Source organism: Anopheles funestus, unplaced genomic scaffold (assembly GCF_943734845.2).
Source record: "Anopheles funestus unplaced genomic scaffold, idAnoFuneDA-416_04 scaffold_10_ctg1, whole genome shotgun sequence".
Taxonomy (NCBI): domain Eukaryota; kingdom Metazoa; phylum Arthropoda; class Insecta; order Diptera; family Culicidae; genus Anopheles; species Anopheles funestus.
The window spans coordinates 670,247-810,620 of NW_026045351.1; the positions used below are offsets into that span (position 1 = coordinate 670,247).

At 47.6% G+C, this 140,374-nt stretch overlaps 1 long non-coding RNA gene across 1 annotated transcript; it reads right to left on the minus strand.

Moving 5' to 3' along the window:
• Window positions 1–15,803: 15,803 nt before the first annotated feature.
• LOC125774472 (uncharacterized) lies at window positions 15,804–121,586 on the minus strand. Its single transcript, XR_007420937.1, has 6 exons — window positions 117,965–121,586; window positions 115,025–116,970; window positions 103,406–103,461; window positions 43,351–43,378; window positions 16,686–17,231; window positions 15,804–15,985 (listed from the first exon to the last, which is right to left on the minus strand). It is a non-coding gene; the product is annotated as an uncharacterized LOC125774472 (long non-coding RNA).
• Window positions 121,587–140,374: the final 18,788 nt, after the last annotated feature.

A 140,374-nucleotide genomic window follows, 5' to 3' on the forward strand; every position in this document is an offset into this window, starting at 1 on the left:
AGCCAAGACACCTTAGCCAAGACACCTTAGCCAAGACACATTAGCCAAGACACCTTAGCCAAGACACCTTAGCCAAGACACCTTAGCCAAGACACCTTAGCCAAGACACATTAGCCAAGACACCTTAGCCAAGACACATTAGCCAAGACACATTAGCCAAGACACCTTAGCCAAGACACCTTAGCCAAGACACCTTAGCCAAGACACCTTAGCCAAGACACATTAGCCAAGACACATTAGCCAAGACACCTTAGCCAAGACACCTTAGCCAAGACACCTTAGCCAAGACACCTTAGCCAAGACACATTAGCCAAGACACCTTAGCCGAGACACATTAGCCAAGACACATTAGCCAAGACACCTTAGCCAAGACACCTTAGCCTAGACACCTTAGCCAAGACACATTAGCCAAGACACCTTAGCCAAGACACCTTAGCCAAGACACCTTAGCCAAGACACCTTAGCCAAGACACATTAGCCAAGACACCTTAGCCAAGACACCTTAGCCGAGACACATTAGCCAAGACACCTTAGCCAAGACACATTAGCCAAGACACATTAGCCAAGACACATTAGCCAAGACACCTTAGCCAAGACACCTTAGCCAAGACACCTTAGCCAAGACACATAAGCCAAGACACCTTAGCCGAGACACATTAGCCAACACACCTTAGCCAAGACACCTAAGCCAAGACACTTTAGCCAAGACACATTAGCCGAGACACATTAGCCAAGACACCTTAGCCAAGACACCTTAGCCAAGACACATTAGCCGAGACACATTAGCCAAGACACCTTAGCCAAGACACCTTAGCCAAGACACATTAGCCAAGACACATTAGCCGAGACACATTAGCCAAGACACATTAGCCAAGACACATTAGCCAAGACACCTTAGCCAAGACACCTTAGCCAAGACACCTTAGCCAAGACACATTAGCCAAGACACCTTAGCCAAGACACCTTAGCCAAGACACCTTAGCCAAGACACCTTAGCCAAGACACATTAGCCAAGACACCTTAGCCAAGACACATTAGCCAAGACACCTTAGCCAAGACACCTTAGCCAAGACACCTTAGCCAAGACACCTTAGCCAAGACAAATTAGCCAAGACACCTTAGCCAAGACACATTAGCCAAGACACATTAGCCGAGACACCTTAGCCAAGACACCTTAGCCAAGACACCTTAGCCAAGACACATTAGCCAAGACACATTAGCCAAGACACCTTAGCCGAGACACATTAGCCAAGACACCTTAGCCAAGACACATTAGCCAAGACACTTTAGCCAAGACACATTAGCCAAGACACCTTAGCCAAGACACCTTAGCCAAGACACATTAGCCAAGACACATTAGCCAAGACACCTTAGCCAAGACACATTAGCCAAGACACCTTAGCCAAGACACATTAGCCAAGACACATTAGCCAAGACACCTTAGCCAAGACACCTTAGCCAAGACACCTTAGCCAAGACACCTTAGCCAAGACACCTTAGCCAAGACACCTTAGCCAAGACACATTAGCCAAGACACCTTAGCCGAGACACATTAGCCAAGACACCTTAGCGAAGACACTTTAGCCGAGACACTTAAGCCAAGACACCTTAGCCAAGACACTTTAGCCAAGACACCTTAGCCAAGACACATTAGCCAAGACACTTTAGCCAAGACACCTTAGCCAAGACACCTTAGCCAAGACACATTAGCCAAGACACTTTAGCCAAGACACCTTAGCCAAGACACCTTAGCCAAGACACATTAGCCAAGACACTTTAGCCAAGACACCTTAGCCAAGACACCTTAGCCAAGACACCTTAGCCAAGACACATTAGCCAAGACACATTAACTGAGACACATTAGCCAAGACACTTTAGCCAAGACACTTTAGCCAAGATACATTAGCCAAGACACCTTAGCCGAGACACATTAGCCAAGACACCTTAGCCAAGACACCTTAGCCAAGACACCTTAGCCAAGACACCTTAGCCAAGACACCTTAGCCAAGACACATTAGCCAAGACACCTTAGCCGAGACACATTAGCCAAGACACTTTAGCCAAGACACCTTAGCCGAGAAACATTAGCCAAGACACCTTAGCCAAGACACCTTAGCCAAGACACCTTAGCCAAGACACATTAGCCAAGACACCTTAGCCACGACACCTTAGCCAAGACACCTTAGCCAAGACACCTTAGCCAAGACACCTTAGCCAAGACACCTTAGCCAAGACACATTAGCCAAGACACCTTAACCGAGACACATTAGCCAAGACACATTAGCCAAGACACCTTAGCCAAGACACGTTAGCCAAGACACGTTAGCCAAGACACCTTAGCCAAAACACCTTAGCCAAGACACCTTAGCCAAGACACCTTAGCCAAGACACCTTAGCCAAGACACCTTAGCCAAGACACCTTAGCCAAGACACCTTAGCCAAGACACATTAGCCAAGACACATTAGCCAAGACACCTTAGCCGAGACACATTAGCCAAGACACATTAGCCAAGACACCTTAGCCAAGACACCTTAGCCAAGACACATTAGCCGAGACACATTAGCCGAGACACATTAGCCAAGACACCTTAGCCGAGACTCATTAGCCAAGACACCTTAGCCAAGACACCTTAGCCAAGACACCTTAGCCAAGACACCTTAGCCAAGACACCTTAGCCAAGACACCTTAGCCAAGACACATTAGCCAAGACACATTAGCCGAGACACCTTAGCCAAGACACCTTAGCCAAGACACCTTAGCCAAGACACATTAGCCAAGACACCTTAGCCAAGACACATTAGCCAAGACACCTTAGCCAAGACACCTTAGCCAAGACACCTTAGCCAAGACACCTTAGCCAAGACACCTTAGCCAAAACACCTTAGCCAAGACACCTTAGCCAAGACACCTTAGCCAAGACACCTTAGCCAAGACACCTTAGCCAAGACACCTTAGCCAAGACACCTTAGCCAAGACACATTAGCCGAGACACCTTAGCCAAGACACATTAGCCGAGACACATTAGCCAAGACACCTTAGCCAAGACACATTAGCCGAGACACATTAGCCAAGACACCTTAGCCAAGACACCTTAGCCAAGACACCTTAGCCAAGACACCTTAGCCAAGACACCTTAGCCAAGACACCTTAGCCAAGACACATTAGCCGAGACACCTTAGCCAAGACACATTAGCCGAGACACCTTAGCCAAGACACCTTAGCCAAGACACATTAGCCAAGACACCTTAGCCGAGACAAATTAGCCAAGACACCTTAGCCAAGACACCTTAGCCAAGACACATTAGCCAAGACACCTTAGCCGAGACACCTTAGCCAAGACACCTTAGCCAAGACACCTTAGCCAAGACACCTTAGCCAAGACACATTAGCCAAGACACCTTAGCCGAGACACATTAGCCAAGACACATTAGCCAAGACACCTTAGCCAAGACACCTTAGCCAAGACACCTTAGCCAAGACACCTTAGCCAAGACACCTTAGCCAAGACACCTTAGCCAAGACACCTTAGCCAAGACACCTTAGCCAAGACACCTTAGCCAAGACACATTAGCCGAGACACCTTAGCCAAGACACATTAGCCGAGACACATTAGCCAAGACACCTTAGCCAAGACACATTAGCCGAGACACATTAGCCAAGACACCTTAGCCAAGACACCTTAGCCAAGACACCTTAGCCAAGACATCTTAGCCAAGACACCTTAGCCAAGACACATTAGCCAAGACACCTTAGCCGAGACACATTAGCCAAGACACCTTAGCCAAGACACCTTAGCCAAGACACCTTAGCCAAGACACCTTAGCCGAGACACATTAGCCAAGACACTTTAGCCAAGACACCTTAGCCAAGACACTTTGGCCGAGACACATTAGCCAAGACACCTTAGCCAAGACACCTTAGCCAAGACACCTTAGCCAAGACACCTTAGCCAAGACACCTTAGCCAAGACACATTAGCCAAGACACCTTAGCCGAGACAAATTAGCCAAGACACCTTAGCCAAGACACCTTAGCCAAGACACATTAGCCAAGACACCTTAGCCGAGACACCTTAGCCAAGACACCTTAGCCAAGACACTTTAGCCAAGACACCTTAGCCAAGACACCTTAGCCGAGACACATTAGCCAAGACACCTTAGCCGAGACACATTAGCCAAGACACATTAGCCAAGACACCTTAGCCAAGACACGTTAGCCAAGACACCTTAGCCAAGACACCTTAGCCAAGACACCTTAGCCAAGACACATTAGCCAAGACACATTAGCCAAGACACATTAGCCAAGACACATTAGCCAAGACACCTTAGCCAAGACACCTTATTCGAGACACATTAGCCAAGACACCTAAGCCAAGACACTTTAGCCAAGACACTTTAGCCAAGACACCTTAGCCAAGACACCTTAGCCAAGACACCTTAGCCAAGACACCTTAGCCAAGACACCTTAGCCAAGACACATTAGCCAAGACACCTTAGCCAAGACACCTTAGCCAAGACACCTTAGCCAAGACACCTTAGCCAAGACACCTTAGCCAAGACACCTTAGCCAAGACACCTTAGCCAAGACACCTTAGCCAAGACACCTTAGCCGAGACACCTTAGCCAAGACACCTTAGCCAAGACACATTAGCCAAGACACCTTAGCCAAGACACCTTAGCCAAGACACCTTAGCCAAGACACCTTAGCCAAGACAAATTAGCCAAGACACCTTAGCCAAGACACATTAGCCAAGACACATTAGCCGAGACACCTTAGCCAAGACACCTTAGCCAAGACACCTTAGCCAAGACACATTAGCCAAGACACATTAGCCAAGACACCTTAGCCGAGACACATTAGCCAAGACACCTTAGCCAAGACACATTAGCCAAGACACTTTAGCCAAGACACATTAGCCAAGACACCTTAGCCAAGACACCTTAGCCAAGACACATTAGCCAAGACACATTAGCCAAGACACCTTAGCCAAGACACATTAGCCAAGACACCTTAGCCAAGACACATTAGCCAAGACACATTAGCCAAGACACCTTAGCCAAGACACCTTAGCCAAGACACCTTAGCCAAGACACCTTAGCCAAGACACCTTAGCCAAGACACCTTAGCCAAGACACCTTAGCCAAGACACATTAGCCAAGACACCTTAGCCGAGACACATTAGCCAAGACACCTTAGCGAAGACACTTTAGCCGAGACACTTAAGCCAAGACACCTTAGCCAAGACACTTTAGCCAAGACACCTTAGCCAAGACACATTAGCCAAGACACTTTAGCCAAGACACCTTAGCCAAGACACCTTAGCCAAGACACATTAGCCAAGACACTTTAGCCAAGACACCTTAGCCAAGACACCTTAGCCAAGACACATTAGCCAAGACACTTTAGCCAAGACACCTTAGCCAAGACACCTTAGCCAAGACACCTTAGCCAAGACACATTAGCCAAGACACATTAACTGAGACACATTAGCCAAGACACTTTAGCCAAGACACTTTAGCCAAGATACATTAGCCAAGACACCTTAGCCGAGACACATTAGCCAAGACACCTTAGCCAAGACACCTTAGCCAAGACACCTTAGCCAAGACACCTTAGCCAAGACACCTTAGCCAAGACACATTAGCCAAGACACCTTAGCCGAGACACATTAGCCAAGACACTTTAGCCAAGACACCTTAGCCGAGAAACATTAGCCAAGACACCTTAGCCAAGACACCTTAGCCAAGACACCTTAGCCAAGACACATTAGCCAAGACACCTTAGCCACGACACCTTAGCCAAGACACCTTAGCCAAGACACCTTAGCCAAGACACCTTAGCCAAGACACCTTAGCCAAGACACATTAGCCAAGACACCTTAACCGAGACACATTAGCCAAGACACATTAGCCAAGACACCTTAGCCAAGACACGTTAGCCAAGACACGTTAGCCAAGACACCTTAGAGAAGACACATTAGCCAAGACACATTAGCCAAGACACATTAGCCAAGACACCTTAGCCAAGACACCTTAGCCAAGACACCTTAGCCAAGACACATTAGCCGAGACACATTAGCCGAGACACATTAGCCAAGACACCTTAGCCGAGACTCATTAGCCAAGACACCTTAGCCAAGACACCTTAGCCAAGACACCTTAGCCAAGACACCTTAGCCAAGACACCTTAGCCAAGACACCTTAGCCAAGACACATTAGCCAAGACACATTAGCCGAGACACCTTAGCCAAGACACCTTAGCCAAGACACCTTAGCCAAGACACATTAGCCAAGACACCTTAGCCAAGACACATTAGCCAAGACACCTTAGCCAAGACACCTTAGCCAAGACACCTTAGCCAAGACACCTTAGCCAAGACACCTTAGCCAAAACACCTTAGCCAAGACACCTTAGCCAAGACACCTTAGCCAAGACACCTTAGCCAAGACACCTTAGCCAAGACACCTTAGCCAAGACACCTTAGCCAAGACACATTAGCCGAGACACCTTAGCCAAGACACATTAGCCGAGACACATTAGCCAAGACACCTTAGCCAAGACACATTAGCCGAGACACATTAGCCAAGACACCTTAGCCAAGACACCTTAGCCAAGACACCTTAGCCAAGACACCTTAGCCAAGACACCTTAGCCAAGACACCTTAGCCAAGACACATTAGCCGAGACACCTTAGCCAAGACACATTAGCCGAGACACCTTAGCCAAGACACCTTAGCCAAGACACATTAGCCAAGACACCTTAGCCGAGACAAATTAGCCAAGACACCTTAGCCAAGACACCTTAGCCAAGACACATTAGCCAAGACACCTTAGCCGAGACACCTTAGCCAAGACACCTTAGCCAAGACACCTTAGCCAAGACACCTTAGCCAAGACACATTAGCCAAGACACCTTAGCCGAGACACATTAGCCAAGACACATTAGCCAAGACACCTTAGCCAAGACACCTTAGCCAAGACACCTTAGCCAAGACACCTTAGCCAAGACACCTTAGCCAAGACACCTTAGCCAAGACACCTTAGCCAAGACACCTTAGCCAAGACACCTTAGCCAAGACACCTTAGCCAAGACACATTAGCCGAGACACCTTAGCCAAGACACATTAGCCGAGACACATTAGCCAAGACACCTTAGCCAAGACACATTAGCCGAGACACATTAGCCAAGACACCTTAGCCAAGACACCTTAGCCAAGACACCTTAGCCAAGACATCTTAGCCAAGACACCTTAGCCAAGACACATTAGCCAAGACACCTTAGCCGAGACACATTAGCCAAGACACCTTAGCCAAGACACCTTAGCCAAGACACCTTAGCCAAGACACCTTAGCCGAGACACATTAGCCAAGACACTTTAGCCAAGACACCTTAGCCAAGACACTTTGGCCGAGACACATTAGCCAAGACACCTTAGCCAAGACACCTTAGCCAAGACACCTTAGCCAAGACACCTTAGCCAAGACACCTTAGCCAAGACACATTAGCCAAGACACCTTAGCCGAGACAAATTAGCCAAGACACCTTAGCCAAGACACCTTAGCCAAGACACATTAGCCAAGACACCTTAGCCGAGACACCTTAGCCAAGACACCTTAGCCAAGACACTTTAGCCAAGACACCTTAGCCAAGACACCTTAGCCGAGACACATTAGCCAAGACACCTTAGCCGAGACACATTAGCCAAGACACATTAGCCAAGACACCTTAGCCAAGACACGTTAGCCAAGACACCTTAGCCAAGACACCTTAGCCAAGACACCTTAGCCAAGACACATTAGCCAAGACACATTAGCCAAGACACATTAGCCAAGACACATTAGCCAAGACACCTTAGCCAAGACACCTTATTCGAGACACATTAGCCAAGACACCTAAGCCAAGACACTTTAGCCAAGACACTTTAGCCAAGACACCTTAGCCAAGACACCTTAGCCAAGACACCTTAGCCAAGACACCTTAGCCAAGACACCTTAGCCAAGACACATTAGCCAAGACACCTTAGCCAAGACACCTTAGCCAAGACACCTTAGCCAAGACACCTTAGCCAAGACACCTTAGCCAAGACACCTTAGCCAAGACACCTTAGCCAAGACACCTTAGCCAAGACACCTTAGCCGAGACACCTTAGCCAAGACACCTTAGCCAAGACACATTAGCCAAGACACCTTAGCCAAGACACCTTAGCCAAGACACCTTAGCCAAGACACCTTAGCCAAGACACATTAGCCAAGACACCTTAGCCAAGACACCTGAGCCAAGACACATTAGCCAAGACACCTTAGCCAAGACACCTTAGCCGAGACACATTAGCCAAGACACCTTAGCCAAGACACATTAGCCAAGACACATTAGCCAAGACACATTAGCCAAGACACCTTAGCCAAGACACCTTAGCCAAGACACCTTAGCCAAGACACATAAGCCAAGACACCTTAGCCGAGACACATTGGCCAAGACACCTTAGCCAAGACACCTAAGCCAAGACACTTTAGCCAAGACACATTAGCCGAGACACAATAGCCAAGACACATTAGCCAAGACACATTAGCCAAGACACCTTAGCGAAGACACCTTAGCCAAGACACATTAGCCAAGACACATTAGCCAAGACACCTTAGCCAAGACACATTAGCCAAGACACATTAGCCAAGACACCTTAGCCGAGACACATTAGCCAAGACACCTTAGCCAAGACACATTAGCCAAGACACTTTAGCCAAGACACATTAGCCAAGACACCTTAGCCAAGACACCTTAGCCAAGACACATTAGCCAAGACACCTTAGCCAAGACACCTTAGCTAAGACACATTAGCCGAGACACATTAGCCAAGACACATTAGCCAAGACACCTTAGCCAAGACACCTTAGCCAAGACACCTTAGCCAAGACACATTAGCCAAGACACCTTAGCCAAGACACCTTAGCCAAGACACCTTAGCCAAGACACCTTAGCCAAGACACATTAGCCAAGACACCTTAGCCGAGACACATTAGCCAAGACACCTTAGCGAAGACACTTTAGCCGAGACACTTAAGCCAAGACACCTTAGCCGAGACACCTTAGCCAAGACACATTAGCCAGTACACCTTAGCCAAGACACCTTAGCCAAGACACCTTAGCCAAGACACCTTAGCCTAGACACCTTAGCCAAGACACCTTAGCCAAGACACCTTAGCCAAGACACATTAGCCAAGACACCTTAGCCAAGACACCTTAGCCAAGACACCTTAGCCAAGACACCTTAGCCAAGACACTTTAGCCGAGACACATTAGCCAAGACACCTTAGCCAAGACACCTTAGCCGAGACACATTAGCCAAGACACCTTAGCCAAGACACCTTAGCCAAGACACCTTAGCCAAGACACCTTAGCCAAGACACCTTAGCCAAGACACCTTAGCCAAGACACCTTAGCCAAGACACCTTAGCCAAGACACATTAGCCAAGACACCTTAGCCAAGACACCTTAGCCAAGACACCTTAGCCAAGACACCTTAGCCAAGACACATTAGCCAAGACACCTTAGCCAAGACACATTAGCCAAGACACATTAGCCAAGACACCTTAGCCAAGACACCTTAGCCAAGACACCTTAGCCAAGACACCTTAGCCAAGACACATTAGCCAAGACACATTAGCCAAGACACCTTAGCCAAGACACCTTAGCCAAGACACCTTAGCCAAGACACCTTAGCCAAGACACATTAGCCAAGACACCTTAGCCGAGACACATTAGCCAAGACACATTAGCCAAGACACCTTAGCCAAGACACCTTAGCCTAGACACCTTAGCCAAGACACATTAGCCAAGACACCTTAGCCAAGACACCTTAGCCAAGACACCTTAGCCAAGACACCTTAGCCAAGACACATTAGCCAAGACACCTTAGCCAAGACACCTTAGCCGAGACACATTAGCCAAGACACCTTAGCCAAGACACATTAGCCAAGACACATTAGCCAAGACACATTAGCCAAGACACCTTAGCCAAGACACCTTAGCCAAGACACCTTAGCCAAGACACATAAGCCAAGACACCTTAGCCGAGACACATTAGCCAACACACCTTAGCCAAGACACCTAAGCCAAGACACTTTAGCCAAGACACATTAGCCGAGACACATTAGCCAAGACACATTAGCCAAGACACATTAGCCAAGACACCTTAGCGAAGACACCTTAGCCAAGACACATTAGCCAAGACACATTAGCCAAGACACATTAGCCAAGACACCTTAGCCAAGACACATTAGCCAAGACACATTAGCCAAGACACCTTAGCCGAGACACATTAGCCAAGACACCTTAGCCAAGACACATTAGCCAAGACACTTTAGCCAAGACACATTAGCCAAGACACCTTAGCCAAGACACCTTAGCCAAGACACATTAGCCAAGACACCTTAGCCAAGACACCTTAGCTAAGACACATTAGCCAAGACACCTTAGCCAAGACACATTAGCCAAGACACCTTAGCCAAGACACATTAGCCAAGACACCTTAGCCTAGACACCTTAGCCAAGACACCTTAGCCAAGACACATTAGCCAAGACACATTAGCCAAGACACATTAGCCAAGACACCTTAGCCAAGACACATTAGCCAAGACACATTAGCCAAGACACCTTAGCCGAGACACATTAGCCAAGACACCTTAGCCAAGACACATTAGCCAAGACACTTTAGCCAAGACACATTAGCCAAAACACCTTAGCCAAGACACCTTAGCCAAGACACCTTAGCCAAGACACATTAGCCGAGACACCTTAGCCAAGACACCTTAGCCAAGACACATTAGCCAAGACACCTTAGCCGAGACAAATTAGCCAAGACACCTTAGCCAAGACACCTTAGCCAAGACACATTAGCCAAGACACCTTAGCCGAGACACCTTAGCCAAGACACCTTAGCCAAGACACCTTAGCCAAGACACCTTAGCCAAGACACATTAGCCAAGACACCTTAGCCGAGACACATTAGCCAAGACACATTAGCCAAGACACCTTAGCCAAGACACCTTAGCCAAGACACCTTAGCCAAGACACCTTAGCCAAGACACCTTAGCCAAGACACCTTAGCCAAGACACCTTAGCCAAGACACCTTAGCCAAGACACCTTAGCCAAGACACCTTAGCCAAGACACCTTAGCCAAGACACATTAGCCGAGACACCTTAGCCAAGACACATTAGCCGAGACACATTAGCCAAGACACCTTAGCCAAGACACATTAGCCGAGACACATTAGCCAAGACACCTTAGCCAAGACACCTTAGCCAAGACACCTTAGCCAAGACATCTTAGCCAAGACACCTTAGCCAAGACACATTAGCCAAGACACCTTAGCCGAGACACATTAGCCAAGACACCTTAGCCAAGACACCTTAGCCAAGACACCTTAGCCAAGACACCTTAGCCGAGACACATTAGCCAAGACACTTTAGCCAAGACACCTTAGCCAAGACACTTTGGCCGAGACACATTAGCCAAGACACCTTAGCCAAGACACCTTAGCCAAGACACCTTAGCCAAGACACCTTAGCCAAGACACCTTAGCCAAGACACCTTAGCCAAGACACATTAGCCAAGACACATTAGCCAAGACACCTTAGCCGAGACAAATTAGCCAAGACACCTTAGCCAAGACACCTTAGCCAAGACACATTAGCCAAGACACCTTAGCCGAGACACCTTAGCCAAGACACCTTAGCCAAGACACTTTAGCCAAGACACCTTAGCCAAGACACCTTAGCCGAGACACATTAGCCAAGACACCTTAGCCGAGACACATTAGCCAAGACACATTAGCCAAGACACCTTAGCCAAGACACGTTAGCCAAGACACCTTAGCCAAGACACCTTAGCCAAGACACCTTAGCCAAGACACATTAGCCAAGACACATTAGCCAAGACACATTAGCCAAGACACATTAGCCAAGACACCTTAGCCAAGACACCTTATTCGAGGCACATTAGCCAAGACACCTAAGCCAAGACACTTTAGCCAAGACACTTTAGCCAAGACACCTTAGCCAAGACACCTTAGCCAAGACACCTTAGCCAAGACACCTTAGCCAAGACACCTTAGCCAAGACACATTAGCCAAGACACCTTAGCCAAGACACCTTAGCCAAGACACCTTAGCCAAGACACCTTAGCCAAGACACCTTAGCCAAGACACCTTAGCCAAGACACCTTAGCCAAGACACCTTAGCCGAGACACCTTAGCCAAGACACCTTAGCCAAGACACATTAGCCAAGACACCTTAGCCAAGACACCTTAGCCAAGACACCTTAGCCAAGACACCTTAGCCAAGACACATTAGCCAAGACACCTTAGCCAAGACACCTGAGCCAAGACACATTAGCCAAGACACCTTAGCCAAGACACCTTAGCCGAGACACATTAGCCAAGACACCTTAGCCAAGACACATTAGCCAAGACACATTAGCCAAGACACATTAGCCAAGACACCTTAGCCAAGACACCTTAGCCAAGACACCTTAGCCAAGACACATAAGCCAAGACACCTTAGCCGAGACACATTAGCCAAGACACCTTAGCCAAGACACCTAAGCCAAGACACTTTAGCCAAGACACATTAGCCGAGACACATTAGCCAAGACACATTAGCCAAGACACATTAGCCAAGACACCTTAGCGAAGACACCTTAGCCAAGACACATTAGCCAAGACACATTAGCCAAAACACATTAGCCAAGACACCTTAGCCAAGACACCTTAGCCAAGACACATTAGCCAAGACACCTTAGCCGAGACACATTAGCCAAGACACCTTAGCGAAGACACTTTAGCCGAGACACTTAAGCCAAGACACCTTAGCCGAGACACCTTAGCCAAGACACATTAGCCAGTACACCTTAGCCAAGACACCTTAGCCAAGACACCTTAGCCAAGACACCTTAGCCTAGACACCTTAGCCAAGACACCTTAGCCAAGACACATTAGCCAAGACACATTAGCCAAGACACATTAGCCAAGACACCTTAGCCAAGACACATTAGCCAAGACACATTAGCCAAGACACCTTAGCCGAGACACATTAGCCAAGACACCTTAGCCAAGACACATTAGCCAAGACACTTTAGCCAAGACACATTAGCCAAGACACATTAGCCAAGACACCTTAGCCAAGACACCTTAGCCAAGACACATTAGCCAAGACACATTAGCCAAGACACATTAGCCAAGACACCTTAGCCAAGACACCTTAGCCAAGACACCTTAGCCAAGACACCTTAGCCAAGACACCTTAGCCAAGACACATTAGCCAAGACACCTTAGCCAAGACACCTTAGCCAAGACACCTTAGCCAAGACACCTTAGCCAAGACACGTTAGCCAAGACACCTAAGCCGAGACACATTAGCCAAGACACATTAGCCAAGACACCTTAGCCAAGACACCTTAGCCTAGACACCTTAGCCAAGACATCTTAGCCAAGACACCTTAGCCAAGACACATTAGCCAAGACACCTTAGCCAAGACACCTTAGCCAAGACACCTTAGCCAAGACACCTTAGCCAAGACACCTTAGCCAAGACACTTTAGCCGAGACACATTAGCCAAGACACCTTAACCAAGACACCTTAGCCAAGACACATTAGCCAAGACACTTTAGCCGAGACACATTAGCCAAGACACCTTAGCCAAGACACCTTAGCCAAGACACCTTAGCCAAGACACCTTAGCCAAGACACCTTAGCCAAGACACCTTAGCCGAGACACATTAGCCAAGACACATTAGCCAAGACACCTTAGCCAAGACACCTTAGCCAAGACACCTTAGCCAAGACACATTAGCCAAGACACATTAGCCAAGACACCTTAGCCAAGACACCTTAGCCAAGACACCTTAGCCAAGACACCTTAGCCAAGACACATTAGCCAAGACACCTTAGCCAAGACACCTAAGCCAAGACACATTAGCCGAGACACATTAGCCAAGACACCTTAGCCAAGACACCTTAGCCAAGACACCTTAGCCAAGACACCTTAGCCGAGACACATTAGCCAAGACACCTTAGCCAAGACACCTTAGCCAAGACACCTTAGCCAAGACACCTTAGCCAAGACACCTTAGCCAAGACACCTTAGCCAAGACACATTAGCCAAGACACATTAGCCAAGACACCTTAGCCGAGACACATTAGCCAAGACACATTAGCCAAGACACCTTAGCCAAGACACCTTAGCCAAGACACCTTAGCCAAGACACCTTAGCCAAGACACATTAGCCAAGACACATTAGCCAAGACACCTTAGCCAAGACACCTTAGCCAAGACACCTTAGCCAAGACACATTAGCCAAGACACCTTAGCCGAGACACATTAGCCAAGACACATTAGCCAAGACACCTTAGCCAAGACACCTTAGCCTAGACACCTTAGCCAAGACACCTTAGCCAAGACACCTTAGCCAAGACACATTAGCCAAGACACCTTAGCCAAGACACCTTAGCCAAGACACCTTAGCCAAGACACTTTAGCCGAGACACATTAGCCAAGACACCTTAACCAAGACACCTTAGCCAAGACACATTAGCCAAGACACCTTAGCCAAGACACCTTAGCCAAGACACCTTAGCCAAGACACCTTAGCCGAGACACATTAGCCAAGACACATTAGCCAAGACACCTTAGCCAAGACACCTTAGCCAAGACACATTAGCCAAGACACATTAGCCAAGACACATTAGCCAAGACACCTTAGCCAAGACACCTTAGCCAAGACACATTAGCCAAGACACCTTAGCCAAGACACCTTAGCCAAGACACCTTAGCCGAGACACATTAGCCAAGACACATTAGCCAAGACACCTTAGCCAAGACACCTTAGCCAAGACACCTTAGCCAAGACACCTTAGCCGAGACACATTAGCCAAGACACCTTAGCCAAGACACCTTAGCCGAGACACCTTAGCCAAGACACCTTAGCCAAGACACATTAGCAAAGACACATTAGCCAAGACACCTTAGCCAAGACACCTTAGCCAAGACACCTTAGCCAAGACACATTAGCCAAGACACCTTAGCCGAGACACATTAGCCAAGACACATTAGCCAAGACACCTTAGCCAAGACACCTTAGCCAAGACACCTTAGCCAAGACACCTTAGCCAAGACACCTTAGCCAAGACACCTTAGCCAAGACACAATAGCCAAGACACCTTAGCCAAGACACCTTAGCCAAGACACCTTAGCCAAGACACCTTAGCCAAGACACTTTAGCCGAGACACATTAGCCAAGACACCTTAGCCAAGACACCTTAGCCAAGACACATTAGCCAAGACACTTTAGCCGAGACACATTAGCCAAGACACCTTAGCCAAGACACCTTAGCCACGACACCTTAGCCAAGACACCTTAGCCAAGACACCTTAGCCGAAACACATTAGCCAAGACACCTTAGCCAAGACACCTTAGCCAAGACACCTTAGCCAAGACACATTAGCCAAGACACATTAGCCAAGACACCTTAGCCAAGACACCTTAGCCAAGACACATTAGCCAAGACACCTTAGCCAAGACACCTTAGCCAAGACACATTAGCCAAGACACATTAGCCGAGACACATTAGCCAAGACACCTTAGCCAAGATACCTTAGCCAAGACAAATTAGCCAAGACACCTTAGCCAAGACACATTAGCCAAGACACCTTAGCCAAGACACCTTAGCCAAGACACATTAGCCAAGACACATTAGCCAAGACACCTTAGCCGAGACACATTAGCCAAGACACCTTAGCCAAGACACATTAGCCAAGACACTTTAGCCAAGACACATTAGCCAAGACACCTTAGCCAAGACACCTTAGCCAAGACACATTAGCCAAGACACCTTAGCCAAGACACCTTAGCTAAGACACCTTAGCCAAGACACCTTAGCCAAGACACATTAGCCAAGACACCTTAGCCGAGACACATTAGCCAAGACACCTTAGCGAAGACACTTTAGCCAAGACACCTTAGCCAAGACACCTTAGCCAAGACACCTTAGCCAAGACACCTTAGCCAAGACACCTTAGCCAAGACACATTAGCCAAGACACATTAGCCGAGACACCTTAGCCAAGACACCTTAGCCAAGACACCTTAGCCAAGACACATTAGCCAAGACACATTAGCCAAGACACCTTAGCCAAGACACTTTAGCCAAGACACTTTAGCCAAGATACATTAGCCAAGACACCTTAGCCAAGACACCTTAGCCAAGACACCTTAGCCAAGACACATTAGCCAAGACACCTTAGCCAAGACACCTTAGCCAAGACACCTTAGCCAAGACACCTTAGCCAAGACACATTAGCCAAGACACCTTAGCCGAGACACATTAGCCAAGACACCTTAGCGAAGACACTTTAGCCGAGACACTTAAGCCAAGACACCTTAGCCGAGACACCTTAGCCAAGACACATTAGCCAAGACACCTTAGCCAAGACACCTTAGCCAAGACACCTTAGCCAAGACACATTAGCCAAGACACCTTAGCCAAGACACCTTCGCCAAGACACCTTAGCCAAGACACCTTAGCCAAGACACCTTAGCCAAGACACCTTAGCCAAGACACCTTAGCCAAGACACCTTAGCCAAGACACATTAGCCAAGACACCTTAGCCAAGACACATTAGCCAAGACACCTTAGCGAAGACACTTTAGCCGAGACACTTAAGCCAAGACACCTTAGCCGAGACACCTTAGCCAAGACACATTAGCCAAGACACCTTAGCCAAGACACCTTAGCCAAGACACCTTAGCCAAGACACATTAGCCAAGACACCTTAGCCAAGACACCTTAGCCAAGACACATTAGCCAAGACACCTTAGCCAAGACACCTTAGCCAAGACACCTTAGCCAAGACACCTTAGCCAAGACACATTAGCCAAGACACATTAGCCAAGACACCTTAGCCAAGACACCTTAGCCAAGACACCTTAGCCAAGACACATTAGCCAAGACACCTTAGCCAAGACACATTAGCCAAGACACCTTAGCCAAGACACCTTAGCCAAGACACCTTAGCCAAGACACCTTAGCCAAGACACATTAGCCAAGACACTTAAGCCAAGACACCTTAGCCAAGACACCTTAGCCAAGACACCTTAGCCAAGACACATTAGCCAAGACACCTTAGCCAAGACACATTAGCCAAGACGCATTAGCCAAGACACATTAGCCAAGACACCTTAGCCAAGACACATTAGCCAAGACACCTTAGCCAAGACACCTTAGCCAAGACACCTTAGCCAAGACACATTAGCCAAGACACCTTAGCCAAGACACCTTAGCCAAGACACATTAGCCAAGACACCTTAGCCAAGACACCTTAGCCAAGACACCTTAGCCAAGACACCTTAGCCAAGACACATTAGCCAAGACACATTAGCCAAGACACCTTAGCCAAGACACCTTAGCCAAGACACATTAGCCAAGACACCTTAGCCAAGACACCTTAGCCAAGACACATTAGCCAAGACACCTTAGCCAAGACACCTTAGCCAAGACACCTTAGCCAAGACACCTTAGCCAAGACACATTAGCCAAGACACTTAAGCCAAGACACCTTAGCCAAGACACCTTAGCCAAGACACCTTAGCCAAGACACCTTAGCCAAGACACCTTAGCCAAGACACCTTAGCCAAGACACCTTAGCCAAGACACATTAGCCAAGACACCTTAGCCAAGACACATTAGCCAAGACACCTTAGCGAAGACACTTTAGCCGAGACACTTAAGCCAAGACACCTTAGCCGAGACACCTTAGCCAAGACACATTAGCCAAGACACATTAGCCAAGACACCTTAGCCAAGACACCTTAGCCAAGACACCTTAGCCAAGACACCTTAGCCAAGACACCTTAGCCAAGACACATTAGCCAAGACACCTTAGCCAAGACACCTTAGCCAAGACACCTTAGCCAAGACACCTTAGCCAAGACACATTAGCCAAGACACATTAGCCAAGACACCTTAGCCAAGACACCTTAGCCAAGACACCTTAGCCAAGACACATTAGCCAAGACACCTTAGCCGAGACACATTAGCCAAGACACATTAGCCAAGACACCTTAGCCAAGACACCTTAGCCTAGACACCTTAGCCAAGACACCTTAGCCAAGACACCTTAGCCGAGACACATTAGCCAAGACACATTAGCCAAGACACCTTAGCCAAGACACCTTAGCCAAGACACCTTAGCCAAGACACATTAGCCAAGACACCTTAGCCAAGACACCTTAGCCAAGACACCTTAGCCAAGACACCTTAGCCAAGACACCTTAGCCAAGACACATTAGCCAAGACACATTAGCCGAGACACCTTAGCCAAGACACCTTAGCCAAGACACCTTAGCCAAGACACATTAGCCAAGACACATTAGCCAAGACACCTTAGCCAAGACACTTTAGCCAAGACACTTTAGCCAAGATACATTAGCCAAGACACCTTAGCCAAGACACCTTAGCCAAGACACTTTAGCCAAGACACCTTAGCCAAGACACCTTAGCCAAGACACATTAGCCAAGACACCTTAGCCGAGACACATTAGCCAAGACACTTTAGCCAAGACACCTTAGCCGAGAAACATTAGCCAAGACACCTTAGCCAAGACACCTTAGCCAAGACACCTTAGCCAAGACAGCTTAGCCAAGACACCTTAGCCAAGACACATTAGCCAAGACACCTTAGCCAAGACACCTTAGCTAAGACACATTAGCCGAGACACATTAGCCAAGACACATTAGCCAAGACACCTTAGCCAAGACACATTAGCCAAGACACCTTAGCCAAGACACATTAGCCAAGACACCTTAGCCAAGACACCTTAGCCAAGACACCTTAGCCAAGACACCTTAGCCAAGACACATTAGCCAAGACACCTTAGCCGAGACACATTAGCCAAGACACCTTAGCGAAGACACTTTAGCCGAGACACTTAAGCCAAGACACCTTAGCCAAGACACCTTAGCCAAGACACCTTAGCCAAGACACATTAGCCAAGACACCTAAGCCAAGACACCTTAGCCAAGACACCTTAGCCAAGACACCTTAGCCAAGACACCTTAGCCAAGACACCTTAGCCAAGACACATTAGCCAAGACACCTTAGCCGAGACACATTAGCCAAGACACATTAGCCAAGACACCTTAGCCAAGACACCTTAGCCAAGACACCTTAGCCAAGACACCTTAGCCAAGACACCTTAGCCAAGACACCTTAGCCAAGACACCTTAGCCAAGACACCTTAGCCAAGACACCTTAGCCAAGACACCTTAGCCAAGACACCTTAGCCAAGACACCTTAGCCAAGACACCTTAGCCAAGACACATTAGCCGAGACACCTTAGCCAAGACACATTAGCCGAGACACATTAGCCAAGACACCTTAGCCAAGACACATTAGCCGAGACACATTAGCCAAGACACCTTAGCCAAGACACCTTAGCCAAGACACCTTAGCCAAGACATCTTAGCCAAGACACCTTAGCCAAGACACATTAGCCAAGACACCTTAGCCGAGACACATTAGCCAAGACACCTTAGCCAAGACACCTTAGCCAAGACACCTTAGCCAAGACACCTTAGCCGAGACACATTAGCCAAGACACTTTAGCCAAGACACCTTAGCCAAGACACTTTGGCCGAGACACATTAGCCAAGACACCTTAGCCAAGACACCTTAGCCAAGACACTTTAGCCAAGACACCTTAGCCAAGACACCTTAGCCAAGACACCTTAGCCAAGACACATTAGCCAAGACACCTTAGCCAAGACACATTAGCCAAGACACCTTAGCCGAGACAAATTAGCCAAGACACCTTAGCCAAGACACCTTAGCCAAGACACATTAGCCAAGACACCTTAGCCGAGACACCTTAGCCAAGACACCTTAGCCAAGACACTTTAGCCAAGACACCTTAGCCAAGACACCTTAGCCGAGACACATTAGCCAAGACACCTTAGCCGAGACACATTAGCCAAGACACATTAGCCAAGACACCTTAGCCAAGACACGTTAGCCAAGACACGTTAGCCAAGACACCTTAGCCAAGACACCTTAGCCAAGACACATTAGCCAAGACACATTAGCCAAGACACATTAGCCAAGACACATTAGCCAAGACACCTTAGCCAAGACACCTTATTCGAGACACATTAGCCAAGACACCTAAGCCAAGACACTTTAGCCAAGACAATTTAGCCAAGACACCTTAGCCAAGACACCTTAGCCAAGACACCTTAGCCAAGACACCTTAGCCAAGACACCTTAGCCAAGACACATTAGCCAAGACACCTTAGCCAAGACACCTTAGCCAAGACACCTTAGCCAAGACACCTTAGCCAAGACACTTTAGCCAAGACACCTTAGCCAAGACACCTTAGCCAAGACACCTTAGCCAAGACACCTTAGCCAAGACACCTTAGCCAAGACACCTTAGCCAAGACACCTTAGCCGAGACACATTAGCCAAGACACCTTAGCCAAGACACATTAGCCAAGACACATTAGCCAAGACACATTAGCCAAGACACCTTAGCCAAGACACCTTAGCCAAGACACCTTAGCCAAGACACATAAGCCAAGACACCTAAGCCGAGACACATTAGCCAAGACACCTTAGCCAAGACACCTAAGCCAAGACACTTTAGCCAAGACACATTAGCCGAGACACATTAGCCAAGACACATTAGCCAAGACACATTAGCCAAGACACCTTAGCCAAGACACATTAGCCAAGACACATTAGCCAAGACACCTTAGCCGAGACACATTAGCCAAGACACCTTAGCCAAGACACATTAGCCAAGACACTTTAGCCAAGACACATTAGCCAAGACACATTAGCCAAGACACATTAGCCAAGACACATTAGCCAAGACACCTTAGCCGAGACACATTAGCCAAGACACCTTAGCCAAGACACATTAGCCAAGACACTTTAGCCAAGACACATTAGCCAAGACACATTAGCCAAGACACCTTAGCCAAGACACATTAGCCAAGACACCTTAGCCAAGACACATTAGCCAAGACACATTAGCCAAGACACCTTAGCCGAGACACATTAGCCAAGACACCTTAGCCAAGACACATTAGCCAAGACACTTTAGCCAAGACACATTAGCCAAGACACCTTAGCCAAGACACCTTAGCCAAGACACATTAGCCAAGACACCTTAGCCAAGACACCTTAGCTAAGACACATTAGCCGAGACACATTAGCCAAGACACATTAGCCAAGACACCTTAGCCGAGACACATTAGCCAAGACACCTTAGCCAAGACACCTAAGCCAAGACACCTTAGCGAAGACACCTTAGCCAAGACACATTAGCCAAGACACATTAGCCAAGACACATTAGCCAAGACACCTTAGCCAAGACACATTAGCCAAGACACATTAGCCAAGACACCTTAGCCGAGACACATTAGCCAAGACACCTTAGCCAAGACACATTAGCCAAGACACTTTAGCCAAGACACATTAGCCAAGACACCTTAGCCAAGACACCTTAGCCAAGACACATTAGCCAAGACACCTTAGCCAAGACACCTTAGCTAAGACACATTAGCCGAGACACATTAGCCAAGACACATTAGCCAAGACACCTTAGCCAAGACACCTTAGCCAAGACACCTTAGCCAAGACACATTAGCCAAGACACCTTAGCCAAGACACCTTAGCCAAGACACATTAGCCAAGACACATTAGCCAAGACACATTAGCCAAGACACCTTAGCCAAGACACATTAGCCAAGACACATTAGCCAAGACACCTTAGCCGAGACACATTAGCCAAGACACCTTAGCCAAGACACATTAGCCAAGACACTTTAGCCAAGACACATTAGCCAAGACACCTTAGCCAAGACACCTTAGCCAAGACACATTAGCCAAGACACCTTAGCCAAGACACCTTAGCTAAAACACATTAGCCGAGACACATTAGCCAAGACACATTAGCCAAGACACCTTAGCCAAGACACCTTAGCCAAGACACCTTAGCCAAGACACATTAGCCAAGACACCTTAGCCAAGACACCTTAGCCAAGACACCTTAGCCAAGACACCTTAGCCAAAACACCTTAGCCAAGACACCTTAGCCAAGACACATTAGCCAAGACACATTAGCCAAGACACATTAGCCGAGACACCTTAGCCAAGACACATTAGCCAAGACACCTTAGCCAAGACACATTAGCCAAGACACCTTAGCCAAAACACCTTAGCCAAGACACCTTAGCCAAGACACATTAGCCAAGACACATTAGCCAAGACACATTAGCCAAGACACCTTAGCCAAGACACCTTAGCCAAGACACCTCAGCCGAGACACATTAGCCAAGACACCTTACCCAAGACACCTTAGCCAAGACACCTTAGCCAAGACACTTTAGCCAAGACAAATAAGCCAAGACACATTAGCCAAGACACATTAGCCAAGACACCTTAGCCGAGACACATTAGCCAAGACACTTTAGCCAAGACACCTTAGCCGAGACACATTAGCCAAGACACCTTAGCCAAGACACCTTAGCCAAGACACCTTAGCCAAGACACCTTAGCCAAGACACTTTAGCCGAGACACATTAGCCAAGACACCTTAGCCAAGACACTTTAGCCAAGACACATTAGCCAAGACACATTAGCCAAGACACCTTAGCCAAGACACCTCAGCCAAGACACTTTAGCCAAGACACATTAGCCAAGACACCTTAGCCAAGACACCTTAGCCAAGACACATTAGAAGAGACACATTAGCCAAGACACTTTAGCCAAGACACATTAGCCAAGACACCTTAGCCAAGACACCTAAGCCAAGACACATTAGCCAAGACACCTTAGTCAAGACACCTTAGCCAAGACACATTAGCCGAGACACCTTAGCCAAGACACCTTAGCCAAGACACCTTAGCCAAGACACCGTAGCCAAGACACCTTAGCCAAGACACATTAGCCAAGACACATTAGCCAAGACACCTTAGCCAAGACACATTAGCCAAGACACCTTAGCCAAGACACCTTAGCCGAGACACATAAGCCAAGACACCTTAGCCAAGACACTTTAGCCAAGACACATTAGCCAAGACACCTTAGCCAAGACACCTTAGCCAAGACACATTAGTCAAGACACATTAGCCAAGACACCTTAGCCAAGACACCTTAGCCAAGACACATTAGCCAAGACACCTTAGCCAAGACACCTTAGCCAAGACACCTTAGCCAAGACACCTTAGCCAAACCACTTTAGCCAAGACACCTTAGCCAAGACACCTTAGCCAAGACACCTTAGCCAAGACACCTTAGCCAAGACACCTTAGCCAAGACACCTTAGCCGAGACACCTTAGCCAAGACACCTTAGCCAAGACACCTTAGCCAAGACACTTTAGCCAAGACACCTTAGCCAAGACACATTAGCCAAGACACCTTAGCCAAGACACCTTAGCCAAGACACCTTAGCCAAGACACCTTAGCCGAGACACCTTAGCCAAGACACCTTAGCCAAGACACCTTAGCCAAGACAAATAAGCCAAGACACATTAGCCAAGACACCTTAGCCAAGACACCTTAGCCAAGACACCTTAGCCAAGACACATTGGCCAAGACACATTAGCCAAGACACCTTAGCCAAGACACATTAGCCAAGACACCTTAGCCAAGACACTTTAGCCAAGACACCTTAGCCAAGACACATTAGCCAAGACACCTTAGCCAAGACACATTAGCCAAGACACTTTAGCCAAGACACATTAGCCAAGACACCTTAGCCAAGACACCTTAGCCAAGACACATTAGCCAAGACACCTTAGCCAAGACACCTTAGCTAAGACACATTAGCCAATACACATTAGCCAAGACACATTAGCCGAGACACATTAGCCAAGACACCTTAGCCAAGACACATTAGCCAAGACACATTAGCCAAGACACCTTAGCCAAGACACCTTAGCCAAGACACCTTAGCCAAGACACCTTAGCCAAGACACATTAGCCAAGACACATTAGCCAAGACACCTTAGCCAAGACACCTTAGCCAAGACACCTTAGCTAAGACACATTAGCCGAGACACATTAGCCAAGACACATTAGCCAAGACACATTAGCCAAGACACCTTAGCCAAGACACCTTAGCCAAGACACCTTAGCCAAGACACATTAGCCAAGACACCTTAGCCAAGACACCTTAGCCAAGACACCTTAGCCAAGACACCTTAGCCAAGACACCTTAGCCAAGACACTTTAGCCGAGACACATTAGCCAAGACACCTTAACCAAGACACCTTAGCCAAGACACATTAGCCAAGACACTTTAGCCGAGACACATTAGCCAAGACACCTTAGCCAAGACACCTTAGCCAAGACACCTTAGCCAAGACACCTTAGCCAAGACACCTTAGCCAAGACACCTTAGCCAAGACACCTTAGCCGAGACACATTAGCCAAGACACATTAGCCAAGACACCTAAGCCAAGACACCTTAGCCAAGACACCTTAGCCAAGACACATTAGCCAAGACACATTAGCCAAGACACCTTAGCCAAGACACCTTAGCCAAGACACATTAGCCAAGACACCTTAGCCAAGACACCTAAGCTAAGACACATTAGCCGAGACACATTAGCCAAGACACCTTAGCCAAGACACCTTAGCCAAGACACCTTAGCCAAGACACCTTAGCCGAGACACATTAGCCAAGACACCTTAGCCAAGACACCTTAGCCAAGACACCTTAGCCAAGACACCTTAGCCAAGACACGTTAGCCAAGACACCTTAGCCGAGACACATTAGTCAAGACACATTAGTCAAGACACCTTAGCCAAGACACATTAGCCGAGACACCTTAGCCAAGACACCTTAGCCAAGACACCTTAGCCAAGACACCGTAGCCAAGACACCTTAGCCAAGACACATTAGCCAAGACACATTAGCCAAGACACCTTAGCCAAGACACATTAGCCAAGACACCTTAGCCAAGACACCTTAGCCGAGACACATAAGCCAAGACACCTTAGCCAAGACACTTTAGCCAAGACACATTAGCCAAGACACCTTAGCCAAGACACCTTAGCCAAGACACATTAGTCAAGACACATTAGCCAAGACACCTTAGCCAAGACACCTTAGCCAAGACACATTAGCCAAGACACCTTAGCCAAGACACCTTAGCCAAGACACCTTAGCCAAGACACATTAGCCAAGACACCTAAGCCAAGACACTTTAGCCAAGACACATTAGCCGAGACACATTAGCCAAGACACATTAGCCAAGACACATTAGCCAAGACACCTTAGCCAAGACACATTAGCCAAGACACATTAGCCAAGACACCTTAGCCGAGACACATTAGCCAAGACACCTTAGCCAAGACACATTAGCCAAGACACTTTAGCCAAGACACATTAGCCAAGACACATTAGCCAAGACACATTAGCCAAGACACATTAGCCAAGACACCTTAGCCGAGACACATTAGCCAAGACACCTTAGCCAAGACACATTAGCCAAGACACTTTAGCCAAGACACATTAGCCAAGACACCTTAGCCAAGACACCTTAGCCAAGACACATTAGCCAAGACACCTTAGCCAAGACACATTAGCCAAGACACATTAGCCAAGACACCTTAGCCGAGACACATTAGCCAAGACACCTTAGCCAAGACACATTAGCCAAGACACTTTAGCCAAGACACATTAGCCAAGACACCTTAGCCAAGACACCTTAGCCAAGACACATTAGCCAAGACACCTTAGCCAAGACACCTTAGCTAAGACACATTAGCCGAGACACATTAGCCAAGACACATTAGCCAAGACACCTTAGCCGAGACACATTAGCCAAGACACCTTAGCCAAGACACCTAAGCCAAGACACCTTAGCGAAGACACCTTAGCCAAGACACATTAGCCAAGACACATTAGCCAAGACACATTAGCCAAGACACCTTAGCCAAGACACATTAGCCAAGACACATTAGCCAAGACACCTTAGCCGAGACACATTAGCCAAGACACCTTAGCCAAGACACATTAGCCAAGACACTTTAGCCAAGACACATTAGCCAAGACACCTTAGCCAAGACACCTTAGCCAAGACACATTAGCCAAGACACCTTAGCCAAGACACCTTAGCCAAGACACCTTAGCCAAGACACATAAGCCAAGACACCTAAGCCGAGACACATTAGCCAAGACACCTTAGCCAAGACACCTAAGCCAAGACACTTTAGCCAAGACACATTAGCCGAGACACATTAGCCAAGACACATTAGCCAAGACACATTAGCCAAGACACCTTAGCCAAGACACATTAGCCAAGACACATTAGCCAAGACACCTTAGCCGAGACACATTAGCCAAGACACCTTAGCCAAGACACATTAGCCAAGACACTTTAGCCAAGACACATTAGCCAAGACACATTAGCCAAGACACATTAGCCAAGACACATTAGCCAAGACACCTTAGCCGAGACACATTAGCCAAGACACCTTAGCCAAGACACATTAGCCAAGACACTTTAGCCAAGACACATTAGCCAAGACACATTAGCCAAGACACCTTAGCCAAGACACATTAGCCAAGACACCTTAGCCAAGACACATTAGCCAAGACACATTAGCCAAGACACCTTAGCCGAGACACATTAGCCAAGACACCTTAGCCAAGACACATTAGCCAAGACACTTTAGCCAAGACACATTAGCCAAGACACCTTAGCCAAGACACCTTAGCCAAGACACATTAGCCAAGACACCTTAGCCAAGACACCTTAGCTAAGACACATTAGCCGAGACACATTAGCCAAGACACATTAGCCAAGACACCTTAGCCGAGACACATTAGCCAAGACACCTTAGCCAAGACACCTAAGCCAAGACACCTTAGCGAAGACACCTTAGCCAAGACACATTAGCCAAGACACATTAGCCAAGACACATTAGCCAAGACACCTTAGCCAAGACACATTAGCCAAGACACATTAGCCAAGACACCTTAGCCGAGACACATTAGCCAAGACACCTTAGCCAAGACACATTAGCCAAGACACTTTAGCCAAGACACATTAGCCAAGACACCTTAGCCAAGACACCTTAGCCAAGACACATTAGCCAAGACACCTTAGCCAAGACACCTTAGCTAAGACACATTAGCCGAGACACATTAGCCAAGACACATTAGCCAAGACACCTTAGCCAAGACACCTTAGCCAAGACACCTTAGCCAAGACACATTAGCCAAGACACCTTAGCCAAGACACCTTAGCCAAGACACATTAGCCAAGACACATTAGCCAAGACACATTAGCCAAGACACCTTAGCCAAGACACATTAGCCAAGACACATTAGCCAAGACACCTTAGCCGAGACACATTAGCCAAGACACCTTAGCCAAGACACATTAGCCAAGACACTTTAGCCAAGACACATTAGCCAAGACACCTTAGCCAAGACACCTTAGCCAAGACACATTAGCCAAGACACCTTAGCCAAGACACCTTAGCTAAAACACATTAGCCGAGACACATTAGCCAAGACACATTAGCCAAGACACCTTAGCCAAGACACCTTAGCCAAGACACCTTAGCCAAGACACATTAGCCAAGACACCTTAGCCAAGACACCTTAGCCAAGACACCTTAGCCAAGACACCTTAGCCAAAACACCTTAGCCAAGACACCTTAGCCAAGACACATTAGCCAAGACACATTAGCCAAGACACATTAGCCGAGACACCTTAGCCAAGACACATTAGCCAAGACACCTTAGCCAAGACACATTAGCCAAGACACCTTAGCCAAAACACCTTAGCCAAGACACCTTAGCCAAGACACATTAGCCAAGACACATTAGCCAAGACACATTAGCCAAGACACCTTAGCCAAGACACCTTAGCCAAGACACCTCAGCCGAGACACATTAGCCAAGACACCTTACCCAAGACACCTTAGCCAAGACACCTTAGCCAAGACACTTTAGCCAAGACAAATAAGCCAAGACACATTAGCCAAGACACATTAGCCAAGACACCTTAGCCGAGACACATTAGCCAAGACACTTTAGCCAAGACACCTTAGCCGAGACACATTAGCCAAGACACCTTAGCCAAGACACCTTAGCCAAGACACCTTAGCCAAGACACCTTAGCCAAGACACTTTAGCCGAGACACATTAGCCAAGACACCTTAGCCAAGACACTTTAGCCAAGACACATTAGCCAAGACACATTAGCCAAGACACCTTAGCCAAGACACCTCAGCCAAGACACTTTAGCCAAGACACATTAGCCAAGACACCTTAGCCAAGACACCTTAGCCAAGACACATTAGAAGAGACACATTAGCCAAGACACTTTAGCCAAGACACATTAGCCAAGACACCTTAGCCAAGACACCTAAGCCAAGACACATTAGCCAAGACACCTTAGTCAAGACACCTTAGCCAAGACACATTAGCCGAGACACCTTAGCCAAGACACCTTAGCCAAGACACCTTAGCCAAGACACCGTAGCCAAGACACCTTAGCCAAGACACATTAGCCAAGACACATTAGCCAAGACACCTTAGCCAAGACACATTAGCCAAGACACCTTAGCCAAGACACCTTAGCCGAGACACATAAGCCAAGACACCTTAGCCAAGACACTTTAGCCAAGACACATTAGCCAAGACACCTTAGCCAAGACACCTTAGCCAAGACACATTAGTCAAGACACATTAGCCAAGACACCTTAGCCAAGACACCTTAGCCAAGACACATTAGCCAAGACACCTTAGCCAAGACACCTTAGCCAAGACACCTTAGCCAAGACACCTTAGCCAAACCACTTTAGCCAAGACACCTTAGCCAAGACACCTTAGCCAAGACACCTTAGCCAAGACACCTTAGCCAAGACACCTTAGCCAAGACACCTTAGCCGAGACACCTTAGCCAAGACACCTTAGCCAAGACACCTTAGCCAAGACACTTTAGCCAAGACACCTTAGCCAAGACACATTAGCCAAGACACCTTAGCCAAGACACCTTAGCCAAGACACCTTAGCCAAGACACCTTAGCCGAGACACCTTAGCCAAGACACCTTAGCCAAGACACCTTAGCCAAGACAAATAAGCCAAGACACATTAGCCAAGACACCTTAGCCAAGACACCTTAGCCAAGACACCTTAGCCAAGACACATTGGCCAAGACACATTAGCCAAGACACCTTAGCCAAGACACATTAGCCAAGACACCTTAGCCAAGACACTTTAGCCAAGACACCTTAGCCAAGACACATTAGCCAAGACACCTTAGCCAAGACACATTAGCCAAGACACTTTAGCCAAGACACATTAGCCAAGACACCTTAGCCAAGACACCTTAGCCAAGACACATTAGCCAAGACACCTTAGCCAAGACACCTTAGCTAAGACACATTAGCCAATACACATTAGCCAAGACACATTAGCCGAGACACATTAGCCAAGACACCTTAGCCAAGACACATTAGCCAAGACACATTAGCCAAGACACCTTAGCCAAGACACCTTAGCCAAGACACCTTAGCCAAGACACCTTAGCCAAGACACATTAGCCAAGACACATTAGCCAAGACACCTTAGCCAAGACACCTTAGCCAAGACACCTTAGCTAAGACACATTAGCCGAGACACATTAGCCAAGACACATTAGCCAAGACACATTAGCCAAGACACCTTAGCCAAGACACCTTAGCCAAGACACCTTAGCCAAGACACATTAGCCAAGACACCTTAGCCAAGACACCTTAGCCAAGACACCTTAGCCAAGACACCTTAGCCAAGACACCTTAGCCAAGACACTTTAGCCGAGACACATTAGCCAAGACACCTTAACCAAGACACCTTAGCCAAGACACATTAGCCAAGACACTTTAGCCGAGACACATTAGCCAAGACACCTTAGCCAAGACACCTTAGCCAAGACACCTTAGCCAAGACACCTTAGCCAAGACACCTTAGCCAAGACACCTTAGCCAAGACACCTTAGCCGAGACACATTAGCCAAGACACATTAGCCAAGACACCTAAGCCAAGACACCTTAGCCAAGACACCTTAGCCAAGACACATTAGCCAAGACACATTAGCCAAGACACCTTAGCCAAGACACCTTAGCCAAGACACATTAGCCAAGACACCTTAGCCAAGACACCTAAGCTAAGACACATTAGCCGAGACACATTAGCCAAGACACCTTAGCCAAGACACCTTAGCCAAGACACCTTAGCCAAGACACCTTAGCCGAGACACATTAGCCAAGACACCTTAGCCAAGACACCTTAGCCAAGACACCTTAGCCAAGACACCTTAGCCAAGACACGTTAGCCAAGACACCTTAGCCGAGACACATTAGTCAAGACACATTAGTCAAGACACCTTAGCCAAGACACATTAGCCGAGACACCTTAGCCAAGACACCTTAGCCAAGACACCTTAGCCAAGACACCGTAGCCAAGACACCTTAGCCAAGACACATTAGCCAAGACACATTAGCCAAGACACCTTAGCCAAGACACATTAGCCAAGACACCTTAGCCAAGACACCTTAGCCGAGACACATAAGCCAAGACACCTTAGCCAAGACACTTTAGCCAAGACACATTAGCCAAGACACCTTAGCCAAGACACCTTAGCCAAGACACATTAGTCAAGACACATTAGCCAAGACACCTTAGCCAAGACACCTTAGCCAAGACACATTAGCCAAGACACCTTAGCCAAGACACCTTAGCCAAGACACCTTAGCCAAGACACATTAGCCAAGACACCTAAGCCAAGACACTTTAGCCAAGACACATTAGCCGAGACACATTAGCCAAGACACATTAGCCAAGACACATTAGCCAAGACACCTTAGCCAAGACACATTAGCCAAGACACATTAGCCAAGACACCTTAGCCGAGACACATTAGCCAAGACACCTTAGCCAAGACACATTAGCCAAGACACTTTAGCCAAGACACATTAGCCAAGACACATTAGCCAAGACACATTAGCCAAGACACATTAGCCAAGACACCTTAGCCGAGACACATTAGCCAAGACACCTTAGCCAAGACACATTAGCCAAGACACTTTAGCCAAGACACATTAGCCAAGACACCTTAGCCAAGACACCTTAGCCAAGACACATTAGCCAAGACACCTTAGCCAAGACACATTAGCCAAGACACATTAGCCAAGACACCTTAGCCGAGACACATTAGCCAAGACACCTTAGCCAAGACACATTAGCCAAGACACTTTAGCCAAGACACATTAGCCAAGACACCTTAGCCAAGACACCTTAGCCAAGACACATTAGCCAAGACACCTTAGCCAAGACACCTTAGCTAAGACACATTAGCCGAGACACATTAGCCAAGACACATTAGCCAAGACACCTTAGCCGAGACACATTAGCCAAGACACCTTAGCCAAGACACCTAAGCCAAGACACCTTAGCGAAGACACCTTAGCCAAGACACATTAGCCAAGACACATTAGCCAAGACACATTAGCCAAGACACCTTAGCCAAGACACATTAGCCAAGACACATTAGCCAAGACACCTTAGCCGAGACACATTAGCCAAGACACCTTAGCCAAGACACATTAGCCAAGACACTTTAGCCAAGACACATTAGCCAAGACACCTTAGCCAAGACACCTTAGCCAAGACACATTAGCCAAGACACCTTAGCCAAGACACCTTAGCTAAGACACATTAGCCGAGACACATTAGCCAAGACACATTAGCCAAGACACCTTAGCCAAGACACCTTAGCCAAGACACCTTAGCCAAGACACATTAGCCAAGACACCTTAGCCAAGACACCTTAGCCAAGACACCTTAGCCAAGACACCTTAGCCAAGACACATTAGCCAAGACACCTTAGCCGAGACACATTAGCCAAGACACCTTAGCGAAGACACTTTAGCCGAGACACTTAAGCCAAGACACCTTAGCCGAGACACCTTAGCCAAGACACATTAGCCAAGACACCTTAGCCAAGACACCTTAGCCAAGACACCTTAGCCAAGACACATTAGCCAAGACACCTTAGCCAAGACACCTTAGCCAAGACACCTTAGCCAAGACACCTTAGCCAAGACACCTTAGCCGAGACACATTAGCCAAGACACCTTAGCCAAGACACCTTAGCCGAGACACATTAGCCAAGACACCTTAGCCAAGACACCTTAGCCAAGACACCTTAGCCAAGACACCTTAGCCAAGACACCTTAGCCAAGACACCTTAGCCAAGACACCTTAGCCAAGACACATTAGCCAAGACACCTTAGCCAAGACACCTTAGCCAAGACACCTTAGCCAAGACACCTTAGCCAAGACACATTAGCCAAGACACATTAGCCAAGACACCTTAGCCAAGACACCTTAGCCAAGACACCTTAGCCAAGACACGTTAGCCAAGACACCTTAGCCGAGACACATTAGTCAAGACACATTAGTCAAGACACCTTAGCCAAGACACCTTAGCCTAGACACCTTAGCCAAGACACCTTAGCCAAGACACCTTAGCCAAGACACATTAGCCAAGACACCTTAGCCAAGACACCTTAGCCAAGACACCTTAGCCAAGACACTTTAGCCGAGACACATTAGCCAAGACACCTTAACCAAGACACCTTAGCCAAGACACATTAGCCAAGACACTTTAGCCGAGACACATTAGCCAAGACACCTTAGCCAAGACACATTAGCCAAGACACCTTAGCCAAGACACCTTAGCCAAGACACCTTAGCCAAGACACCTTAGCCAAGACACCTTAGCCAAGACACCTTAGCCGAGACACATTAGCCAAGACACATTAGCCAAGACACCTAAGCCAAGACACCTTAGCCAAGACACCTTAGCCAAGACACATTAGCCAAGACACATTAGCCAAGACACCTTAGCCAAGACACCTTAGCCAAGACACATTAGCCAAGACACCTTAGCCAAGATACCTAAGCTAAGACACATTAGCCGAGACACATTAGCCAAGACACCTTAGCCAAGACACCTTAGCCAAGACACCTTAGCCAAGACACCTTAGCCGAGACACATTAGCCAAGACACCTTAGCCAAGACACCTTAGCCAAGACACCTTAGCCAAGACACCTTAGCCAAGACACCTTAGCCAAGACACCTTAGCCAAGACACCTTAGCCAAGACACATAAGCCAAGACACATTAGCCAAGACACCTTAGCCGAGACACATTAGCCAAGACACATTAGCCAAGACACCTTAGCCAAGACACCTTAGCCAAGACACCTTAGCCAAGACACCTTAGCCAAGACACATTAGCCAAGACACATTAGCCAAGACACCTTAGCCAAGACACCTTAGCCAAGACACCTTAGCCAAGACACCTTAGCCAAGACACCTTAGCCAAGACACCTTAGCCAAGACACATTAGCCAAGACACATTAGCCAAGACACATTAGCCAAGACACATTAGCCAAGACACATTAGCCAAGACACCTTAGCCAAGACACCTTATTCGAGACACATTAGCCAAGACACCTAAGCCAAGACACTTTAGCCAAGACAATTTAGCCAAGACACCTTAGCCAAGACACCTTAGCCAAGACACCTTAGCCAAGACACCTTAGCCAAGACACCTTAGCCAAGACACATTAGCCAAGACACCTTAGCCAAGACACCTTAGCCAAGACACCTTAGCCAAGACACCTTAGCCAAACCACTTTAGCCAAGACACCTTAGCCAAGACACCTTAGCCAAGACACCTTAGCCAAGACACCTTAGCCAAGACACCTTAGCCAAGACACCTTAGCCGAGACACCTTAGCCAAGACACCTTAGCCAAGACACATTAGCCAAGACACCTTAGCCAAGACACCTTAGCCAAGACACCTTAGCCAAGACACCTAAGCCAAGACACCTTAGCCAAGACACCTTAGCCAAGACACCTTAGCCAAGACACATTAGCCAAGACACCTTAGCCAAGACACCTTAGCCGAGACACATTAGCCAAGACACCTTAGCCAAGACACATTAGCCAAGACACATTAGCCAAGACACATTAGCCAAGACACCTTAGCCAAGACACCTTAGCCAAGACACATAAGCCAAGACACCTAAGCCGAGACACATTAGCCAAGACACCTTAGCCAAGACACCTAAGCCAAGACACTTTAGCCAAGACACAGTAGCCGAGACACATTAGCCAAGACACATTAGCCAAGACACATTAGCCAAGACACCTTAGCGAAGACACCTTAGCCAAGACACATTAGCCAAGACACATTAGCCAAGACACATTAGCCAAGACACCTTAGCCAAGACACATTAGCCAAGACACATTAGCCAAGACACCTTAGCCGAGACACATTAGCCAAGACACCTTAGCCAAGACACATTAGCCAAGACACTTTAGCCAAGACACATTAGCCAAGACACCTTAGCCAAGACACCTTAGCCAAGACACATTAGCCAAGACACCTTAGCCAAGACACCTTAGCTAAGACACATTAGCCGAGACACATTAGCCAAGACACATTAGCCAAGACACCTTAGCCAAGACACCTTAGCCAAGACACCTTAGCCAAGACACATTAGCCAAGACACCTTAGCCAAGACACCTTAGCCAAGACACCTTAGCCAAGACACCTTAGCCAAGACACATTAGCCAAGACACCTTAGCCGAGACACATTAGCCAAGACACCTTAGCGAAGACACTTTAGCCGAGACGCTTAAGCCAAGACACCTTAGCCGAGACACCTTAGCCAAGACACATTAGCCAAGACACCTTAGCCAAGACACCTTAGCCAAGACACCTTAGCCAAGACACATTAGCCAAGACACCTTAGCCAAGACACCTTAGCCAAGACACCTTAGCCAAGACACCTTAGCCAAGACACCTTAGCCGAGACACATTAGCCAAGACACCTTAGCCAAGACACCTTAGCCGAGACACATTAGCCAAGACACCTTAGCCAAGACACCTTAGCCAAGACACCTTAGCCAAGACACCTTAGCCAAGACACCTTAGCCAAGACACCTTAGCCTAGACACATTAGCCAAGACACCTTAGCCAAGACACCTTAGCCAAGACACCTTAGCCAAGACACCTTAGCCAAGACACATTAGCCAAGACACATTAGCCAAGACACCTTAGCCAAGACACCTTAGCCAAGACACCTTAGCCAAGACACGTTAGCCAAGACACCTTAGCCGAGACACATTAGTCAAGACACATTAGCCAAGACACCTTAGCCAAGACACCTTAGCCTAGACACCTTAGCCAAGACACCTTAGCCAAGACACCTTAGCCAAGACACATTAGCCAAGACACCTTAGCCAAGACACCTTAGCCAAGACACCTTAGCCAAGACACTTTAGCCGAGACACATTAGCCAAGACACCTTAACCAAGACACCTTAGCCAAGACACATTAGCCAAGACACTTTAGCCGAGACACATTAGCCAAGACACCTTAGCCAAGACACCTTAGCCAAGACACCTTAGCCAAGACACCTTAGCCAAGACACCTTAGCCAAGACACCTTAGCCAAGACACCTTAGCCGAGACACATTAGCCAAGACACATTAGCCAAGACACCTAAGCCAAGACACCTTAGCCAAGACACCTTAGCCAAGACACATTAGCCAAGACACATTAGCCAAGACACCTTAGCCAAGACACCTTAGCCAAGACACATTAGCCAAGACACCTTAGCCAAGACACCTAAGCTAAGACACATTAGCCGAGACACATTAGCCAAGACACCTTAGCCAAGACACCTTAGCCAAGACACCTTAGCCAAGACACCTTAGCCGAGACACATTAGCCAAGACACCTTAGCCAAGACACCTTAGCCAAGACACCTTAGCCAAGACACCTTAGCCAAGACACCTTAGCCAAGACACCTTAGCCAAGACACATTAACCAAGACACATTAGCCAAGACACCTTAGCCGAGACACATTAGCCAAGACACATTAGCCAAGACACCTTAGCCAAGACACCTTAGCCAAGACACCTTAGCCAAGACACCTTAGCCAAGACACATTAGCCAAGACACATTAGCCAAGACACCTTAGCCAAGACACCTTAGCCAAGACACCTTAGCCAAGACACATTAGCCAAGACACCTTAGCCGAGACACATTAGCCAAGACACATTAGCCAAGACACCTTAGCCAAGACACCTTAGCCTAGACACCTTAGCCAAGATACCTTAGCCAAGACACCTTAGCCAAGACACATTAGCCAAGACACCTTAGCCAAGACACCTTAGCCAAGACACCTTAGCCAAGACACCTTAGCCAAGACACTTTAGCCGAGACACATTAGCCAAGACACCTTAACCAAGACACCTTAGCCAAGACACATTAGCCAAGACACCTTAGCCAAGACACATTAGCCAAGACACCTTAGCCAAGACACCTTAGCCAAGGCACCTTAGCCAAGACACATTAGCCAAGACACCTTAGCCGAGACACATTAGCCAAGACACATTAGCCAAGACACATTAGCCAAGACACCTTAGCCAAGACACCTTAGCCAAGACACCTTAGCCAAGACACCTTAGCCAAGACACCTTAGCCAAGACACCTTAGCCAAGACACAATAGCCAAGACACCTTAGCCAAGACACCTTAGCCAAGACACCTTAGCCAAGACACCTTAGCCAAGACACTTTAGCCGAGACACATTAGCCAAGACACCTTAGCCAAGACACCTTAGCCAAGACACATTAGCCAAGACACTTTAGCCGAGACACCTTAGCCAAGACACCTTAGCCAAGACACCTTAGCCACGACACCTTAGCCAAGACACCTTAGCCAAGACACCTTAGCCGAGACACATTAGCCAAGATACCTTAGCCAAGACACCTTAGCCAAGACACCTTAGCCAAGACACATTAGCCAAGACACATTAGCCAAGACACCTTAGCCAAGACACCTTAGCCAAGACACATTAGCCAAGACACCTTAGCCAAGACACCTTAGCCAAGACACATTAGCCAAGACACATTAGCCGAGACACATTAGCCAAGACACCTTAGCCAAGATACCTTAGCCAAGACAAATTAGCCAAGACACCTTATCCAAGACACATTAGCCAAGACACCTTAGCCAAGACACCTTAGCCAAGACACATTAGCCAAGACACATTAGCCAAGACACCTTAGCCGAGACACATTAGCCAAGACACCTTAGCCAAGACACATTAGCCAAGACACTTTAGCCAAGACACATTAGCCAAGACACATTAGCCAAGACACCTTAGCCGAGACACATTAGCCAAGACACCTTAGCGAAGACACTTTAGCCGAGACACTTAAGCCAAGACACCTTAGCCAAGACACCTTAGCCAAGACACATTAGCCAAGACACCTTAGCCAAGACACCTTAGCCAAGACACCTTAGCCAAGACACATTAGCCAAGACACCTTAGCCGAGACACATTAGCCAAGACACATTAGCCAAGACACCTTAGCCAAAACACCGTAGCCAAGACACCTTAGCCTAGACACCTTAGCCAAGACACCTTAGCCAAGACACCTTAGCCAAGACACATTAGCCAAGACACCTTAGCCAAGACACCTTAGCCAAGACACCTTAGCCAAGACACCTTAGCCAAGACACTTTAGCCGAGACACATTAGCCAAGACACCTTAGCCAAGACACCTTAGCCGAGACACATTAGCCAAGACACCTTAGCCAAGACACCTTAGCCAAGACACCTTAGCCAAGACACCTTAGCCAAGACACCTTAGCCAAGACACCTTAGCCAAGACACCTTAGCCAAGACACCTTAGCCAAGACACCTTAGCCAAGACACCTTAGCCAAGACACATTAGCCAAGACACCTTAGCGAAGACACTTTAGCCGAGACACCTTAGCCAAGACACCTTAGCCAAGACACATTAGCCAAGACACCTTAGCCAAGACACCTTAGCTAAGACACATTAGCCGAGACACATTAGCCAAGACACATTAGCCAAGACACCTTAGCCAAGACACCTTAGCCAAGACACCTTAGCCAAGACACATTAGCCAAGACACCTTAGCCAAGACACCTTAGCCAAGACACCTTAGCCAAGACACCTTAGCCAAGACACATTAGCCAAGACACCTTAGCCGAGACACATTAGCCAAGACACCTTAGCGAAGACACTTTAGCCGAGACACTTAAACCAAGACACCTTAGCCGAGACACCTTAGCCAAGACACATTAGCCAAGACACCTTAGCCAAGACACCTTAGCCAAGACACCTTAGCCAAGACACATTAGCCAAGACACCTTAGCCAAGACACCTTAGCCAAGACACCTTAGCCAAGACACCTTAGCCAAGACACCTTAGCCAAGACACCTTAGCCAAGACACCTTAGCCAAGACACCTTAGCCAAGACACCTTAGCCAAGACACATTAGCCAAGACACCTTAGCCAAGACACCTTAGCCAAGACACCTTAGCCAAGACACATTAGCCAAGACACCTTAGCCAAGACACCTTAGCCAAGACACCTTAGCCAAGACACATTAGCCAAGACACCTTAGCCGAGACACATTAGCCAAGACACATTAGCCAAGACACCTTAGCCAAGACACCTTAGCCTAGACACCTTAGCCAAGACACCTTAGCCAAGACACCTTAGCCAAGACACATTAGCCAAGACACCTTAGCCAAGACACCTTAGCCAAGACACCTTAGCCAAGACACCTTAGCCAAGACACTTTAGCCGAGACACATTAGCCAAGACACCTTAACCAAGACACCTTAGCCAAGACACATTAGCCAAGACACTTTAGCCGAGACACATTAGCCAAGACACCTTAGCCAAGACACCTTAGCCAAGACACATTAGCCAAGACACCTTAGCCAAGACACCTTAGCCAAGACACATTAGCCAAGACACATTAGCCAAGACACCTTAGCCAAGACACCTTAGCCAAGACACCTTAGCCAAGACACATTAGCCAAGACACATTAGCCAAGACACCTTAGCCAAGACACCTTAGCCAAGACACATTAGCCAAGACACCTTAGCCAAGACACCTGAGCCAAGACACATTAGCCAAGACACCTTAGCCAAGACACCTTAGCCAAGACACATTAGCCAAGACACCTTAGCCGAGACACATTAGCCGAGACACATTAGCCAAGACACCTTAGCCAAGACACCTTAGCCAAGACACATTAGCCAAGACACATTAGCCAAGACACATTAGCCAAGACACCTTAGCCAAGACACATTAGCCGAGACACATTAGCCAAGACACATTAGCCAAGACACCTTAGCCAAGACACCTTAGCCAAGACACCTTAGCCAAGACACATTAGCCAAGACACCTTAGCCAAGACACATTTGCCGAGACACATTAGCCAAGACACCTTAGCCAAGACACCTTAGCCAAGACACATTTGCCAAGACACCTTAGCCAAGACACCTTAGCCAAGACACATTAGCCAAGACACCTTAGCCAAGACACTTTAGCCAAGACACCTTAGCCAAGACACCGTAGCCAAGACACATTAGCCAAGACACCTTAGCCAAGACACATTAGCCAAGACACCTTAGCCAAGACACCTTAGCCAAGACACCTTAGCCAAGACACATTAGCCAAGACACCTTAGCCAAGACACATTCGCCAAGACACCTTAGCCAAAACACCTTAGCCAAGACACCGTAGCCAAGACACCTTAGCCAAGACACCTTAGCCAAGACACATTTGCCAAGACACCTTAGCCAAGACACCTTAGCCAAGACACCTTAGCCAAGACACATTTGCCAAGACACCTTAGCCAAGACACCTTAGCCAAGACACCGTAGCCAAGACACATTAGCCAAGACACCTTAGCCGAGACACATTAGCCGAGACACATTAGCCAAGACACCTTAGCCAAGACACCTTAGCCAAGACACCTTAGCCGAGACACATTAGCCAAGACACCTTAGCCAAGACACCTTAGCCAAGACACCTTAGCCAAGACACCTAAGCCAAGACACATTAGCCAAGACACCTTAGCCAAGACACCTTAGCCAAGACAACGTAGCCAAGACACATTAGCCAAGACACCTTAGCCGAGACACATTAGCCGAGACACATTAGCCAAGACACCTTAGCCAAGACACCTTAGCCAAGACACATTAGCCAAGACACATTAGCCAAGACACTTTAGCCGAGACACCTTAGCCAAGACACCTTAGCGAAGACACCTTAGCCAAGACACATTAGCCAAGACACCTTAGTCAAGACACATTAGCCAAGACACCTTAGCCAAGACACATTAGCCGAGACACATTAGCCAAGACACATTAGCCAAGACACCTTAGCCAAGACACCTTAGCCAAAACACCTTAGCCAAGACACATTAGCCAAGACACCTTAGCCAAGACACATTAGCCAAGACACCTTAGCCAAGACACCTTAGCCAAGACACCTTAGCCAAGACACATTAGCCAAGACACCTTAGCCGAGACACATTAGCCGAGACACATTAGCCAAGACACCTTAGCCAAGACACCTTAGCCAAGACACATTAGCCAAGACACATTAGCCAAGACACATTAGCCAAGACACCTTAGCCAAGACACATTCGCCAAGACACCTTAGCCAAAACACCTTAGCCAAGACACCGTAGCCAAGACACATTAGCCAAGACACCTTAGCCGAGACACATTAGCCGAGACACATTAGCCAAGACACCTTAGCCAAGACACCTTAGCCAAGACACCTTAGCCAAGACACCTTAGCCAAGACACCTTAGCCAAGACACCTTAGCCAAGACACATTAGCCAAGACACCTTAGCCAAGACACCTTAGCCAAGACACCTTAGCCAAGACACATTAGCCAAGACACCTTAGCCAAGACACCTTAGCCAAGACACCGTAGCCAAGACACATAAGCCAAGACACCTTAGCCGAGACACATTAGCCGAGACACATTAGCCAAGACACCTTAGCCAAGACACCTTAGCCAAGACACATTAGCCAAGACACCTAAGCCAAGACACTTTAGCCAAGACACATTAGCCAAGACACCTTAGCCAAGACACATTAGCCAAGACACCTTAGCCAAGACACTTTAGCCGAGACACATTAGCCAAGACACATTAGCCAAGACACCTTAGCCGAGACACATTAGCCGAGACACTTTAGCCGAGACACATTAGCCAAGACACCTTAGCCAAGACACCTTAGCCAAGACACCTTAGCCAAGACACATTAGCCAAGACACCTTAGCCAAGACACTTTAGCCAAGACACCTTAGCCAAGACACCTTAGCCGAGACACATTAGCCAAGACACCTTAGCCAAGACACATTAGCCAAGACACATTAGCCAAGACACCTTAGCCAAGACACTTTAGCCGAGACACATTAGCCAAGACACCTTAGCCAAGACACCTTAGCCAAGACACCTTAGCCAAGACACATTAGCCAAGACACCTTAGCCAAGACACCTTAGCCAAGACACCTTAGCCAAGACACATTAGCCAAGACACCTTAGCCGAGACACATTAGCCGAGACACATTAGCCAAGACACCTTAGCCAAGACACCTTAGCCAAGACACATTAGCCAAGACACCTAAGCCAAGACACTTTAGCCAAGACACATTAGCCAAGACACCTTAGCCAAGACACCTTAGCCAAGACACCTTAGCCAAGACACATTAGCCAAGACACATTAGCCAAGACACCTTAGCCAAGACACTTTAGCCAAGACACCTTAGCCAAGACACCTTAGCCGAGACACATTAGCCAAGACACCTTAGCCAAGACACATTAGCCAAGACACATTAGCCAAGACACCTTAGCCAAGACACTTTAGCCGAGACACATTAGCCAAGACACCTTAGCCAAGACACCTTAGCCAAGACACCTTAGCCAAGACACCTTAGCCAAGACACATTAGCCAAGACACCTTAGCCAAGACACCGTAGCCAAGACACATTAGCCAAGACACCTTAGCCGAGACACATTAGCCGAGACACATTAGCCAAGACACCTTAGCCAAGACACCTTAGCCAAGACACATTAGCCAAGACACCTAAGCCAAGACACTTTAGCCAAGACACATTAGCCAAGACACCTTAGCCAAGACACATTAGCCAAGACACCTTAGCCAAGACACTTTAGCCGAGACACATTAGCCAAGACACCTTAGCGAAGACACCTTAGCCAAGACACATTAGCCAAGACACCTTAGCCAAGACACCTTAGCCAAGACACCTTAGCCAAGACACATTAGCCAAGACACCTTAGCCGAGACACATTAGCCAAGACACTTTAGCCAAGACACCTTAGCCAAGACACCTTAGCCAAGACACCTTAGCCAAGACACATTAGCCAAGACACTTTAGCCGAGACACCTTAGCCAAGACACCTTAGCGAAGACACCTTAGCCAAGACACATTAGCCAAGACACTTTAGCCGAGACACATTAGCCAAGACACCTTAGCCAAGACACCTTAGCCAAGACACATTAGCCAAGACACCTAAGCCAAGACACTTTAGCCGAGACACATTAGCCAAGACACCTTAGCCAAGACACCTTAGCCAAGACACCTTAGCCAAGACACCTTAGCCAAGACACCTTAGCCAAGACACCTAAGCCAAGACACATTAGCCGAGACACATTAGCCAAGACACCTTAGCCAAGACACCTTAGCCAAGACACCTTAGCCAAGACACCTTAGCCGAGACACATTAGCCAAGACACCTTAGCCAAGACACCTTAGCCAAGACACCTTAGCCAAGACACCTTAGCCAAGACACATTAGCAAAGACACATTAGCCAAGACACCTTAGCCGAGACACATTAGCCAAGACACATTAGCCAAGACACCTTAGCCAAGACACCTTAGCCAAGACACCTTAGCCACATTAGCCAAGACACCTTAGCCAAGACACCTTAGCCAAGACACCTTAGCCAAGACACCTTAGCCGAGACACATTAGCCAAGACACCTTAGCCAAGACACCTTAGCCAAGACACCTTAGCCAAGACACCTAAGCCAAGACACCGTAGCCAAGACACATTAGCCAAGACACCTTAGCCGAGACACATTAGCCGAGACACATTAGCCAAGACACCTTAGCCAAGACACCTTAGCCAAGACACATTAGCCAAGACACCTAAGCCAAGACACTTTAGCCAAGACACATTAGCCAAGACACATTAGCCAAGACACCTTAGCCAAGACACCTTAGCCAAGACACTTTAGCCGAGACACATTAGCCAAGACACCTTAGCGAAGACACCTTAGCCAAGACACATTAGCCAAGACACCTTAGCCAAGACACCTTAGCCAAGACACCTTAGCCAAGACACATTAGCAAAGACACCTTAGCCGAGACACATTAGCCAAGACACTTTAGCCAAGACACCTTAGCCAAGACACCTTAGCCAAGACACCTTAGCCAAGACACATTAGCCAAGACACTTTAGCCGAGACACCTTAGCCAAGACACCTTAGCGAAGACACCTTAGCCAAGACACATTAGCCAAGACACTTTAGCCGAGACACATTAGCCAAGACACCTTAGCCAAGACACCTTAGCCAAGACACATTAGCCAAGACACCTAAGCCAAGACACTTTAGCCGAGACACATTAGCCAAGACACCTTAGCCAAGACACCTTAGCCAAGACACCTTAGCCAAGACACCTTAGCCAAGACACCTTAGCCAAGACACCTAAGCCAAGACACTTTAGCCGAGACACATTAGCCAAGACACCTTAGCCAAGACACCTTAGCCAAGACACCTTAGCCAAGACACCTTAGCCGAGACACATTAGCCAAGACACCTTAGCCAAGACACCTTAGCCAAGACACCTTAGCCAAGACACCTTAGCCAAGACACATTAGCAAAGACACATTAGCCAAGACACCTTAGCCGAGACACATTAGCCAAGACACATTAGCCAAGACACCTTAGCCAAGACACCTTAGCCAAGACACCTTAGCCAAGACACCTAAGCCAAGACACCTTAGCCAAGACACAATAGCCAAGACACCTTAGCCAAGACACCTTAGCCAAGACACCTTAGCCAAGACACTTTAGCCGAGACACATTAGCCAAGACACCTTAGCCAAGACACCTTAGCCAAGACACATTAGCCAAGACACTTTAGCCGAGACACATAAGCCAAGACACCTTAGCCAAGACACCTTAGCCAAGACACCTTAGCCAAGACACCTTAGCCAAGACACCTTAGCCGAGACACATTAGCCAAGACACCTTAGCCAAGACACCTTAGCCAAGACACCTTAGCCAAGACACATTAGCCAAGACACCTTAGCCAAGACACATTAGCCAAGACACATTAGCCAAGACACCTTAGCCAAGACACCTTAGCCAAGACACCTAAGCCAAGACACCTTAGCCAAGACACCTTAGCCAAGACACATTAGCCAAGACACTTTAGCCGAGACACCTTAGCCAAGACACCTTAGCGAAGACACCTTAGCCAAGACACATTAGCCAAGACACTTTAGCCGAGACACATTAGCCAAGACACCTTAGCCAAGACACCTTAGCCAAGACACATTAGCCAAGACACCTAAGCCAAGACACTTTAGCCGAGACACATTAGCCAAGACACCTTAGCCAAGACACCTTAGCCAAGACACCTTAGCCAAGACACCTTAGCCAAGACACCTTAGCCAAGACACCTAAGCCAAGACACATTAGCCGAGACACATTAGCCAAGACACCTTAGCCAAGACACCTTAGCCAAGACACCTTAGCCAAGACACCTTAGCCGAGACACATTAGCCAAGACACCTTAGCCAAGACACCTTAGCCAAGACACCTTAGCCAAGACACCTTAGCCAAGACACATTAGCAAAGACACATTAGCCAAGACACCTTAGCCGAGACACATTAGCCAAGACACATTAGCCAAGACACCTTAGCCAAGACACCTTAGCCAAGACACCTTAGCCAAGACACCTAAGCCAAGACACCTTAGCCAAGACACAATAGCCAAGACACCTTAGCCAAGACACCTTAGCCAAGACACCTTAGCCAAGACACTTTAGCCGAGACACATTAGCCAAGACACCTTAGCCAAGACACCTTAGCCAAGACACATTAGCCAAGACACTTTAGCCGAGACACATAAGCCAAGACACCTTAGCCAAGACACCTTAGCCAAGACACCTTAGCCAAGACACCTTAGCCAAGACACCTTAGCCGAGACACATTAGCCAAGACACCTTAGCCAAGACACCTTAGCCAAGACACCTTAGCCAAGACACATTAGCCAAGACACCTTAGCCAAGACACATTAGCCAAGACACATTAGCCAAGACACCTTAGCCAAGACACCTTAGCCAAGACACCTAAGCCAAGACACATTAGCCGAGACACATTAGCCAAGACACCTTAGCCAAGACACCTTAGCCAAGACACCTTAGCCAAGACACCTTAGCCAAGACACATTAGCCAAGACACCTTAGCCAAGACACCTTAGCCAAGACACCTTAGCCAAGACACATTAGCAAAGACACATTAGCCAAGACACTTTAGCCAAGACACCTTAGCCGAGACACATTAGCCAAGACACCTTAGCCAAGACACATTAGCCAAGACACATTAGCCAAGACACCTTAGCCAAGACACTTTTGCCGAGACACATTAGCCAAGACACATTAGCCAAGACACCTTAGCCAAGACACCTTAGCCAAGACACATTAGCCAAGACACCTAAGCCAAGACACTTTAGCCGAGACACATTAGCCAAGACACCTTAGCCAAGACACCTTAGCCAAGACACCTTAGCCAAGACACCTTAGCCAAGACACCTTAGCCAAGACACCTTAGCCAAGACACCTAAGCCAAGACACATTAGCCGAGACACATTAGCCAAGACACCTTAGCCAAGACACCTTAGCCAAGACACCTTAGCCAAGACACCTTAGCCGAGACACATTAGCCAAGACACCTTAGCCAAGACACCTTAGCCAAGACACCTTAGCCAAGACACCTAAGCCAAGACACCTTAGCCAAGACACATTAGCCAAGACACCTTAGCCGAGACACATTAGCCAAGACACATTAGCCAAGACACCTTAGCCAAGACACCTTAGCCAAGACACCTTAGCCAAGACACCTAAGCCAAGACACCTTAGCCAAGACACAATAGCCAAGACACCTTAGCCAAGACACCTTAGCCAAGACACCTTAGCCAAGACACTTTAGCCGAGACACATTAGCCAAGACACCTTAGCCAAGACACCTTAGCCAAGACACATTAGCCAAGACACTTTAGCCGAGACACATAAGCCAAGACACCTTAGCCAAGACACCTTAGCCAAGACACCTTAGCCAAGACACCTTAGCCAAGACACCTTAGCCGAGACACATTAGCCAAGACACCTTAGCCAAGACACCTTAGCCAAGACACCTTAGCCAAGACACATTAGCCAAGACACCTTAGCCAAGACACATTAGCCAAGACACATTAGCCAAGACACCTTAGCCAAGACACATTAGCCAAGACACCTTAGCCAAGACACTTTAGCCGAGACACATTAGCCAAGACACCTTAGCCAAGACACCTTAGCCAAGACACATTAGCCAAGACACATTAGCCAAGACACCTTAGCCAAGACACCTTAGCCAAGACACATTAGCCAAGACACCTTAGCCAAGACACTTTAGCCGAGACACATTAGCCAAGACACATTAGCCAAGACACCTTAGCCGAGACACATTAGCCGAGACACTTTAGCCGAGACACATTAGCCAAGACACCTTAGCCAAGACACCTTAGCCAAGACACCTTAGCCAAGACACATTAGCCAAGACACCTTAGCCAAGACACTTTAGCCAAGACACCTTAGCCAAGACACCTTAGCCGAGACACATTAGCCAAGACACCTTAGCCAAGACACATTAGCCAAGACACATTAGCCAAGACACCTTAGCCAAGACACTTTAGCCGAGACACATTAGCCAAGACACCTTAGCCAAGACACCTTAGCCAAGACACCTTAGCCAAGACACATTAGCCAAGACACCTTAGCCAAGACACCTTAGCCAAGACACCTTAGCCAAGACACATTAGCCAAGACACCTTAGCCAAGACACCTTAGCCAAGACACCGTAGCCAAGACACATTAGCCAAGACACCTTAGCCGAGACACAATAGCCGAGACACATTAGCCAAGACACCTTAGCCAAGACACCTTAGCCAAGACACATTAGCCAAGACACCTAAGCCAAGACACTTTAGCCAAGACACATTAGCCAAGACACCTTAGCCAAGACACATTAGCCAAGACACCTTAGCCAAGACACTTTAGCCGAGACACATTAGCCAAGACACCTTAGCGAAGACACCTTAGCCAAGACACATTAGCCAAGACACCTTAGCCAAGACACCTTAGCCAAGACACCTTAGCCAAGACACATTAGCCAAGACACCTTAGCCGAGACACATTAGCCAAGACACTTTAGCCAAGACACCTTAGCCAAGACACCTTAGCCAAGACACCTTAGCCAAGACACATTAGCCAAGACACTTTAGCCGAGACACCTTAGCCAAGACACCTTAGCGAAGACACCTTAGCCAAGACACATTAGCCAAGACACTTTAGCCGAGACACATTAGCCAAGACACCTTAGCCAAGACACCTTAGCCAAGACACATTAGCCAAGACACCTAAGCCAAGACACTTTAGCCGAGACACATTAGCCAAGACACCTTAGCCAAGACACCTTAGCCAAGACACCTTAGCCAAGACACCTTAGCCAAGACACCTTAGCCAAGACACCTAAGCCAAGACACATTAGCCGAGACACATTAGCCAAGACACCTTAGCCAAGACACCTTAGCCAAGACACCTTAGCCAAGACACCTTAGCCGAGACACATTAGCCAAGACACCTTAGCCAAGACACCTTAGCCAAGACACCTTAGCCAAGACACCTTAGCCAAGACACATTAGCAAAGACACATTAGCCAAGACACCTTAGCCGAGACACATTAGCCAAGACACATTAGCCAAGACACCTTAGCCAAGACACCTTAGCCAAGACACCTTAGCCAAGACACCTAAGCCAAGACACCTTAGCCAAGACACAATAGCCAAGACACCTTAGCCAAGACACCTTAGCCAAGACACCTTAGCCAAGACACTTTAGCCGAGACACATTAGCCAAGACACCTTAGCCAAGACACCTTAGCCAAGACACATTAGCCAAGACACTTTAGCCGAGACACATAAGCCAAGACACCTTAGCCAAGACACCTTAGCCAAGACACCTTAGCCAAGACACCTTAGCCAAGACACCTTAGCCGAGACACATTAGCCAAGACACCTTAGCCAAGACACCTTAGCCAAGACACCTTAGCCAAGACACATTAGCCAAGACACCTTAGCCAAGACACATTAGCCAAGACACATTAGCCAAGACACCTTAGCCAAGACACCTTAGCCAAGACACCTAAGCCAAGACACATTAGCCGAGACACATTAGCCAAGACACCTTAGCCAAGACACCTTAGCCAAGACACCTTAGCCAAGACACCTTAGCCGAGACACATTAGCCAAGACACCTTAGCCAAGACACCTTAGCCAAGACACCTTAGCCAAGACACATTAGCAAAGACACATTAGCCAAGACACTTTAGCCGAGAAACATTAGCCAAGACACCTTAGCCAAGACACATTAGCCAAGACACATTAGCCAAGACACCTTAGCCAAGACACATTAGCCAAGACACATTAGCCAAGACACCTTAGCCAAGACACATTAGCCAAGACACCTTAGCCAAGACACCTTAGCCAAGACACATTAGCCGAGACACATAAGCCAAGACACCTTAGCCAAGACACCTTAGCCAAGACACATTAGCCAAGACACATTAGCAAAGACACATTAGCCAAGACACTTTAGCCAAGACACCTTAGCCAAGACACCTTAGCCAAGACACATTAGCCGAGACACATTAGCCAAGACACATTAGCCAAGACACCTAAGCCAAGACACCTTAGCCAAGACACAATAGCCAAGACACCTTAGCCGAGATACATTAGCCAAGACACCTTAGCCAAGACACCTTAGCCAAGACACCTTAGCCAAGACACCTTAGCCAAGACACCTTAGCCGAGACACATTAGCCAAGACACTTTAGCCAAGACACCTTAGCCGAGACACATTAGCCAAGACACCTTAGCCGAGACACATTAGCCAAGACACTTTAGCCGAAACACATTATCCAAGACACCTTAGCCAAGACACATTAGCCAAGACACATTAGCCAAGACACTTTAGCCGAGACATATTAGCCAAGACACCTTAGCCAAGACACATTAGCCAAGACACCTTAGCCAAGACACCTTAGCCAAGACACATTAGCCAAGACACCTTAGCCAAGACACATTAGCCAAGACACATTAGCCAAGACACCTTAGCCAAGACACTTTAGCCGAGACACATTAGCCAAGACACCTTAGCCAAGACACCTTAGCCAAGACACCTTAGCCAAGACACATTAGCCAAGACACCTAAGCCAAGACTCTTTAGCCGAGACACATTAGCCAAGACACCTTAGCCAAGACACCTTAGCCAAGACACCTTAGCCAAGACACCTTAGCCAAGACACCTTAGCCAAGACACCTTAGCCAAGACACCTAAGCCAAGACACATTAGCCGAGACACATTAGCCAAGACACCTTAGCCAAGACACCTTAGCCAAGACACCTTAGCCAAGACACCTTAGCCGAGACACATTAGCCAAGACACCTTAGCCAAGACACCTTAGCCAAGACACCTTAGCCAAGACACCTAAGCCAAGACACCTTAGCCAAGACACATTAGCCAAGACACCTTAGCCGAGACACATTAGCCAAGACACATTAGCCAAGACACCTTAGCCAAGACACCTTAGCCAAGACACCTTAGCCAAGACACCTAAGCCAAGACACCTTAGCCAAGACACAATAGCCAAGACACCTTAGCCAAGACACCTTAGCCAAGACACCTTAGCCAAGACACTTTAGCCGAGACACATTAGCCAAGACACCTTAGCCAAGACACCTTAGCCAAGACACATTAGCCAAGACACTTTAGCCGAGACACATAAGCCAAGACACCTTAGCCAAGACACCTTAGCCAAGACACCTTAGCCAAGACACCTTAGCCAAGACACCTTAGCCGAGACACATTAGCCAAGACACCTTAGCCAAGACACCTTAGCCAAGACACCTTAGCCAAGACACATTAGCCAAGACACCTTAGCCAAGACACATTAGCCAAGACACATTAGCCAAGACACCTTAGCCAAGACACATTAGCCAAGACACCTTAGCCAAGACACTTTAGCCGAGACACATTAGCCAAGACACCTTAGCCAAGACACCTTAGCCAAGACACATTAGCCAAGACACATTAGCCAAGACACCTTAGCCAAGACACCTTAGCCAAGACACCTTAGCCAAGACACCTTAGCCAAGACACCTTAGCCAAGACACATTAGCCAAGACACCTTAGCCAAGACACTTTAGCCAAGACACCTTAGCCAAGACACCTTAGCCGAGACACATTAGCCAAGACACCTTAGCCAAGACACATTAGCCAAGACACATTAGCCAAGACACCTTAGCCAAGACACTTTAGCCGAGACACATTAGCCAAGACACCTTAGCCAAGACACCTTAGCCAAGACACCGTAGCCAAGACACATTAGCCAAGACACAGTAGCCGAGACACATTAGCCGAGACACATTAGCCAAGACACCTTAGCCAAGACACATTAGCCAAGACACCTAAGCCAAGACACTTTAGCCAAGACACATTAGCCAAGACACCTTAGCCAAGACACATTAGCCAAGACACCTTAGCCAAGACACTTTAGCCGAGACACATTAGCCAAGACACCTTAGCCAAGACACATTAGCCAAGACACATTAGCCAAGACACCTTAGCCAAGACACCTTAGCCAAGACACATTAGCCAAGACACCTTAGCCAAGACACTTTAGCCGAGACACCTTAGCCAAGACACCTAAGCCAAGACACCTTAGCCAAGACACAATAGCCAAGACACCTTAGCCAAGACACCTTAGCCAAGACACCTTAGCCAAGACACTTTAGCCGAGACACATTAGCCAAGACACCTTAGCCAAGACACCTTAGCCAAGACACATTAGCCAAGACACTTTAGCCGAGACACATAAGCCAAGACACCTTAGCCAAGACACCTTAGCCAAGACACCTTAGCCAAGACACATTAGCCAAGACACCTTAGCCAAGACACATTAGCCAAGACACATTAGCCAAGACACCTTAGCCAAGACACATTAGCCAAGACACCTTAGCCAAGACACTTTAGCCGAGACACATTAGCCAAGACACCTTAGCCAAGACACCTTAGCCAAGACACATTAGCCAAGACACATTAGCCAAGACACCTTAGCCAAGACACCTTAGCCAAGACACCTTAGCCAAGACACCTTAGCCAAGACACCTTAGCCAAGACACATTAGCCAAGACACCTTAGCCAAGACACATTAGCCAAGACACATTAGCCAAGACACCTTAGCCGAGACACATTAGCCAAGACACCTTAGCCAAGACACATTAGCCAAGACACATTAGCCAAGACACCTTAGCCAAGACACTTTAGCCGAGACACCTTAGCCAAGACACCTTAGCCAAGACACCTTAGCCAAGACACCGTAGCCAAGACACATTAGCCAAGACACAGTAGCCGAGACACATTAGCCGAGACACATTAGCCAAGACACCTTAGCCAAGACACCTTAGCCAAGACACATTAGCCAAGACACCTAAGCCAAGACACTTTAGCCAAGACACATTAGCCAAGACACCTTAGCCAAGACACATTAGCCAAGACACCTTAGCCAAGACACTTTAGCCGAGACACATTAGCCAAGACACCTTAGCGAAGACACCTTAGCCAAGACACATTAGCCAAGACACCTTAGCCAAGACACCTTAGCCAAGACACATTAGCCAAGACACCTTAGCCAAGACACTTTAGCCGAGACACATTAGCCAAGACACCTTAACCAAGACACCTTAGCCAAGACACATTAGCCAAGACACTTTAGCCGAGACACATTAGCCAAGACACCTTAGCCAAGACACCTTAGCCAAGACACCTTAGCCAAGACACATTAGCCAAGACACCTTAGCCGAGACACATTAGCCAAGACACATTAGCCAAAACACCTTAGCCAAGACACCTTAGCCAAGACACCTTAGCCAAGACACATTAGCCAAGACACATTAGCCAAGACACCTTAGCCAAGACACCTTAGCCAAGACACATTAGCCAAGACACCTTAGCCAAGACACCTTAGCCAAGACACCTAAGCCAAGACACATTAGCCGAGACACATTAGCCAAGACACCTTAGCCAAGACACATTAGCCAAGACACCTTAGCCAAGACACCTTAGCCAAGACACCTTAGCCAAGACACATTAGCCAAGACCCCTTAGCCAAGACACCTTAACCAAGACACCTTAGCCAAGACACCTTAGCCAAGACACCTTAGCCAAAACACCTTAGCCAAGACACTTTAGCCGAGACACATCAGCCAAGACACCTTAGCCAAGACACCTTAGCCAAGACACATTCGCCAAGACACCTTAGTCAAGTCACCTTAGCCAAGACACATTAGCCGAGACACATTAGCCAAGACACCTTAGCCAAGACACCTTAGCCAAGACACCTTAGCCAAGACACATTAGCCAAGACACCTTAGCCGAGACACATTAGCCGAGACACATTAGCCAAGACACCTTAGCCAAGACACCTTAGCCAAGACACCTTAGCCAAGACACCTTAGCCGAGACACATTAGCCAAGACACCTTAGCCAAGACACCTTAGCCAAGACACCTTAGCCGAGACACATTAGCCAAGACACCTTAGCCAAGACACTTTAGCCAAGACACCTTAGCCGAGACACATTAGCCAAGACACCTTAGCCAAGACACATTAGCCAAGACACCTTAGCCAAGACACCTTAGCCAAGACACATTAGCCAAGACACATTAGCCGAGACACATTAGCCAAGACACTTTAGCCGAGACACATTAGCCAAGACACCTTAGCCAAGACACCTTAGCCAAGACACCTTAGCCAAGACACCTTAGCCAAGACACATTAGCCAAGACACCTAAGCCAAGACACTTTAGCCGAGACACATTAGCCAAGACACCTTAGCCAAGACACCTTAGCCAAGACACCTTAGCCAAGACACCTTAGCCAAGACACCTTAGCCAAGACACCTAAGCCAAGACACATTAGCCGAGACACATTAGCCAAGACACCTTAGCCAAGACACCTTAGCCAAGACACCTTAGCCAAGACACCTTAGCCGAGACACATTAGCCAAGACACCTTAGCCAAGACACCTTAGCCAAGACACCTTAGAAAAGACACATCAGCCAAGACACCTTAGCCAAGACACATTAGCCAAGACACCTTAGCCGAGACACATTAGCCAAGACACATTAGCCAAGACACCTTAGCCAAGACACCTTAGCCAAGACACCTTAGCCAAGACACCTAAGCCAAGACACCTTAGCCAAGACACAATAGCCAAGACACCTTAGCCAAGACACCTTAGCCAAGACACCTTAGCCAAGACACTTTAGCCGAGACACATTAGCCAAGACACCTTAGCCAAGACACCTTAGCCAAGACACATTAGCCAAGACACTTTAGCCGAGACACATAAGCCAAGACACCTTAGCCAAGACACCTTAGCCAAGACACCTTAGCCAAGACACCTTAGCCGAGACACATTAGCCAAGACACCTTAGCCAAGACACCTTAGCCAAGACACCTTAGCCAAGACACATTAGCCAAGACACCTTAGCCAAGACACATTAGCCAAGACACATTAGCCAAGACACCTTAGCCAAGACACATTAGCCAAGACACCTTAGCCAAGACACTTTAGCCGAGACACATTAGCCAAGACACCTTAGCCAAGACACCTTAGCCAAGACACATTAGCCAAGACACATTAGCCAAGACACCTTAGCCAAGACACCTTAGCCAAGACACCTTAGCCAAGACACCTTAGCCAAGACACCTTAGCCAAGACACATTAGCCAAGACACCTTAGCCAAGACACTTTAGCCAAGACACCTTAGCCAAGACACCTTAGCCGAGACACATTAGCCAAGACACCTTAGCCAAGACACATTAGCCAAGACACATTAGCCAAGACACCTTAGCCAAGACACTTTAGCCGAGACACATTAGCCAAGACACCTTAGCCAAGACACCTTAGCCAAGACACCTTAGCCAAGACACATTAGCCAAGACACCTTAGCCAAGACACCTTAGCCAAGACACCTTAGCCAAGACACATTAGCCAAGACACCTTAGCCAAGACACCTTAGCCAAGACACCGTAGCCAAGACACATTAGCCAAGACACAGTAGCCGAGACACATTAGCCGAGACACATTAGCCAAGACACCTTAGCCAAGACACCTTAGCCAAGACACTTTAGCCAAGACACCTTAGCCAAGACACCTTAGCCGAGACACATTAGCCAAGACACCTAAGCCTAGACACTTTAGCCAAGACACATTAGCCAAGACACCTTAGCCAAGACACATTAGCCAAGACACCTTAGCCAAGACACTTTAGCCGAGACACATTAGCCAAGACACCTTAGCGAAGACACCTTAGCCAAGACACATTAGCCAAGACACCTTAGCCAAGACACCTTAGCCAAGACACATTAGCCAAGACACCTTAGCCAAGACACTTTAGCCGAGACACATTAGCCAAGACACCTTAACCAAGACACCTTAGCCAAGACACATTAGCCAAGACACTTTAGCCGAGACACATTAGCCAAGACACCTTAGCCAAGACACCTTAGCCAAGACACCTTAGCCAAGACACATTAGCCAAGACACCTTAGCCGAGACACATTAGCCAAGACACATTAGCCAAGACACCTTAGCCAAGACACCTTAGCCAAGACACCTTAGCCAAGACACATTAGCCAAGACACATTAGCCAAGACACCTTAGCCAAGACACCTTAGCCAAGACACATTAGCCAAGACACCTTAGCCAAGACACCTAAGCCAAGACACATTAGCCGAGACACATTAGCCAAGACACCTTAGCCAAGACACCTTAGCCAAGACACCTTAGCCAAGACACCTTAGCCGAGACACATTAGCCAAGACACCTTAGCCAAGACACCTTAGCCAAGACACCTTAGCCAAGACACATTAGCAAAGACACATTAGCCAAGACACATTAGCCAAGACACCTTAGCCAAGACACCTTAGCCAAGACACCTTAGCCAAGACACATTAGCCAAGACACCTTAGCCAAGACACCTTAGCCAAGACACCTTAGCCAAGACACCTTAGCCGAGACACATTAGCCAAGACACCTTAGCCAAGACACCTTAGCCAAGACACCTTAGCCAAGACACCTTAGCCAAGACACCTTAGCCAAGACACCTTAGCCAAGACACATTCGCCAAGACACCTTAGCCAAAACACCTTAGCCGAGACACCTTAGCCAAGACACCTTAGCCAAGACACATTAGCCAAGACACCTAAGCCAAGACACCTTAGCCAAGACACATTAGCCAAGACACCTTAGCCGAGACACATTAGCCAAGACACATTAGCCAAGACACCTTAGCCAAGACACCTTAGCCAAGACACCTTAGCCAAGACACCTAAGCCAAGACACCTTAGCCAAGACACAATAGCCAAGACACCTTAGCCAAGACACCTTAGCCAAGACACCTTAGCCAAGACACTTTAGCCGAGACACATTAGCCAAGACACCTTAGCCAAGACACCTTAGCCAAGACACATTAGCCAAGACACTTTAGCCGAGACACATAAGCCAAGACACCTTTGCCAAGACACCTTAGCCAAGACACCTTAGCCAAGACACCTTAGCCAAGACACCTTAGCCGAGACACATTAGCCAAGACACCTTAGCCAAGACACCTTAGCCAAGACACCTTAGCCAAGACACCTTAGCCAAGACACATTAGCCAAGACACCTAAGCCAAGACACTTTAGCCGAGACACATTAGCCAAGACACCTTAGCCAAGACACCTTAGCCAAGACACCTTAGCCAAGACACCTTAGCCAAGACACCTTAGCCAAGACACCTAAGCCAAGACACATTAGCCGAGACACATTAGCCAAGACACCTTAGCCAAGACACCTTAGCCAAGACACCTTAGCCAAGACACCTTAGCCGAGACACATTAGCCAAGACACCTTAGCCAAGACACCTTAGCCAAGACACCTTAGCCAAGACACCTTAGCCAAGACACATTAGCAAAGACACATTAGCCAAGACACCTTAGCCGAGACACATTAGCCAAGACACATTAGCCAAGACACCTTAGCCAAGACACCTTAGCCAAGACACCTTAGCCAAGACACCTAAGCCAAGACACCTTAGCCAAGACACAATAGCCAAGACACCTTAGCCAAGACACCTTAGCCAAGACACCTTAGCCAAGACACTTTAGCCGAGACACATTAGCCAAGACACCTTAGCCAAGACACCTTAGCCAAGACACATTAGCCAAGACACTTTAGCCGAGACACATAAGCCAAGACACCTTAGCCAAGACACCTTAGCCAAGACACCTTAGCCAAGACACCTTAGCCAAGACACCTTAGCCGAGACACATTAGCCAAGACACCTTAGCCAAGACACCTTAGCCAAGACACCTTAGCCAAGACACATTAGCCAAGACACCTTAGCCAAGACACATTAGCCAAGACACATTAGCCAAGACACCTTAGCCAAGACACCTTAGCCAAGACACCTAAGCCAAGACACATTAGCCGAGACACATTAGCCAAGACACCTTAGCCAAGACACCTTAGCCAAGACACCTTAGCCAAGACACCTTAGCCGAGACACATTAGCCAAGACACCTTAGCCAAGACACCTTAGCCAAGACACCTTAGCCAAGACACATTAGCAAAGACACATTAGCCAAGACACTTTAGCCAAGACACCTTAGCCGAGACACATTAGCCAAGACACCTTAGCCAAGACACATTAGCCAAGACACATTAGCCAAGACACCTTAGCCAAGACACTTTAGCCGAGACACATTAGCCAAGACACCTTAGCCAAGACACCTTAGCCAAGACACCTTAGCCAAGACACATTAGCCAAGACACCTAAGCCAAGACACTTTAGCCGAGACACATTAGCCAAGACACCTTAGCCAAGACACCTTAGCCAAGACACCTTAGCCAAGACACCTTAGCCAAGACACCTTAGCCAAGACACCTTAGCCAAGACACCTAAGCCAAGACACATTAGCCGAGACACATTAGCCAAGACACCTTAGCCAAGACACCTTAGCCAAGACACCTTAGCCAAGACACCTTAGCCGAGACACATTAGCCAAGACACCTTAGCCAAGACACCTTAGCCAAGACACCTTAGCCAAGACACCTAAGCCAAGACACCTTAGCCAAGACACATTAGCCAAGACACCTTAGCCGAGACACATTAGCCAAGACACATTAGCCAAGACACCTTAGCCAAGACACCTTAGCCAAGACACCTTAGCCAAGACACCTAAGCCAAGACACCTTAGCCAAGACACAATAGCCAAGACACCTTAGCCAAGACACCTTAGCCAAGACACCTTAGCCAAGACACCTTAGCCAAGACACTTTAGCCGAGACACATTAGCCAAGACACCTTAGCCAAGACACCTTAGCCAAGACACATTAGCCAAGACACTTTAGCCGAGACACATAAGCCAAGACACCTTAGCCAAGACACCTTAGCCAAGACACCTTAGCCAAGACACATTAGCCAAGACACCTTAGCCAAGACACATTAGCCAAGACACATTAGCCAAGACACCTTAGCCAAGACACATTAGCCAAGACACCTTAGCCAAGACACTTTAGCCGAGACACATTAGCCAAGACACCTTAGCCAAGACACCTTAGCCAAGACACATTAGCCAAGACACATTAGCCAAGACACCTTAGCCAAGACACCTTAGCCAAGACACCTTAGCCAAGACACCTTAGCCAAGACACCTTAGCCAAGACACATTAGCCAAGACACCTTAGCCAAGACACTTTAGCCAAGACACCTTAGCCAAGACACCTTAGCCGAGACACATTAGCCAAGACACCTTAGCCAAGACACATTAGCCAAGACACATTAGCCAAGACACCTTAGCCAAGACACTTTAGCCGAGACACATTAGCCAAGACACCTTAGCCAAGACACCTTAGCCAAGACACCGTAGCCAAGACACATTAGCCAAGACACAGTAGCCGAGACACATTAGCCGAGACACATTAGCCAAGACACCTTAGCCAAGACACATTAGCCAAGACACCTAAGCCAAGACACTTTAGCCAAGACACATTAGCCAAGACACCTTAGCCAAGACACATTAGCCAAGACACCTTAGCCAAGACACTTTAGCCGAGACACATTAGCCAAGACACCTTAGCGAAGACACCTTAGCCAAGACACATTAGCCAAGACACCTTAGCCAAGACACCTTAGCCAAGACACATTAGCCAAGACACCTTAGCCAAGACACTTTAGCCGAGACACATTAGCCAAGACACCTTAACCAAGACACCTTAGCCAAGACACATTAGCCAAGACACTTTAGCCGAGACACATTAGCCAAGACACCTTAGCCAAGACACCTTAGCCAAGACACCTTAGCCAAGACACATTAGCCAAGACACCTTAGCCGAGACACATTAGCCAAGACACTTTAGCCGAGACACCTTAGCCAAGACACCTTAGCGAAGACACCTTAGCCAAGACACATTAGCCAAGACACTTTAGCCGAGACACATTAGCCAAGACACCTTAGCCAAGACACCTTAGCCAAGACACATTAGCCAAGACACCTAAGCCAAGACACTTTAGCCGAGACACATTAGCCAAGACACCTTAGCCAAGACACCTTAGCCAAGACACCTTAGCCAAGACACCTTAGCCAAGACACCTTAGCCAAGACACCTAAGCCAAGACACATTAGCCGAGACACATTAGCCAAGACACCTTAGCCAAGACACCTTAGCCAAGACACCTTAGCCAAGACACCTTAGCCGAGACACATTAGCCAAGACACCTTAGCCAAGACACCTTAGCCAAGACACCTTAGCCAAGACACATTAGCAAAGACACATTAGCCAAGACACCTTAGCCGAGACACATTAGCCAAGACACCTTAGCCAAGACACCTTAGCCAAGACACCTTAGCCAAGACACCTTAGCCAAGACACCTAAGCCAAGACACCTTAGCCAAGACATAATAGCCAAGACACCTTAGCCAAGACACCTTAGCCAAGACACCTTAGCCAAGACACCTTAGCCAAGACACTTTAGCCGAGACACATTAGCCAAGACACCTTAGCCAAGACACCTTAGCCAAGACACATTAGCCAAGACACTTTAGCCGAGACACATAAGCCAAGACACCTTAGCCAAGACACCTTAGCCAAGACACCTTAGCCAAGACACCTTAGCCAAGACACCTTAGCCGAGACACATTAGCCAAGACACCTTAGCCAAGACACCTTAGCCAAGACACCTTAGCCAAGACACATTAGCCAAGACACCTTAGCCAAGACACATTAGCCAAGACACATTAGCCAAGACACCTTAGCCAAGACACCTTAGCCAAGACACCTAAGCCAAGACACATTAGCCGAGACACATTAGCCAAGACACCTTAGCCAAGACACCTTAGCCAAGACACCTTAGCCAAGACACCTTAGCCGAGACACATTAGCCAAGACACCTTAGCCAAGACACCTTAGCCAAGACACCTTAGCCAAGACACATTAGCAAAGACACATTAGCCAAGACACTTTAGCCAAGACACCTTAGCCGAGACACATTAGCCAAGACACCTTAGCCAAGACACATTAGCCAAGACACATTAGCCAAGACACCTTAGCCAAGACACTTTAGCTGAGACACATTAGCCAAGACACCTTAGCCAAGACACCTTAGCCAAGACACCTTAGCCAAGACACATTAGCCAAGACACCTAAGCCAAGACACTTTAGCCGAGACACATTAACCAAGACACCTTAGCCAAGACACCTTAGCCAAGACACCTTAGCCAAGACACCTTAGCCAAGACACCTTAGCCAAGACACCTAAGCCAAGACACATTAGCCGAGACACATTAGCCAAGACACCTTAGCCAAGACACCTTAGCCAAGACACCTTAGCCAAGACACCTTAGCCGAGACACATTAGCCAAGACACCTTAGCCAAGACACCTTAGCCAAGACACCTTAGCCAAGACACCTAAGCCAAGACACCTTAGCCAAGACACATTAGCCAAGACACCTTAGCCGAGACACATTAGCCAAGACACATTAGCCAAGACACCTTAGCCAAGACACCTTAGCCAAGACACCTTAGCCAAGACACCTAAGCCAAGACACCTTAGCCAAGACACAATAGCCAAGACACCTTAGCCAAGACACCTTAGCCAAGACACCTTAGCCAAGACACTTTAGCCGAGACACATTAGCCAAGACACCTTAGCCAAGACACCTTAGCCAAGACACATTAGCCAAGACACTTTAGCCGAGACACATAAGCCAAGACACCTTAGCCAAGACACCTTAGCCAAGACACCTTAGCCAAGACACCTTAGCCAAGACACCTTAGCCGAGACACATTAGCCAAGACACCTTAGCCAAGACACCTTAGCCAAGACACCTTAGCCAAGACACATTAGCCAAGACACCTTAGCCAAGACACATTAGCCAAGACACATTAGCCAAGACACCTTAGCCAAGACACATTAGCCAAGACACCTTAGCCAAGACACTTTAGCCGAGACACATTAGCCAAGACACCTTAGCCAAGACACCTTAGCCAAGACACATTAGCCAAGACACATTAGCCAAGACACCTTAGCCAAGACACCTTAGCCAAGACACCTTAGCCAAGACACCTTAGCCAAGACACCTTAGCCAAGACACATTAGCCAAGACACCTTAGCCAAGACACTTTAGCCAAGACACCTTAGCCAAGACACCTTAGCCGAGACACATTAGCCAAGACACCTTAGCCAAGACACATTAGCCAAGACACATTAGCCAAGACACCTTAGCCAAGACACTTTAGCCGAGACACATTAGCCAAGACACCTTAGCCAAGACACCTTAGCCAAGACACCGTAGCCAAGACACATTAGCCAAGACACAGTAGCCGAGACACATTAGCCGAGACACATTAGCCAAGACACCTTAGCCAAGACACCTTAGCCAAGACACATTAGCCAAGACACCTAAGCCAAGACACTTTAGCCAAGACACATTAGCCAAGACACCTTAGCCAAGACACATTAGCCAAGACACCTTAGCCAAGACACTTTAGCCGAGACACATTAGCCAAGACACCTTAGCGAAGACACCTTAGCCAAGACACATTAGCCAAGACACCTTAGCCAAGACACCTTAGCCAAGACACATTAGCCAAGACACCTTAGCCAAGACACTTTAGCCGAGACACATTAGCCAAGACACCTTAACCAAGACACCTTAGCCAAGACACATTAGCCAAGACACTTTAGCCGAGACACATTAGCCAAGACACCTTAGCCAAGACACCTTAGCCAAGACACCTTAGCCAAGACACATTAGCCAAGACACCTTAGCCGAGACACATTAGCCAAGACACATTAGCCAAAACACCTTAGCCAAGACACCTTAGCCAAGACACCTTAGCCAAGACACATTAGCCAAGACACATTAGCCAAGACACCTTAGCCAAGACACCTTAGCCAAGACACATTAGCCAAGACACCTTAGCCAAGACACCTTAGCCAAGACACCTAAGCCAAGACACATTAGCCGAGACACATTAGCCAAGACACCTTAGCCAAGACACATTAGCCAAGACACCTTAGCCAAGACACCTTAGCCAAGACACCTTAGCCAAGACACATTAGCCAAGACCCCTTAGCCAAGACACCTTAACCAAGACACCTTAGCCAAGACACCTTAGCCAAGACACCTTAGCCAAAACACCTTAGCCAAGACACTTTAGCCGAGACACATCAGCCAAGACACCTTAGCCAAGACACCTTAGCCAAGACACATTCGCCAAGACACCTTAGTCAAGTCACCTTAGCCAAGACACATTAGCCGAGACACATTAGCCAAGACACCTTAGCCAAGACACCTTAGCCAAGACACCTTAGCCAAGACACATTAGCCAAGACACCTTAGCCGAGACACATTAGCCGAGACACATTAGCCAAGACACCTTAGCCAAGACACCTTAGCCAAGACACCTTAGCCAAGACACCTTAGCCGAGACACATTAGCCAAGACACCTTAGCCAAGACACCTTAGCCAAGACACCTTAGCCGAGACACATTAGCCAAGACACCTTAGCCAAGACACTTTAGCCAAGACACCTTAGCCGAGACACATTAGCCAAGACACCTTAGCCAAGACACATTAGCCAAGACACCTTAGCCAAGACACCTTAGCCAAGACACATTAGCCAAGACACATTAGCCGAGACACATTAGCCAAGACACTTTAGCCGAGACACATTAGCCAAGACACCTTAGCCAAGACACCTTAGCCAAGACACCTTAGCCAAGACACATTAGCCAAGACACCTAAGCCAAGACACTTTAGCCGAGACACATTAGCCAAGACACCTTAGCCAAGACACCTTAGCCAAGACACCTTAGCCAAGACACCTTAGCCAAGACACCTTAGCCAAGACACCTAAGCCAAGACACATTAGCCGAGACACATTAGCCAAGACACCTTAGCCAAGACACCTTAGCCAAGACACCTTAGCCAAGACACCTTAGCCGAGACACATTAGCCAAGACACCTTAGCCAAGACACCTTAGCCAAGACACCTTAGCCAAGACACCTAAGCCAAGACACCTTAGCCAAGACACATTAGCCAAGACACCTTAGCCGAGACACATTAGCCAAGACACATTAGCCAAGACACCTTAGCCAAGACACCTTAGCCAAGACACCTTAGCCAAGACACCTAAGCCAAGACACCTTAGCCAAGACACAATAGCCAAGACACCTTAGCCAAGACACCTTAGCCAAGACACCTTAGCCAAGACACTTTAGCCGAGACACATTAGCCAAGACACCTTAGCCAAGACACCTTAGCCAAGACACATTAGCCAAGACACTTTAGCCGAGACACATAAGCCAAGACACCTTAGCCAAGACACCTTAGCCAAGACACCTTAGCCAAGACACCTTAGCCAAGACACCTTAGCCGAGACACATTAGCCAAGACACCTTAGCCAAGACACCTTAGCCAAGACACCTTAGCCAAGACACATTAGCCAAGACACCTTAGCCAAGACACATTAGCCAAGACACCTTAGCCAAGACACCTTAGCCGAGACACATTAGCCAAGACACCTTAGCCAAGACACCTTAGCCAAGACACCTTAGCCAAGACACATTAGCCAAGACACCTTAGCCAAGACACTTTAGCCGAGACACATTAGCCAAGACACCTTAGCCGAGACACCTTAGCCAAGACACCTTAGCCAAGACACATTAGCCAAGACACCTTAGCCAAGACACCTTAGCCAAGACACCTTAGCCAAGACACCTTAGCCAAGACACCTTAGCCAAGACACATTAGCCAAGACACCTTAGCCAAGACACTTTAGCCAAGACACCTTAGCCAAGACACCTTAGCCAAGACACATTAGCCAAGACACCTTAGCCAAGACACCTTAGCCAAGACACATTAGCCAAGACACCTTAGCCAAAACACATTGGCCAAGACACCTTAGCCAAGACACCTTAGCCAAGACACCTTAGCCAAGACACATTAGCCAAGACACCTTAGCCGAGACACCTTAGCCAAGACACCTTAGCCAAGACACCTTAGCCGAGACACATTAGCCAAGACACCTTAGCCAAGACACCTTAGCCAAGACACCTTAGCCAAGACACATTAGCCAAGACACCTTAGCCAAGACACTTTAGCCGAGACACATTAGCCAAGACACCTTAGCCAAGACACCTTAGCCAAGACACATTAGCCAAGACACATTAGCCAAGACACCTTAGCCAAGACACCTTAGCCAAGACACCTTAGCCAAGACACCTTAGCCAAGACACCTTAGCCAAGACACATTAGCCAAGACACCTTAGCCAAGACACTTTAGCCAAGACACCTTAGCCAAGACACCTTAGCCGAGACACATTAGCCAAGACACCTTAGCCAAGACACATTAGCCAAGACACATTAGCCAAGACACCTTAGCCAAGACACTTTAGCCGAGACACATTAGCCAAGACACCTTAGCCAAGACACCTTAGCCAAGACACCTTAGCCAAGACACATTAGCCAAGACACCTTAGCCAAGACACCTTAGCCAAGACACCTTAGCCAAGACACATTAGCCAAGACACCTTAGCCAAGACACCTTAGCCAAGACACCGTAGCCAAGACACATTAGCCAAGACACAGTAGCCGAGACACATTAGCCGAGACACATTAGCCAAGACACCTTAGCCAAGACACCTTAGCCAAGACACATTAGCCAAGACACCTAAGCCAAGACACTTTAGCCAAGACACATTAGCCAAGACACCTTAGCCAAGACACATTAGCCAAGACACCTTAGCCAAGACACTTTAGCCGAGACACATTAGCCAAGACACCTTAGCGAAGACACCTTAGCCAAGACACATTAGCCAAGACACCTTAGCCAAGACACCTTAGCCAAGACACATTAGCCAAGACACCTTAGCCAAGACACTTTAGCCGAGACACATTAGCCAAGACACCTTAACCAAGACACCTTAGCCAAGACACATTAGCCAAGACACTTTAGCCGAGACACATTAGCCAAGACACCTTAGCCAAGACACCTTAGCCAAGACACCTTAGCCAAGACACATTAGCCAAGACACCTTAGCCGAGACACATTAGCCAAGACACATTAGCCAAGACACCTTAGCCAAGACACCTTAGCCAAGACACCTTAGCCAAGACACATTAGCCAAGACACATTAGCCAAGACACCTTAGCCAAGACACCTTAGCCAAGACACATTAGCCAAGACACCTTAGCCAAGACACCTAAGCCAAGACACATTAGCCGAGACACATTAGCCAAGACACCTTAGCCAAGACACCTTAGCCAAGACACCTTAGCCAAGACACCTTAGCCGAGACACATTAGCCAAGACACCTTAGCCAAGACACCTTAGCCAAGACACCTTAGCCAAGACACATTAGCAAAGACACATTAGCCAAGACACTTTAGCCAAGACACCTTAGCCAAGACACCTTAGCCAAGACACCTTAGCCAAGACACATTAGCCAAGACACCTTAGCCAAGACACCTTAGCCAAGACACCTTAGCCAAGACACCTTAGCCGAGACACATTAGCCAAGACACCTTAGCCAAGACACCTTAGCCAAGACACCTTAGCCAAGACACCTTAGCCAAGACACCTTAGCCAAGACACCTTAGCCAAGACACATTCGCCAAGACACCTTAGCCAAAACACCTTAGCCGAGACACATTAGCCAAGACACCTTAGCCAAGACACCTTAGCCAAGACACATTAGCCAAGACACCTTAGCCAAGACACCTTAGCCAAGACACCTTAGCCAAGACACATTAGCCAAGACACCTTAGCCAAGACACCTTAGCCAAGACACCTTAGCCAAGACACATTTGCCAAGACACCTTAGCCAAGACACCTTAGCCGAGACACCTTAGCCAAGACACATTTGCCAAGACACCTTAGCCAAGACACCTTTGCCAAGACACCGTAGCCAAGACACATTAGCCAAGACACCTTAGCCGAGACACATTAGCCGAGACACATTAGCCAAGACACCTTAGCCAAGACACCTTAGCCAAGACACCTTCGCCAAGACACCTAAGCCAAGACACTTTAGCCAAGACACATTAGCCAAGACACCTTAGCCAAGACACATTAGCCAAGACACCTTAGCCAAGACACTTTAGCCGAGACACATTAGCCAAGACACCTTAGCCAAGACACCTTAGCCAAGACACCTTAGCCAAGACACCTTAGCCAAGACACCTTAGCCAAGACACATTAGCCAAGACACCTTAGCCAAGACACTTTAGCCAAGACACCTTAGCCAAGACACCGTAGCCAAGACACATTAGCCAAGACACCTAAGCCGAGACACATTAGCCGAGACACATTAGCCAAGACACCTTAGCCAAGACACCTTAGCCAAGACACATTAGCCAAGACACCTAAGCCAAGACACTTTAGCCAAGACACCTTAGCCAAGACACATTAGCCAAGACACCTTAGCCAAGACACCTTAGCCAAGACACCTTAGCCAAGACACATTAGCCAAGACACCTTAGCCAAGACACCTTAGCCAAGACACATGAGCCAAGACACATTAGCCAAGACACCTTAGCCGAGACACATTAGCCGAGACACATTAGCCAAGACACCTTAGCCAAGACACCTTAGCCAAGACACATTAGCCAAGACACCTAAGCCAAGACACATTAGCCAAGACACCTTCGCCAAGACACCTAAGCCAAGACACTTTAGCCAAGACACATTAGCCAAGACACCTTAGCCAAGACACATTAGCCAAGACACCTTAGCCAAGACACATTAGCCAAGACACCTTAGCCAAGACACATTAGCCGAGACACATTAGCCAAGACACCTTAGCCAAGACACCTTAGCCAAGACACCTTAGCCAAAACACCTTAGCCAAGACACATTAGCCAAGACACCTTAGCCAAGACACATTAGCCAAGACACCTTAGCCAAGACACCTTAGCCAAGACACCTTAGCCAAGACACATTAGCCAAGACACCTTAGCCGAGACACATTAGCCGAGACACATAAGCCAAGACACCTTAGCCAAGACACCTTAGCCAAGACACATTAGCCAAGACACATTAGCCAAGACACATTAGCCAAGACACCTTAGCCAAGACACCTTAGCCAAGACACCTTAGCCAAGACACATTAGCCAAGACACCTTAGCCAAGACACATTAGCCAAGACACCTTAGCCAAGACACCTTAGCCAAGACACCTTAGCCAAGACACATTAGCCAAGACACCTTAGCCGAGACACATTTGCCGAGACACATTAGCCAAGACACCTTAGCCAAGACACCTTAGCCAAGACACATTAGCCAAGACACCTTAGCCAAGACACCTTAGCCAAGACACCTTAGCCAAGACACATTAGCCAAGACACCTTAGCCAAGACACCTTAGCCAAGACACCGTAGCCAAGACACATTAGCCAAGACACCTTAGCCGAGACACATTAGCCGAGACACATTAGCCAAGACACCTTAGCCAAGACACCTTAGCCAAGACACATTAGCCAAGACACCTTAGCCAAGACACCTTAGCCAAGACACCTTCGCCAAGACACCTAAGCCAAGACACTTTAGCCAAGACACATTAGCCAAGACACCTTAGCCAAGACACATTAGCCAAGACACATTAGCCAAGACACCTTAGCCGAGACACATTAGCCGAGACACATTAGCCAAGACACCTTAGCCAAGACACCTTAGCCAAGACACCTTAGCCAAGACACCTTAGCCAAGACACATTAGCCAAGACACCTTAGCCAAGACACTTTAGCCAAGACACCTTAGCCAAGACACCTTAGCCGAGACACATTAGCCAAGACACCTTAGCCAAGACACATTAGCCAAGACACATTAGCCAAGACACCTTAGCCAAGACACTTTAGCCGAGACACATTAGCCAAGACACCTTAGCCAAGACACCTTAGCCAAGACACCTTAGCCAAGACACATTAGCCAAGACACCTTATCCAAGACACCTTAGCCAAGACACCTTAGCCAAGACACATTAGCCAAGACACCTTAGCCAAGACACCTTAGCCAAGACACCTTAGCCAAGACACCTAAGCCAAGACACTTTAGCCAAGACACATTAGCCAAGACACCTTAGCCAAGACACATTAGCCAAGACACCTTAGCCAAGACACTTTAGCCGAGACACATTAGCCAAGACACCTTAGCGAAGACACCTTAGCCAAGACACATTAGCCAAGACACCTTAGCCAAGACACCTTAGCCAAGACACCTTAGCCAAGACACATTAGCCAAGACACCTTAGCCGAGACACATTAGCCAAGACACTTTAGCCAAGACACCTTAGCCAAGACACCTTAGCCAAGACACCTTAGCCAAGACACATTAGCCAAGACACTTTAGCCGAGACACCTTAGCCAAGACACCTTAGCGAAGACACCTTAGCCAAGACACATTAGCCAAGACACTTTAGCCGAGACACATTAGCCAAGACACCTTAGCCAAGACACCTTAGCCAAGACACATTAGCCAAGACACCTAAGCCAAGACACTTTAGCCGAGACACATTAGCCAAGACACCTTAGCCAAGACACCTTAGCCAAGACACCTTAGCCAAGACACCTTAGCCAAGACACATTAGCCAAGACACCTTAGCCAAGACACCTTAGCCAAGACACCTTAGCCAAGACACATTAGCCAAGACACCTTAGCCAAGACACCTTAGCCAAGACACCTTAGCCAAGACACATTAGCCAAGACACCTTAGCCAAGACACCGTAGCCAAGACACATTAGCCAAGACACCTTAGCCGAGACACATTAGCCGAGACACATTAGCCAAGACACCTTAGCCAAGACACCTTAGCCAAGACACATTAGCCAAGACACCTTAGCCAAGACACCTTAGCCAAGACACCTTCGCCAAGACACCTAAGCCAAGACACTTTAGCCAAGACACATTAGCCAAGACACCTTAGCCAAGACACATTAGCCAAGACACATTAGCCAAGACACCTTAGCCGAGACACATTAGCCGAGACACATTAGCCAAGACACCTTAGCCAAGACACCTTAGCCAAGACACCTTAGCCAAGACACCTTAGCCAAGACACATTAGCCAAGACACCTTAGCCAAGACACTTTAGCCAAGACACCTTAGCCAAGACACCTTAGCCGAGACACATTAGCCAAGACACCTTAGCCAAGACACATTAGCCAAGACACATTAGCCAAGACACCTTAGCCAAGACACTTTAGCCGAGACACATTAGCCAAGACACCTTAGCCAAGACACCTTAGCCAAGACACATTAGCCAAGACACCGTAGCCAAGACACATTAGCCAAGACACCTTAGCCGAGACACATTAGCCGAGACACATTAGCCAAGACACCTTAGCCAAGACACCTTCGCCAAGACACCTAAGCCAAGACACTTTAGCCAAGACACATTAGCCAAGACACCTTAGCCAAGACACATTAGCCAAGACACCTTAGCCAAGACACTTTAGCCGAGACACATTAGCCAAGACACCTTAGCCAAGACACCTTAGCCAAGACACCTTAGCCAAGACACCTTAGCCAAGACACCTTAGCCAAGACACATTAGCCAAGACACCTTAGCCAAGACACTTTAGCCAAGACACCTTAGCCAAGACACCTTAGCCAAGACACATTAGCCAAGACACCTTAGCCAAGACACATTAGCCAAGACACCTTAGCCAAGACACCTTAGCCAAGACACCTTAGCCAAGACACATTAGCAAAGACACATTAGCCAAGACACTTTAGCCAAGACACCTTAGCCAAGACACCTTAGCCAAGACACCTTAGCCAAGACACATTAGCCAAGACACCTTAGCCAAGACACCTTAGCCAAGACACCTTAGCCAAGACACCTTAGCCGAGACACATTAGCCAAGACACCTTAGCCAAGACACCTTAGCCAAGACACCTTAGCCAAGACACCTTAGCCAAGACACCTTAGCCAAGACACCTTAGCCAAGACACATTCGCCAAGACACCTTAGCCAAAACACCTTAGCCGAGACACATTAGCCAAGACACCTTAGCCAAGACACCTTAGCCAAGACACATTAGCCAAGACACCTTAGCCAAGACACCTTAGCCAAGACACCTTAGCCAAGACACATTAGCCAAGACACCTTAGCCAAGACACCTTAGCCAAGACACCTTAGCCAAGACACATTTGCCAAGACACCTTAGCCAAGACACCTTAGCCGAGACACCTTAGCCAAGACACATTTGCCAAGACACCTTAGCCAAGACACCTTTGCCAAGACACCGTAGCCAAGACACATTAGCCAAGACACCTTAGCCGAGACACATTAGCCGAGACACATTAGCCAAGACACCTTAGCCAAGACACCTTAGCCAAGACACCTTCGCCAAGACACCTAAGCCAAGACACTTTAGCCAAGACACATTAGCCAAGACACCTTAGCCAAGACACATTAGCCAAGACACCTTAGCCAAGACACTTTAGCCGAGACACATTAGCCAAGACACCTTAGCCAAGACACCTTAGCCAAGACACCTTAGCCAAGACACCTTAGCCAAGACACCTTAGCCAAGACACATTAGCCAAGACACCTTAGCCAAGACACTTTAGCCAAGACACCTTAGCCAAGACACCGTAGCCAAGACACATTAGCCAAGACACCTAAGCCGAGACACATTAGCCGAGACACATTAGCCAAGACACCTTAGCCAAGACACCTTAGCCAAGACACATTAGCCAAGACACCTAAGCCAAGACACTTTAGCCAAGACACCTTAGCCAAGACACATTAGCCAAGACACCTTAGCCAAGACACCTTAGCCAAGACACCTTAGCCAAGACACATTAGCCAAGACACCTTAGCCAAGACACCTTAGCCAAGACACATGAGCCAAGACACATTAGCCAAGACACCTTAGCCGAGACACATTAGCCGAGACACATTAGCCAAGACACCTTAGCCAAGACACCTTAGCCAAGACACATTAGCCAAGACACCTAAGCCAAGACACATTAGCCAAGACACCTTCGCCAAGACACCTAAGCCAAGACACTTTAGCCAAGACACATTAGCCAAGACACCTTAGCCAAGACACATTAGCCAAGACACCTTAGCCAAGACACATTAGCCAAGACACCTTAGCCAAGACACATTAGCCGAGACACATTAGCCAAGACACCTTAGCCAAGACACCTTAGCCAAGACACCTTAGCCAAAACACCTTAGCCAAGACACATTAGCCAAGACACCTTAGCCAAGACACATTAGCCAAGACACCTTAGCCAAGACACCTTAGCCAAGACACCTTAGCCAAGACACATTAGCCAAGACACCTTAGCCGAGACACATTAGCCGAGACACATAAGCCAAGACACCTTAGCCAAGACACCTTAGCCAAGACACATTAGCCAAGACACATTAGCCAAGACACATTAGCCAAGACACCTTAGCCAAGACACATTAGCCGAGACACATTAGCCAAGACACATTAGCCAAGACACCTTAGCCAAGACACCTTAGCCAAGACACCTTAGCCAAGACACATTAGCCAAGACACCTTAGCCAAGACACATTAGCCAAGACACCTTAGCCAAGACACCTTAGCCAAGACACCTTAGCCAAGACACATTAGCCAAGACACCTTAGCCGAGACACATTTGCCGAGACACATTAGCCAAGACACCTTAGCCAAGACACCTTAGCCAAGACACATTAGCCAAGACACCTTAGCCAAGACACCTTAGCCAAGACACCTTAGCCAAGACACATTAGCCAAGACACCTTAACCAAGACACCTTAGCCAAGACACCGTAGCCAAGACACATTAGCCAAGACACCTTAGCCGAGACACATTAGCCGAGACACATTAGCCAAGACACCTTAGCCAAGACACCTTAGCCAAGACACATTAGCCAAGACACCTTAGCCAAGACACCTTAGCCAAGACACCTTCGCCAAGACACCTAAGCCAAGACACTTTAGCCAAGACACATTAGCCAAGACACCTTAGCCAAGACACATTAGCCAAGACACATTAGCCAAGACACCTTAGCCGAGACACATTAGCCGAGACACATTAGCCAAGACACCTTAGCCAAGACACCTTAGCCAAGACACCTTAGCCAAGACACCTTAGCCAAGACACATTAGCCAAGACACCTTAGCCAAGACACTTTAGCCAAGACACCTTAGCCAAGACACCTTAGCCGAGACACATTAGCCAAGACACCTTAGCCAAGACACATTAGCCAAGACACATTAGCCAAGACACCTTAGCCAAGACACTTTAGCCGAGACACATTAGCCAAGACACCTTAGCCAAGACACCTTAGCCAAGACACCTTAGCCAAGACACATTAGCCAAGACACCTTAGCCAAGACACCTTAGCCAAGACACCTTAGCCAAGACACATTAGCCAAGACACCTTAGCCAAGACACCTTAGCCAAGACACCTTAGCCAAGACACCTAAGCCAAGACACTTTAGCCAAGACACATTAGCCAAGACACCTTAGCCAAGACACATTAGCCAAGACACCTTAGCCAAGACACTTTAGCCGAGACACATTAGCCAAGACACCTTAGCGAAGACACCTTAGCCAAGACACATTAGCCAAGACACCTTAGCCAAGACACCTTAGCCAAGACACCTTAGCCAAGACACATTAGCCAAGACACCTTAGCCGAGACACATTAGCCAAGACACTTTAGCCAAGACACCTTAGCCAAGACACCTTAGCCAAGACACCTTAGCCAAGACACATTAGCCAAGACACTTTAGCCGAGACACCTTAGCCAAGACACCTTAGCGAAGACACCTTAGCCAAGACACATTAGCCAAGACACTTTAGCCGAGACACATTAGCCAAGACACCTTAGCCAAGACACCTTAGCCAAGACACATTAGCCAAGACACCTAAGCCAAGACACTTTAGCCGAGACACATTAGCCAAGACACCTTAGCCAAGACACCTTAGCCAAGACACCTTAGCCAAGACACCTTAGCCAAGACACATTAGCCAAGACACCTTAGCCAAGACACCTTAGCCAAGACACCTTAGCCAAGACACATTAGCCAAGACACCTTAGCCAAGACACCTTAGCCAAGACACCTTAGCCAAGACACATTAGCCAAGACACCTTAGCCAAGACACCGTAGCCAAGACACATTAGCCAAGACACCTTAGCCGAGACACATTAGCCGAGACACATTAGCCAAGACACCTTAGCCAAGACACCTTAGCCAAGACACATTAGCCAAGACACCTTAGCCAAGACACCTTAGCCAAGACACCTTCGCCAAGACACCTAAGCCAAGACACTTTAGCCAAGACACATTAGCCAAGACACCTTAGCCAAGACACATTAGCCAAGACACATTAGCCAAGACACCTTAGCCGAGACACATTAGCCGAGACACATTAGCCAAGACACCTTAGCCAAGACACCTTAGCCAAGACACCTTAGCCAAGACACCTTAGCCAAGACACATTAGCCAAGACACCTTAGCCAAGACACTTTAGCCAAGACACCTTAGCCAAGACACCTTAGCCGAGACACATTAGCCAAGACACCTTAGCCAAGACACATTAGCCAAGACACATTAGCCAAGACACCTTAGCCAAGACACTTTAGCCGAGACACATTAGCCAAGACACCTTAGCCAAGACACCTTAGCCAAGACACATTAGCCAAGACACCGTAGCCAAGACACATTAGCCAAGACACCTTAGCCGAGACACATTAGCCGAGACACATTAGCCAAGACACCTTAGCCAAGACACCTTAGCCAAGACACATTAGCCAAGACACCTAAGCCAAGACACTTTAGCCAAGACACATTAGCCAAGACACCTTAGCCAAGACACATTAGCCAAGACACCTTAGCCAAGACACTTTAGCCGAGACACATTAGCCAAGACACCTTAGCGAAGACACCTTAGCCAAGACACATTAGCCAAGACACCTTAGCCAAGACACCTTAGCCAAGACACCTTAGCCAAGACACATTAGCCAAGACACCTTAGCCGAGACACATTAGCCAAGACACTTTAGCCAAGACACCTTAGCCAAGACACCTTAGCCAAGACACCTTAGCCAAGACACATTAGCCAAGACACTTTAGCCGAGACACCTTAGCCAAGACACCTTAGCGAAGACACCTTAGCCAAGACACATTAGCCAAGACACTTTAGCCGAGACACATTAGCCAAGACACCTTAGCCAAGACACCTTAGCCAAGACACCTTAGCCAAGACACCTTAGCCAAGACACCTTAGCCAAGACACCTAAGCCAAGACACATTAGCCGAGACACATTAGCCAAGACACCTTAGCCAAGACACCTTAGCCAAGACACCTTAGCCAAGACACCTTAGCCGAGACACATTAGCCAAGACACCTTAGCCAAGACACCTTAGCCAAGACACCTTAGCCAAGACACCTTAGCCAAGACACATTAGCAAAGACACATTAGCCAAGACACCTTAGCCAAGACACCTTAGCCAAGACACCTTAGCCAAGACACATTAGCCAAGACACCTTAGCCGAGACACATTAGCCAAGACACATTAGCCAAGACACCTTAGCCAAGACACCTTAGCCAAGACACCTTAGCCAAGACACCTTAGCCAAGACACCTTAGCCAAGACACAATAGCCAAGACACCTTAGCCAAGACACCTTAGCCAAGACACCTTAGCCAAGACACTTTAGCCGAGACACATTAGCCAAGACACCTTAGCCAAGACACCTTAGCCAAGACACATTAGCCAAGACACTTTAGCCGAGACACATAAGCCAAGACACCTTAGCCAAGACACCTTAGCCAAGACACCTTAGCCAAGACACATTAGCCAAGACACCTTAGCCAAGACACATTAGCCAAGACACCTTAGCCAAGACACTTTAGCCGAGACACATTAGCCAAGACACCTTAGCCAAGACACCTTAGCCAAGACACATTAGCCAAGACACATTAGCCAAGACACCTTAGCCAAGACACCTTAGCCAAGACACCTTAGCCAAGACACCTTAGCCAAGACACATTAGCCAAGACACCTTAGCCAAGACACTTTAGCCAAGACACCTTAGCCAAGACACCTTAGCCGAGACACATTAGCCAAGACACCTTAGCCAAGACACATTAGCCAAGACACATTAGCCAAGACACCTTAGCCAAGACACTTTAGCCGAGACACATTAGCCAAGACACCTTAGCCAAGACACCTTAGCCAAGACACATTAGCCAAGACACCTTAGCCAAGACACCTTAGCCAAGACACCTTAGCCAAGACACCTTAGCCAAGACACCTTAGCCAAGACACCGTAGCCAAGACACATTAGCCAAGACACAGTAGCCGAGACACATTAGCCGAGACACATTAGCCAAGACACCTTAGCCAAGACACCTTAGCCAAGACACATTAGCCAAGACACCTAAGCCAAGACACTTTAGCCAAGACACATTAGCCAAGACACCTTAGCCAAGACACATTAGCCAAGACACCTTAGCCAAGACACTTTAGCCGAGACACATTAGCCAAGACACCTTAGCGAAGACACCTTAGCCAAGACACATTAGCCAAGACACCTTAGCCAAGACACCTTAGCCAAGACACATTAGCCAAGACACCTTAGCCAAGACACTTTAGCCGAGACACATTAGCCAAGACACCTTAACCAAGACACCTTAGCCAAGACACATTAGCCAAGACACTTTAGCCGAGACACATTAGCCAAGACACCTTAGCCAAGACACCTTAGCCAAGACACCTTAGCCAAGACACCTTAGCCAAGACACCTTAGCCAAGACACATTAGCCAAGACACCTTAGCCAAGACACTTTAGCCAAGACACCTTAGCCAAGACACCTTAGCCGAGACACATTAGCCAAGACACCTTAGCCAAGACACATTAGCCAAGACACATTAGCCAAGACACTTTAGCCGAGACACATTAGCCAAGACACCTTAGCCAAGACACCTTAGCCAAGACACCTTAGCCAAGACACCTTAGCCAAGACACCTTAGCCAAGACACCTTAGCCAAGACACCTTAGCCAAGACACATTAGCCAAGACACCTAAGCCAAGACACTTTAGCCGAGACACATTAGCCAAGACACCTTAGCCAAGACACCTTAGCCAAGACACCTTAGCCAAGACACCTTAGCCAAGACACATTAGCCAAGACACCTTAGCCAAGACACCTTAGCCAAGACACCTTAGCCAAGACACATTAGCCAAGACACCTTAGCCAAGACACCTTAGCCAAGACACCTTAGCCAAGACACATTAGCCAAGACACCTTAGCCAAGACACCGTAGCCAAGACACATTAGCCAAGACACCTTAGCCGAGACACATTAGCCGAGACACATTAGCCAAGACACCTTAGCCAAGACACCTTAGCCAAGACACATTAGCCAAGACACCTTAGCCAAGACACCTTAGCCAAGACACCTTCGCCAAGACACCTAAGCCAAGACACTTTAGCCAAGACACATTAGCCAAGACACCTTAGCCAAGACACATTAGCCAAGACACATTAGCCAAGACACCTTAGCCGAGACACATTAGCCGAGACACATTAGCCAAGACACCTTAGCCAAGACACCTTAGCCAAGACACCTTAGCCAAGACACCTTAGCCAAGACACATTAGCCAAGACACCTTAGCCAAGACACTTTAGCCAAGACACCTTAGCCAAGACACCTTAGCCGAGACACATTAGCCAAGACACCTTAGCCAAGACACATTAGCCAAGACACATTAGCCAAGACACCTTAGCCAAGACACTTTAGCCGAGACACATTAGCCAAGACACCTTAGCCAAGACACCTTAGCCAAGACACATTAGCCAAGACACCGTAGCCAAGACACATTAGCCAAGACACCTTAGCCGAGACACATTAGCCGAGACACATTAGCCAAGACACCTTAGCCAAGACACCTTAGCCAAGACACATTAGCCAAGACACCTAAGCCAAGACACTTTAGCCAAGACACATTAGCCAAGACACCTTAGCCAAGACACATTAGCCAAGACACCTTAGCCAAGACACTTTAGCCGAGACACATTAGCCAAGACACCTTAGCGAAGACACCTTAGCCAAGACACATTAGCCAAGACACCTTAGCCAAGACACCTTAGCCAAGACACCTTAGCCAAGACACATTAGCCAAGACACCTTAGCCGAGACACATTAGCCAAGACACTTTAGCCAAGACACATTAGCCAAGACACTTTAGCCGAGACACCTTAGCCAAGACACCTTAGCGAAGACACCTTAGCCAAGACACATTAGCCAAGACACTTTAGCCGAGACACATTAGCCAAGACACCTTAGCCAAGACACCTTAGCCAAGACACCTTAGCCAAGACACCTTAGCCAAGACACCTTAGCCAAGACACCTAAGCCAAGACACATTAGCCGAGACACATTAGCCAAGACACCTTAGCCAAGACACCTTAGCCAAGACACCTTAGCCAAGACACCTTAGCCGAGACACATTAGCCAAGACACCTTAGCCAAGACACCTTAGCCAAGACACCTTAGCCAAGACACCTTAGCCAAGACACATTAGCAAAGACACATTAGCCAAGACACCTTAGCCAAGACACCTTAGCCAAGACACCTTAGCCAAGACACATTAGCCAAGACACCTTAGCCGAGACACATTAGCCAAGACACATTAGCCAAGACACCTTAGCCAAGACACCTTAGCCAAGACACCTTAGCCAAGACACCTTAGCCAAGACACCTTAGCCAAGACACAATAGCCAAGACACCTTAGCCAAGACACCTTAGCCAAGACACCTTAGCCAAGACACTTTAGCCGAGACACATTAGCCAAGACACCTTAGCCAAGACACCTTAGCCAAGACACATTAGCCAAGACACTTTAGCCGAGACACATAAGCCAAGACACCTTAGCCAAGACACCTTAGCCAAGACACCTTAGCCAAGACACCTTAGCCAAGACACATTAGCCGAGACACATTAGCCAAGACACCTTAGCCAAGACACCTTAGCCAAGACACCTTAGCCAAGACACATTAGCCAAGACACCTTAGCCAAGACACATTAGCCAAGACACATTAGCCAAGACACCTTAGCCAAGACACATTAGCCAAGACACCTTAGCCAAGACACTTTAGCCGAGACACATTAGCCAAGACACCTTAGCCAAGACACCTTAGCCAAGACACATTAGCCAAGACACATTAGCCAAGACACCTTAGCCAAGACACCTTAGCCAAGACACCTTAGCCAAGACACCTTAGCCAAGACACATTAGCCAAGACACCTTAGCCAAGACACTTTAGCCAAGACACCTTAGCCAAGACACCTTAGCCGAGACACATTAGCCAAGACACCTTAGCCAAGACACATTAGCCAAGACACATTAGCCAAGACACCTTAGCCAAGACACTTTAGCCGAGACACATTAGCCAAGACACCTTAGCCAAGACACCTTAGCCAAGACACATTAGCCAAGACACCTTAGCCAAGACACCTTAGCCAAGACACCTTAGCCAAGACACCTTAGCCAAGACACCTTAGCCAAGACACCGTAGCCAAGACACATTAGCCAAGACACAGTAGCCGAGACACATTAGCCGAGACACATTAGCCAAGACACCTTAGCCAAGACACCTTAGCCAAGACACATTAGCCAAGACACCTAAGCCAAGACACTTTAGCCAAGACACATTAGCCAAGACACCTTAGCCAAGACACATTAGCCAAGACACCTTAGTCAAGACACTTTAGCCGAGACACATTAGCCAAGACACCTTAGCGAAGACACCTTAGCCAAGACACATTAGCCAAGACACCTTAGCCAAGACACCTTAGCCAAGACACATTAGCCAAGACACCTTAGCCAAGACACTTTAGCCGAGACACATTAGCCAAGACACCTTAACCAAGACACCTTAGCCAAGACACATTAGCCAAGACACTTTAGCCGAGACACATTAGCCAAGACACCTTAGCCAAGACACCTTAGCCAAGACACCTTAGCCGAGACACATTAGCCAAGACACATTAGCCAAGACACCTTAGCCAAGACACCTTAGCCAAGACACCTTAGCCAAGACACATTAGCCAAGACACATTAGCCAAGACACCTTAGCCAAGACACCTTAGCCAAGACACATTAGCCAAGACACCTTAGCCAAGACACCTTAGCCAAGACACCTAAGCCAAGACACATTAGCCGAGACACATTAGCCAAGACACCTTAGCCAAGACACCTTAGCCAAGACACCTTAGCCAAGACACCTTAGCCAAGACACCTTAGCCGAGACACATTAGCCAAGACACCTTAGCCAAGACACCTTAGCCAAGACACCTTAGCCAAGACACATTAGCAAAGACACATTAGCCAAGACACTTTAGCCAAGACACCTTAGCCAAGACACCTTAGCCAAGACACATTAGCCAAGACACCTTAGCCGAGACACATTAGCCAAGACACATTAGCCAAGACACCTTAGCCAAGACACCTTAGCCAAGACACCTTAGCCAAGACACCTTAGCCAAGACACCTTAGCCAAGACACCTTAGCCAAGACACAATAGCCAAGACACCTTAGCCAAGACACCTTAGCCAAGACACCTTAGCCAAGACACCTTAGCCAAGACACTTTAGCCGAGACACATTAGCCAAGACACCTTAGCCAAGACACCTTAGCCAAGACACATTAGCCAAGACACTTTAGCCGAGACACATTAGCCAAGACACCTTAGCCAAGACACCTTAGCCAAGACACATTAGCCGAGACACATTAGCCAAGACACCTTAGCCAAGACACCTTAGCCAAGACACATTAGCCAAGACACCTTAGCCAAGACACCTTAGCCAAGACACATTAGCCAAGACACATTAGCCAAGACACATTAGCCAAGACACATTAGCCAAGACACCTTAGCCAAGACACATTAGCCGAGACACATTAGCCAAGACACCTTAGCCAAGACACCTTAGCCAAGACACTTTAGCCGAGACACATTAGCCAAGACACCTTAGCCAAGACACCTTAGCCAAGACACCTTAGCCAAGACACCTTAGCCAAGACACCTTAGCCAAGACACCTTAGCCGAGACACATTAGCCAAGACACATTAGCCAAGACACCTTAGCCAAGACACCTTAGCCAAGACACATTAGCCAAGACACCTTAGCCAAGACACCTTAGCCAAGACACCTTAGCCGAGACACATTAGCCAAGACACATTAGCCAAGACACCTTAGCCAAGACACCTTAGCCAAGACACATTAGCCAAGACACCTTAGCCAAGACACCTTAGCCAAGACACCTTAGCCAAGACACCGTAGCCAAGACACATTAGCCAAGACACCTTAGCCGAGACACATTAGCCGAGACACATTAGCCAAGACACCTTAGCCAAGACACATTAGCCAAGACACCTTAGCCAAGACACCTAAGCCAAGACACTTTAGCCGAGGCACATTAGCCAAGACACCTTAGCCAAGACACCTTAGCCAAGACACATTAGCCAAGACACCTAAGCCAAGACACTTTAGCCAAGACACATTAGCCAAGACACCTTAGCCAAGACACATTAGCCAAGACACATTAGCCAAGACACCTTAGCCAAGACACCTTAGCCAAGACACCGTAGCCAAGACACATTAGCCAAGACACCTTAGCCGAGACACATTAGCCGAGACACATTAGCCAAGACACCTTAGCCAAGACACCTTAGCCAAGACACATTAGCCAAGACACCTAAGCCAAGACACCTTAGCCAAGACACCTTAGCCAAGACACATTAGCCAAGACACCTTAGCCAAGACACTTTAGCCAAGACACCTTAGCCAATACACTTTAGCCGAGACACATTAGCCAAGACACCTTAGCCAAGACACCTTAGCCAAGACACCTTAGCCAAGACACATTAGCCAAGACACCTTAGCCAAGACACCTTAGCCAAGACACCTTAGACAAGACACATTAGCCAAGACAACTTAGCCGAGACACATTAGCCAAGACACTTTAGCCAAGACACTTTAGCCAAGACACATTAGCCAAGACACCTTAGCCAAGACACCTTAGCCAAGACACCTTAGCCAAGACACCTTAGCCAAGACACATTAGCCAAGACACCTTAGCCAAGACACTTTAGCCAAGACACCTTAGCCAAGACACCTTAGCCGAGACACATTAGCCAAGACACCTTAGCCAAGACACATTAGCCAAGACACATTAGCCAAGACACCTTAGCCAAGACACTTTAGCCGAGACACATTAGCCAAGACACATTTGCCAAGACACCTTAGCCAAGACACCTTAGCCAAGACACCGTAGCCAAGACATATTAGCCAAGACACCTTAGCCGAGACACATTAGCCGAGACACATTAGCCAAGACACCTTAGCCAAGACACCTTAGCCAAGACACCTTAGCCAAGACACATTAGCCAAGACACCTTAGCCAAGACACCTTAGCCAAGACACCTTAGCCAAGACACATTAGCCAAGACACCTTAGCCGAGACACATTAGCCAAGACACATTTGCCAAGACACCTTAGCCAAGACACCGTAGCCAAGACACATTAGCCAAGACACCTTAGCCGAGACACATAAGCCGAGACACATTAGCCAAGACACCTTAGCCAAGACACCTTAGCCAAGACACCGTAGCCAAGACACATTAGCCAAGACACCTTAGCCGAGACACATTAGCCGAGATACATTAGCCAAGACACCTTAGCCAAGACACCTTAGCCAAGACACCTTAGCCAAGACACCTTAGCCAAGACACATTAGCCAAGACACCTAAGCCAAGACACCTAAGCCAAGACACCTTAGCCAAGACACCTTAGCCAAGACACATTAGCCAAGACACCTTAGCCAAGACACTTTAGCCAAGACACCTTAGCCAAGACACATTAGCCAAGACACCTTAGCCAAGACACCTTAGCCAAGACACCTTAGCCAAGACACCTTAGCCAAGACACCTTAGCCGAGACACCTTAGCCAAGACACCTTAGCCAAGACACCTTAGCAAAGACACATTAGCCAAGACACCTTAGCCAAGACACCTTAGCCAAGACACCTTAGCCAAGACACATTTGCCAAGACACCTTAGCCAAGACACCTTAGCCAAGACACCGTAGCCAAGACACATTAGCCAAGACACCTTAGCCGAGACACATTAGCCGAGACACATTAGCCAAGACACCTTAGCCAAGACACCTTAGCCAAGACACATTAGCCAAGACACCTAAGCCAAGACACCTTAGCCAAGACACCTTAGCCAAGACACATTAGCCAAGACACCTTAGCCAAGACACTTTAGCCAAGACACCTTAGCCAAGACACCTTAGCCGAGACACATTAGCCAAGACACCTTAGCCAAGACACATTAGCCAAGACACCTTAGCCAAGACACCTTAGCCAAGACACCTTAGCCAAGACACCTTAGCCAAGACACATTAGCCAAGACACCTTAGCCAAGACACCTTAGCCAAGACACCTTAGCCAAGACACATTAGCCAAGACACCTTAGCCGAGACACATTAGCCAAGACACATTAGCCAAGACACCTTAGCCAAGACACCTTAGCCAAGACACATTAGCCAGGACACCTTAGCCAAGACACCTTAGCCAAGACACCTTAGCCAAGACACATTAGCCAAGACACCTTAGCCAAGACACATTAGCCAAGACACCTTAGCCAAGACACCTAAGCCAAGACACCTAAGCCAAGACACCTTAGCCAAGACACCTTAGCCAAGACACATTAGCCAAGACACCTTAGCCAAGACACCTTAGCCAAGACACCTTAGCCGAGACACATTAGCCAAGACACCTTAGCCAAAACACCTTAGCCGAGACACATTAGCCAAGACACTTTAGCCAAGACACCTTAGCCAAGACACATTAGCCAAGACACATTAGCCAAGACACCTTAGCCAAGACACATTAGCCAAGACACCTTAGCCGAGACACATTAGCCAAGACACCTTAGCCAAGACACCTTAGCCAAGACACCTTAGCCGAGACACATTAGCCAAGACACTTTAGCCAAGACACCTTAGCCAAGACACATTAGCCAAGACACCTTAGCCAAGACACCTTAGCCAAGACACATTAGCCAAGACACCTTAGCCAAGACACATTAGCCAAGACACCTTAGCCAAGACACTTTAGCCGAGACACTTTAGCCGAGACACATTAGCCATGACACCTTAGCCAAGACACCTTAGCCAAGACACCTTAGCCAAGACACATTAGCCGAGACACATAAGCCAAGACACCTTAGCCAAGACACCTTAGCCAAGACACCTTAGCCAAGACACCTTAGCCAAGACACCTTAGCCAAGACACCTTAGCCAAGACACATTAGCCAAGACACCTTAGCCAAGACACCTTAGCCAAGACACATTAGCCAAGACACCTAAGCCAAGACACTTTAGCCAAGACACATTAGCCAAGACACCTTAGCCAAGACACCTTAGCCTAGACACCTTAGCCGAGACACATTAGCCAAGACACCTTAGCCAAGACACCTTAGCCAAGACACCTTAGCCAAGACACATTAGCCAAGACACCTTAGCCAAGACACCTTAGCCAAGACACCGTAGCCAAGACACTTTAGCCGAGACACATTAGCCAAGACACCTTAGCCAAGACACCTTAGCCAAGACACATTAGCCAAGACACCTTAGCCAAGACACCTTAGCCAAGACACCTTAGCCAAGACACATTAGCCAAGACACCTTAGCCGAGACACATTAGCCAAGACACTTTAGCCAAGACACCTTAGCCAAGACACATTAGCCAAGACACCTTAGCCAAGACACCTTAGCCAAGACACTTTAGCCGAGACACATTAGCCAAGACACCTTAGCCAAGACACCTTAGCCAAGACACCTTAGCCAAGACACCTTAGCCAAGACACATTAGCCAAGACACCTTAGCCAAGACACCTTAGCCAAGACACCTTAGCCAAGACACATTAGCCAAGACACCTTAGCCGAGACACATTAGCCAAGACACTTTAGCCAAGACACCTTAGCCAAGACACATTAGCCAAGACACCTTAGCCAAGACACCTTAGCCAAGACATCATAGCCAAGACACATTAGCCAAGACACCTTAGCCAAGACACCTTAGCCAAGACACCTTAGCCAAGACACCTTAGCCAAGACACATTAGCCAAGACACCTTAGCCAAGCATCTTAGCCAAGACACCTTAGCCAAGACACCTTAGCCAAGACACCTTAGCCAAGACACCTTAGCCAAGACACTTTAGCCGAGACACATTAGCCAAGACACCTTAGCCAAGACACCTTAGCCAAGACACATTAGCCAAGACACCTTAGCCAAGACACCTTAGCCAAGACACCTTAGCCAAGACACCTTAGCCAAGACACCTTAGCCAAGACACCTTAGCCAAGACACATTAGCCAAGACACCTTAGCCAAGCATCTTAGCCAAGACACCTTAGCCAAGACACCTTAGCCAAGACACCTTAGCCAAGACACCTTAGCCAAGACACTTTAGCCGAGACACCTTAGCCGAGACACATAAGCCAAGACACTTTAGCCAAGACACCTTAGCCAAGACACCTTAGCCAAGACACCTTAGCCAAGACACCTTAGCCAAGACACCTTAGCCAAGACACCTTAGCCAAGACACCTTAGCCAAGACACCTTAGCCAAGACACATTAGCCAAGACACCTTAGCCAAGCATCTTAGCCAAGACACCTTAGCCAAGACACCTTAGCCAAGACACCTTAGCCAAGACACCTTAGCCAAGACACCTTAGCCAAGACACTTTAGCCGAGACACCTTAGCCAAGACACCTTAGCCAAGACACCTTAGCCAAGACACATTAGCCAAGACACCTTAGCCAAGACACATTAGCCAAGACACCTTAGCCAAGACACCTTAGCCAAGACACCTTAGCCAAGACACTTTAGCCGAGACACTTTAGCCAAGACACCTTAGCCAAGACACTTTAGCCGAGACACATTAGCCAAGACACCTTAGCCAAGACACCTTAGCCAAGACACCTTAGCCAAGACACCTTAGCCAAGACACATTAGCCAAGACACCTTAGCCAAGACACCTTAGCCAAGACACCTTAGCCGAGACACATTAGCCAAGACACCTTAGCCGAGACACATTAGCCAAGACACTTTAGCCAAGACACCTTAGCCAAGACGCATTAGCCAAGACACCTTAGCCAAGACACCTTAGCCAAGACACCTTAGCCAAGACACCTTAGCCAAGACACCTTAGCCAAGACACATTAGCCAAGACACCTTAGCCAAGACACCTTAGCCGAGACACCATAGCCAAGACACATTAGCCAAGACACCTTAGCCAAGACACCTTAGCCAAGACACCTTAGCCAAGACACCTTAGCCAAGACACATTAGCCAAGACACCTTAGCCAAGCATCTTAGCCAAGACACCTTAGCCAAGACACCTTAGCCAAGACACCTTAGCCAAGACACCTTAGCCAAGACACCTTAGCCAAGACACATTAGCCGAGACACATCAGCCAAGACACCTTAGCCAAGACACATTAGCCAAGACACCTTAGCCAAGACACATTAGCCGAGACACATCAGCCAAGACACCTTAGCCGAGACACATTAGCCAAGACACTTTAGCCAAGACACCTTAGCCAAGACACTTTAGCCAAGACACCTTAGCCAAGACACATTAGCCGAGACACATCAGCCAAGACACCTTAGCCGAGACACCTAAGCCAAGACACTTTAGCCAAGACACATTAGCCAAGACACCTTAGCCAAGACACATTAGCCAAGACACCTTAGCCAAGACACCTTAGCCAAGACACCTTAGCCAAGACACCTTAGCCAAGACACCTTAGCCAAGACACCTTAGCCAAGACACATTAGCCAAGACACATTAGAAAAGACACCTTAGCCAAGACACCTTAGCCAAGACACCTTAGCAAAGACACATAAGCCGAGACACATCAGCCAAGACACCTTAGCCGAGACACATTAGCCAAGACACTTTAGCCAAGACACCTTAGCCAAGACACATTAGCCAAGACACCTTAGCCAAGACACCTTAGCCAAGACACCTTAGCCAAGACACATTAGCCAAGACACCTTAGCCAAGACACATTAGCCAAGACACCATAGCCAAGACACATTAGCCAAGACACCTTAGCCAAGACACCTTAGCCAAGACACCTTAGCCAAGACACCTTAGCCAAGACACCTTAGCCAAGACACATTAGCCAAGACACCTTAGCCAAGACACCTTAGCCAAGACACCTTAGCCAAGACACCTTAGCCAAGACACCTAAGCCAAGACACCTTAGCCAAGACACATTAGCCGAGACACATTAGCCAAGACACCTTAGCCAAGACACCTTAGCCAAGACACCTTAGCCAAGACACATTAGCTAAGACACATCAGCCAAGACACCTTAGCCGAGACACATTAGCCAAGACACTTTAGCCAAGACACCTTAGCCAAGACACATTAGCCAAGACACCTTAGCCAAGACACCTTAGCCAAGACACCTTAGCCAAGACACCTTAGCCAAGACACATTAGCCAAGACACCTTAGCCAAAACACCTTAGCCAAGACACCATAGCCAAGACACATTAGCCAAGACACCTTAGCCAAGACACCTTAGCCAAGACACCTTAGCCAAGACACATTAGCCAAGACACCTTAGCCAAGACACCTTAGCCAAGACACATTAGCCAAGACACCTTAGCCAAGACACCTTAGCCAAGACACCTTAGCCAAGACACCTTAGCCAAGACACCTTAGCCAAGACACATTAGCCGAGACACATCAGCCAAGACACCTTAGCCAAGACACATTAGCCAAGACACCTTAGCCGAGACACATTAGCCAAGACACCTTAGCCAAGACACCTTAGCCAAAACACCTTAGCCAAGACACCTTAGCCAAGACACCTTAGCCAAGACACTTTAGCCGAGACACATTAGCCAAGACACCTTAGCCAAGACACCTTAGCCAAGACACCTTAGCCAAGACACCTTAGCCAAGACACATTAGCCAAGACACCTTAGCCAAGACACCTTAGCCAAGACACCTTAGCCAAGACACCTTAGCCAAGACACTTTAGCCGAGACGCTTTAGCCAAGACACCTTAGCCAAGACACATTAGCCAAGACACCTTAGCCGAGACACATTAGCCAAGACACCGTAGCCAAGACACCTTAGCCAAGACACCTTAGCCAAGACACCTTAGCCAAGACACATTAGCCAAGACACCTTAGCCAAGACACCTTAGCCGAGACACATTAGCCAAGACACTTTAGCCAAGACACCTTAGCCAAGACACATTAGCCACGACACCTTAGCCGAGACACATTAGCCAAGACACCTTAGCCAAGACACCTTAGCCAAGACACCTTAGCCAAGACACATTAGCCAAGACACCTTAGCCAAGACACCTTAGCCAAGACACCTTAGCCAAGACACCTTAGCCAAGACACCTTAGCCGAGACACATTAGCCAAGACACCTAAGCCAAGACACATTAGCCAAGACACATTAGCCAAGACACCTTAGCCAAGACACATTAGCCAAGACACATTAGCCAAGACACCTTAGCCAAGACACCTTAGCCAAGACACATTAGCCGAGACTCCTTAGCCAAGACACCTTAGTCAAGACACTTTAGCCGAGACACATTAGCCAAGACACCTTAGCCAAGACACCTTAGCCAAGACACCTTAGCCAAGACACATTAGCCAAGACACCTTAGCCAAGACACCTTAGCCAAGACACCTTAGCCGAGACACATTAGCCAAGACACCTAAGCCAAGACACATTAGCCAAGACACATTAGCCAAGACACCTTAGCCAAGACACATTAGCCAAGACACATTAGCCAAGACACCTTAGCCAAGACACCTTAGCCAAGACACCTTAGCCGAGACTCCTTAGCCAAGACACCTTAGTCAAGACACCTTAGCCAAGACACATTAGCCAAGACACCTTAGCCAAGACACCTTAGCTAAGACACAATAGCCAAGACACCTTAGCCAAGATACCTTAGCCAAGACACCTTAGCCAAGACACCTTAGCCAAGACACATTAGCCAAGACACCTTAGCCAAGACACCTTAGCCAAGACACCTTAGCCAAGACACCTTAGCCAAGACACATTAGCCAAGACACATTAGCCAAGACACCTTAGCCAAGACACCTTAGCCAAGACACCTTAGCCAAGACACCTTAGCCAAGACACATTAGCCAAGACACCTTAGCCGAAACACCTTAGCCAAGACACCTTAGCCAAGACACCTTAGCCAAGACACCTTAGCCAAGACACATTAGCCAAGACACCTTAGCCAAGACACCTTAGCCAAGACACATTAGCCAAGACACCTTAGCCAAGACACATTAGCCAAGACACCTTAGCCAAGACACATTAGCCAAGACACCTTAGCCAAGACACCTTAGCCAAGACACATTAGCCAAGACACCTTAGCCAAGACACATTAGCCAAGACACATTAGCTAAGACACCTTAGCCAAGACACATTAGCCAAGACACATTAGCCAAGACACCTTAGCCGAAACACCTTAGCCAAGACACCTTAGCCAAGACACCTTAGCCAAGACACCTTAGCCGAGACACATAAGCCAAGACACCTTAGCCAAGACACCTTAGCCAAGACACCTTAGCCAAGACACATTAGCCAAGACACCTTAGCCAAGACACCTAAGCCAAGACACCTTAGCCAAGACACATTAGCCAAGACACCTTAGCCAAGACACATTAGCCAAGACACCTTAGCCAAGACACCTTAGCCAAGACACCTTAGCCAAGACACCTTAGCCAAGACACATTAGCCAAGACACCTTAGCCAAGACACCTTAGCCAAGACACCTTAGCCAAGACACATTAGCCAAGACACCTTAGCCAAGACACATTAGCCAAGACACCTTAGCCAAGACACATTAGCCAAGACACATTAGCCAAGACACCTTAGCCAAGACACATTAGCCAAGACACCTTAGCCAAGACACCTTAGCCAAGACACCTTAGCCAAGACACCTTAGCCAAGACACATTAGCCAAGACACCTTAGCCAAGACACATTAGCCAAGACACCTTAGCCAAGACACCTTAGCCAAGACACCTTAGCCGAGACACATTAGCCAAGACACATTAGCCAAGACACCTTAGCCAAGACACATTAGCCAAGACACCTTAGCCGAAACACCTTAGCCAAGACACCTTAGCCAAGACACCTTAGCCAAGACACCTTAGCCAAGACACATTAGCCAAGACACCTTAGCCAAGACACCTTAGCCAAGACACATTAGCCAAGACACCTTAGCCAAGACACATTAGCCAAGACACCTTAGCCAAGACACCTTAGCCAAGACACCTTAGCCAAGACACCTTAGCCAAGACACATTAGCCAAGACACCTTAGCCAAGACACATTAGCCAAGACACATTAGCCAAGACACCTTAGCCAAGACACATTAGCCAAGACACCTTAGCCAAGACACCTTAGCCGAAACACCTTAGCCAAGACACCTTAGCCAAGACACATTAGCCAAGACACCTTAGCCAAGACACATTAGCCAAGACACCTTAGCCGAAACACCTTAGCCAAGACACCTTAGCCAAGACACCTTAGCCAAGACACCTTAGCCAAGACACATGAGCCAAGACACCTTAGCCAAGACACCTTAGCCAAGACACATTAGCCAAGACACCTTAGCCAAGACACATTAGCCAAGACACCTTAGCCAAGACACCTTAGCCAAGACACCTTAGCCAAGACACCTTAGCCAAGACACATTAGCCAAGACACCTTAGCCAAGACACATTAGCCAAGACACATTAGCCAAGACACCTTAGCCAAGACACCTTAGCCAAGACACATTAGCCAAGACACCTTAGCCAAGACACATTAGCCAAGACACATTAGCCAAGACACCTTAGCCAAGACACATTAGCCAAGACACCTTAGCCAAGACACCTTAGCCGAAACACATAAGCCAAGACACCTTAGCCAAGACACCTTAGCCAAGACACCTTAGCCAAGACACATTAGCCAAGACACCTTAGCCAAGACACCTAAGCCAAGACACCTTAGCCAAGACACATTAGCCAAGACACCTTAGCCAAGACACATTAGTCAAGACACCTTAGCCAAGACACCTTAGCCAAGACACCTTAGCCAAGACACCTTAGCCAAGACACATTAGCCAAGACACCTTAGCCAAGACACATTAGCCAAGACACCTTAGCCAAGACACCTTAGCCAAGACACATTAGCCAAGACACATTAGCCAAGACACCTTAGCCAAGACACCTTAGCCAAGACACCTTAGCCAAGACACCTTAGCCAAGACACATTAGCCAAGACACCTTAGCCAAGACACCTTAGCCAAGACACCTTAGCCAAGACACCTTAGCCAAGACACATTAGCCAAGACACCTTAGCCAAGACACCTTAGCCAAGACACCTTAGCCAAGACACATTAGCCAAGACACCTTAGCCGAGACACATTAGCCAAGACACCTTAGCCAAGACACCTTAGCCAAGACACATTAGCCAAGACACCTTAGCCAAGACACATTAGCCAAGACACATTAGCCAAGACACCTTAGCCAAGACACATTAGCCAAGACACCTTAGCCGAAACACCTTAGCCAAGACACCTTAGCCAAGACACATTAGCCAAGACACCTTAGCCAAGACACATTAGCCAAGACACCTTAGCCAAGACACCTTAGCCAAGACACATTAGCCAAGACACCTTAGCCAAGACACATTAGCCAAGACACCTTAGCCAAGACACCTTAGCCAAGACACCTTAGCCAAGACACCTTAGCCAAGACACATTAGCCAAGACACCTTAGCCAAGACACATTAGCCAAGACACATTAGCCAAGACACCTTAGCCAAGACACATTAGCCAAGACACCTTAGCCAAGACACCTTAGCCGAAACACCTTAGCCAAGACACCTTAGCCAAGACACATTAGCCAAGACACCTTAGCCAAGACACATTAGCCAAGACACCTTAGCCGAAACACCTAAGCCAAGACACCTTAGCCAAGACACCTTAGCCAAGACACCTTAGCCAAGACACATGAGCCAAGACACCTTAGCCAAGACACATTAGCCAAGACACCTTAGCCAAGACACATTAGCCAAGACACCTTAGCCAAGACACCTTAGCCAAGACACCTTAGCCAAGACACCTTAGCCAAGACACATTAGCCAAGACACCTTAGCCAAGACACATTAGCCAAGACACATTAGCCAAGACACCTTAGCCAAGACACCTTAGCCAAGACACATTAGCCAAGACACCTTAGCCAAGACACATTAGCCAAGACACATTAGCCAAGACACCTTAGCCAAGACACATTAGCCAAGACACCTTAGCCAAGACACCTTAGCCGAAACACATAAGCCAAGACACCTTAGCCAAGACACCTTAGCCAAGACACCTTAGCCAAGACACATTAGCCAAGACACCTTAGCCAAGACACCTTAGCCAAGACACCTTAGCCAAGACACCTTAGCCAAGACACCTTAGCCAAGACACATTAGCCAAGACACCTTAGCCAAGACACATTAGCCAAGACACCTTAGCCAAGACACCTTAGCCAAGACACATTAGCCAAGACACATTAGCCAAGACACCTTAGCCAAGACACCTTAGCCAAGACACCTTAGCCAAGACACCTTAGCCAAGACACATTAGCCAACACACCTTAGCCAAGACACCTTAGCCAAGACACATTAGCCAAGACACATTAGCCAAGACACCTTAGCCAAGACACCTTAGCCAAGACACCTTAGCCAAGACACATTAGCCAAGACACATTAGCCAAGACACATTAGCCAAGACACCTTAGCCAAGACACATTAGCCAAGACACCTTAGCCGAGACACATTAGCCAAGACACCTTAGCCAAGACACCTTAGCCAAAACACATTAGCCAAGACACCTTAGCCAAGACACATTAGCCAAGACACATTAGCCAAGACACCTTAGCCAAGACACATTAGCCAAGACACCTTAGCCGAAACACCTTAGCCAAGACACCTTAGCCAAGACACCTTAGCCAAGACACCTTAGCCAAGACACCTTAGCCAAGACACATGAGCCAAGACACCTTAGCCAAGACACCTTAGCCAAGACACATTAGCCAAGACACCTTAGCCAAGACACATTAGCCAAGACACCTTAGCCAAGACACCTTAGCCTAGACACCTTAGCCAAGACACCTTAGCCAAGACACATTAGCCAAGACACCTTAGCCAAGACACCTTAGCCAAGACACATTAGCCGAGACACCTTAGCCAAGACACATTAGCCAAGACACATTAGCCAAGACACCTTAGCCGAAACACCTTAGCCAAGACACCTTAGCCAAGACACCTTAGCCAAGACACCTTAGCCGAGACACATAAGCCAAGACACCTTAGCCAAGACACCTTAGCCAAGACACCTTAGCCAAGACACATTAGCCAAGACACCTTAGCCAAGACACCTAAGCCAAGACACCTTAGCCAAGACACATTAGCCAAGACACCTTAGCCAAGACACATTAGCCAAGACACCTTAGCCAAGACACCTTAGCCAAGACACCTTAGCCAAGACACCTTAGCCAAGACACATTAGCCAAGACACCTTAGCCAAGACACATTAGCCAAGACACCTTAGCCAAGACACCTAAGCCAAGACACCTTAGCCAAGACACATTAGCCAAGACACCTTAGCCAAGACACCTTAGCCAAGACACATTAGCCAAGACACCTTAGCCAAGACACCTTAGCCAAGACACATTAGCCAAGACACATTAGCCAAGACACCTTAGCCAAGACACCTTAGCCAAGACACCTTAGCCAAGACACATTAGACAAGACACATTAGCCAAGACACATTAGCCAAGACACCTTAGCCAAGACACCTTAGCCAAGACACCTTAGCCAAGACACATTAGCCAAGACACCTTAGCCAAGACACCTTAGCCAAGACACATTAGCCAAGACACATAAGCCAAGACACCTTAGCCAAGACACCTTAGCTAAGACACATTAGCCAAGACACCTTAGCCAAGACACCTTAGCCAAGACACCTTAGCCAAGACACCTTAGCCAAGACACCTTAGCCAAGACACCTTAGCCGAGACACATTAGCCAAGACACATTAGCCAAGACACCTTAGCCAAGACACCTTAGCCAAGACACATTAGCCAAGACACATTAGCCAAGACACATTAGCCAAGACACCTTAGCCGAAACACCTTAGCCAAGACACATTAGCCAAGACACATTAGCCAAGACACATTAGCCAAGACACCTTAGCCAAGACACCTTAGCCAAGACACATTAGCCAAGACACCTTAGCCAAGACACCTTAGCCAAGACACCTTAGCCAAGACACATTAGCCAAGACACATAAGCCAAGACACCTTAGCCAAGACACCTTAGCTAAGACACATTAGCCAAGACACCTTAGCCAAGACACCTTAGCCAAGACACCTTAGCCAAGACACCTTAGCCAAGACACCTTAGCCAAGACACCTTAGCCAAGACACATTAGCCAAGACACATTAGCCAAGACACCTTAGCCAAGACACCTTAGCCAAGACACCTTAGCCAAGACACATTAGCCAAGACACATTAGCCAAGACACATTAGCCAAGACACCTTAGCCGAAACACCTTAGCCAAGACACCTTAGCCAAGACACCTTAGCCAAGACACATTAGCCAAGACACATTAGCCAAGACACATTAGCCAAGACACCTTAGCCAAGACACCTTAGCCAAGACACCTTAGCCAAGACACATTAGCCAAGACACCTTAGCCAAGACACCTTAGCCAAGACACATTAGCCAAGACACATAAGCCAAGACACCTTAGCCAAGACACCTTAGCTAAGACACATTAGCCAAGACACCTTAGCCAAGACACCTTAGCCAAGACACCTTAGCCAAGACACCTTAGCCAAGACACCTTAGCCAAGACACCTTAGCCAAGACACATTAGCCAAGACACATTAGCCAAGACACCTTAGCCAAGACACCTTAGCCAAGACACCTTAGCCAAGACACATTAGCCAAGACACATTAGCCAAGACACATTAGCCAAGACACCTTAGCCGAAACACCTTAGCCAAGACACCTTAGCCAAGACACCTTAGCCAAGACACCTTAGCCGAGACACCTTAGCCAAGACACATTAGCCAAGACACATTAGCCAAGACACCTTAGCCAAGACACATTAGCCAAGACACATTAGCCAAGACACCTTAGCCGAAACACCTTAGCCAAGACACCTTAGCCAAGACACTTTAGCCAAGACACCTTAGCCGAGACACATAAGCCAAGACACCTTAGCCAAGACACCTTAGCCAAGACACCTTAGCCAAGACACATTAGCCAAGACACCTTAGCCAAGACACCTAAGCCAAGACACCTTAGCCAAGACACATTAGCCAAGACACCTTAGCCAAGACACATTAGCCAAGACACCTTAGCCAAGACACCTTAGCCAAGACACCTTAGCCAAGACACCTTAGCCAAGACACATTAGCCAAGACACCTTAGCCAAGACACATTAGCCAAGACACCTTAGCCAAGACACCTTAGCCAAGACACATTAGCCAAGACACATTAGCCAAGACACCTTAGCCAAGACACCTAAGCCAAGACACCTTAGCCAAGACACCTTAGCCAAGACACCTTAGCCAAGACACCTTAGCCAAGACACATTAGCCAAGACACCTTAGCCAAGACACCTTAGCCAAGACACATTAGCCAAGACACATTAGCCAAGACACCTTAGCCAAGACACCTTAGCCAAGACACCTTAGCCAAGACACATTAGCCAAGACACATTAGCCAAGACACATTAGCCAAGACACCTTAGCCAAGACACATTAGCCAAGACACCTTAGCCGAGACACATTAGCCAAGACACCTTAGCCAAGACACCTTAGCCAAGACACATTAGCCGAGACACATTAGCCAAGACACCTTAGCCAAGACACCTTAGCCAAGACACATTAGCCAAGACACCTTAGCCAAGACACATTAGCCAAGACACCTTAGCCAAGACACCTTAGCCAAGACACCTTAGCCAAGACACCTTAGCCAAGACACCTTAGCCAAGACACATTAGCCAAGACACCTTAGCCAAGACACCTTAGCCAAGACACATTAGCCAAGACACATTAGCCAAGACACCTTAGCCAAGACACCTTAGCCAAGACACCTTAGCCAAGACACATTAGCCAAGACACATTAGCCAAGACACATTAGCCAAGACACCTTAGCCAAGACACCTTAGCCAAGACACCTTAGCCAAGACACATTAGCCAAGACACCTTAGCCAAGACACCTTAGCCAAGACACATTAGCCAAGACACCTTAGCCAAGACACATTAGCCAAGACACATTAGCCAAGACACCTTAGCCAAGACACATTAGCCAAGACACCTTAGCCGAAACACCTTAGCCAAGACACCTTAGCCAAGACACCTTAGCCAAGACACCTTAGCCAAGACACATTAGCCAAGACACCTTAGCCAAGACACCTTAGCCAAGACACATTAGCCAAGACACCTTAGCCAAGACACATTAGCCAAGACACCTTAGCCAAGACACCTTAGCCAAGACACCTTAGCCAAGACACCTTAGCCAAGACACATTAGCCAAGACACCTTAGCCAAGACACATTAGCCAAGACACATTAGCCAAGACACCTTAGCCAAGACACATTAGCCAAGACACATTAGCCAAGACACCTTAGCCGAAACACCTTAGCCAAGACACCTTAGCCAAGACACCTTAGCCAAGACACCTTAGCCGAGACACATAAGCCAAGACACCTTAGCCAAGACACCTTAGCCAAGACACCTTAGCCAAGACACATTAGCCAAGACACCTTAGCCAAGACACCTAAGCCAAGACACCTTAGCCAAGACACATTAGCCAAGACACATTAGCCAAGACACATTAGCCAAGACACCTTAGCCAAGACACATTAGCCAAGACACCTTAGCCAAGACACCTTAGCCAAGACACCTTAGCCGAGACACATAAGCCAAGACACCTTAGCCAAGACACCTTAGCCAAGACACATTAGCCAAGACACCTTAGCCGAAATACCTTAGCCAAGACACCTTAGCCAAGACACCTTAGCCAAGACACCTTAGCCGAGACACATAAGCCAAGACACCTTAGCCAAGACACCTTAGCCAAGACACCTTAGCCAAGACACATTAGCCAAGACACCTTAGCCAAGACACCTAAGCCAAGACACCTTAGCCAAGACACATTAGCCAAGACACCTTAGCCAAGACACATTAGCCAAGACACCTTAGCCAAGACACCTTAGCCAAGACACCTTAGCCAAGACACCTTAGCCAAGACACATTAGCCAAGACACCTTAGCCAAGACACATTAGCCAAGACACATTAGCCAAGACACCTTAGCCGAAACACCTTAGCCAAGACACCTTAGCCAAGACACCTTAGCCAAGACACCTTAGCCAAGACACATTAGCCAAGACACCTTAGCCAAGACACCTTAGCCAAGACACATTAGCCAAGACACCTTAGCCAAGACACATTAGCCAAGACACCTTAGCCAAGACACCTTAGCCAAGACACCTTAGCCAAGACACCTTAGCCAAGACACATTAGCCAAGACACCTTAGCCAAGACACATTAGCCAAGACACATTAGCCAAGACACCTTAGCCAAGACACATTAGCCAAGACACATTAGCCAAGACACCTTAGCCGAAACACCTTAGCCAAGACACATTAGCCAAGACACATTAGCCAAGACACCTTAGCCAAGACACCTTAGCCAAGACACCTTAGCCAAGACACATTAGCCAAGACACATTAGCCAAGACACATTAGCCAAGACACCTTAGCCAAGACACATTAGCCAAGACACCTTAGCCGAGACACATTAGCCAAGACACCTTAGCCAAGACACCTTAGCCAAGACACCTTAGCCAAGACACCTTAGCCAAGACACATTAGCCAAGACACCTTAGCCAAGACACCTTAGCCAAGACACATTAGCCAAGACACATTAGCCAAGACACCTTAGCCAAGACACCTTAGCCAAGACACCTTAGCCAAGACACATTAGCCAAGACACATTAGCCAAGACACATTAGCCAAGACACCTTAGCCAAGACACATTAGCCAAGACACCTTAGCCGAGACACATTAGCCAAGACACCTTAGCCAAGACACCTTAGCCAAGACACATTAGCCGAGACACATTAGCCAAGACACCTTAGCCAAGACACCTTAGCCAAGACACATTAGCCAAGACACCTTAGCCAAGACACATTAGCCAAGACACCTTAGCCGAAACACCTTAGCCAAGACACATTAGCCAAGACACATTAGCCAAGACACCTTAGCCAAGACACCTTAGCCAAGACACCTTAGCCAAGACACATTAGCCAAGACACATTAGCCAAGACACATTAGCCAAGACACATTAGCCAAGACACCTTAGCCAAGACACCTAAGCCAAGACACCTTAGCCAAGACACCTTAGCCAAGACACCTTAGCCAAGACACCTTAGCCAAGACACCTTAGCCAAGACACATTAGCCAAGACACCTTAGCCAAGACACCTTAGCCAAGACACATTAGCCAAGACACATTAGCCAAGACACCTTAGCCAAGACACCTTAGCCAAGACACCTTAGCCAAGACACATTAGCCAAGACACATTAGCCAAGACACATTAGCCAAGACACCTTAGCCAAGACACATTAGCCAAGACACCTTAGCCGAGACACATTAGCCAAGACACCTTAGCCAAGACACCTTAGCCAAGACACATTAGCCGAGACACATTAGCCAAGACACCTTAGCCAAGACACCTTAGCCAAGACACATTAGCCAAGACACCTTAGCCAAGACACATTAGCCAAGACACCTTAGCCAAGACACCTTAGCCAAGACACCTTAGCCAAGACACCTTAGCCAAGACACCTTAGCCAAGACACCTTAGCCAAGACACATTAGCCAAGACACCTTAGCCAAGACACCTTAGCCAAGACACATTAGCCAAGACACATTAGCCAAGACACCTTAGCCAAGACACCTTAGCCAAGACACCTTAGCCAAGACACATTAGCCAAGACACATTAGCCAAGACACATTAGCCAAGACACCTTAGCCAAGACACCTTAGCCAAGACACCTTAGCCAAGACACATTAGCCAAGACACCTTAGCCAAGACACCTTAGCCAAGACACATTAGCCAAGACACATTAGCCAAGACACCTTAGCCAAGACACCTTAGCCAAGACACCTTAGCCAAGACACATTAGCCAAGACACATTAGCCAAGACACATTAGCCAAGACACCTTAGCCAAGACACATTAGCCAAGACACCTTAGCCGAGACACATTAGCCAAGACACCTTAGCCAAGACACCTTAGCCAAGACACATTAGCCAAGACACCTTAGCCAAGACACATTAGCCAAGACACATTAGCCAAGACACATTAGCCAAGACACATTAGCCAAGACACCTTAGCCGAAACACCTTAGCCAAGACACCTTAGCCAAGACACCTTAGCCAAGACACCTTAGCCAAGACACATTAGCCAAGACACCTTAGCCAAGACACCTTAGCCAAGACACATTAGCCAAGACACCTTAGCCAAGACACATTAGCCAAGACACCTTAGCCAAGACACCTTAGCCAAGACACCTTAGCCAAGACACCTTAGCCAAGACACATTAGCCAAGACACCTTAGCCAAGACACATTAGCCAAGACACATTAGCCAAGACACCTTAGCCAAGACACATTAGCCAAGACACATTAGCCAAGACACCTTAGCCGAAACACCTTAGCCAAGACACATTAGCCAAGACACCTTAGCCAAGACACCTTAGCCGAGACACATAAGCCAAGACACCTTAGCCAAGACACCTTAGCCAAGACACCTTAGCCAAGACACATTAGCCAAGACACCTTAGCCAAGACACCTAAGCCAAGACACCTTAGCCAAGACACGTTAGCCAAGACACCTTAGCCAAGACACATTAGCCAAGACACCTTAGCCAAGACACCTTAGCCAAGACACCTTAGCCAAGACACCTTAGCCAAGACACATTAGCCAAGACACCTTAGCCAAGACACATTAGCCAAGACACATTAGCCAAGACACCTTAGCCAAGACACCTAAGCCAAGACACCTTAGCCAAGACACCTTAGCCAAGACACCTTAGCCAAGACACCTTAGCCAAGACACCTTAGCCAAGACACCTTAGCCAAGACACATTAGCCAAGACACCTTAGCCAAGACACCTTAGCCAAGACACATTAGCCAAGACACCTTAGCCAAGACACCTTAGCCAAGACACCTTAGCCAAGACACATTAGCCAAGACACATTAGCCAAGACACCTTAGCCAAGACACATTAGCCAAGACACCTTAGCCGAGACACATTAGCCAAGACACCTTAGCCAAGACACCTTAGCCAAGACACATTAGCCAAGACACCTTAGCCAAGACACATTAGCCAAGACACCTTAGCCAAGACACCTTAGCCAAGACACATTAGCCAAGACACCTTAGCCGAAACACCTTAGCCAAGACACCTTAGCCAAGACACCTTAGCCAAGACACCTTAGCCAAGACACATTAGCCAAGACACCTTAGCCAAGACACCTTAGCCAAGACACATTAGCCAAGACACCTTAGCCAAGACACCTTAGCCAAGACACCTTAGCCAAGACACCTTAGCCAAGACACATTAGCCAAGACACCTTAGCCAAGACACATTAGCCAAGACACATTAGCCAAGACACCTTAGCCAAGACACATTAGCCAAGACACATTAGCCAAGACACCTTAGCCGAAACACCTTAGCCAAGACACCTTAGCCAAGACACCTTAGCCAAGACACCTTAGCCAAGACACCTTAGCCGAGACACATAAGCCAAGACACCTTAGCCAAGACACCTTAGCCAAGACACATTAGCCAAGACACCTTAGCCAAGACACCTTAGCCAAGACACATTAGCCAAGACACCTTAGCCAAGACACCTTAGCCAAGACACATTAGCCAAGACACATTAGCCAAGACACCTTAGCCAAGACACCTTAGCCAAGACACCTTAGCCAAGACACCTTAGCCGAGACACATTAGCCAAGACACCTTAGCCAAGACACCTTAGCCAAGACACCTTAGCCAAGACACCTTAGCCAAGACACCTTAGCCGAGACACCTTAGCCAAGACACCTTAGCCAAGACACATTAGCCGAGACACATTAGCCAAGACACCTTAGCCAAGACACCTTAGCCAAGACACCTTAGCCAAGACACCTTAGCCAAGACACATTAGCCAAGACACCTTAGCCAAGACACCTTAGCCAAGACACATTAGCCAAGACACATTAGCCAAGACACCTTAGCCAAGACACCTTAGCCAAGACACCTTAGCCAAGACACATTAGCCAAGACACATTAGCCAAGACACATTAGCCAAGACACCTTAGCCAAGACACATTAGCCAAGACACCTTAGCCAAGACACATTAGCCAAGACACATTAGCCAAGACACATTAGCCAAGACACCTTAGCCAAGACACATTAGCCAAGACACCTTAGCCAAGACACCTTAGCCAAGACACCTTAGCCAAGACACCTTAGCCAAGACACATTAGCCAAGACACCTTAGCCAAGACACATTAGCCGAGACACATTAGCCAAGACACCTTAGCCAAGACACCTTAGCCAAGACACCTTAGCCAAGACACATTAGCCAAGACACATTAGCCAAGACACATTAGCCAAGACACCTTAGCCAAGACACATTAGCCAAGACACCTTAGCCAAGACACCTTAGCCAAGACACCTTAGCCGAGACACATAAGCCAAGACACCTTAGCCAAGACACCTTAGCCAAGACACATTAGCCAAGACACCTTAGCCGAAATACCTTAGCCAAGACACCTTAGCCAAGACACCTTAGCCAAGACACCTTAGCCGAGACACATAAGCCAAGACACCTTAGCCAAGACACCTTAGCCAAGACACCATAGCCAAGACACATTAGCCAAGACACCTTAGCCAAGACACCTAAGCCAAGACACCTTAGCCAAGACACATTAGCCAAGACACCTTAGCCAAGACACATTAGCCAAGACACATTAGCCAAGACACCTTAGCCAAGACACCTTAGCCAAGACACCTTAGCCAAGACACATTAGCCAAGACACCTTAGCCAAGACACATTAGCCAAGACACATTAGCCAAGACACCTTAGCCAAGACACATTAGCCAAGACACATTAGCCAAGACACCTTAGCCGAAACACCTTAGCCAAGACACCTTAGCCAAGACACCTTAGCCAAGACACCTTAGCCGAGACACATAAGCCAAGACACCTTAGCCAAGACACCTTAGCCAAGACACATTAGCCAAGACACCTTAGCCAAGACACCTTAGCCAAGACACCTTAGCCAAGACACCTTAGCCAAGACACCTTAGCCAAGACACCTTAGCCAAGACACATTAGCCAAGACACCTTAGCCAAGACACCTAGCCAAGACACCTTAGCCAAGACACCTTAGCCAAGACACATTAGCCAAGACACATTAGCCAAGACACATTAGCCAAGACACCTTAGCCGAAACACCTTAGCCAAGACACCTTAGCCAAGACACCTTAGCCAAGACACCTTAGCCGAGACACATAAGCCAAGACACCTTAGCCAAGACACCTTAGCCAAGACACATTAGCCAAGACACCTTAGCCAAGACACCTTAGCCAAGACACATTAGCCAAGACACCTTAGCCAAGACACCTTAGCCAAGACACATTAGCCAAGACACATTAGCCAAGACACCTTAGCCAAGACACCTTAGCCAAGACACCTTAGCCAAGACACCTTAGCCGAGACACATTAGCCAAGACACCTTAGCCAAGACACCTTAGCCAAGACACCTTAGCCAAGACACCTTAGCCAAGACACCTTAGCCGAGACACCTTAGCCAAGACACCTTAGCCAAGACACATTAGCCGAGACACATTAGCCAAGACACCTTAGCCAAGACACCTTAGCCAAGACACCTTAGCCAAGACACCTTAGCCAAGACACTTTAGCCGAGACACATTAGCCAAGACAATTTAGCCAAGACACCTTAGCCAAGACACCTAAGCCAAGACACATAAGCCAAGACACCTTAGTCAAGACACCTTAGCCAAGACACATAAGCCGAGACACTTTAGCCAAGACACCTTAGCCAAGACACCTTAGCCAAGACACCTTAGCCAAGACACCTAAGCCAAGACACCTTAGCCAAGACACATTAGCCAAGACACCTTAGCCAAGACACCTTAGCCAAGACACATTAGCCAAGACACCTTAGCCAAGACACATTAGCCAAGACACATTAGCCGAGACACATTAGCCAAGACACCTTAGCCAAGACACTTTAGCCAAGACACCTTAGCCAAGACACATTAGCCGAGACACCTAAGCCAAGACACTTTAGCCAAGACACATTAGCCAAGACACCTTAGCCTAGACACTTTAGCCAAGACACCTTAGCCAAGACACATTAGCCAAGACACCTTAGCCAAGACACATTAGCCAAGACACCTTTGCCGAGACACGTTAGCCAAGACACCTTAGCCAAGACACATTAGCCAAGACACCTTAGCCAAGACACATTAGCCAAGACACCTTAGCCAAGACACCTTAGCCAAGACACATTAGCCGAGACACATTAGCCAAGACACCTTAGCCAAGACACCTTAGCCAAGACACCTTAGCCGAGACACATTAGCCAAGACACATAAGCCAAGACACTTTAGCCAAAACACATTAGCCAAGACACCTTAGCCAAGACACCTTAGCCAAGACACATTAGCCAAGACACATTAGCCAAGACACCTTAGCCAAGACACCTTAGCCAAGACACATTAGCCGAGACACATTAGCCAAGACACCTTAGCCAAGACACCTTAGCCAAAACACCTTAGCCAAGACACATTAGCCAAGACACCTTAGCCAAGACACCTTAGCCAAGACACCTTAGCCAAGACACCTTAGCCAAGACACCTTAGCCAAGACACCTTGGCCAAGACACATTAGCCAAGACACATTAGCCAAGACACATTAGCCAAGACACATTAGCCAAGACACCTTAGCCGAGACACATTAGCCAAGACACCTTAGCCAAGACACCTTAGCCAAGACACATTAGCCAAGACACATTAGCCAAGACACCTTAGCCAAGACACCTTAGCCAAGACACCTTAGCCAAGACACCTTAGCCAAGACACCTTAGCCAAGACACCTTAGCCAAGACACCTTAGCCAAGACACCTAAGCCAAGACACCTTAGCCAAGACACATTAGCCAAGACACCTTAGCCAAGACACCTTAGCCAAGACACCTTAGCCAAGACACATTAGCCCAGACACCTTAGCCGAGACACTTTAGCCAAGACACATTAGCCAAGACACCTTAGCCAAGACACCTTAGCCAAGACACATTAGCCAAGACACATTAGCCAAGACACCTTAGCCAAGACACCTTAGCCAAGACACCTTAGCCAAGACACCTTAGCCAAGACACCTTAGCCAAGACACCTTAGCCGAGACACATTAGCCAAGACACCTTAGCCAAGACACATTAGCCAAGACACCTTAGCCAAGACACCTTAGCCGAAACACATTAGCCAAGACACCTTAGCCAAGACACATTAGCCAAGACACCTTAGCCAAGACACCTTAGCCAAGACACCTTAGCCAAGACAAATAAGCAGAGACACTTTAACCGATACACATTAGCCAAGACACTTTAGCCAAGACACCTTAGCCGAGACACATTAGCCAAGACACCTTAGCCAAGACACCTTAGCCAAGACACCTTAGCCAAGACACCTTAGCCAAGACACCTTAGCCAAGACACCTTAGCCGAGACACCTTAGCCAAGACACCTTAGCCAAGACACATTAGCCGAGACACATTAGCCAAGACACCTTAGCCAAGACACTTTAGCCAAGACACCTTAGCCAAGACACCTTAGCCAAGACACTTTAGCCGAGACACATTAGCCAAGACAATTTAGCCAAGACACCTTAGCCAAGACACCTTAGCCAAGACACATTATCCAAGACACCTTAGCCAAGACACCTTAGCCAAGACACCTTAGCCAAGACACCTTAGCCAAGACACTTTAGCCAAGACACCTTAGCCAAGACACCTTAGCCAAGACACTTTAGCCGAGACACATTAGCCAAGACAATTTAGCCAAGACACCTTAGCCAAAACACCTTAGCCAAGACACCTTAGCCAAGACACTTTAGCCAAGACACCTTAGCCAAGACACCTTAGCCAAGACACATAAGCCGAGACACTTTAGCCAAGACACCTTAGCCAAGACACCTTAGCCAAGACACCTTAGCCAAGACACCTAAGCCAAGACACCTTAGCCAAGACACATTAGCCAAGACACCTTAGCCAAGACACCTTAGCCAAGACACATTAGCCAAGACACCTTAGCCAAGACACATTAGCCAAGACACATTAGCCGAGACACATTAGCCAAGACACCTTAGCCAAGACACCTTAGCCAAGACACCTTAGCCAAGACACATTAGCCGAGACACCTAAGCCAAGACACTTTAGCCAAGACACATTAGCCAAGACACCTTAGCCAAGACACCTTAGCCAAGACACATTAGCCAAGACACATTAGCCAAGACACCTTAGCCAAGACACCTTAGCCAAGACACATTAGCCAAGACACCTTAGCCAAGACACATTAGCCAAGACACCTTTGCCGAGACACATTAGCCAAAACACCTTAGCCAAGACACCTTAGCCAAGACACCTTAGCCAAGACACCTTAGCCAAGACACATTAGCCAAGACACCTTAGCCAAGACACCTTAGCCAAGACACATTAGCCGAGACACATTAGCCAAGACACCTTAGCCAAGACACCTTAGCCAAGACACCTTAGCCGAGACACATTAGCCAAGACACCTAAGCCAAGACACTTTAGCCAAGACACATAAGCCAAGACACCTTAGCCAAGACACCTTAGCCAAGACACATTAGCCAAGACACCTTAGCCAAGACACCTTAGCCAAGACACATGAGCCGAGACACATTAGCCAAGACACCTTAGCCAAGACACCTTAGCCAAGACACCTTAGCCAAGACACCTTAGCCAAGACACATTAGCCAAGACACCTTAGCCAAGACACCTTAGCCAAGACACCTTAGCCAAGACACCTTAGCCAAGACACCTTAGCCAAGACACATTAGCCAAGACACCTTGGCCAAGACACATTAGCCAAGACACATTAGCCAAGACACATTAGCCAAGACACCTTAGCCGAGACACATTAGCCAAGACACCTTAGCCAAGACACCTTAGCCAAGACACATTAGCCAAGACACATTAGCCAAGACACCTTAGCCGAGACACATTAGCCAAGACACATTAGACAAGACACATTAGCCAAGACACCTTAGCCAAGACACATTAGCCAAGACACATAAGCCAAGACACCTTAGCCAAGACACACTAGCCAAGACACCTTAGCTAAGACACATTAGCCAAGACACCTTAGCCAAGACACCTTAGCCGAGACACATTAGCCAAGACACATTAGCCAAGACACCTTAGCCAAGACACCTTAGCCGAAACACATTAGCCAAGACACCTTAGCCAAGACACATTAGCCAAGACACCTTAGCCAAGACACCTTAGCCAAGACACCTTAGCCAAGACAAATAAGCAGAGACACTTTAACCGAGACACATTAGCCAAGACACTTTAGCCAAGACACCTTAGCCGAGACACATTAGCCAAGACACCTTAGCCAAGACACCTTAGCCACGACACCTTAGCCAAGACACCTTAGCCAAGACACCTTAGCCGAGACACCTTAGTCAAGACACCTTAGCCAAGACACATTAGCCGAGACACATTAGCCAAGACACCTTAGCCAAGACACCTTAGCCAAGACACCTTAGCCAAGACACCTTAGCCAAGACACCTTAGCCAAGACACTTTAGCCGAGACACATTAGCCAAGACACCTTAGCCAAGACACCTTAGCCAAGACACATTAGCCAAGACACCTTAGTCAAGACACCTTAGCCAAGACACATAAGCCGAGACACTTTAGCCAAGACACCTTAGCCAAGACACCTTAGCCAAGACACCTAAGCCAAGACACCTAAGCCAAGACACCTTAGCCAAGACCCATTAGCCAAGACACCTTAGCCAAGACACCTTAGCCAAGACACATTAGCCAAGACACCTTAGCCAAGACACCTTAGCCAAGACACATTAGCCAAGACACCTTAGCCAAGACACCTTAGCCGAGACACATTAGCCAAGACACCTTAGCCAAGACACCTTAGCCAAGACACATTAGCCAAGACACTTTAGCCAAGACACTTTAGCCAAGACACATTAGCCAAGACACATTAGCCAAGACACCTTAGCCAAGACACATTAGCCAAGACACCTTAGCCAAGACACCTTAGCCAAGACACCTTAGCCAAGACACCTTAGCCAAGACACCTTAGCCAAGACACCTTAGCCAAGACACATTAGCCAAGACACCTTAGCCAAGACACCTTAGCCAAGACACCTTAGCCAAGACACCTTAGCCAAGACACCTTAGCCAAGACACCTTAGCCAAGACACCTTAGCCAAGACACCTTAGCCAAGACACATAAGCCAAGACACCTTAGCCGAGACACATTAGCCAAGACACCTTAGCCAAGACACCTTAGCCAAGACACCTTAGCCAAGACACATTAGCCAAGACACCTTAGCCAAGACACCTTAGCCAAGACACCTTAGCCAAGACACATTAGCCAAGACACCTTAGCCAAGACACCTTAGCCAAGACACCTTAGCCAAGACACATTAGCCAAGACACCTTAGCCAAGACACCTTAGCCAAGACACCTTAGCCAAGACACCTTAGCCAAGACACCTTAGCCAAGACACCTTAGCCAAGACACATTAGCCAAGACACCTTAGCCAAGACACCTTAGCCAAGACACCTAAGCCAAGACACTTTAGCCAAGACACATTAGCCAAGACACCTTAGCCAAGACACCTTAGCCAAGACACCTTAGCCAAGACACATTAGCCAAGACACCTTAGCCAAGACACCTTAGCCAAGACACATTAGCCAAGACACCTTAGCCAAGACACATTAGCCAAGACACCTTTGCCGAGACACATTAGCCAAGACACATTAGCCAAGACACCTTAGCCAAGACACCTTAGCCAAGACACATTAGCCAAGACACATTAGCCAAGACACCTTAGCCGAGACACATTAGCCAAGACACATTAGACAAGACACATTAGCCAAGACACCTTAGCCAAGACACCTTAGCCAAGACACATTAGCCAAGACACCTTAGCCAAGACACCTTAGCCAAGACACATTAGCCGAGACACATTAGCCAAGACACCTTAGCCAAGACACCTTAGCCAAGACACCTTAGCCGAGACACATTAGCCAAGACACCTAAGCCAAGACACTTTAGCCAAGACACATAAGCCAAGACACCTTAGCCAAGACACCTTAGCCAAGACACATTAGCCAAGACACCTTAGCCAAGACACCTTAGCCAAGACACATGAGCCGAGACACATTAGCCAAGACACCTTAGCCAAGACACCTTAGCCAAGACACCTTAGCCAAGACACCTTAGCCAAGACACATTAGCCAAGACACCTTAGCCAAGACACCTTAGCCAAGACACCTTAGCCAAGACACCTTAGCCAAGACACCTTAGCCAAGACACATTAGCCAAGACACCTTGGCCAAGACACATTAGCCAAGACACATTAGCCAAGACACATTAGCCAAGACACCTTAGCCGAGACACATTAGCCAAGACACCTTAGCCAAGACACCTTAGCCAAGACACATTAGCCAAGACACATTAGCCAAGACACCTTAGCCGAGACACATTAGCCAAGACACATTAGACAAGACACATTAGCCAAGACACCTTAGCCAAGACACATTAGCCAAGACACATAAGCCAAGACACCTTAGCCAAGACACACTAGCCAAGACACCTTAGCTAAGACACATTAGCCAAGACACCTTAGCCAAGACACCTTAGCCGAGACACATTAGCCAAGACACATTAGCCAAGACACCTTAGCCAAGACACCTTAGCCGAAACACATTAGCCAAGACACCTTAGCCAAGACACATTAGCCAAGACACCTTAGCCAAGACACCTTAGCCAAGACACCTTAGCCAAGACAAATAAGCAGAGACACTTTAACCGAGACACATTAGCCAAGACACTTTAGCCAAGACACCTTAGCCGAGACACATTAGCCAAGACACCTTAGCCAAGACACCTTAGCCACGACACCTTAGCCAAGACACCTTAGCCAAGACACCTTAGCCGAGACACCTTAGTCAAGACACCTTAGCCAAGACACATTAGCCGAGACACATTAGCCAAGACACCTTAGCCAAGACACCTTAGCCAAGACACCTTAGCCAAGACACCTTAGCCAAGACACCTTAGCCAAGACACTTTAGCCGAGACACATTAGCCAAGACACCTTAGCCAAGACACCTTAGCCAAGACACATTAGCCAAGACACCTTAGTCAAGACACCTTAGCCAAGACACATAAGCCGAGACACTTTAGCCAAGACACCTTAGCCAAGACACCTTAGCCAAGACACCTAAGCCAAGACACCTAAGCCAAGACACCTTAGCCAAGACCCATTAGCCAAGACACCTTAGCCAAGACACCTTAGCCAAGACACATTAGCCAAGACACCTTAGCCAAGACACCTTAGCCAAGACACATTAGCCAAGACACCTTAGCCAAGACACCTTAGCCGAGACACATTAGCCAAGACACCTTAGCCAAGACACCTTAGCCAAGACACATTAGCCAAGACACTTTAGCCAAGACACTTTAGCCAAGACACATTAGCCAAGACACATTAGCCAAGACACCTTAGCCAAGACACATTAGCCAAGACACCTTAGCCAAGACACCTTAGCCAAGACACCTTAGCCAAGACACCTTAGCCAAGACACCTTAGCCAAGACACCTTAGCCAAGACACATTAGCCAAGACACCTTAGCCAAGACACCTTAGCCAAGACACCTTAGCCAAGACACCTTAGCCAAGACACCTTAGCCAAGACACCTTAGCCAAGACACCTTAGCCAAGACACATAAGCCAAGACACCTTAGCCGAGACACATTAGCCAAGACACCTTAGCCAAGACACCTTAGCCAAGACACCTTAGCCAAGACACATTAGCCAAGACACCTTAGCCAAGACACCTTAGCCAAGACACCTTAGCCAAGACACATTAGCCAAGACACCTTAGCCAAGACACCTTAGCCAAGACACCTTAGCCAAGACACATTAGCCAAGACACCTTAGCCAAGACACCTTAGCCAAGACACCTTAGCCAAGACACCTTAGCCAAGACACCTTAGCCAAGACACCTTAGCCAAGACACATTAGCCAAGACACCTTAGCCAAGACACCTTAGCCAAGACACCTAAGCCAAGACACTTTAGCCAAGACACATTAGCCAAGACACCTTAGCCAAGACACCTTAGCCAAGACACCTTAGCCAAGACACATTAGCCAAGACACCTTAGCCAAGACACCTTAGCCAAGACACATTAGCCAAGACACCTTAGCCAAGACACATTAGCCAAGACACCTTTGCCGAGACACATTAGCCAAGACACCTTAGCCAAGACACCTTAGCCAAGGCACCTTAGCCGAGACACATTAGCCAAGACACCTAAGCCAAGACACTTTAGCCAAGACACCTTAGCCAAGACACCTTAGCCAAGACACCTTAGCCAAGACACATTAGCCAAGACACCTTAGCCAAGACACCTTAGCCAAGACACCTTAGCCAAGACACCTTAGCCAAGACACCTTAGCCAAGACACATTAGCCAAGACACCTTAGCCAAGACACCTTAGCCAAGACACCTAAGCCAAGACACTTTAGCCAAGACACATTAGCCAAGACACCTTAGCCAAGACACCTTAGCCAAGACACCTTAGCCAAGACACATTAGCCAAGACACCTTAGCCAAGACACCTTAGCCGAGACACATTAGCCAAGACACCTTAGCCAAGACACATAAGCCAAGACACATTAGCCAAGACACCTTAGCCAAGGCACCTTAGCCGAGACACATTAGCCAAGACACCTCAGCCAAGACACCTTAGCCAAGACACCTTAGCCAAGACACCTTAGCCAAGACACCTTAGCCAAGACACCTTAGCCAAGACACCTTAGCCAAGACACATTAGCCAAGACACCTTAGCCAAGACACCTTAGCCAAGACACATTAGCCAAGACACCTTAGCCAAGACACATTAGCCAAGACACCTTTGCCGAGACACATTAGCCAAGACACCTTAGCCAAGACACCTTAGCCACGGCACCTTAGCCGAGACACATTAGCCAAGACACCTAAGCCAAGACACTTTAGCCAAGACACATTAGCCAAGACACCTTAGCCAAGACACCTTAGCCAAGACACATTAGCCAAGACACATTAGCCAAGACACCTTAGCCAAGACACCTTAGCCAAGAAACATTAGCCGAGACACATTAGCCAAGACACCTTAGCCAAGACACCTTAGCCAAGACACCTTAGCCAAGACACATTAGCCAAGACACCTTAGCCAAGACACCTTAGCCAAGACACATTAGCCAAGACACCTTAGCCAAGACACATTAGCCAAGACACCTTAGCCAAGACACCTTAGCCAAGACACCTTAGCCAAGACACCTTAGCCAAGACACATTAGCCAAGACACCTTAGCCAAGACACCTTAGCCAAGACACCTTAGCCAAGACACCTTAGCCAAGACACCTTAGCCAAGACACCTTAGCCAAGACACATTAGCCAAGACACCTTAGCCAAGACACCTTAGCCAAGACACCTTAGCCAAGACACATTAGCCAAGACACCTTAGCCAAGACACCTTAGCCAAGACACCTTAGCCAAGACACCTTAGCCAAGACACCTTAGCCAAGACACCTTAGCCAAGACACCTAAGCCAAGACACCTTAGCCAAGACACCTTAGCCAAGACACCTTAGCCAAGACACATTAGCCAAGACACCTTACCCAAGACACCTTAGCCAAGACACCTAAGCCAAGACACTTTAGCCAAGACACATTAGCCAAGACACCTTAGCCAAGACACCTTAGCCAAGACACCTTAGTAAAGACACATTAGCCAAGACACCTTAGCCAAGACACCTTAGCCAAGACACATTAGCCAAGACACCTTAGCCAAGACACATTAGCCAAGACACCTTTGCCGAGACACATTAGCCAAGACACCTTAGCCAAGACACCTTAGCCAAGACACCTTAGCCAAGACACATTAGCCAAGACACCTTAGCCAAGACACATTAGCCAAGACACCTTAGCCAAGACACCTTAGCCAAGACACCTTAGCCAAGACACATTAGCCAAGACACCTTAGCCAAGACACCTTAGCCAAGACACCTTAGCCAAGACACCTTAGCCAAGACACATTAGCCAAGACACCTTTGCCGAGACACATTAGCCAAGACACCTTAGCCAAGACACATTAGCCAAGACACATTAGCCGAGACACCTAAGCCAAGACACTTTAGCCAAGACACATTAGCCAAGACACCTTAGCCAAGACACCTTAGCCAAGACACCTTAGCCAAGACACATTAGCCAAGACACCTTAGCCAAGACACCTTAGCCAAGACACATTAGCCAAGACACCTTAGCCAAGACACATTAGCCAAGACACCTTTGCCGAGACACATTAGCCAAGACACCTTAGCCAAGACACCTTAGCCAAGGCACCTTAGCCGAGACACATTAGCCAAGACACCTAAGCCAAGACACATTAGCCAAGACACATTAGCCAAGACACCTTAGCCAAGACACCTTAGCCAAGACACATTAGCCAAGACACATTAGCCAAGACACCTTAGCCAAGACACCTTAGCCAAGAAACATTAGCCGAGACACATTAGCCAAGACACCTTAGCCAAGACACCTTAGCCAAGACACCTTAGCCAAGACACATTAGCCAAGACACCTTAGCCAAGACACCTTAGCCAAGACACATTAGCCAAGACACATAAGCCAAGACACATTAGCTAAGACACCTTTGCCGAGACACATTAGCCAAGACACCTTAGCCAAGACACATTAGCCAAGACACATTAGCCAAGACACATTAGCCAAGACACCTTAGCCAAGACACCTTAGCCAAGACACCTTAGCCAAGACACCTTAGCCAAGACACCTTAGCCAAGACACATTAGCCAAGACACCTAAGCCGAGACACATTAGCCAAGACACCTTAGCCAAGACACCTTAGCCAAGACACCTTAGCCAAGACACATTAGCCAAGACATCTTAGCCAAGACACATTAGCCAAGACACATTTGCCAAGACACCTAAGCCAAGACACCTTAGCCAAGACACCTTAGCCAAGACACCTTAGCCAAGACACCTTAGCCAAGACACATTAGCCGAGACACATTAGCCAAGACACCTTAGCCAAGACACCTTAGCCGAGACACATTAGCCAAGACACATTAGCCAAGACACATTAGCCAAGACACCTTAGCCAAGACACCTTAGCCAAGACACATTAGCCAAGACACATTAGCCAAGACACCTTAGCCAAGACACCTTAGCCAAGACACCTTAGCCAAGACACCTTAGCCAAGACACCTTAGCCAAGCATCTTAGCAAAGACACCTTAGCCAAGACACCTAAGCCAAGACACCTTAGCCAAGACACATTACCCAAGACACCTTAGCCGAGACACCTTAGCCGAGACACATTAGCCAAGACACCTTATTCAAGACACCTTAGCCAAGACACCTTAGCCAAGACACCTTAGCCAAGACACCTTAGCCGAGACACATTAGCCAAGACACCTTAGCCAAGACACCTTAGCCAAGACACCTTAGCCAAGACACCTTAGCCAAGACACCTTAGCCAAGACACCTTAGCCAAGACACCTTAGCCAAGACACATTAGCCAAGACACATTAGCCAAGACACCTTAGCCAAGACACCTTAGCCAAGACACCTTAGCCAAGACACATTAGCCAAGACACCTTAGCCAAAACAGATTAGCCAAGACACCTTAGCTAAGACACCTTAGCCAAGACACATTAGCCAAGACACCTTAGCCAAGAATCATTAGCCTAGACACCTTAGCCAAGACACCTTAGCCAAGACACTTTAGCCAAGACACATTAGCCAAGACACCTTAGCCGAGGCACCTTAGCCAAGACACATTAGCCAAGACACATTAGCCAAGACACCTTAGCCAAGACACATTAGCCAAGACACCTTAGCCAAGACACATTAGCCAAGACACCTTAGCCAAGACACATTAGCGAAGACACATTAGCCAAGACACCTTAGCCAAGACACCTTGACCAAGACACATTAGCCGAGACACATAAGCCAAGACACCTTAGCCAAGACACCTTAGCCAAGACACTTTAGCCAAGACACCTTAGCCAAGACACCTTAGCCAAGACACCTTAGCCAAGAAACCTTAGCCAAGACACTTTAGCCAAGACACCTTAGCCGAGACACATTAGCCGAGACACATTAGCCAAGACACATTAGCCAAGACACCTTAGCCAAGACACATTAGCCAAGACACATTAGCCACGACACATTGGCCAAGACACCTTAGCCAAGACACATTAGCCAAGACACCTTAGCCAAGACACATTAGCCAAGACACCTTAGCCAAGACACATTAGCGAAGACACATTAGCCAAGACACATTAGCCAAGACACCTTAGCCAAGACACCTTAGCCGAGACACATTAGCCAAGACACATAAGCCAAGACACCTAAGCCAAGACACCTTAGCCAAGACACATTAGCCGAAACACATTAGCCAAGACACATTAGCCAAGACACCTTAGCCAAGACACCTTAGCCGAGACACATTAGCCAAGACACCTTAGCCAAGACACTTTAGCCAAGACACATTAGCCAAGACACCTTAGCCAAGACACCTTAGCCAAGACACCTTAGCCAAGACACATTAGCCAAGACACCTTAGCCAAGACACATTAGCCAAGACACCTTAGCCGAGACACATTAGCCAAGACACTTTAGCCAAGACACCTTAACCGAGACACATAAGCCAAGACACCTTAGCCAAGACACCTTAGCCGAGACACATTAGCCAAGACACCTTAGCCAAGACACCTTAGCCAAGACACCTTAGCCAAGACACTTTAGCCGAGACACATTAGCCAAGACACCTTAGCCAAGACACTTTAGCCAAGACACCTTAACCGAGACACATTAGCCAAGACACCTTAGCCAAGACACCTTAGCCAAGACACCTTAGCCGAGACACATTAGCCAAGACACCTAAGCCAAGACACTTTAGCCAAGACACATTAGCCAAGACACCTTAGCCAAGACACCTTAGCCAAGACACCTTAGCCAAGACACATTAGCCAAGACACCTTAGCCGAGACACATTAGCCAAGACACCTTAGCCAAGACACCTTAGCCGAGACACATTAGCCAAGACACCTTAGCCAAGACACCTTAGCCAAGACACCTTAGCCAAGACACTTTAGCCAAGACACCTTAGCCAAGACACATTAGCGAAGACACATTAGCCAAGACACATTAGCCAAGACACCTTAGCCAAGACACCTTAGCCGAGACACATTAGCCAAGACACATTAGCCAAGACACTTAAGCCAAGACACCTTAGCCAAGACACATTAGCCGAGACACATTAGCCAAGACACATTAGCCAAGACACCTTAGCCAAGACACCTTAGCCGAGACACATTAGCCAAGACACCTTAGCCAAGACACTTTAGCCAAGACACCTTAGCCAAGACACATTAGCCAAGACACCTTAGCCAAGACACATAAGCCAAGACACCTTAGCCAAGACACATTAGCCAAGACACCTTAGCCAAGACACATTAGCGAAGACACATTAGTCAAGACACATTAGCCAAGACACCTTAGCCAAGACACCTTAGCCGAGACACATTAGCCAAGACACATTAGCCAAGACACCTAAGCCAAGACACCTTAGCCAAGACACATTAGCCGAGACACATTAGCCAAGACACATTAGCCAAGACACCTTAGCCAAGACACCTTAGCCGAGACACATTAGCCAAGACACCTTAGCCAAGACACTTTAGCCAAGACACATTAGCCAAGACACCTTAGCCAAGACACCTTAGCCAAGACACCTTAGCCAAGACACATTAGCCAAGACACCTTAGCCAAGACACATTAGCCAAGACACCTTAGCCAAGACACATTAGCCAAGACACAATAGCCAAGACACCTTAGAAAAGACACCTTAGCCAAGACACATTAGCCAAAACATATAAGCCGAGACACATTAGCCAAGACACCTTAGCCAAGACACATTAGCCAAGACACATTAGCCAAGACACATTAGCCAAGACACCTTAGCCAAGACACATTAGCCAATACACATTAGCCAAGACACATTAGCCAAGACACATTAGCCAAGACACATTAGCCAAGACACATTAGCCGAGAAACATAAGCCAAGACATCTTAGCCAAGACACCTTAGCCAAGACACCTTAGCCAAGACACATTAGCCAAGACACCTTAGCCAAGACACATTAGCCAAGACACATTAGCCAAGACACATTGACCAAGACACATTAGCCAAGACACCTTAGCCAAGACACATTAGCCAAGACACATTAGCCAAGACACATTAGCCAAGACACCTTAGCCAAGACACATTAGCCAAGACACCTTAGCCAAGACACATTAGCCAAGACACATTAGCCAAGACACCTTAGCCAAGACACCTTAGCCAAGACACATTAGCCAAGACACCTTAGCCAAGACACCTTAGCCAAGACACATTAGCCAAGACACCTTAGCCAAGACACATTAGCCAAGACACCTTAGCCGAGACACATTAGCCAAGACACATTAGCCAAGACACCTTAGCCAAGACACATTAGCCAAGACACCTTAGCCAAGACACATAAGCCAAGACACAATAACCAAAACACATTAGCCGAGACACATTAGCCAAGACACATTAGCCAAAACACATTAGATAAGACACCTTAGCCAAGACACCTTAGCCGAGACACATTAGCCAAGACACATTAGCCAAGACACCTTAGCCAAGACACATTAGCCAAGACACCTTAGCCAAGACACATTAGCCAAGACACCTTAGCCAAGACACATTAGCCAAGACACATTAGCCAAGACACATTAGCCAAAACACATTAGATAAGACACCTTAGCCAAGACACATTAGCCAAGACACATTAGCCAAGACACATTAGCCAAGACACATTAGCCAAGACACATTAGCCAAGACACATTAGCCAAGACACATTAGCCAAGACACATTAGCCAAGACACATTAGCCAAGACACATTAGCCAAGACACCTTAGCCAAGACACATTAGCCAAGACACCTTAGCCAAGACACATAAGCCAAGACACAATAACCAAAACACATTAGCCGAGACACATTAGCCAAGACACATTAGCCAAGACACATTAGCCAAGACACATTAGCCGAGACACATTAGCCAAGACACATTAGCCAAGACACATTAGCCAAGACACCTTAGCCAAGACACTATAGCCAAGACACCTTAGCCAAGACACATTAGCCAAGACACCTTAGCCAAGACACCTTAGCCAAGACACATTAGCCAAGACACATTAGACAAGACACATTAGCCAAGACACCTTAGCCAAGACACATTAGCCAAGACACATAAGCCAAGACACCTTAGCCAAGACACACTAGCCAAGACACCTTAGCTAAGACACATTAGCCAAGACACATTAGCCAAGACACCTTAGCCAAGACACATTAGACAAGACACATTAGCCAAGACACATTAGCCAAGACACCTTAGCCAAGACACATTAGCCAAGACACCTTAGCCAAGACACATTAGCCAAGACACCTTAGCCAAGACACATTAGCCAAGACACATTAGCCAAGACACATTAGCCAAGACACCTTAGCCAAGACACCTTTTCCGAGACACCTTAGCCAAAACACATTAGCCAAGACACATTAGCCAAGACACATTAGCCAAGACACATTAGCCAAGATACATTAGCCGAGACACATCAACCAAGACACATTAGCCAAGACACCTTAGCCAAGACACATTAGCCAAGACACCTTAGCCAAGACACCTTAGCCAAGACACATTAGCCAAGACACCTTAGCCAAGACACCTTAGCCAAGACACATTAGCCAAGACACCTTAGCCAAGACACATTAGCCAAGACACCTTAGCCAAGACACATTAGCCAAGACACATTAGCCAAGACACATTAGCCAAGACACCTTAGAAAAGACACTTTAGCCAAGACACATTAGCCAAGACACATTAGTCAAGACACATTAGCCAAGACACATTAGCCAAGACACATTAGCCAAGACACATTAGCCAAGACACATTAGCCAAGACACCTTAGCCAAGACACATTAGCCAAGACACATTAGCCAAGACACCTTAGCCAAGACACATAAGCCAAGACACAATAGCCAAAACACATTAGCCGAGACACATTAGCCAAGACACATTAGCCAAGACACATTAGCCAAGACACATTAGCCAAGACACCTTAGCCAAGACACATTAGCCAAGACACCTTAGCCAAGACACATTAGCCAAGACACATAAGCCAAGACACATTAGCCAAGACACCTTAGCCAAGACACCTTAGCCAAGACACCTTTTCCGAGACACCTTAGCCAAAACACATTAGCCAAGACACATTAGCCAAGACACATTAGCCAAGACACATAAGCCAAGACACATTAGCCGAGACACATCAACCAAGACACATTAGCCAAGACACCTTAGAAAAGACACCTTAGCCAAGACACATTAGCCAAGACACATTAGCCAAGACACATTAGCCAAGACACATTAGCCAATACACATTAGCCAAGACACATTAGCCAAGACACCTTAGCCAAGACACCTTAGCCAAGACACCTTAGCCAAGACACATAAGCCAAGACACCTTAGCCAAGACACCTTAGCCAAGACACCTTAGCCAAGACACCTTAGCCAAGACACATTAGCCAAGACACCTTAGCCAAGACACATTAGCCAAGACACATTAGCCAAAACACATTAGCCAAGACACCTTAGCCAAGACACCTTAGCCAAGACACATTAGCCAAGACACCTTAGCCAAGACACCTTAGCCAAGACACATTAGCCAAGACACCTTAGCCAAGACACATTAGCCAAGACACCTTAGCCAAGACACATTAGCCAAGACACATTAGCCAAGACACATTAGCCAAGACACCTTAGAAAAGACACCTTAGCCAAGACACATTAGCCAAGACACATTAGCCAAGACACATTAGCCAAGACACATTAGCCAAGACACCTTAGCCAAGACACGTTAGCCAAGACACTTTATCCAAGACACATTAGCCAAGACACATTAGCCGAGACACATTAGCCAAGACACATTAGCCAAGACACATTAGCCAAGACACCTTAGCCAAGACACCTTAGCCAAGACACCTTAGCCAAGACACATTAGCCAAGACACCTTAGCCAAGACACATTAGCCAAGACACATTAGCCAAGACACCTTAGCCAAGACACATAAGCCAAGACACAATAGCCAAAACACATTAGCCGAGACACATTAGCCAAGACACATTAGCCAAGACACATTAGCCAAGACACATTAGCCGAGACACATTAGCCAAGACACATTAGCCAAGACACATTAGCCAAGACACCTTAGCCAAGACACCTTAGCCAAGACACCTTAGCCAAGACACATTAGCCAAGACACCTTAACCAAGACACCTTAGCCAAGACACATTAGCCAAGACACATTATACAAGAAACATTAGCCAAGACACCTTAGCCAAGACACATTAGCCAAGACACATTAGCCAAGACACCTTAGCCAAGACACACTAGCCAAGACACCTTAGCTAAGACACATTAGCCAAGACACATTAGCCAAGACACCTTAGCCAAGACACATTAGACAAGACACATTAGCCAAGACACCTTAGCCAAGACACATTAGCCAAGACACCTTAGCCAAGACACATTAGCCAAGACACCTTAGCCAAGACACATTAGCCAAGACACATTAGCCAAGACACCTTAGCCAAGACACATTAGCCAAGACACCTTAGCCAAGACACATTAGGCAAGACACATTAGCCAAGACACCTTAGCCAAGACACATTAGCCAAGACACCTTAACCAAGACACCTTAGCCAAGACACATTAGCCAAGACACATTATACAAGAAACATTAGCCAAGACACCTTAGCCAAGACACATTAGCCAAGACACATTAGCCAAGACACATTAGCCAAGACACCTTAGCCAAGACACATTAGCCAAGACACCTTAGCCAAGACACCTTAGCCAAGACACATTAGCCAAGACACCTTAGCCAAGACACATTAGCCGAGACACCTTAGCCAAGACACATTAGCCAAGACACCTTAGCCAAGACACATTAGCCGAGACACCTTAGCCAAGACACCTTAGCCAAGACACATTAGCCGAGACACCTTAGCCAAGACACCTTAGCCAAGACACATTAGCCAAGACACATTAGCCAAGACACATTAGCCAAGACACCTTAGCCAAGACACCTTAGCCAAGACACATTAGCCAAGACACCTTAGCCAAGACACCTTAGCCAAGACACCTTAGCCAAGACACCTTAGCCAAGACACATTAGCCAAGACACATTAGCCAAGACACCTTAGCCAAGACACATTAGCCAAGACACATTAGCCAAGACACATTAGCCAAGACACCTTAGCCAAGACACATTAGCCGAGACACCTTAGCCAAGACACATTAGCCAAGACACCTTAGCCAAGACACATTAGCCGAGACACCTTAGCCAAGACACCTTAGCCAAGACACATTAGCCGAGACACCTTAGCCAAGACACCTTAGCCAAGACACATTAGCCAAGACACATTAGCCAAGACACATTAGCCAAGACACCTTAGCCAAGACACCTTAGCCAAGACACATTAGCCAAGACACCTTAGCCAAGACACATTAGGCAAGACACATTAGCCAAGACACATTAGCCAAGACACATTAGCCAAGACACATTAACCAAGACACCTTAGCCAAGACACATTAGCCAAGACACATTATACAAGAAACATTAGCCAAGACACCTTAGCCAAGACACATTAGCCAAGACACATTAGCCAAGACACATTAGCCAAGACACATTAGCCGAGACACCTTAGCCAAGACACATTAGCCAAGACACCTTAGCCAAGACACCTTAGCCAAGACACATTAGCCAAGACACCTTAGCCAAGACACATTAGCCGAGACACCTTAGCCAAGACACCTTAGCCAAGACACATTAGCCAAGACACATTAGCCAAGACACATTAGCCAAGACACCTTAGCCAAGACACCTTAGCCAAGACACATTAGCCAAGACACCTTAGCCAAGACACCTTAGCCAAGACACCTTAGCCAAGACACCTTAGCCAAGACACATTAGCCAAGACACATTAGCCAAGACACCTTAGCCAAGACACCTTAGCCAAGACACATTAGCCAAGACACATTAGCCAAGACACCTTAGCCAAGACACCTTAGCCAAGACACATTAGCCAAGACACATTAGCCAAGACACCTTAGCCAAGACACACTAGCCAAGACACCTTAGCTAAGACACATTAGCCAAGACACATTAGCCAAGACACCTTAGCCAAGACACATTAGCTAAGACACATTAGCCAAGACACCTTAGCCAAGACACCTTAGCCAAGACACATTAGCCAAGACACATTAGCCAAGACACCTTAGCCAAGACACATAAGCCAAGACACAATAGCCAAAACACATTAGCCGAGACACATTAGCCAAGACACATTAGCCAAGACACATTAGCCAAGACACATTAGCCGAGACACATTAGCCAAGACACATTAGCCAAGACACATAAGCCAAGACACCTTAGCCAAGACACCTTAGCCAAGACACATTAGCCAAGACACATTAGCCAAGACACATTAGCCAAGACACTTTAGCCAAGACACATTAGCCAAGACATATTAGCTAAGACACATTAGCCAAGACACATTAGCCAAGACACATTAGCCAAGACACATTAGCCAAGACACATTAGCCGAGACACATTAGCCAAGACACATTAGCCAAGACACATTAGCCAAGACACCTTAGCCGAGACACATTAGCCAAGACACATTAGCCAAGACACATAAGCCAAGACACCTTAGCCAAGACACCTTAGCCAAGACACATTAGCCAAGACACATTAGCCAAGACACATTAGCCAAGACACCTTAGCCAAGACACATAAGCCAAGACACAATAGCCAAAACACATTAGCCGAGACACATTAGCCAAGACACATTAGCCAAGACACATTAGCCAAGACACATTAGCCGAGACACATTAGCCAAGACACATTAGCCAAGACACATAAGCCAAGACACCTTAGCCAAGACACCTTAGCCAAGACACATTAGCCAAGACACTTTAGTCAAGACACCTTAGCCAAGACACATTAGCTAAGACACATTAGCCAAGACACATGAGCCAAGACACCTTAGCCAAGGCACATTAGCCAAGACACCTTAGCCAAGACACATTAGCCAAGACACATTAGCCAAGACACATTAGCCAAGACACATTAGCCAAGACACCTTAGCCAAGACACATTAGCCAAGACACTTTAGTCAAGACACCTTAGCCAAGACACCTTAGCCAAGACACCTTAGCCAAGACACATTAGCCAAGACACCTTAGCCAAGACACCTTAGCCAAGGCACCTTAGCCAAGACACCTTAGCCAAGACACTTTAGCCAAGACACATTAGCCAAGACACTTTAGCCGAGACACCTTAGCCAAGACACCTTAGCCAAGACACCTTAGCCAAGACACCTTAGCCAAGACACATTAGCCAAGACACCTTAGCCAAGACACATTAGCCAAGACACATTAGCCAAGACACATTAGCCAAGACACATTAGCCAAGACACCTTAGCCAAGACACATTAGCCAAGACACCTTAGCCAAGACACATTAGCCAAGACACATTAGCCAAGACACATTAGCCAAGACACCTTAGCCAAGACACATTAGCCAAGACACCTTAGCCAAGACACTTTAGCCAAGACACATTAGCCAAGACACCTTAGCCGAGACACATTAGCCAAGACACATTAGCCAAGACACCTTAGCCAAGACACATTAGCCAAGACACCTTAGCCAAGACACATTAGCCAAGACACCTTAGCCAAGACACCTTAGCCAAGACACTTTAGCCAAGACACATTAGCCAAGACACTTTAGCCAAAACACCTTAGCCAAGACACCTTAGCCAAGACACCTTAGCCAAGACACTTTAGCCAAGACACCTTAGCCAAGACACCTTAGCCAAGACACATTAGCCAAGACACATTAGCCAAGACACTTTAGTCAAGACACCTTAGCCAAGACACCTTAGCCAAGACACTTTAGCCAAAACACCTTAGCCAAGACACCTTAGCCGAGACACCTTAGCCAAGACACCTTAGCCAAGACACCTTAGCCAAGACACCTTAGCCAAGACACATTAGCCAAGACACCTTAGCCAAGGCACATTAGCCAAGACACCTTAGCCAAGACACATTAGCCAAGACACATTAGCCAAGACACATTAGCCAAGACACCTTAGCCAAGACACATTAGCCAAGACACATTAGCCAAGACACCTTCGCCACGGCACATTAGCCAAGACACCTTAGCCAAGACACATTAGCCAAGACACATTAGCCAAGACACATTAGCCAAGACACCTTAGCCAAGACACATTAGCCAAGACTTCTTAGCCGAGACACATTAGCCAAGACACCTTAGCCAAGACACATTAGCCAAGACACCTTAGCCAAGACACATGAGCCAAGACACCTTAGCCAAGGCACATTAGCCAAGACACCTTAGCCAAGACACATTAGCCAAGACACATTAGCTAAGACACATTAGCCAAGACACATTAGCCAAGACACATTAGCCAAGACACATTAGCCAAGACACTTTAGTTAAGACACCTTAGCCAAGACACCTTAGCCAAGACACCTTAGCCAAGACACATTAGCCAAGACACCTTAGCCAAGACACCTTAGCCAAGACACATTAGCCAAGACACATTAGCCAAGACACATTAGCCAAGACACCTTAGCCAAGGCACATTAGCCAAGACACCTTAGCCAAGACAAATTAGCCAAGACACCTTAGCCAAGACACATTAGCCAAGACACCTTAATCAAGACACATTAGCCAAAACACATTAGCCAAGACACATTAGCCAAGACACATTAGCCAAGACACCTTAGCCAAGGCACATTAGCCAAGACACCTTAGCCAAGACACATTAGCCAAGACACATTAGCCAAGACACATTAGCCAAGACACATTAGCCAAGACACCTTAGCCAAGACACCTTAGCCAAGACACATTAGCCAAGACACATTAGCCAAGACACCTTAGCCAAGACACCTTAGCCAAGACACATAAGCCGAGACACATTAGCCAAGACACCTTAGCCAAGACACATTAGCCAAGACACATTAGCCTAGACACTTTAGCCAAGACACATTAGCCAAGACACATTAGCCAAGACGCATTAGCCAAGACACATTAGCCAAGACACATTAGCCAAGACACATTAGCCAAGACACTTTAGTCAAGACACCTTAGCCAAGACACCTTAGCCAAGACACCTTAGCCAAGACACATTAGCCAAGACACATTAGCCAAAACACTTTAGTCAAGACACCTTAGCCAAGACACCTTAGCCAAGACACATTAGCCAAGACACCTTAGCCAAGACACATTAGCCAAGACACCTTAGCCAAGACACCTTAGCCAAGGCACATTAGCCAAGACACCATAGCCAAGACACATTAGCCAAGACACATTAGCCAAGACACCTTAGCCGAGACACATTAGTCAAGACACATAAGCCAAGACACCTTAGCCAAGACACCTTAGCCAAGACACCTTAGCCAAGACACCTTAGCCAAGACACATTAGCCGAGACACCTTAGCCAAGACACCTTAGCCAAGACACCTTAGTTAAGACACCTTAGCAAAGACACATTAGCCAAGACACATTTGCCGAGACACATTAGCCAAGACACCTTAGCCGAGACACACTAGCCAAGACACCTTATCCAAGACACATTAGCCGAGACACCTTAGCCAAGACACCTTAGCCAAGACACCTTAGCCAAGACACATTAGCCTAGACACCTTAGCCAAGACACATTAGCCAAGACACCTTAGCCAAGACACCTTAGCCAAGGCACATTAGCCAAGACACATTAGCCAATACACATTAGCCAAGACACCTTAGCCAAGACACCTTAGCCAAGACACTTTAGCCAAGACACCTTAGCCAAGACACCTTAGCCAAGACACCTTAGCCAAGACACCTTAGCCAAGACACCTTAGCCAAGACACTTTAGCCAAGACACCTTAGCCAAGACACCTTAGCCAAGACACCTTAGCCAAGACACCTTAGCCAAGACACCTTAGCCAAGACACCTTAGTCGAGACACCTTAGCCAAGACACCTTAGCCAAGACACATTAGCCAAGACACCTTAGCCAAGACACCTTAGCTAAGACACTTTAGCCAAGACACATTAGCCAAGACACATTAGCCAAGACACATTAGCCAAGACACCTTAGCCAAGACACATTAGCCAAGACACCTTAGTTAAGACACCTTAGCCAAGACACATTAGCCAAGACACATTAGCCGAGACACATTAGCCAAGACACCTTAGCCGAGACACATTAGCCAAGACACCTTAGCCAAGACACATAAGCCGAGACACCTTAGCCACGACACCTTAGTCAAGACACCTTAGCCAAGACACATTAGCCAAGACACCTTAGCCAAGACACATTAGCCAAGACACCTTAGCCAAGACACCTTAGCCAAGGCACATTAGCCAAGACACCATAGCCAAGACACCTTAGCCGAGACACATTAGCCAAGACACCTTAGCCAAGACACATTAGCCAAGACACCTTAGCCAAGACACCTTAGCCAAGACACCTTAGCCAAGACACTTTAGCCAAGACACATTAGCCAAGACACTTTAGCCAAGACACCTTAGCCAAGACACCTTAGCCAAGACACATTAGCCAAGACACCTTAGCCAAGACACCTTAGCTAAGACACTTTAGCCAAGACACATTAGCCAAGACACATTAGCCAAGACACATTAGCCAAGACACCTTAGCCAAGACACATTAGCCAAGACACCTTAGTTAAGACACCTTAGCAAAGACACATTAGCCAAGACACATTAGCCGAGACACATTAGCCAAGACACCTTAGCCGAGACACATTAGCCAAGACACCTTAGCCAAGACACATAAGCCGAGACACCTTAGCCAAGACACCTTAGTCAAGACACCTTAGCCAAGACACATTAGCCAAGACACCTTAGCCAAGACACATTAGCCAAGACACCTTAGCCAAGACACCTTAGCTAAGGCACATTAGCCAAGACACCATAGCCAAGACACATTAGCCAAGACACATTAGCCAAGACACCTTAGCCGAGACACATTAGTCAAGACACATAAGCCAAGACACCTTAGCCGAGACACATTAGCCAAGACACCTTAGCCAAGACACATTAGCCAAGACACCTTAGCCAAGACACCTTAGCCGAGACACATTAGCCAAGACACCTTAGCCAAGACACCTTAGCCAAGACACCTTAGCCAAGACACATTAGCCAAGACACCTTAGCCAAGACACCTTAGCCAAGACACCTTAGCCAAGACACCTTAGCCAAGACACCTTAGCCAAGACACTTTAGCCAAGACACATTAGCCAAGACACTTTAGCCAAGACACCTTAGCCAAGACACATTAGCCAAGACACCTTAGCCAAGACACATTAGCCAAGACACATTAGCCAAGACACATTAGCCAAGACACATTAGCCAAGACACCTTAGCCAAGACACCTTAGCCAAGACACTTTAGCCAAGACACCTTAGCCAAGACACATTAGCCAAGACACCTTAGCCAAGACACATTAGCCAAGACACATTAGCCAAGACACCTTAGCCGAGACACATTAGCCAAGACACCTTAGCCGAGACACATTAGCCAAGACACCTTAGCCAAGACACCTTAGCCAAGACACATTAGCCAAGACACTTTAGCCAACACACCTTAGCCAAGACACATTAGCCAAGACACCTTAGCCAAGACACCTTAGCCAAGACACCTTAGTCGAGACACCTTAGCCAAGACACCTTAGCCAAGACACCTTAGCCAACACACCTTAGCCAAGACACATTAGCCAAGACACCTTAGCCAAGACACCTTAGCCAAGACACCTTAGCCGAGACACCTTAGCCAAGACACCTTAGCCAAGACACATTAGCCAAGACACCTTAGCTAAGACACATTAGCCAAGACACCTTAGCCAAGACACATTAGCCAAGACACATTAGCCAAGACACATTAGCCAAGACACATTAGCCAAGACACCTTAGCCAAGACACATTAGCCAAGACACCTTAGCCAAGACACCTTAGCCAAGACACCTTAGCCAAGCCACCTTAGCCAAGACACCTTAGCCAAGACACTTTAGCCAAGACACCTTAGCCAAGACACATTAGCCAAGACACCTTAGCCAAGACACCTTAGCCAAGACAAATTAGCCGAGACACCTTAGCCAAGACACCTTAGCCAAGACACATTAGCCAAGACACCTTAGCCAAGACACCTTAGCCAAGACACCTTAGCCAAGACACATTAGCCAAGACACCTTAGCCAAGACACATTAGCCGAGACACCTTAGCCAAGACACCTTAGCCAAGACTTCTTAGCCAAGACACATTAGCCAAGACACCTTAGCCAAGACACCTTAGCCAAGACACCTTAGCCAAGACACATTAGCCAAGACACATTAGCCAAGACACATTAGCCAAGACACATTAGCCAAGACACCTTAGCCAAGACACATTAGCCAAGACACCTTAGCCAAGACACATTAGCCAAGACACATTAGCCAAGACACATTAGCCAAGACACATTAGCCAAGACACCTTAGCCGAGACACATTAGCCAAGACACCTTAGCCAAGACACCTTAGCCAAGACACATTAGCCAAGACACCTTAGCCAAGACACATTAGCCAAGACACCTTAGCCAAGACACCTTAGCCAAGACACATTAGCCAAGACACATTAGCCAAGACACCTTAGCCAAGACACCTTAGCCAAGACACCTTAGCCAAGACACATTAGCCAAGACACCTTAGCCGAGACACATTAGCCAAGACACCTTAGCCAAGACACATTAGCCAAGACACCTTAGCCAAGACACATTAGCCAAGACACCTTAGCCAAGACACCTTAGCCAAGACACCTTAGCCAAGACACCTTAGCCAAGACACCTTAGCCAAGACACTTTAGCCAAGACACCTTAGCCAAGACACTTTAGTCAAGACACCTTAGCCAAGACACCTTAGCCAAGACACCTTAGCCAAGACACATTAGCCAAGACACCTTAGCCAAGACACCTTAGCCAAGACACATTAGCCAAGACACATTAGCCAAGACACCTTAGCCAAGACACATTAGCCAAGACACCTTAGCCAAGACACCTTAGCCAAGGCACATTAGCCAAGACGCCTTAGCCAAGACACATTAGCCAAGACACATTAGCCAAGATACATTAGCCAAGACACCTTAGCCAAGACACCTTAGCCAAGACACATTAGCCAAGACACCTTAGCCAAGACACATTAGCCAAGACACCTTAGCCGAGACACATTAGCCAAGACACCTTAGCCGAGACACATTAGCCAAGAAACCTTAGCCAAGACACTTTAGCCAAGACACCTTAGCCAAGACACATTAGCCAAGACACCTTAGCCAAGACACCTTAGCCAAGACACCTTAGCCAAGACACCTTAGCCAAGACACCTTAGCCAAGACACTTTAGCCAAGACACATTAGCCAAGACACTTTAGCCAAGACACCTTAGCCAAGACACATTAGCCAAGACACCTTAGCCAAGACACATTAGCCAAGACACATTAGCCAAGACACATTAGCCAAGACACATTAGCCAAGACACCTTAGCCAAGACACTTTAGCCAAGACACCTTAGCCAAGACACATTAGCCAAGACACCTTAGCCAAGACACATTAGCCAAGACACATTAGCCAAGACACCTTAGCCGAGACACATTAGCCAAGACACCTTAGCCGAGACACATTAGCCAAGACACCTTAGCCAAGACACCTTAGCCAAGACACATTAGCCAAGACACTTTAGCCAACACACCTTAGCCAAGACACATTAGCCAAGACACCTTAGCCAAGACACCTTAGCCAAGACACCTTAGCCGAGACACCTTAGCCAAGACACCTTAGCCAAGACACCTTAGCCAACACACCTTAGCCAAGACACATTAGCCAAGACACCTTAGCCAAGACACCTTAGCCAAGACACCTTAGCCGAGACACCTTAGCCAAGACACCTTAGCCAAGACACATTAGCCAAGACACCTTAGCTAAGACACATTAGCCAAGACACCTTAGCCAAGACACATTAGCCAAGACACATTAGCCAAGACACATTAGCCAAGACACATTAGCCAAGACACCTTAGCCAAGACACATTAGCCAAGACACCTTAGCCAAGACACCTTAGCCAAGACACCTTAGCCAAGCCACCTTAGCCAAGACACCTTAGCCAAGACACTTTAGCCAACACACCTTAGCCAAGACACATAAGCCAAGACACCTTAGCCAAGACACCTTAGCCAAGACACCTTAGCCGAGACACCTTAGCCAAGACACCTTAGCCAAGACACATTAGCCAAGACACCTTAGCCAAGACACCTTAGCCAAGACACCTTAGCCAAGACACATTAGCCAAGACACCTTAGCCAAGACACATTAGCCGAGACACCTTAGCCAAGACACCTTAGCCAAGACACCTTAGCCAAGACACATTAGCCAAGACACCTTAGCCAAGACACCTTAGCCAAGACACCTTAGCCAAGACACATTAGCCAAGACACATTAGCCAAGACACATTAGCCAAGACACATTAGCCAAGACACATTAGCCAAGACACATTAGCCAAGACACCTTAGCCAAGACACATTAGCCAAGACACATTAGCCAAGACACCTTAGCCAAGACACCTTAGCCAAGACACATTAGCCAAGACACCTTAGCCAAGACACATTAGCCAAGACACCTTAGCCAAGACACCTTAGCCAAGACACATTAGCCAAGACACATTAGCCAAGACACCTTAGCCAAGACACCTTAGCCAAGACACATTAGCCAAGACACCTTAGCCGAGACACATTAGCCAAGACACCTTAGCCAAGACACATTAGCCAAGACACCTTAGCCAAGACACATTAGCCAAGACACCTTAGCCAAGACACCTTAGCCAAGACACCTTAGCCAAGACACCTTAGCCAAGACACCTTAGCCAAGACACTTTAGCCAAGACACATTAGCCAAGACACTTTAGTCAAGACACCTTAGCCAAGACACCTTAGCCAAGACACCTTAGCCAAGACACATTAGCCAAGACACCTTAGCCAAGACACCTTAGCCAAGACACATTAGCCAAGACACATTAGCCAAGACACCTTAGCCAAGACACATTAGCCAAGACACCTTAGCCAAGACACCTTAGCCAAGGCACATTAGCCAAGACGCCTTAGCCAAGACACATTAGCCAAGACACATTAGCCAAGATACATTAGCCAAGACACCTTAGCCAAGACACCTTAGCCAAGACACATTAGCCAAGACACCTTAGCCAAGACACATTAGCCAAGACACCTTAGCCGAGACACATTAGCCAAGACACATTAGCCAAGACACCTTAGCCGAGACACATTAGCCAAGACACATTAGCCAAGACACTTTAGCCAAGACACATTAGCCAAGACACCTTAGCCAAGACACTTTAGCCAAGACACCTTAGCCAAGACACCTTAGCCAAGACACATTAGCCAAGACACCTTAGCCGAGACACATTAGCCAAGAAACCTTAGCCAAGACACATTAGCCAAGACACCTTAGCCAAGACACATTAGCCAAGACACCTTAGCCAGGACACCTTAGCCAAGACACCTTAGCCAAGACACCTTAGCCAAGACACTTTAGAAAAGACACATTAGCCAAGACACTTTAGCCAAGACACCTTAGCCAAGACACCTTAGCCAAGACACCTTAGCCAAGAAACCTTAGCCAAGACACATTAGCCAAGACACCTTAGCCAAGACACATTAGCCAAGACACATTAGCCAAGACACATTAGCCAAGACACATTAGCCAAGACACCTTAGCCGAGACACATTAGCCAAGACACTTTAGCCAAGACACATTAGCCGAGACACCTTAGCCAAGACACCTTAGCAAAGACACCTTAGCCAAGACACCTTAGCCAAGACACATTAGCCAAGACACCTTAGCCAAGACACCTTAGCCAAGACACATTAGCCAAGACACCTTAGCCAAGACACATTAGCCAAGACACCTTAGCCAAGACACCTTAGCCAAGACACATTAGCCAAGACACATTAGCCAAGACACCTTAGCCAAGACACCTTAGCCAAGACACCTTAGCCAAGACACATTAGCCAAGACACCTTAGCCGAGACACATTAGCCAAGACACCTTAGCCAAGACACATTAGCCAAGACACCTTAGCCAAGACACCTTAGCCAAGACACCTTAGCCAAGACACCTTAGCCAAGACACCTTAGCCAAGACACCTTAGCCAAGACACTTTAGCCAAGACACATTAGCCAAGACACATTAGCCAAGACACCTTAGCCAAGACACATTAGCCAAGACACCATAGCCAAGACACCTTAGCCAAGACACCTTAGCCAAGACACATTAGCCAAGACACATTAGCCAAGACACCTTTGCCAAGACACCTTAGCCAAGACACATTAGCCAAGACACATTAGCCAAGACACCTTAGCTAAGACACTTTAGCCAAGACACATTAGCCAAGACACATTAGCCAAGACACATTAGCCAAGACACCTTAGCCAAGACACATTAGCCAAGACACATTAGCCGAGACACATTAGCCAAGACACCTTAGCCAAGACACCTTAGCCGAGACACATTAGCCAAGGCACCTTAGCCAAGACACCTTAACCAAGACACCTTAGCCAAGACACCTTAGCCAAGACACATTAGCCAAGACACCTTAGCCCAGACACATTAGCCAAGACACCTTAGCCAAGACACCTTAGCCAAGACACATTAGCCAAGACACCTTAGCCAAGACACATTAGCCGAGACACATTAGCCAAGACACATTAGCCAAGACACCTTAGCCGAGACACATTAGCCAAGGCACCTTAGCCAAGACACCTTAGCCAAGACACCTTAGCCAAGACACCTTAGCCAAGACACATTAGCCAAGACACCTTAGCCGAGACACATTAGCCAAGACACCTTAGCCAAGACACATTAGCCAAGACACCTTAGCCAAGACACATTAGCCAAGACACATTAGCCGAGACACATTAGCCAAGACACATTAGCCAAGACACCTTAGCCGAGACACATTAGCCGAAGCACCTTAGCCAAGACACCTTAGCCAAGACACCTTAGCCAAGACACCTTAGCCAAGACACATTAGCCAAGACACCTTAGCCGAGACACATTAGCCAAGACACCTTAGCCAAGACACATTAGCCAAGACACCTTAGCCAAGACACATTAGCCAAGACACCTTAGCCAAGACACCTTAGCCAAGACACCTTAGCCAAGACACCTTAGCCAAGACACCTTAGCCAAGACACCTTAGCCAAGACACTTTAGCCAAGACACATTAGCCAAGACACATTAGCCAAGACACCTTAGCCAAGACACATTAGCCAAGACACCATAGCCAAGACACCTTAGCCAAGACACCTTAGCCAAGACACATTAGCCAAGACACATTAGCCAAGACACATTAGCCAAGACACATTAGCCAAGACACATTAGCCAAGACACATTAGCCAAGACACCTTAGCTAAGACACTTTAGCCAAGACACATTAGCCAAGACACATTAGCCAAGACACATTAGCCAAGACACCTTAGCCAAGACACATTAGCCAAGACACATTAGCCGAGACACCTTAGCCAAGACACATTAGCCAAGACACCTTAGCCGAGACACCTTAGCCGAGACACCTTAGCCAAGACACCTTAGCCAAGACACAATAGCCAAGACACCTTAGCCAAGACACCTTAGCCAAGGCACATTAGCCAAGACACATTAGTCAAGACACATTAGCCAAGACACCTTAGCCGAGACACATTAGCCAAGACACCTTAGCCAAGACACATTAGCCAAGACACCTTAGCCAAGACACATTAGCCAAGACACCTTAGCCAAGACACCTTAGCCAAGACACCTTAGCCAAGACACCTTAGCCGAGACACCTTAGCCAAGACACATTAGCCAAGACACCTTAGCCGAGACACATTAGCCAAGACACCTTAGCCAAGACACTTTAGCCAAGACACATTAGCCAAGACACCTTAGCCAAGACACTTTAGCCAAGACACCTTAGCCAAGACACCTTAGCCAAGACACATTAGCCAAGACACCTTAGCCGAGACACATTAGCCAAGAAACCTTAGCCAAGACACATTAGCCAAGACACCTTAGCCAAGACACATTAGCCAAGACACCTTAGCCAGGACACCTTAGCCAAGACACCTTAGCCAAGACACCTTAGCCAAGACACTTTAGCCAAGACACATTAGCCAAGACACTTTAGCCAAGACACCTTAGCCAAGACACCTTAGCCAAGACACCTTAGCCAAGAAACCTTAGCCAAGACACATTAGCCGAGACACCTTAGCCAAGACACATTAGCCAAGACACCTTAGCCGAGACACCTTAGCCAAGACACCTTAGCTAAGACACTTTAGCCAAGACACATTAGCCAAGACACATTAGCCAAGACACATTAGCCAAGACACATTAGCCAAGACACCTTAGCCAAGACACATTAGCCAAGACACATTAGCCGAGACACCTTAGCCAAGACACATTAGCCAAGACACCTTAGCCGAGACACCTTAGCCGAGACACCTTAGCCAAGACACCTTAGCCAAGACACAATAGCCAAGACACCTTAGCCAAGACACCTTAGCCAAGGCACATTAGCCAAGACACATTAGTCAAGACACATTAGCCAAGACACCTTAGCCGAGACACATTAGCCAAGACACCTTAGCCAAGACACATTAGCCAAGACACCTTAGCCAAGACACATTAGCCAAGACACCTTAGCCAAGACACCTTAGCCAAGACACCTTAGCCAAGACACCTTAGCCGAGACACCTTAGCCAAGACACATTAGCCAAGACACCTTAGCCGAGACACATTAGCCAAGACACCTTAGCCAAGACACTTTAGCCAAGACACATTAGCCAAGACACCTTAGCCAAGACACTTTAGCCAAGACACCTTAGCCAAGACACCTTAGCCAAGACACATTAGCCAAGACACCTTAGCCGAGACACATTAGCCAAGAAACCTTAGCCAAGACACATTAGCCAAGACACCTTAGCCAAGACACATTAGCCAAGACACCTTAGCCAGGACACCTTAGCCAAGACACCTTAGCCAAGACACCTTAGCCAAGACATTTTAGCCAAGACACATTAGCCAAGACACTTTAGCCAAGACACCTTAGCCAAGACACCTTAGCCAAGACACCTTAGCCAAGAAACCTTAGCCAAGACACATTAGCCAAGACACCTTAGCCAAGACACATTAGCCAAGACACATTAGCCAAGACACATTAGCCAAGACACATTAGCCAAGACACCTTAGCCGAGACACATTAGCCAAGACACTTTAGCCAAGACACATTAGCCGAGACACCTTAGCCAAGACACCTTAGCCAAGACACCTTAGCCAAGACACCTTAGCCAAGACACATTAGCCAAGACACCTTAGCCAAGACACCTTAGCCAAGACACATTAGCCAAGACACCTTAGCCAAGACACATTAGCCAAGACACCTTAGCCAAGACACCTTAGCCAAGACACATTAGCCAAGACACATTAGCCAAGACACCTTAGCCAAGACACCTTAGCCAAGACACCTTAGCCAAGACACATTAGCCAAGACACCTTAGCCGAGACACATTAGCCAAGACACCTTAGCCAAGACACATTAGCCAAGACACCTTAGCCAAGACACATTAGCCAAGACACCTTAGCCAAGACACCTTAGCCAAGACACCTTAGCCAAGACACCTTAGCCAAGACACTTTAGCCAAGACACATTAGCCAAGACACATTAGCCAAGACACCTTAGCCAAGACACATTAGCCAAGACACCATAGCCAAGACACCTTAGCAAAGACACCTTAGCCAAAACACATTAGCCAAGACACATTAGCCAAGACACATTAGCCAAGACACATTAGCCAAGACACATTAGCCAAGACACCTTAGCTAAGACACTTTAGCCAAGACACATTAGCCAAGACACATTAGCCAAGACACCTTAGCCAAGACACATTAGCCAAGACACCTTAGCCAAGACACCTTAGCCAAGACACATTAGCCAAGACACCTTAGCCGAGACACATTAGCCAAGACACCTTAGCCAAGACACATTAGCCAAGACACCTTAGCCGAGACACATTAGCCAAGACACCTTAGCCAAGACACATTAGCCAAGACACCTTAGCCAAGACACATTAGCCAAGACACCTTAGCCAAGACACATTAGCCAAGACACCTTAGCCAAGACACCTTAGCCAAGACACCTTAGCCAAGACACCTTAGCCAAGACACCTTAGCCAAGACACTTTAGCCAAGACACCTTAGCCAAGACACATTAGCCAAGACACCTTAGCCAAGACACATTAGCCAAGACACCTTAGCTAAGACACTTTAGCCAAGACACATTAGCCAAGACACATTAGCCAAGACACATTAGCCAAGACACCTTAGCCAAGACACATTAGCCAAGACACATTAGCCGAGACACATTAGCCAAGACACATTAGCCAAGACACCTTAGCCGAGACACATTAGCCAAGGCACCTTAGCCAAGACACCTTAGCCAAGACACCTTAGCCAAGACACCTTAGCCAAGACACATTAGCCAAGACACCTTAGCCGAGACACATTAGCCAAGACACCTTAGCCAAGACACATTAGCCAAGACACCTTAGCCAAGACACATTAGCCAAGACACATTAGCCGAGACACATTAGCCAAGACACATTAGAAAAGACACCTTAGCCGAGACACATTAGCCAAGGCACCTTAGCCAAGACACCTTAGCCAAGACACCTTAGCCAAGACACCTTAGCCAAGACACATTAGCCAAGACACCTTAGCCGAGACACATTAGCCAAGACACCTTAGCCAAGACACATTAGCCAAGACACCTTAGCCAAGACACATTAGCCAAGACACATTAGCCGAGACACATTAGCCAAGACACATTAGCCAAGACACCTTAGCCGAGACACATTAGCCAAGGCACCTTAGCCAAGACACCTTAGCCAAGACACATTAGCCAAGACACCTTAGCCGAGACACATTAGCCAAGACACCTTAGCCAAGACACATTAGCCAAGACACCTTAGCCAAGACACATTAGCCAAGACACCTTAGCCAAGACACCTTAGCCAAGACACCTTAGCCAAGACACCTTAGCCAAGACACCTTAGCCAAGACACTTTAGCCAAGACACATTAGCCAAGACACATTAGCCAAGACACCTTAGCCAAGGCACATTAGCCAAGACACCATAGCCAAGACACCTTAGCCAAGACACCTTAGCCAAGACACATTAGCCAAGACACATTAGCCAAGACACATTAGCCAAGACACATTAGCCAAGACACATTAGCCAAGACACATTAGCCAAGACACCTTAGCTAAGACACTTTAGCCAAGACACATTAGCCAAGACACATTAGCCAAGACACATTAGCCAAGACACCTTAGCCAAGACACATTAGCCAAGACACATTAGCCGAGACACATTAGCCAAGACACATTAGCCAAGACACCTTAGCCGAGACACCTTAGCCGAGACACCTTAGCCAAGACACCTTAGCCAAGACACATTAGCCAAGACACCTTAGCCAAGACACCTTAGCCAAGGCACATTAGCCAAGACACATTAGTCAAGACACATTAGCCAAGACACCTTAGCCGAGACACATTAGCCAAGACACCTTAGCCAAGACACATTAGCCAAGACACCTTAGCCAAGACACATTAGCCAAGACACCTTAGCCAAGACACCTTAGCCAAGACACCTTAGCCAAGACACTTTAGCCAAGACACATTAGCCAAGACACCTTAGCCAAGACACATTAGCCAAGACACATTAGCCAAGACACCTTAGCCAAGACACCTTAGCCAAGACACCTTAGCCAAGACACATTAGCCAAGACACCTTAGCCGAGACACATTAGCCAAGACACCTTAGCCAAGACACATTAGCCAAGACACCTTAGCCAAGACACCTTAGCCAAGACACCTTAGCCAAGACACCTTAGCCAAGACACCTTAGCCAAGACACCTTAGCCAAGACACTTTAGCCAAGACACATTAGCCAAGACACATTAGCCAAGACACCTTAGCCAAGACACCTTAGCCAAGACACCATAGCCAAGACACCTTAGCAAAGACACCTTAGCCAAGACACCTTAGCCAAGACACATTAGCCGAGACACATTAGCCAAGACACATTAGAAACGACACCTTAGCCGAGACACATTAGCCAAGGCACCTTAGCCAAGACACCTTAGCCAAGACACCTTAGCCAAGACACCTTAGCCAAGACACATTAGCCAAGACACCTTAGCCGAGACACATTAGCCAAGACACCTTAGCCAAGACACATTAGCCAAAACACCTTAGCCAAGACACATTAGCCAAGACACATTAGCCGAGACACATTAGCCAAGACACATTAGCCAAGACACCTTAGCCGAGACACATTAGCCAAGGCACCTTAGCCAAGACACCTTAGCCAAGACACCTTAGCCAAGACACATTAGCCAAGACACCTTAGCCGAGACACATTAGCCAAGACACCTTAGCCAAGACACATTAGCCAAGACACCTTAGCCAAGACACATTAGCCAAGACACCTTAGCCAAGACACTTTAGCCAAGACACATTAGCCAAGACACATTAGCCAAGACACCTTAGCCAAGGCACATTAGCCAAGACACCATAGCCAAGACACCTTAGCCAAGACACATTAGCCAAGACACCTTAGCCGAGACACATTAGCCAAGACACCTTAGCTAAGACACTTTAGCCAAGACACATTAGCCAAGACACATTAGCCAAGACACATTAGCCAAGACACCTTAGCCAAGACACATAAGCCAAGACACATTAGCCGAGACACATTAGCCAAGACACATTAGCCAAGACACCTTAGCCGAGACACATTAGCCAAGGCACCTTAGCCAAGACACCTTAGCCAAGACACCTTAGCCAAGACACCTTAGCCAAGACACATTAGCCAAGACACCTTAGCCGAGACACATTAGCCAAGACACCTTAGCCAAGACACATTAGCCAAGACACCTTAGCCAAGACACATTAGCCAAGACACATTAGCCGAGACACATTAGCCAAGACACATTAGAAAAGACACCTTAGCCGAGACACATTAGCCAAGGCACCTTAGCCAAGACACCTTAGCCAAGACACCTTAGCCAAGACACCTTAGCCAAGACACATTAGCCAAGACACCTTAGCCGAGACACATTAGCCAAGACACCTTAGCCAAGACACATTAGCCAAGACACCTTAGCCAAGACACATTAGCCAAGACACATTAGCCGAGACACATTAGCCAAGACACATTAGCCAAGACACCTTAGCCGAGACACATTAGCCAAGGCACCTTAGCCAAGACACCTTAGCCAAGACACCTTAGCCAAGACACATTAGCCAAGACACCTTAGCCGAGACACATTAGCCAAGACACCTTAGCCAAGACACATTAGCCAAGACACCTTAGCCAAGACACATTAGCCAAGACACCTTAGCCAAGACACCTTAGCCAAGACACCTTAGCCAAGACACCTTAGCCAAGACACCTTAGCCAAGACACTTTAGCCAAGACACATTAGCCAAGACACATTAGCCAAGACACCTTAGCCAAGGCACATTAGCCAAGACACCATAGCCAAGACACCTTAGCCAAGACACCTTAGCCAAGACACATTAGCCAAGACACATTAGCCAAGACACATTAGCCAAGACACATTAGCCAAGACACATTAGCCAAGACACATTAGCCAAGACACCTTAGCTAAGACACTTTAGCCAAGACACATTAGCCAAGACACATTAGCCAAGACACATTAGCCAAGACACCTTAGCCGAGACACATTAGCCAAGACACATTAGCCGAGACACATTAGCCAAGACACATTAGCCAAGACACCTTAGCCGAGACAGCTTAGCCGAGACACCTTAGCCAAGACACCTTAGCCAAGACACATTAGCCAAGACACCTTAGCCAAGACACCTTAGCCAAGGCACATTAGCCAAGACACATTAGTCAAGACACATTAGCCAAGACACCTTAGCCGAGACACATTAGCCAAGACACCTTAGCCAAGACACATTAGCCAAGACACCTTAGCCAAGACACATTAGCCAAGACACCTTAGCCAAGACACCTTAGCCAAGACACCTTAGCCAAGACACCTTAGCCAAGACACCTTAGCCGAGACACATTAGCCAAGACACCTTAGCCAAGACACATTAGCCAAGACACCTTAGCCAAGACACATTAGCCAAGACACCTTAGCCAAGACACCTTAGCCAAGACACCTTAGCCAAGACACCTTAGCCAAGACACCTTAGCCAAGACACATTAGCCAAGACACCTTAGCCAAGACACCTTAGCCAAGGCACATTAGCCAAGACACATTAGTCAAGACACATTAGCCAAGACACCTTAGCCGAGACACATTAGCCAAGACACCTTAGCCAAGACACATTAGCCAAGACACCTTAGCCAAGACACATTAGCCAAGACACCTTAGCCAAGACACCTTAGCCAAGACACCTTAGCCAAGACACCTTAGCCAAGACACATTAGCCAAGACACCTTAGCCAAGACACCTTAGCCAACGCACATTAGCCAAGACACATTAGTCAAGACACATTAGCCAAGACACCTTAGCCGAGACACATTAGCCAAGACACCTTAGCCAAGACACATTAGCCAAGACACCTTAGCCAAGACACATTAGCCAAGACACCTTAGCCAAGACACCTTAGCCAAGACACCTTAGCCAAGACACCTTAGCCAAGACACCTTAGCCAAGACACTTTAGCCAAGACACATTAGCCAAGACACTTTAGCCAAGACACATTAGCCAAGACACCTTAGCCAAGACACCTTAGCCAAGACACCTTAGCCAAGACACATTAGCCAAGACACCTTAGCCAAGACACATTAGCCAAGACACATTAGCCAAGACACCTTAGCCAAGACATATTAGCCAAGACACCTTAGCCAAGACACCTTAGCCAAGGCACATTAGCCAAGACACCTTAGCCAAGACACATTAGCCAAGACACATTAGCCAAGACACATTAGCCAAGACACCTTAGCCGAGACACATTAGCCAAGACACCTTAGCCAAGACACATTAGCCAAGACACCTTAGCCAAGACACATTAGCCAAGACACCTTAGCCAAGACACCTTAGCCAAGACACCTTAGCCAAGACACCTTAGCCAAGACACATTAGCCAAGACACCTTAGCCATGACACATTAGCCAAGACACATTAGCCAAGACACATTAGCCAAGACACATTAGCCAAGACACCTTAGCCAAGACACCTTAGCCAAGACACCTTAGCCAAGACACATTAGCCAAGACACCTTAGCCAAGACACTTTAGCCAAGACACATTAGCCGAGACACCTTAGCCAAGACACATTAGCCAAGACACCTTAGCCAAGACACCTTAGCCAAGACACTTTAGCCAAGACACATTAGCCAAGACACATTAGCCAGGACACCTTAGCCAAGACACCTTAGCCAAGACACATTAGCAAAGACACATTAGCCGAGACACATTAGCCAAGACACATTAGCCAAGACACCTTAGCCGAGACACATTAGCCAAGACACCTTAGCCAAGACACATTAGCCAAGACACATTAGCCAAGACACCTTAGCCAAGACACATTAGCCAAGACACCTTAGCCAAG